The 144,179-nt window shown below is 47.3% G+C and overlaps 1 protein-coding gene across 4 annotated transcripts; it reads right to left on the bottom strand.

Annotated features, from left to right (window-relative positions):
- Nucleotides 1-44,350: 44,350 nt before the first annotated feature.
- JCAD (junctional cadherin 5 associated) lies at nucleotides 44,351-112,650 on the bottom strand. 4 transcript variants are annotated; one of them, XM_054191861.1, is made up of 4 exons: nucleotides 112,518-112,650; nucleotides 64,196-64,554; nucleotides 53,956-57,608; nucleotides 44,351-49,829 (listed from the first exon to the last, which is right to left on the bottom strand). In XM_054191861.1, the coding sequence occupies exons 2-4, from the start codon at nucleotides 64,492-64,494 to the stop codon at nucleotides 49,795-49,797; spliced, it is 3,987 nt and encodes a 1,328-aa protein (XP_054047836.1). In that variant the 5' UTR covers nucleotides 64,495-64,554; nucleotides 112,518-112,650; the 3' UTR covers nucleotides 44,351-49,794. The 4 variants fall into 4 exon arrangements, with proteins under 4 accessions (XP_054047836.1, XP_054047837.1, XP_054047834.1 ...); XM_054191862.1 differs by lacking the exon at nucleotides 112,518-112,650 and having other exon boundaries at nucleotides 64,227-64,367; XM_054191859.1 differs by lacking the exons at nucleotides 44,351-49,829; nucleotides 112,518-112,650 and adding an exon at nucleotides 77,262-77,354 and having other exon boundaries at nucleotides 49,857-57,608.
- Nucleotides 112,651-144,179: the final 31,529 nt, after the last annotated feature.

The following is a 144,179-nucleotide window of genomic DNA, read 5'->3' as shown; positions in this document are numbered from 1 at the left end:
GAGACAGGGCTTTGTCCTTCCACTTCACAGCTCACCCTGAACTGAGTAAATGGGATATTTGCCTCCTTATTTGCATGAGAGGGGGGTATATTTTAATGACTCGGAGCCAGCACAAAGTCTCTGCAATGCTTAAAGCCATGGAGTTTGAGTGGATCCCTTCCCCCAGAGAAGGGGGAATACAGCCCTGCTGCGGCTGCAGGCAGCTTGAGTCCTCCCACCCGTGTCACCCAAGCGACAAACAGGGCTGAAGATGTTGATCTGGCAAGGTGGCAATGGCTGGCCAGACTCTTTCCAAGGTGGGGGCAAGTCTCCCCATCTTCTCTCCCGGCAGCAAGCGGAGCTGGCAGGAGGGCAGGGAGGGCAGGGAGGGGAGGGAGGTGATGGAAACTTGCCGGGGGAGGGTTATTACAGAGGCTGAACAGGCTCTGGTACATCCAAGCACAAGTAAACGTAGCGATGTCAGGCCCGAGTGCCCTGTTTTGTCTCATGACAGCACCTTCGCAAACATCTCAAACATTTGTTTTCCTTTGTGCAGCCTCACATGCCGCCACCCAGCACCAACAAATACAAGCTCCTTACTTTTTAAGCACAGCCTTATGAGGAAATATTGTTACAATGAGCCGCAGCTCAGGCCTGGCATGAAGATAAAAATGAACACAGGAATAGCAGGCAAGTGAGAGCGTGCGCAAAATAGAAGTTGCAAGGAAAAGCAAGGCCAGGAACAATTTCAATGGCTCCCAGGAGCCCTGCAGGGAGAAAGAGCCCTCAGATACTGAGAAATTCAGAAGATCTCTTAGGAAGAACTTGCTGTTGAGTTACTACAAGCTGTTTTATGACTCTTTGGACTGAGACGGACATCAAAAATGAGCAGGTTAATTTTTTTCCTGAAGTGCAGTGCACTGTGTTGCTTCACCTTCACCAAAAGGAGCTGTTGTGCCACAACAGGGTCTGTCTGGTGGGGCAGGAGCCTCACAGAGCACACATGAAACGTGGGGCCAGTAACTTCGAGCCCTTGGATATGCATCTGCTGTGCTTGACATCTGAACAGGCCTGACTACAGGGAACAGGTGCTTAGCATGCTCTGAAGTTCACATCTTTTGAAAGACATCCCCGCTAGTCATCCCAAACCACCAATGGTTTTGCACATCCAGTCCTCAGGTCTCAGTCTTCTCAGCAGACCCTAGTGTCAAGGACAGCGCGGCTGGCTGAGAGTGGCAGCTGATGGGGACATCAAGGAACCCCAAAGCTATGGATTTAATTGAATTTAAGGGATCACCAAACAGCCTGGACGTTAGCCACTTAGCCAGTAAAGTTTTGACGAGTTATTTGTCACCCAAGCCCATAGCCATGAGTTAGATAAAGCACGCGAATCCTCAGAGAACCAAGCTACCAACTGCCACCAGCAAAGAGCAAGATTCACCCCACTAACAGTGACACCCTGCTCCCCAGCCAAAACCTCCTGGCAGGGAAGCCAGGCAATGCCAGCCTGATGTGGGGAAAAGGCTTCAATGTAGTCCCAAATGAGACCCCAGGTATGTGGACAGGGAAGACATCAAAGCAAGGGAATTCTCTGCCCATTTCACATCCTGTCTCCTCAAGACTTAGGAGGTTTTTCCTACCCAGGTGTCATGCTGTGGCTCCCTCCCAACATCCCTCTCGAAGTGCAGACACGGAAATTGCATTGCACCAGCCCTACCAGGGTGTGTTGGAGAGGGGAGAACTCCTTCCCTATTTCTCTTTGATGGACCTCCAGGAGACCCAGGTAGGTCCAAGATTTCCTTAAGCCCCTATTTTACTCCAGCCTGATGTTGAGCTCCTGCTAAGGCCCTGGGAGCTGCTGCTGGAGTAATGACCTCAGCCCTTCTCTGAGCCGCGGCTCGCCAAGCCCGTGCATGCCACCCTGGGGTTGTCGTCAGTATTCATCTCCATTTCCATTTGCAAAGAGCGCGTGGTTTGAAGGAAGGGGAAGTTGAACTGCCCACCCCATCAGTGGGACTGTCCATCAGCTGTGGGGGTCACGGTCCCATACCTGCACAGGAGCAGGGGGGTCGTCCTGCGCCCGGCCACCTACGGGCACTCTCCCGGAGACCTCCCTGTTCCCCAGGCCTCTCGCGGTTGCAGACTTGGCAGCTGGTGCTAGCTGGCCCCACCACACACATCTTTCCCTAAATATTATGTTTTTCAGGGTGTTGGTTTTAGCTGTTGTGTTTGGCAGGTTTCCTTCATTGCCTTTAGCAGCAACGACGTACTGATAGAAAGGAAAATTTGAGGACATTAGCAGCTTATTCCAGCTCCCCTACTTTGTCTCCTACACATACACGTGCCACCCTCTTACTACCGTGCCCAGAAATGGGGCCAGGTGGTGAGAACTGGTGCTCAGGGCAGCACATATCTGTATCTTTTTCCTTGCAGAACACTTCCAGGATCAGACTTTCTCTCTGTATTTTGTTTTTTTGATAATATTCGCCAGCTTCTTGGTAGGATGAGACATGGGGTAGATCAAGAGGTTCACAGATTTCCCTACTGGGAGACATGTACAGAGTTTTTGTCCTTCTTAACACTGCAGGCTGGCATTTGAAAACTCCCTCTTAAATGCAAAAAGTAGCTACCGTCTCATCAGAGTTCAGATCCTGTGTGCTGCCAGTCTGTAAGGACCTCAGCGGATATAATAGTTGCTCCCTGCCAAATTTCTGAAAACTTGATCTTATTTCCACAGCTACATTTGAATGTTTCAGCCACACAAATAGATGGTGAGAAGAAAGAGGAAACAAGAGCTGAAGGGAGGTGGGAAGAAAAGAAGAGAGAAGATTCATCTCTTCTTCCTAACACAGTTCTTTGATCTGTGAATATGGGTTGTTGCCCCAGCATTAGGATTTGGGCTGAACATTTATAGCAAAGACGTGCAAAACCCTTGCCCTGTTCTGAGAAAAACACGCATAAGTGGAAATAAATACATAAATATTCAATTGAGACATCAGACACTTGCCAAGGCCACCCAGTGAGTTGGCTTTTATTCTAGACCATCTTTCTGTTTTGTATTTGCGCATGTCTTTCACTGGGGGTCCTTGGCTCCAAGGGGGACCACAACCTACCACTGCTATGCCAACGGCGGAGTGAGGCCTCCCTTGCTTCATGTGCTGAGCTTTGCTGCATTCACCTCACCAAGTATCCTCCGGAAACAGACAGGAAGCTCCTCAGGGTGGAATACGTAGGGGAAGAAAGCTCTTGGGCAGGGCTGATTTCTGAACACAGTGTATGGTCTTCACCTTACTCAACACCAGCTGCTGCAAGGTAACTGTTTAGCCACCGGTCCTTCCTATTTCCATTCCCACTAGAGCAAGTGAAGAAAAATGAAAGAAGAAGAACCATTTACCTTGGATCTTCATGACTTAGGGCCTCCTCGGGGGTGAGATGAATTCCACCCTGAGGAGCTTTGCAGGTTTTGGTGCAGTTTGCTGAGGGCAGGAGGGCAGAGCCAGCCCTTGTCTCTCAGTTTATTCTACAGTTCTTGGCTTGCCTTTTGGGACCTTCCAATGTAGCCAAGACCAACATCATCTCCTGGGCTTTACTCTGAAAATGGGGGGCTGTACCCAAGGGTTAGTTGGTCCTGATTTCTAGTGGTTCTAGACCAGCAGGTGTGGCTTTACAGGAGCCGGGGACTGAGTCCCCTCCCAGGACTGCTGCCCGTTGGGCACTGTGCATGCTCTCAGTTCAGCCGTGGAGACATCCAACTCCCCCGTTTATGCTGCAGCTGCCTCCCAAACACTGTTTGAGGATCCAGGCAAGACAAGAGCACTTCTTGTACTGTGTGCAATATATACAAGTTACAGGATAACTTCTGTCTTCAGGAACTCACAGTCTAAATTAAGACAAGACTGCAGTGAGAGATGTCACGAGAACTGGCAACAGGGAGAAAGGAGGATGGGAAACAGGAACCTTGCTACAATCTCATCCTTCTTTTAGCACACTGCCTTTTTGTTTAAAGCAAACTTTTCTGTTTTCTGCAATGATCTCCCAGCCCATCCCACTTCTCTCCCGTTTATCTCTGTCAGTATCTGGTGCTTATATTGTATCTCTAGATACGTAATGCATCAACTTCACATATGGTATTAATAAGCTGCGGGTATCTGCCCAGAGTGGTCGCAAAGAGCATCTGACTGATTGCATTTCAGAAGGATGCCTGGAACTGGGGTTGTTTTCCCAGATGAATATAGGCAGGACATATCCGAGACCATTTTTTTAATCCATTCCTTCTCATCACATACATATTTTGAGGACTCAAAGTCTGGACAAGCAGAACATCACGATGTCAACCAAGGGAAGACGTAAATCTCCCTAAGTAATTTTTAATGAAAAAAAATATTGAGTTACTCTGAGTGCCATAGTTTCTGGGTGGCTGGCTTTAACTTTAGCAATCCGTACTTAAAGGGAAATTTTACAGTCTTAATATATTCCAGATGCTCTCCTAGTCCCAGATGAAAGCTCTGTCGTCGTTTACTGTTAATATTTTTGTCAGCAGTAGAATTTTATTGTAATACCCCATCTTATTTGTATTCACTATTAGTCATGAGAGAAACTTCCTCTACAACTAATCTCTGGGTCACTCCTTGAGTGTCCTGTCTCACTCTATTTAATTAAAAACCATTAACTGCTTGTTGTGTCCAAGACTTGTCTATGCAATGCACACATACAATGACTTTTTACCTGATGAAAACCATTTGTTTCTAGCAGTTAGACACAAAAAATAAAGTTACGCTATACAGTAACAACAGTTGGCTTTGTAACAGCTCTCCGGTGGAATGAAAACAAGAGATTTGCTTTGAAAATAAACCTCCATGAACTTGGATCGACAACAAGGGACATGAAGGTTTACTGCAAAAACAAGAAATGTATTTCATGCTGTTAAACTTTGATCAGATGTTAGTTTCTCACAAGAAGAATAGTATTTATACGTGGCAATTTTGATCCTTTGTAGTAACCGATGGGCTGATTACAGAGGGGAGGGGATTTGGGGGAACATAATAGAGCAGATTATCAAAGCACAAGTCCTCTGGATGGACCACTGAGGACCCTTCTTACTCAATGAAGAGCAGCTAGAGTGAAAAAAAGGTCTCTACATGATGGTATCCATATGATATTCAGTTAGTATGCAAGTTGGAAGCTGCTATGTTATTTTTTTCTCACTACTGCCTCTGATGATTAACCTGGATTTTGAAAAATCAAGTCTCGTTGCTCCTGCTCTTGACTCACCACCTTCCTCACAGGGCTCTGGAGCTGCCAACAGCAGCTGAGAGAAGCCACGGGGACACACATGCTCCCAAAGCCATGGCCAACTCCTGAGCCAGCTCCTCAGCACCAGCAGCAGGGTTCTGCTCTTTGGAAAAAGTATTCTCTGGCTACAGCAGTGGTAGCGATTGAGTTTGCTGCATCCTGAGGTGCTGCGTGGGGACTTGACAAGAATGAAGCATGTCTTTTAGCCCTGGGCTGTACTGTCACCATGAACATTGACACACCAATATGAGACACACCAATATGAGACACACCAATAGTGATCTCTCTGACACATGAGACATTCCCATGTTGGATCCCACAAGGGAGATGTTTTACAACGTGATGGGAGCCTGTGCAACTATACTGAAGCAACAGAAGGTGGATGCTGATTTTGTGCAAAGTCTCTGCTGGGCAGCACAACCCCAGGCTGTGGCATTGCCACCACAGCCCTTTCTGTTTCATGACCCAGCCTTGCAGATGCAGCCGGTCAGTGGTGGGGCACGTGAACCAGCTGTGTCGGACAGGTGGAATCCGGGCATGGCTGTAGGATGGTGTGCTGTGGGATCCTGCTGTGCAAGTCTCGCACGCACACTCTGCTTTGGCTGGGAAAACTATTACTGAGATGCCCAAGGCTGGGGAGGCCGTATTCTGTGTTAATTCTGACAAACTCTAGTGATGTTGAACTTCACCGAGATGCAGGAAGGGCCTTCTAAAAGGACTTATCTGTACACCCTGCTGTGGCCTCCAGTAGATGAGGGTCTCCTAAGAAGGAGGTGGCTACTGGAGTCCTGAACTCCAATTTGCTAACCACTGTTTATTCCATAATTAGTGCCTTTAAGTCTTGACTAGAATCTGGTTTTGCTCAGTGATGGACGAATTTTATTCTAGAAGTGTTATACTCCAAACCCCTAAAACCAGAAGAATATCTGGAGAACCTATTAAGTGCTGGGGAGTATGGCCTCTGTGTTGAATGCCCATACCGAGAAATCCCACCACAAACAGGAGCCCTAACTTGCTAATTTAAAGCTGCCTCTGGAATATACTATATGAACTGCAGACAGGACATAGACCTGTAAGAAAACTGGGATTTGGACCTCTTATTTAAAGCCATGGATGAATTTAGCCATGAAAGGTGCAAGACAGTGGTGGTGGGGGGAAAGGAAATGCTGTCTACTCAAGCATGACTTGATTGAAGGGGTCGAATTGGGCTGTAACTCCCCTATTTGCTCTGCTCTCTGCGTCTCATGCTTCTAGTTTTGGTGCTGGGACACCCATGCTACTGCGAAGTCCCAGGGATGTGGCTAGAAACATAACAGGGTTTATTACAAAGTCCTTGTTTATATCATCTGGATGAATTTGAGCAGGTGCAGATTCCTAAAGGGATGTGAAGGCATGAAATAAATGCCTTAGGCCTCTGGTGTTTGGGTGCCTCATCTTCCAGTGCAATCTATTGGCACCTCAGGGTGTAATCAAAGCTGTGCTCTGTTCAGCTGAGCTCCTCACTGTGTGAAGCTATTCACAAGAACATAATGGAGTCCCAGCCAAAGAAAGGAAGAGGGGGATATTCTGCAGCTCTAGCGTGTGTAATGAGCCTTCATATCATACAGGCTTAAAGAGGTCACAGCTCATCTGAAAGTCATTGAGACACTAATGTACTGTTTCTGAATTTTCTTTTGTACAGCAGTACTCTGCGCTGCTAGTAATATTGGTGAACCACATCTAATTATGGGTAGTACAACTATATCTGCTGATGTTAGGCTACCGGCTGAATTTCAGAAAGACACTAATTGGAAAGGAATAGACCCCAGTAAGCGGACTGTGCTTCATATATATACCCTCCTTTCACTTTGGCACCATTACTGTCATCCAGGTGTTGTTACCGTATGTGAGAACGAAACGTGAGCTCCTGCAATGCCCGCGCTGAGAGACGAATGATGACCGAAAACACAGAATAGGCACAGCAGCATATTCTGAAGCACCCTCTGCTCTTTCCTTGTGGTAAAGATGGTCATCAGAAAACCTCATCTTTGGCTGCATGGAAATTTCACATCAGTGTTTACTACTGATTTAAAATCCACCAGATTACTGAGCCGTTCTCTGACACTGGACAGATGACACCACCACTGGGTATTATATATTGCACTGTCTTTGAACCCTTTATGGCTTGAGTCGCTCTGATGTTTTTGAAGAGAGGAACCTTCTAGCTAGTTGAAACCTGTTATGATAATCTCCCTTTTCTTTGTTACTTTCTACAAGTTGGTAAGCCACAGGCTGATAACCACTGGTGCTTACTTCGCACTGCATTTGGCATACATTGCGATTTGCAATGTGTTAGGGGTGAGCCAGGAGAAATATCAGTCTTTACTGGATGCAGGTCAAATAATTGGCTGAATTACACACGGTTAGCATCATCTCATGGTACATGCATGGACCATTACTCAGCAATCACATATACCAGCTTTCTTATGCCCTTCCACTTTCTTTTAATTCTGAGTTGTTTTTCTTTCCCTTTAGTTGCTTATGGGATCTCTTTTCCTGAGCTGTAGTCTTAATTTCCTCTTACCCTTTTATGCTTCTCTTTTCCTGAATTTTATTTTTTCTACCAATACTATTTGCTACTTAGCAAGAAGTTTTCTCCCATGCATGCCATTTTCCTACCTGGCTTCCTTCTCTAAAGATCTGCGATATTATCATGTTTTAACTGTCAAAGCCTCAAGCCCCAGTGATTCCCATTTCAGGTGTGAAAAATATGATGAAAAATGGAGACCCTTGTGTTGTTTTCACTTTGCTCCGCAATTAAAATCTGTTAAAATGCTGGGATTTTCTCTAACACAGAAAATCCAACTTAAAACAGCAGTTGAGCAGCCTGGTGTCACCCTGTGAAGTGCAGTCAGCTCCCCCTTCTCCTCTCATGACCCATGATTGAAATAGATGTCCTCTGGTGTAAGTATCAGGTCCACCTGCATGGATAATCATGAGCTGATCTGCCAGAAGGTGATCTAAATGGAGGGGATGACTGCTGAGCACTCACCGGGGGCCTTTCCCCCGGAGCAGCCGCTGACCACCCCGCTCTCTGTCCTTTGAGCAGCCCCCAGGTCTTACAGGACAGGGAGGAAGAGGCTTTCTGGGACCTTCCTCCCGCTCCAACCTGGCTGAACTGGCACACAAGCTGGAAAGGCACTGGCTGGAGGGGAGGAAGGGAGTCTGACAGGCAGAGTGCATCCACAGGAGTCTTGTTTCCCTTGGAAGGTAGGCCCAGCAAAAAGCACACGGACCTTTTTTTTTTTTTTTTCTAGAGGGATTTTGTTCTGCAGCTGCTGGAAGCATAAAGAAAAACTTTAGCCCTCTTGGACTCATCTGACTTCACAGTTTGGGCACTTATGTGCATATTCAAGTCTTCTTCTACATAGGCATAAGCGATGGGTTGAACCAGGACTTAGGGCTCAAGCGTGGTCGGATGCTGCTCTGCCGGGAGAGCAGCTGTGAAGGTGTTTGCCTCTGTTGGAGCAATGGGCTCCCTCTCCATGGGTGCAGCAGTCCCTCAGTACCCTGGGGTGCCCCCGGCCCAGCCTTCCATCCTGCTCATGGAGACTGTGAGAAAGGCTGCTGCTTCTTCAGAAAACCAAAGGCTGTTGCCACAAACGCCCGGGTAAGGCATACTGCTTGCAAAAGCCCCTGCCAGAGGAGCCAGGAAGAAGGGACCATGCTGTACTTTCACTTCAAAATTCTTTTTATTTGCACGTGTGCAAGAAAGAGACAGAAATTTGCTGTTATTTTTAACCCCGCTCAACTTTTAGTTGTAAAGGGCGGGTATAAAGGAGGCAGCACAAAGACCCAGGCCATACAACACGTACATAACCGAGGCTGTGGGACCCAGCTGGAGATGCGGAGAGGCAGTGACATGGCTGAAGTGTGAGTGGGGACCCTTGGTGGGCTCAGAGCCAACGCTGCCGACGTGGCTGCAGGGGTGCCACATCCAGGCGGCGTGAGCAGGGCTGGGGTGGGCACCTCATCCATCCAGCTCCATCAACATGCAGCCTTTCGGGAGCGATCGCTCTAGGTGGACTCTGTGGAGCTCCTCTCCTGTTTTGCTTGCCCCGGAACACACATTTCATTTGTGTGCTGACCACAAACAAGAAGTGGAGTTTCAACACAGGCTCTTGGGTGAAATGAAGCCAATGGCCCCGAGTTCACTGCCTGTAGCACGCTCTCCCTCCCAAAGTGGAATGCGGCTTTGGAAGGGCAGCACCTTATCACAAAACAAGCTGTTGTTGTCTGTGTTTGAGTGCAAGCGGATTAATGATGAATCAGCTTTTTTATGAATGTGTCTTTTCATCCCTTCCTTGTCCCTCACTTGTGTCTTGCTTTTGAGACGGATGGTGTAACTTCCTTTGTGACTTCGGTTCCCATTGCTCGCTTCTCGTCTTGCCGCTGGGGAGCACTCCCAGGTAGGGCAGCTCATAAATAAATCTTTCTTTACAATTGCTCAGTGACACGTGCAGCCTATAAACAATCCAGCGATGTTGAATAAGGAGCTAATTCAAGCTGGTGACCCTTAAGCATGAACTGAATACACTGAATAAAGACAGCTGGGTTATACATTTTGCTACTTTTGTAAAACATGCTTTAAATTAAAATAAATGCATTAAATGTGAACTCTAGATATGATCCAAAACAAAACCCATGTAGAGTAGAAGTAAGAATTCCCAGATACACAAGGCTAGCAGTCAGCTGCTTAAACAGGGTGAGTAAATCAATGTAATTGTCATTTCAGGATTAAAATGTGTAATACACTGAAATTAGATGCATTACAGAAGACCCTGATTCAGTCTTTGTTCCAAATTCATTGTTCTGAAATAGTATTTCAAAGTTTCTTCTTCTGAAAGAGTGTAACTTGCAATACACTTCCAGAAATGGCTTATGCAGCTCCTCAGGACTTGCATCATTAGAATTGTGTTAAAAAAGCCTGTGATACTGCAAAGGATTTTCTTACAGTATGGAGCCCTATTAAAAGACAAATATTTCGTTCCCCCCTGAAGGTCATGGGAACTGTTTCCCATAGAGCTCTGCCCAGGAGTTTCTGGTTAAATGGCAGCCATTTCATTAAAATGTCTGTTTTCTGTCAAGGAAACTTAGCACATCTTTAACTGTCAGAAATGGCTATACAAACATGTGCTATAGCAGAATGCAGAGTCTATATACGTTTGCTAATAACATGCTCTGGCTTCACTGATAAAGGCAAGCTTTTCAAGTCCTAGAGTTACCGCTGTCACCATTAAGGCCCTTGCACTCAGCCGCAGAGAAGAACTGCAGGAACACTATTATCTCTACCCTCACCTTAGGGTTAGGCTGCGGTACATGCTGTTGCATTTGTTATTACTGTCTTATTTTGAGTAGTGCCTGTCATAGCAGGAAGATATGGGGTATCTTTCCTCAATTGCAAAAACCAATCAAGGCAAGAGCCTGGAGTCAGACCTTGTGGGGTCCCTTCCCACATCCGACGAAGTCACTGCTTTCTCCTGGCAAGTCACTCAGCTGCTCTGTCCTCCCTACGCTGGAACTTACACACCCCATCACCACATCTGAGCACGTCTTCGTCCTGAGGTTCCCCGCTGGGATTAGCTCCTCACGTGCTTGCTTTCTTTTACTCTCTCTTCCAGTGTATACAACGATTTGAATTTTCTAACAACACGCATGTGTTATTATACATTTAAGAGAAGGTAACATCAAAGAAGCAGAGTTTATAGTGAGGGCAGAAGGTGATGAGGTATTTCCTGGGGAAGTTCACGCTACAGTCTTTGAGCTGCTAAATATTGTTTTTCTGAGGAGTTAAGTCTTTGGTAACCTTAGGAGCTTATGTAAGTTTATGTTATGTGTGGTGTTCTTTAACCAATGTTTAGTATGCAGTATGAGTTATTTGGCCGGGATTTGTATGGCAACCCAGTGACAGGAGAGCAGAATACAGACTGTAAATTTACGGTACACAAAAGTTTCTAAAGTTCCCACTTGAAAAGGCAGTGTTCTGCGGTACGGCACAGGCGCCCTTTGATACGTGCTGCCCTGAGGCTCTCTGCTCAACCCACCTTCTGCAGCTTCTGCTGTCAGGCCAAAGATCGTTTCCCTTTGAGTTTGTACAGCAATTCAAAACAGCCCAAATACCAGTTAAGATGCTAACACAGTATAAATATTTACTGCTGTTACTGGGTTGGAGAGACAATTACTAAGTTTGCAGCTATGGATAGCTTGAACTGGAAAAAGATCTCCCGTGACTGCTGAGAGGTCCAAGAAGTGTCAGAAGAGAAGGCAGGAAAGATGGGAGAGATCCTGGACTTCAACAGACGTCTGGAGAGAAGGTCCAGCCAGGGAGTCACTTGGTTTGTACAGACTATGGCAAGAGACAGGACCAGACCAAGAGGCACGGGAGAGAGGAGTGGGCAGAGAAAGGGAGGTCAGGCTCAAAGCACGGACAAAATCATGGAGAAAAGAGAGAGAGAAACAGGAGTAGGTAGAAACAAAACTGATGTGATACTGAAGCAGAGAGCACTCAAGCATCATCCTATAGATGGCCAGGTTCCAGGTACGGCCTTTAATATAGGATGAAGCCATTTGCAAGGAGGGGCATGCAGGGATATATAGCCTGAGGTAGAGTGAGAGCATGTTAGCACCACAGCAGGGGGGCGGTTTTGTAATCCTGCAAGAAATTCCATATAAAAGATCAATATACTCCTTTTCTTATTATTGCAAACAATAAGAGAGCTATCCAATAATAGTATGCTCCTACATCACGCTCTTTGAGGGACACACAAGGAAATCATGAAACAGAATAAGCACTAGAAGGAGCCAGATGGAGCTGCCTTGTTAGAGAGAAAAACAAAGGAGCCCTAAGAATAACATGGGGAAAACGCAAAAGGAAGCAGAAAGCCAGGAGGAGTTGGAGAACGCTTCCAAAACGTGATGCGGAGAGCTTGGGGAGCAGGCCAGGCAGGGCACTGGAAGCTGTCATGTAGCGTAACGAGTGGGACTCATCACCAGTATGTCTGGGATATTTCCAGGAAGCTTATTTCCTCTAGTAGGGACTAAGGAACCACTCCTCCGGATCACACTCGCAGCCCAGCATCTCGTGTGGAAGAAGAGCCAGAAGCCATGGCCACGGAGAAACGAAGCCTGAAGCTGACATTAGGGAAAAGATGTTGCAAGGAAAGGTTTCGCCAGGAGTGAGGTGAGAGGTTCTGCCCTGTGGCCTCAAAGTTTCGATCCTTCCCATTCCTTTTTCAGTTTTATTTGACTTAACACTAGAATGTAAGTGGTTATTATTGGTTTTCAAAGCAACATTTAATCCTCATACTTGAAAATCTCTTTAGAATAATACTGCACTCACACTAATTACTGCACCAAATAAAATCTGTTCTGACGTACAGAAACTATCAAGTATATGTATTTTTTTCCCTTTGGTATCAGGAATTCCCACTTTTCCCCTGGTTTCCCGTCTCAAAGTTGCATTGTTCTGACTGAAGAAGAAGTTATTTCAGGATTCGTTGTAAGGAACATCTGAGATGATCACTGATTGAGACATAGCCCAGCCCTGTTTCTACATAAGTTCCTGCCGACCTCACATGTCATGCTCTCTTTTTATTATTTAACATATTTTCTTTGTCTAGTAAGAGACATACTCACCTTTTATACTGACATTATATTTTCAGGGAGATACTTTCCTAGTGCTCTGCGTGGAGATTTTTTATTCCTGTCATTATCTATGAAGATTTTCATGTGAATTTATTATTTTTGTTTCGTTTGGCATCTGCATTTGGGAAAGAGCCAAGGGAGGAAGTGACAAATCCATTGGCTTAAGACGGGAAACCCTGTGATTTCGGAGCTGCTCATATCTCGTTAGAAGTTGCTTTTCCCTTTGGCAGTTTCATGCTAACATCCTTTCATGGGATAGTTTCTCCATTGACATCATTAAAATATACCATCAGAATATTTAATTGTCAAAAAACTGACTGGAATAAGTCTAATTTTGCCCATTGTATACACTACCATGTTTTCACAGCACCCAAGAGAGCAGACCTTAATGGACACAGGGGCATGACTGTATATTAAACATAACATAGTAACAACAGCTTTACGAAAAGAATGGGTCATTTGCCTAATTGCTGTCCTGCTTATAAACTATTTTGCCTGGAAGCCAGCAAGTCAATCACGAGTATCACTGTAGCATCTTTCCTCTTTTGCAGAGGCACAGTGGAAACAAGCAGCAGTCACTCACTCTGGCTTCTTCCCCATGAAAAACACCGTGCCTTTCCGCATCAAGTAAAGAGAGGTTTTCAGTTTGCTTCTCTCAGTAGCAACTCTCAGGGTCTCAAAATGCTTATTACAGTAGAAAAGGAACCGAGAATAACTGTACTGATTAAGTTGTGCCTAGCACAAGCCTTGGATAGTGATTCAGAATAATAATAAAAACATTGCAAAACAATATAAATACCAGTGTGATTAAAAAGCCCCCTTCTAAAGCAAACAAGTCGGAGCACACAGAAGGAGTGTTACATCTAATAGCTGCCCTGAGCTGCACAATATCTAACATCTCCTATCGGAAGCTCTCACCATCCCTCAGAACGGCCTCCAGCAAGCAGAGGGCATTTTAGTCCCCAGTCACCAGTCCCAAGGGGGCTCGGTGTCTCCGGGTACATCCTCTAACTCCTCCTTTGGCATTGCAACACTAACAGGGGAACCGCGAGGACGTGGACAAACAGCGGCTGACTGAAAGAAAAGGGAGATTAGGAAGAGGGCTGCCTTGAGCCAGAGCCAACCAGTCAAACCATGGTACTTACACAGTAAATAACCGTGATGACAACTTCGCTCACCTTTCAGCACTTGCCCCTTTTAAACAATTCTGTAGTATCTTGTGCCCTTACTCCTAACAACGTATCACCGTGGGTGTTGACATTCAACCTGTTTGTCAACAGATCAATTTACATCTCATTTCTCTGGCACCCCATGCAAGAGGCAGTAAGTGAAGAGCATTTTAGCGCAAGTGATGAAAGATGTCGTTGCCGGTGCCCTTTAGCACTGCCTGCACCGCCATGAAGTATAGCTACCATTACTAACAGGGATTTGAGTGTACTGTCTGCTTTCACCCAGCAAGGTCAAAAATTTATGGTTCTGACCTTTTCTCTCTCATTTGATGTTGGACTGGGCTCGGGTCATGTTGGAAAGGAATAACGTAAAATCAGATAGAGCTGATGCAGGTTCAGCGTGAAGTGGTGCAGAGAAAGGGTTCCACCTCTCCCTAATGAAAAAAAGACTTCAACAACTTGAATAACAAGGGCCATAAAGTTCCACAAACTTTACAGAAAAGGTTGTAAGGGTGTTAAATGTTTCAAAGGGGCACACAAGAGAATGCAAATATTCCAAGAAGACCTACCTTTATTCTTCTTATTATATAGTTTCTCAGATTTATTTCTCAAGGTCTCAAACATATGTTTCAGGAGCAAGTCTTGTTAAGGCATAAAGGTCTGTGTTAGTTAAACCAGCACAACTTTTAAATGCTGTGCTCTTAACAGGCTGTAAACTGATTTCACTCAGTTTGGGTTGGTCACTTTGCACATGCAAGCTAGAGAGACACACAAGCCCTTGTGCTGCATTCCCTCGATTTAACCAGGTTGTCTCCGTGGGACCACTGTCTAGGTTGACAAGCCTGGGGGTTTTAATGGTAACTCTTATACTTTCCCCCGATTATGATTTTTAAGGCCAACCAGAGTTGAACTCTTTGGCTGAGTCACGCTTAACCACTGGAGTCCTCCCACACGCACAGCTGCCGTAGGGTCTCCAGCTCTCTCCTCTTGCCCTGTCACCCGTAGCTCGGCACGCGAGGGGCAGGAGTGCTGCTCTCCATCCACACCAGTGACGGAGGACAACTGCCCAGCGACGTGGGGGAAGGGGTATTTTAGGGACTGTTGGCTCCTCTCTCGCTAAGCGTGACAGACTGGAGTCACAAAGTTCAGCCAAGATCAATCCTGCTGGTGTTTAGGGCTGGGGATTAGCTCAACCCATTGCAGACGTGGTGGCTCAGTGAGATACCATTTTCCAAATAACAACTTGCTCTGTGGTCTCATTATCTGAAATGGTTTTTCTTTTTTCTTCTTTTTTTTTTTTCCCAGAGAAGGTCAATACCATGTCCAACCACTTAAACGCATGCACAGTAATTATGCAGAGATTCAAACATATATCCCGTGATGCTGTAGTACAGCTGGCAAAATGCATTTAATTTTAGTATAGTTTGGTTTACATTTACTTTATTTTCCTACTGTTTTCAACAGAAGTGAGACATCACTTTGACAAGGAAAGATTTGGAGCAATTCTGGACACCCATAAAACATGCTGATATGAGAGATCTGCAGATATCCTGCACATTGTTTTCTGCTGGTGCTTTTTTGCTTTGCATTTGTAGATGGTCCCCCTGGCTGCAGTACCACAAGTCTAAGCAAATGTAGCCTTCCTTGCAGATAACTTTCCCAAAGTTTCTGCCAGGATGCATAACTTCATCAGTTCCCCAAGTTTTGGATCTGAGTTTGGGACTTCTGCCAGACAATGCAATGTCTATTTGCATTCAAGCTGTCCATTTTAGCGTGCATACAAGCTGTCCTCTGCTGTCAGGGTCTGCAGCAAGAATTGTTGCTTAACAGTGTCTTTGGAAATATCAAGTCATACATAAGCTATGAAATAGATTGTTATTGTTATCTGGATATTTTTAACACATTTGAGCATTGAGGAATTAATACAAATGCACTTTGATTCCTATTAGCTAAATCCCTTTGTACCTAGTGTGCTTCCTCTCTGGCTTTTGCAGTCTAGCAGGAGATAGAATTTGTACCAGCCCACCCAGGGCAAGGCAGCAAGAAATAAGCTTTATGTTGCATGACTCTTTGTGCTGCCTCTCACCACTACAGTGGCCTCTCTCCCCGATGCGAAAATTCATGTCCAAATTTCCTCCCCGATACCACAGGATGCTGCAAGTACCAACTAAAAGAAATGCAGGGGAAAAAACAAAGAGAAAGAGAGCAGTTAAACGGCAATTAGCAAGGATAAGAAGAGAAAAAGGAATAGCTGTTACAACACTGGTCCTAACCCCAGCAAGACCACTACGAGAGAATATTATACGCAGCAACGTTCCTTGTCAAACTTAATGGATTATAAGTACCTCAGCTGCTCCTTATATAGATACTTTAAATTCACTTTGTAAAACCCTGAGACAGATATACTAAACACCTACCTCTGGCCATCTGCTCGTCAGTGTTGTAGCTCGTGACTCGCTTTGCATACCGCTGTGGCCCACCATGTTCACGCTCAGCCCTCCCTTTCTGGTCCAGAACCTGGAGGCACGGAAACTCTCCCAACAACGGGGGATCTTCAGATATGCGGGTACTTCCCCTGGGCCACCGCAGCAACGTGTTGTTTTTATTACTACAGGTGGCCAATACTTTTCCAGGCAGCCTGATTCCTCTGGGGAATATTGTATATTTAATGTCGCTCAGTTTTCACGGTGTTGGCTTTATATGGAACGAGTCGACTCCTAGAAACTACAAGAAACTGGAATCTTCTAAGTTCTGCCATTCCTAAAGTGCTGTTAGATTGAGCCCTGTGATTCTTTTCCCTTGGGTCCCCCCGCGCCCCTCAGGCTTTGGAGGCAGTGATGCCTGGAGCACCGTGCCAGGCTTAGCCCAGCACGGGAGCTCCAGCCTGCAGTGGAACAAGCACGAGATACGTGAGCCACAGCACCTCTAAGTTGCTACACTAGGATATACTTACTCAAATGCCTGGTTTTCAGCAAAAGTATGGATAATTTTGGTTAGCTTTTTCTGTTTGGGTTTTTTGTTTTTGTTTTTTTCCTGTAAAAAAATCAGTTTTACAATATTATTTATTTCTCTACCTGCTTGCTGGATATCAGCATTTCAAACCTCACCACCCCAGTAGCTGCAGAGTGTTACCGCTAGTACAAGAACATGACACCACGCTTAGAAATACAATCTTTAAAGCAAGGGTTACCCCACTGAATATTTTATGCTTTTTTGTTTTGCTTTTTGCTTAGCAATTAGAAAGTGCCCTTTGTTTGTGTTTCAGCAGAATTATTGTAGTAGGACACTCTACCAAAAAAGGCAAGAAAAGAGCTTTCATGCCAGTCGAGAGTTCTCTTTTTATTTTTCTAGCAATGACAGAGTCACAAAATAGGAGTATTTCAGTTATGGGCAATTTGGAATTTGGTTAAACAGGAATGAAACAAAATCTACAAGTGAAAACTTGCTTTTGTAACAAAGATTACCTCAAACCCAGGAAACATTACACAGTAAACCTCTCCCTGTTTACATTTCAAAATAGTTGCTAAAATACCGCTTCTCAGTACTTGAAAATACCCAGTGCGTGTATTCCTCTCGTGCCCTCCCCAGCAGGGCTCCAGAAACGGATCTGCCCCATGGACTTTGCAGCCCTGATCTGCCATGGATGTTTGTCAGCGGCTTCTCCTCCTCTCGGTGTCGGTCTGGAAGGAGAAGGTGGAGCAGTTGGGTGAAGGCAGCTCCGTTCCACTCCCCCAGACACCGCCAGCCAAGCCCCCAGCACAGACTATTTTCTCATCCCCGCATGACTAATATAACCACAGGCACTTAAAGTGCATGAGAATTTTTCCAGCCACTCTACAAAGGGCAGCAGCAACCTTTCTGCCGAGGAGGGTCTTACGACATACTTCCTATTTTTTTTTCCTTTCAGTAAAGGCTTTGCTGGCACCATCAGTGCGGCGAGACAGACCCCCAAACCTGGCACTGCTGGAAAATGGCTTTTCTTGAATGCTTCATATACCTTGAACTTCATGCCAGCCCAGGCCAGGCTGGTGACAGTGACAGTCTGTGCATTTTTTCAGGCATGTTCCCGAGTTAAGCTCTGCCAAAACTGGCTGAACTGATCATTTCATGGTTACTGCACAAGAGCTCGCAAGACAGACAGGGGAGCCTTGCTAGGCTGTGGGATAAGTTCCACAGCAGCGTGTGGTAGCAGCTCACAAGGTTGGTAAGAGCCATTTTAACTCTTGCATGTGCTGACACTGCCTTTTCAGGTTCTTCTCCAGTTCCCAGAGCCTGCAAGCCCCTGAGCAGGGTTAACCAGCTCCCTGCTGGGGCTCTCATTAGGAGCAGCTGAAGCATTGCTGTTTCTCCTGTTCCTCTTTTGACATCTGTTTCTACGTTTCTGAGAAGCCCTGCCAAGAACACCCCAATTTATTTCGCTCTCACATCTGATTTGATTTGAAGCTTCTCAGCCCCCTCACCCCTGGGTCTGGCCAGATCACTGGAGCAGAAGTCACAAGATTTCTTGAAAAGAAAACAACAATAAAAAAGCTGATTAGACAACACTGTTGAAAATCTCCGCGCATTAATTTACAGACTAGATGTGATAGCTTCACAGGATGGCATCTTTCCAACTGCAGTGTCCCTATCACCCCAGTCAATGATGGGACAGATTAGGCACTGAATTCCTGCCAGCTGATACACTAGAGCATTTTTATTTATGAGAAATGTTGCAATTTGGTAGGCTTTGACCACTACTTTGAACTTTGGATGTTCACACTGCCTGATTTTGGCAACTTTGCACCTTGGTGAATAGCTGTGTCCTGTTCAATATCTACGTGACCACAGCAACGATACCTTTTATTTATAAATGTCACCGACACACACTTTGGCTACACAAGGCTGGTAAACAGAGAATGCAATTATGCTTCAGCTTGAGAAGGGACACAGAGCTGGACGAGACCAGGGGGTTTGAAGATATTTTGCATGTTTCAGTTTCAATGCTGTCTGACTGAAAGCTGGCTAAAAATCCTATCTCAACCACAAAAAACTGAACAGCCAGTTAGTTACCAACATTGTCTCAAATGACTTTGAAATAAAGGAGACTGTGGCTGCCTTCAAGGCTGACACTTCAGGTATGAAACTCAGTTTCACACCGGAGATCCTCCACTCCACTCTGCAATGAAGCTTCTGTGGGATGAGCCCGGCTGCTGGCACTCCACCTTGCCAGCCCCGTGGGAATTCAGTTATAGAATCATAGAATCACAGAATGGTTCGGGTTGGAAGGGACCTTAAAGATCACCCAGTTCCAACCCCCCTGCCATGGGCAGGGACACCTTCCACTAGACCAGGCTGCTCAAAGCCCCATCCAGCCTGGCCTTGAACACCTCCAGGGATGGGGCATCCACCACCTCCCTAGGCAACCTGTGCCAGTGTCTCACCACCCTCACAGTAAAGAATTTCTTCCTAATATCCAATCTAAATCTCCCCTCTTTTAGTTTAAAACCGTTACCCCTTATCCTATGGCTCCACTCCCTGATCAAGAGTCCCTCCCCGTCCTTCCTGTAGGCCCCCTTTAGGTACTGGAAGGCTGCTATAAGGTCTCCCCGGAGCCTTCTCTTCTCCAGGCTGAACAACCTCTCTCAGCCTGCCCTCACAGGAGAGGTGCTCCAGCCTCTGATCATCTTTGTGGCCCTGCGCTGGACCCGTTCCAACAGGTCCATGTCCTTCTTGTGTTGAGGACTCCAGAGCTGGACACAGTATTCCAGGTGGGGTCTCACTAGAGCGGAGTAGAGGGGCAGAATCACCTGCAAAAACCTCTGAATGATGCTACCAGCATCAGCCCATGGCTGATGTCTACAAGCCGGGAGCATCACCAGCTAGTCTGTAAGAGAAATACGTCAGAAGCCTTACAGAAGCACAGAAAAGTCTTCATGGAAGAGAGCTGAAATGAACTTTTAGCTCTGAATTCTCTACTGCAGTGACAGTGTGTGGCTAAAACCCCAACTATCGGCACCTAAAAGGCATGGGCCAAAATCAGATCTTTCTACTTTTGAAATATGGGGGAATTCATATTTAAGCCTTCAGGCCTACGTCCTGTAGATTGAATTTTCTAACTATCTCCACAATGCCCAGCCTACAATAAAGAAAAAAGTCTTCATCAAGCAAGGAGAAAATTTCTTGTGAGTTGCTCTCCAATTTTTGCAGAACAACTCATGAAAATTACAGTCCTTTCCCTTGGTTCAGTTTATAGCTGGATCCCTGGGATAAAAATATAGATTTGGGACCAAACTCTGCTTCTTGCAATAGAAGAGATTGTTTTGTTTGACTTGTTTCCTACAGAGGTCGAAGGAGGGCAGTTATTTTTTTCACAAATCTAAATGGGTATCAAGTGATGGTTAAAATAGGAAAATACCCCAGGAGCTATGGCTTCTCTGCCTAGGTGCAAATCTGTAATTCAGCTGAATTCATTCCAGAGCTATATTAACCTGAGCGCAGGTCAGCAGCTGGCAGGCAGGACACAAGGGCAAAGTGGGGCAGGAGAAGAGACTTGTTAAACCCCGAACCTGCAACCGGATCTCTGCCAGCGGCTGTTCAAAGCCTCCGGAGGCTGCAGGCAAGCCGGGGGCCGGCACAAGCGGACGCTGAATCAGGGCCTTGTGCATTGATTTATTTTAGAAAGTCCAGGACGCAGTTACTGGACAGCCTAAATATAGCTCTATCAAAATGGAAAAACAATTTGGAATCAGCCGCGCACAATCAACAAACCTCCTCACACCTCAGGCACCAGGACATGCCGTACAACCTGCGAAAGTCAGGTCTTTGTGGGGGCAGAGGGGGAAGGGAAGTGCCAGCGGAGAGAGGATGGAGCCTGAGCAGGATCAGGGTTTCCCTGACAAACGCAGCAGCAGCTCCATCCAAGGGGACTTCAGTCTGTAGAGCAAGCTGGCTTCTACCAGAGCAAGAAACAGCAATGCCCCGGTGGCTAAAAAGAAAAAAAGAAATCTGTAGAGAAAGCAAATGGTAATTACATGTTGATAGAGCTCTGGTTCTCCAAAAACTTACTCTGAAGCAAGATGTGGAGGAAATCTGGTTTTTACTTGTGCAAGCAGCCTTGGCCAAATGTCTTCTCTTCCCTCCCCCTTCACGACTTCGCTAGAAATCCCCTTCATTACTCACACACAAACAAGGCTGTTGCCATAGAAGTCTTCTCGACTTGGTTAAAAAGTGATTCAAGAGGATCACCCGGTGGCTGAACCGGCTTATGCCGTGAGTAAGAGAGCAGAAAGCAGGCCCTCTCCGGTGGCGGGGGCTGCGGGGAGAGCCCCGACACTCCAGTCAGAGCTTGCCAATCTTCGTCTCTGGTTTTGCTCAGAAAGTGAAGCTGAACAGGAAATTATTGTGCTGCGTGACACAGAGCAGTGTATTATGCAGTATTAGGAGGATCATGTTTATGAAATGTTATTTTTCCACTTTAACGCTTAAACCTTTGGACTTGTTTTCTTAACATAATTTTCATTTTCTGCAGTTATTTAGGTTTCAGTGCTCTCCTCCTCCAAAGGACAGGATCCCCTCCTCTTGCACTAATGCATAAACTCTGTGTCTCCACGGCAGCCCTGGGGCCGAGGGAAGGGAAGGTGAGTCCTGACACATGCCAAGCATCTGGTGGAAATCATCCCCGTGTGCCGCTTCGCTACCGACCGATGCCAGAGCTGTGAGCTCTGCTGGGCACACGCGTGGCTTCAGGGACACAGAGCGAGGTGTGTGGGGGAGGCAAAAGGAAGGGGCTAAGTGGGCCCTTCCTCCAGTGGGGCAGTGATGTGGTCTCACCTCCTTTATCTTTCAGAAATGGTCTGTAGCAAAGTGCTGGCATTGCAAGGGGCCCTGTGACCCAGAGAGTGCAGTATAAAATAATTCATCCGTTTCCAGGAGTAAGGCTAAAATAAAATATACACTGCTCAGCTCACTGTAAACATGAACAATCTTCCTCGTAGCCTTTCTGATGAGCCTCCTCTAACTACTGCTATGTGCTGGAGCAGCAGTTTGGCATTGCCACTGCAGATATACACCCTTCCTGGAACATTCCCCAAGTTGAGGGTCCCTCTTGCCTCAGAGACCTTGCACTTCTCACAAGCTTGTTAGAGATAGAAGCTCCAGAGGTGCCACAGCAGTGAGCCTGCCCTGCTGCCCCAGACCTGTGCCACCACCGTGGCCACGCTGCTGCCCCAGACACTGAGCAGCAGCAGGCTGCCCCGTGGTCCCTCTGTGCCTGGGCACACACTCCCTCCTGGGCTCCCAAATGCCCTTTGTCGACAGAGTGGCAAGGGGTGGGATGCAGCATCCCGCCTTTAATGCGAAGTGAAGGACGGAGAGAGATGGGTAGGGTCTGCCTTCAGGAAGGAAGGAAGGATGGCACAGAGGAAGGAGCCAGGTCTGTTGGGGTGGATGGGGATGTCTGGAGAAGGTGGGAGGGCAGCCACATCCTCACCAGCTCCCCCAGGTGATGGCAACCTGCTGCTGAGCTCCAGTTGCAGGGTCTGTGGGCTGACCAGCCTAGGCTTGGCAGGCTGCAGTGCCCAAGTCACTGGGTTATCCTCTGAGGAACAGGGTGAAGCCAACCTCTTGATGAGCTCTTGGTTAATTAACGGTAGCCTGGGTGAGACAGAGGTCCTACAGGAGATGTAGCATCTGGCTGTGCAACCAAAGGCTCTGCCACCGTGCAGGAGGTGAAACAAGGAGGCACAGGAGGGTAGTGCTCTTTCTTAACTGGGGGGCTTCGTTTGGTAGCTTCAATATTTAGTAGACATATTTTTGTGTTATTTTATATCTTAAAACACATCCTGAAGTTCAACACAAACCACTGTCACAGGCCTGAAGTTGAAAAGCAAGACAGGGATTATGGTGTATCGTGCGTGCATGTGGATCTAATTATCGGGGGAGCATTAACAAAATAATCTCTCTCTGCTGAGGCTTACTAGGGCTCCCAAGACATCATCTGAGAGAAGCATTTGACATCTTTAGAGTGTTAAAGCTAAGGATTTTTCACATTTTTTTTAGAGCTAAACATGTGGGACGCATACAATATATTTTTCCATTCTAATTAGCATTTTCATTGGCTAAATTGTGCCTGGCCCTGATAGTTTTAAGCGACACACGGATTCCACACACCACAGTGACCGCCGAGGAAAACAGATACGCAAAGACAGTGTAATTATGCAGGATTTTAAGCAGCTTCCACTTAAAGCAGTGAGTGGTGTAATACCAGTCTAAAAGCTTCAACCAGCCTTTGATGTAAAATTTAACTATGGAAAGAGAGAGATGGAGGAAGAGGGAGAAAGAGAAAAGAAAAAAATCCCTGAACAGACTTTGCAGTCTGGAGCTGCATAAACACCACTGATCAAACACTGATCAGCTGCGTGCCATGATTTGAACAGAAGAAGAGGAGAGGAGAGCTGAAACCTCGGCTTGAGAGTTGTTTCCTTCCCAGATGCGAACTCAAAAGATCACCCATCCGCTTGGTATTTAATTTGCAATATTGATGTGCTAAGCTGCTCACGCACACAGTAAATCAAGGAGCGAGGAGCAGAAGACAACTGCAAGCCCACATGGACAGTGACTCGCTTCATTTATTACCCAGGGAAGTGTGTCCATTTTGCAAAGAGAAGTGGCATTTTCCTCGCTCGGTGGCACTAAGTGTCTTATTACAGCAGGATTGCCAGGGCAAGAGACTTACACACAGCTTGGGTTAAAAGTGCCAAGTGCTCCGTGACCCTAACTCAGTGAAAGCCAGCCTGATGCAGACGTGGCCACTCATATCTCTTTAAAGGACACAAATATGATGCAGTGATGCCAGAAGTTCTCAGGAGTTTTTTACCTGGGAAACAATGTGTCTGGAAGGGAAAATAAAAGCATTTTGACAAGCCGTCCACACCAAACGTGAAGTGCTTTGCTCTCTCCTGGAAGCAAGTGGGGTAAGCCTGAGGAGATACACCTTCCCAGGCCTGCTGGGACACAGCCGAGCTGTCAAACACAGCCTTTGCCTCTGCTAAAACAGGCCAGAAGCTCAAGAGCTCAAGAGACAAAAAGCAAGAGATACTTGTTCCATCACCCGCGACAGCACTTCCCCACTAGCAGCTTTCAAGCAGCTAATAAAAAAGCAAGCACAGACTGGTGTAACGCTTGAAACGTGCCGTTGCCTTTGCATGTTCCTGTCATCCATCCTCGCGTGCTCCCAAGCCAGTGGTCTGGTTTTGAGGTGAGGCACTGAAAAGCTATTGCCTGTGAGGCTGAGGGGAGCATCGCGCAGTGATGCAGCCCTGTAGGATGGTGCTGCCTCTCGCAGGAGCAGGCCAGCAGCTTTGCACTGAGTTTGTAAGGCCTCAGAACTGAGGTTTTCAGGCTGTGCTTGGTCTGAACTTTTCTTGACCTGCTTCCAGCTTTGTTTTACTTTGTTTTGCTTCATTTAGCTGTGGCAGCAAGTTCTCTAAGTGACCGTGTGTGCAAAGCTGATTTGTTTTACTTTCGTGGATCTTTGCATGATACAGGCATATTTTATAGAGATAGCAGTTATTCTCTGCAGAATGAGACTTGTATGACTAATATAATAATGTAGAGGAGGACAGGTCTGATACAACAGCCGTTGAGAAGTGGAGACATGGGATGAGGTGCAGAGGAGCACAGGCATGGCATGGTGGCACATCATGGGACACAATGGGGCACAGGTGATCCCACAACTATAAACAGCTCTCCCATAGTGAGTTCAATAAAAGTGGAGCTGGACAAAACTGGTTTTAGGGTAAAAAAGAGAACAAAGAAATAGTACCCAACATATGCCTCTGTACTCGGCACTGGTGAGGCCTCACCTTGAGTGCTGTGTTCAGTTCTGGGCCCCTCTGTACAAGAGGGACATTGAGGTGCTGCAGTGTGTCCAGAGGAGAGCTACCAAGCTGGTGAGGGGTCTGGAGACCAAGTCATATGAGGAGATGCCAAGGGAGCTGGGCATGTTTAGTTTGGAGAAGAGGAGGCTGAGGGGAGACCTCATTGCCCTCTACAGCTACCTGAAAGGAGGTTGTAGAGAGGTGGGTGTTGGCCTCTTCTCCCAGGTGAGTAATGACAGGACCAGAGGAAATGGTCTGAAGCTGCGGCAGGGGAGGTTTAGATTAGATATTAGGAAGAGTTACTTTACTGAAAGAGTGGTCAGGTACTGAAACAGCCTGCCCAGGGAGGTGGTTGAGTCACCATCCCTAGAGGTATTTAAGAAACATATAGATTTGGCACTTCAGGGCATGCTCTAGTGGCAGAGATTGTAGGGGGTTTTTTGTGTGTGTATGGTTGGACTCGATGATCTCAAAGGTCCTTTCCAACCATGAAGATTCTATGGTTCTGTGATTCTACAATATGTAAAAGGCACCACATATAGTAAGTTCCAATGAAACATGGAGCTGCAGACCAGTGGAGAAAGACGAAGGTGTAAAAAAACACTTTAGCAAACTTATGAAAATGACTCCAAGTGGATCCTAGATGGAGGAAGGAGACACCATCAACCTGACCATCACACTCCTCCCTGCAAAGCACTCCAGACGCCCCAACTCACTGCAACACTCCCAGCCCCACCAGACGGAGACCACCCACCTCAGGGCACAGAGGAGCGGGGAACGTGCGAGCCTGGCATCAGGAAAAGGGGTAAAAATTAAGTGCGTGTGAAACCATTTTAAATGCACTGTTATTCTTTCTTTTTCTGTAACAAATTAGATCTAGACTAGCAGTGACTCTTGAATTACTGTTAAGGTTTCAGTTAGTAGAAAGTGAGCTTCCTCTTCACCTGTAAACAAGAGATTTAATATAAATATTGCTGGAATTAATGGAACGTGATGACACCAAAATTACGGAGAGGTCATGGATAGGAAAGGAGTCTACTGGTCTTCTGCGGGTTTGCTCTGGCTGTCACAATCCCCATGCCTGGGCCATGGTACGGGATGACTTCTGGAGGTCAGAGGAGGCACGGCTGGGAGCTGCACAGCACAGCCTGTTCCTGGGCGAGGGACAGCTATTTCGGCAGAAAGTGGCCGCGGTGGCAAGCTTTCACCCACCATGAGGAAATCGCTGCCTTTCCCAGGAAAGGGAACACGAACGGATCCCACCAAGGAAACAAGAATCCTGGGACAGATGAGCTGCAACACACATTATTTATGTTAAAATACTAAAGATCAGGCCAGAAAATGCTATAGCCAAATTGATTTGGAAGGGCCAAGCTGGATTCATGAGGAGGAGGCTGGCGGAGGACGGTATGTGTATAATCTGTAACTTAACCCAGGCTGCAGTGATATGGAGACACCAGCTGTCATACCCTTCCACAGACACACAGAAAACATTTAACATGATTTAACAGGACTATCTGGACCACGTGATGTCGAAGTTTGTTTTCACAAGACCTTTGCTGATAGGGTTTCCTTTATGGACTTTCCCTTGCCAAATTGTCACAAAAACTCAGCAGAATGCAAATTCTTCTCCATTTTCCCTGGGAAAAGAAAAGCACTGCAGTTCAGTGGGACTAATCATACGAGCAGGTATTAAGTCTTCAACAGTCTTTAATCAAGTCCTTTTCTTTTTCTTTTTTTTTTTTTCCTTCACAAATGGGGAAAGGAGTATTTCCAGCTGCTAGGTTAAAGCACTTGGGAAACACCAACCGCAAAAAAATAGAGACTTGGGAGGCCTGGGAGGGCCAGTGTCCAATGCATTGTCGTGCAAACTGCACCATGTAGAGCACCGACTACCAGTTCTGTAATCACAGCTTTAATGAACTCCAGGAGCTGCAATGTGCTTTGAAAACCTAGTTTTTGGATGGACATATCTGGATGCCGGATCCAAGTCAGCCTAACCAGCTCAGTGGAACGAAACTTATGGATATCATCAAGCTTTGGATCAATAGAAGCATAAGACTCTGGCAGCTCTTCAGATGGGCCAACATTTTCAAAGGTCATTGCCAATTTTGCAATACCAGATTTGTAGTCTAATGCTCAGACCTATGCCACCTGCTTTACAGATACACAGAAAAGCTGGTCTTTGCTCCAAAGACCTTACTTTCTAAACACATGGATCCCATACAGGCAAGGCTGCCGCTAGAATTAATAGTCTACTAATCATGTTAGCTTTTACTTTTCAGCATATGCTGATGCCATATTTCTGCAGCCAAGTTATCTATAACATGTTGGATAGTTTTGTCTGCTTCTAATTTTCAAATAATAGTGGGAAAATTTTAGATTTAATCAGAAGAACCTGACGTTATTCTATGGTTTTTTTCTTGGCATTGCTTTCACGATTCAAAAACACTCCCAGTGCCCGGCTTTCAAACTCTTAATAGAGATGGGGGTGGAAATACCCAAAATTTCCCATCTCCATCATTATGAGTGGGACACACTCAAGAGGTGAGCTGGTTTCCCATTACTTGCTGCAGAGCCTGGACCTCCTGTGTTGCCAGCCCAGCAGCCACCCCATACCTTGCCCAGGGGCCACAGGGCAGGAGAGAGGATGCTGCTGGGGAATATCCCTCCTCGAGCCTTTCTGGAAAGCAGACTAACTGCAGGCCCTGCTGCAGTGCCCCACTGCCTTCCAAAGCAGCTGGTGGTGGGGAGGGCGGGCAGGGCTCTCCTGTACAAGTGGATGGAGGGGTCCAGAGGGTGTAGTACCTTGCGGCACTGCCACGGTCCTTGCCTGAGTTTGTCCGTGTGCTGTCAAAGGAAAGCCCTGGGGAATGTTTTGCTGTGGTATGTTCCTTTTCCCATCCTGGCAAGATAAGTCGTAGAGCAGGGTGCGTTCATTTTGTTCCATGTTTGTTGATCTAAGCGAGACAGAATGAACTAAGACTGATTTTATTTGGCTGGAAAAGGCTGAACAGCAGCTGATATTAAACACCTCTCATGTGAAGCAGGGACACTGGTACTGAAAGAATTATAATGACTTAATGTGAACATTAATAAAGTGTTCATGAATAATACATTTAAAATTATTACCTAGATATTGGCTGGCTGGAGCTCCAACCTCAGCCCATATTTCTCTGGCGCTATTTAACCTTGTCACTAATTTAGGGAATTAGAGGCACTAGAAATCCTAGCTGTGGGGGAATATGGATAGATTTAATAGTATAATCCTTGTCCCATTCACACACTGTTTCCCTTTTGCTCCTGTAAAAGAGGGTAACAGATGAAATGAAGTCTATGGAGTCTACGTTGAGTCTATGGCCTCTCCACACAACGAGATGGGGCTTCCACCAACCCAGGCCATGAGGTGTCCATAGGAGCTCATCAGAAGCATGGGAGCCATTTTCCTATGGGGCTGCAAGTGTCTCCATCAGGTCCCTGATAGTGCCACACGCTGTTGATGTGGCCAACTACTGTGTTGTGTCTGATGGAGCAGACAGCAAATTCACCCATCTCCTTTTGATTGCGAGAGTCATGATAGGATTCATTTGGAAAACTTTCCACTAGCCAGAATTTTCCAAGCAATGGATGGAGGAGGCTTGTAAAGTAACACTTACACTGGACTTCTCTCCTCTTTCCCTGTTGGCTGCTCAAGGAGCTGTACCCATTTCCAATAGCCAGCACACCCCCGTGTACCTCCTGCACGGCTGCTTCTTGCAGCCACAAAACTGCACTTCTAGCAAGTGTATTCGTAACACAGGGTACAGGTACGCAAACAGGTTACCCTGAATGAAGTGGAGGTAAGAATTTACAGAGTCAGTGTAGCTGCCAGTGGGACCTTCTCAGAGGCAGCCTCTTGCCTTGGAGCAAATTTCCCTTTATGGTTAGGCAACTTTTCACTTACCACAGGCTGTGAATGGGACCTTGCTGTGGGAAACTTGATGTGATGTAAATGCACATCCCCACAGTCACTTGTTTGTATAGCTGTACCTTTAGAAATAAGAGTTGCAACCAGAGTAGAGCTTGAAAAGAGCCCTGCTGTTGTCCAAACAATGCTTTCAAAGGAGTTTCAAACACTGCTCATGTGGGATTTGTAAATTGTTTTGCTGTACGAATCACTGCGGCACCCGAGCCCATTTCAGCCTGGGTCTGAAGCATGGTTTATAGTTAAAAACACCGTGCAGCTGTAATACAATAACAAAGCAGTTCCTCTGACTAAAGCTGGCTGCAGTCCTAGGGGCTTTTCTCTTGCTTTCTCAGTCACACCCTTCCCTTAAATCCCCTCCTGGGTCATGCAGCTGAGCCCAAGTATGGGGCCTTTAATGGTTAGTCTAAACCAGCAAAATGATTTTCCAGACCAGAACATTTAGGGTTTGATATATAGCTAAAGTTTGAGCTTTAGTACTGTCTCATTTGTGACTCATGAGCAATGCCTGACCTTACTGATGTGCCCCCATCTGGTTTTCAGAAACTGAGCTACCAGGGGAAATATTCATCCTCGAATTCCCAAGCACCACAGGTGTCGTGTGGAAGCCACCAGAAGGCCATGCTGAATGCACACCCACATGCCTCTCCTCTGCCAAACCCCAAGCCCCTGTGGCCCTTCAGGAGCTTAAGCATCTGCAGCCTTCCCACCGCTCTTGGGCAGGCACATAAGTGACAGCTGACAGCTTTCCTCCACCAGTGTTAGCACCCGGAGAAGGTGGCCAGCACAGACCTGCATGCACTGCCAGGCACGGCCACCCCCCCCCAGCCAAGCGATGCTGTGCAGGACCGTGCTTTAATTCGGGATTGGGGTAGGGCTAAGCAGAAGGGACATTTTCTGCAGAATGTACCTGTTTTCATAGAATCTTTTGGAAGATTGAATTAAAGTAAGGGAATGCACAGAAATATGTCTTTGCAGTAACCCAATTTGAAATTTTGCATTTTTGAATGTGATCCTTAAAAAAAAAAACTTTTTTTTTTGTAAAGAAAACCTCAAAACCTGCAGAGAAATATTCCCCTGATTTCTCCAAATTTTTTTCCAAACTGAAACTCCTGTCCAAGCCAGGCACTTTCACAGAAACAAAAGCAGTAACAACGCTGGATCATTAACATTGTGTAGAAGCCCAGTTTCAGCTGATTGTGTTGGAAACATTTACATTTTCAATATCTTTTTCTTCTTTACCAGTTCTAATAAACCACACAACTTAGGGGAAAGGGGATACTACAACACACCAAAAACTTAGTAGTTCTCCTCAGTGCTCAGTGATGTCTTTAGCAAGCCAGGTGCCTGGTTTTGTCATCAATCCAGACATCACCCCAGCTTGCAGCCCACCTTGCAACACATGAGAGTGCCTATGTGCTGCATGAGCTCTGCTTAGACCAGCATCCACTTTCAGTGATGAAAGTCCACAGGACCAGGTGTCTCTAGGCCAAGCGTTCCAGTAAGTGAAATTTATTGTTTTAATACTCCTTTCTCCCATTTCTCCATCAAGGGATCTTCCATTGCTAAATCAACATGACTCAGCCTGCTGCAGGAAGACAGAAAACAGGACAAGCGTGCAGGCCATCTAAAAATAAAATGGAGCCAAAGTGGTCCTCTGCAATACTGAGTTTTACTACAGCACCAAGGTGACTCAAGAGAGCTAGTCTGTGAGGCCAATGGAAGAAGCAAGTAGCAAGAGAAGCTTGTAGTTGGTGTCAATATGACAAGGATGGGTGAAAATCATCTTGGTCTCCACATTAAAGATGGAACTCTGAGATCCTGCACAAAGCAGGAGCAGGGATTGGGTCGCTCCAGCCCAGTGCCTTTATCATCACACTGGTCACAGCGGAGAGCAGGAAGGTTTGAGGGTGAGCATTTGCTTTGTGCTTTACCCCTTTCTCTGTGCCCAAGGCCAGAAGGATAAAAGCATGTCCTCTCTCAGTGTCCACTGGCAATTTCTCACTGCCAGAGAAGGGAAAATTGGGCTCCACAACACCCTGTCTCATGGATGGCCCAAATGTACCACCCAAGGGAGAGCAGAAATAGCATCTTCAGCCTTCCCACAGCAGCTGTCCATGTGGGAGCCACTAGATCTGCCCCTCCCCATAAGCAGCCCATCCAGCTCCTACAGGATACCTGGAAGTGCTCTATTTCTAATAATGCTGAAGGAGAGTAGTCTCTGATGGTATGTAGAGCACAAAACCAGGGTAAAAATATGATCCAGAAGGTTTACAATCTAATTAAAGAGCTTAATTCTTTATACACACTGTAAAGCTGAAAATCCAGGGTAGGTCCATTTGAACACAAAGCAAACCAAATAAATGTGAGCTGTTTCACACTGGGCTATGGGTATATTTATGTGGAAGACTGAACAAATAAATTAGTGGGTTTTTTTCTGATAATGTAAATACTCCCAAGAACACTGGAGATCCCGGCGAAGTCATCCGGACGGGGATATAATGCAATGCAGATGTGAAAGTGCTTGAAGGGAAAGAGGGAGTGTCCAAGCCTTTCCCGAGACTCTCCTAACACCCTTATGACAGTGATCTGCCTCAGTGTTGTTGTTGGCATGGCTCGCTCAGCAGCCGTCACAGCCCAGCTTCATAATTGAAGCTACAGGCCCAATTCATTAAAAGAAGATTTACTGGTGTTAAGAGGGTTTCGTTATAGATCTTGTTTTCATAAATGGGGCTCTATCGTGCATTATGAGTGTGATTTACAGAGGAAAGAAAAAACTTTGAATTACAGGGAGAAGTGCATGTGAGCAAGGTTCCTGGAGTGAGAGTAGTTTAGTATGGAAATGAGAGACGGATCTGGCGGAGAAGGAATTCAATCTTCTCCTATCTGCTGGTGCCCCAGGAGATGTCACAGCAAGACGCGACTGCACTGGGGTTGTCGCGGTGCTCCGTACACCACTCTGCTCCTGTTCCTGTTTTGTGCACTCCAGAAGCTCCAGGGGAGGTGGCAAAGGCATGCTAGACATCTGGGTACGGCATAATAAATAACGTTAAGCAAATAAAGACCTAGTCAACATGAGTAGTGAAGTCTTGGGCATGTCATGGCTCATCCTAAAATGGATGCCTAAAAAACATGCTCCCCAATTGCCCCCCTCTTTCCATCCACTACAAAGGGAGCCAGGGTGACTGGCCCCAGTCAACATGAAATCCCTCCACAGGTCCCGATTTAAGCCTAATTGCCACTTTCAAATCCCAGTTGCCCACGTGGCAGAATACAAACAGCATGGCTATGTACAGTGCTACTTACAAGGCACAAGCGACACAATGGCTGGATCCAGATGGGGAAATCCTGAGGACAAAGCAAAACTCTTCTAGTCCCCTTTCCCCTCCCTTAAAACAGTTTATGCCTTTTAGCCTTTATGTCTAGAGTGCAAAACAATTGAGTAAAATATCCCATTCCTTTACTGAACCCTTTAGATTTGTTACTAAAAGAGCAGCTAAATTATTTTATCAAAAACCTGTGGAAGCTTCTAATTTTTATGGGTTTTGTCTCTCAAAATCCATAAAAGGAAATTAATGTAATTAAAAAACCTAATGAGTAACGCATAGCTTAGTATCACCCCTATCGGAGCTGCTCAAAATCCACGACACCGAGGAGTTAACAGACTTATAGTAGTCAACAAGGGAAATTGCTGTATGTTTTGATTTATGACATTATGTTATAGTTATTTTGCTCTTGCAATACCAGATATGCTGTAGTGACCTACAAGTGACACACAGCTCTTCCAGAGGCTGTCCTGTTCACAACAAAGCAATTTCCCTGGCCAGATCTTGTGCACACAAACCTTTCTCTGGAAACATTCATTCACATCTTTACAAGTGATTCACTCACTACAGGGATATCATCAAGGCCAAAAAAGTTTGTAGGCATTTTAATAAAAGGGAAGTGTGAGGTGAAGCATTTACTGCCTTTAATTTAAGTTGTTCATGTTTCCCCAGCAATCAGGAGCTAGTTTCCAGAGGCCCTGCAGGTGTTTGAGTACACATTGGATTTGACAGGGTCTATTGTTTGTGCCAAGCAGTAGATTTTTACGCAACATTTGGAAATGTTCACAGAAAAGGGCAATTTTGGACTTGGACAATGGGAGTGATCGTGCAAAAAACCCGAAGCTAAGTTTCACTTGCCCCATGGGAGAACAAGGAGCAAAACCATCCTTATGAATCATGAATTCAGTCAACCCAGTGAGTGTCCAAATACTGCAAACTTCCAAAGAACTGTCTAGTGGAGAGGAAGATCCTGCATTTCAAATGCAAGCTGGCTGACAACAAGTGCTTAACTTGGACAATCCCCCAAGGGAACCACAGATGATGGCTTAAACCCATGGTTTTAGATCAATCATATCTGTCAACCCAATTTCAGGGCTGGGCTTTTTCCATGTTGGAACTTTAAAGTTAGATTAAGAAGCCTGCCTAATAATTGACATTCCAGCCTGTCAGAGTCATATTATCACACATAAAACTTCTATTAGCTGAAGAACCCAAAGGTTGCCAAGAGAAGTATTCAAAAGCCAGGCAATACCAGGAATAAGGTTGTTACACCCTGGTTGAGCACTTTAAATGGCACAGCCATGTTATCCTTGTGTGGCAGTCATCACTGTAGTGTCTGTCCTCCACAGAAAACAATTATTATTTTCAAGACAGTATGCAAGATTAGCATTTCTGTGAATGAAGACCCCATCCTGTACTCTCCCATATAAATCATGACAGCCAAAACCTGCCAGAAAATTGACTGTTCTGTTTGAAGCGTGTCTCACCTGATTTTTCAGGATTTTTAAGCATGGCACCTCATCTGCCCAAAGCACAGCTCCCACTGGCTTTCAGTGTCACTACCTACCTCTTCAAAGACTATTTGAACGATGTGTCCTGTGTTACCCGGGGACAGAGGGACAGGGAGGATCCAGCTTTCTGGAGTGGTACTGTCCTTCCTATCCCTGCGCTTCCTTGCTGCAATGCACGCTCCTCTTCTGTCTGTGCTCAAGAGAGGATGGATGATGGGGCGTACTAAAATGGCAGTCTGTAAATGAACCTTGAAGACTGCTCTGGTGTTTCAAAGGCTGTTCTTTTGGTCTGTGCTCTGTACTATTGCCACTTCTTCAGCCTTTTCCAGAGAGTGAAAGAACCGTCACCCATCTCACCCTCACTCCCCACCCAGAAAAGGGCACTCAAAAATTTCAGGCCATGTCAAAAAAAGTGTTTTTCATCCTTAACTTGTATCTTGTAAGTAGCTCAAGCTGCATATTTGGCATTAAAAATCTCCTTGCCCAAACATTTTTAAATTTGGCAAAATCACAAGCAAGGAAGACTGGAGTCTTATAGCAGGGAAAACTGTTCAATCCAAATAATAAGTGGAGGTTCTAGACCTCTCTGTAATAGCACTTAATATAAGAGTTTCTCCACATACGGTTCAAAGCTATTAAGCCGAGGACTGGTGTTTTATAAAGACCTAGAAGGACTGCAGAAACTTCTCTACATTTTCCTGTAGACGTTCCCTGAGATTAGACTGACACCAAGAGTTGTACTGAACTAAATCTGCAGCCAAAAAGTGATAGTGTCTCTTGATTAATGCGAGTAGCCAATCTGCTCAGACTGAAGCACTACATTTCTAACCTACACTAACAATCTGTAGGACTAACTCATGGACTAGAATTGATCCCTTATTAAATCAAGGTGACAACAAATATTCACACAAATCAGCTGCTTTTCTCCTACAAATCACTTCTTTAAACACATGATGGTTCATTTGCAGAAAGCCCTGTTTGAAAGAGAAAGGAAAAGCATTTGTTTGACACCAGCTCTCTCTGTGTGAGCATTGCCTCTCTTTACCTGCTTTTCTCTTTCTAAGGGCTAAAATGTGGGAACCTAAACAGTGATTCAAAAAAGGTTCTGATTTAGATACATAACATGAGATAGATATGCTTGAACATTTATCATCCCAGATGCTGTTTTGAGTTTTCTGCTTTATGCTCATCTCTATTATTTTGGATTTTGTTTTCACTGTTACATGTTTTCCCAAAGGCCTCTTGCACTGCAGGAGAGAAGAGCTCCCTGAAGCGGGTTTGTGTAGATCTTTAAAATAATACTGGCTTACACATTAAAAGACAGACACAGCTGCAGTGAAGGGCACTAGACTTTTGGTCTTAAAAAAAGAAGAACCTGGGTTTAAAGAACATTCATTTTACGCAAATAAATCTGTGCAGAAAAACAGTGTAACAGAAATGTGTGCCCTTTAGAGATAGGCGAAAGCAGCTGGTCTGACTCGGGCAGGAAGAAGCCTGCAGGTGCTGGGAACCGGCCAGAGGGTGAGATTCTCAGCTGCTGGGCTCAAACCTGGCCTTCGCCACAGCGGGAGCAGGAGGACGTGCTTGAAGAATCAGGGCTCTTGTGATAGCTGTCCCTGGAGAGATGTTCACCCCCTCCTGGCTCCAAGTGCCTGAAGGGAGTTGCTGGGCTCTTTGTATCTATTGACTGCAGATACAGAACCAGAGATGGTTCAGGTTAGAAGGGGCGTTAAAGATCATCTAGTTCTAACCCCCCTGCCATGGGCAGGGACACCTCCCGCTAGACCAGGTTGCTCAAAGCCCCATCCAGCCTGGCCTTGAACACTTCCACGGATGGGGCATCCACAACTATCTATCTGTATCTATCAGGCTGGATGCTGTGTTTGCATTTTCTTGTGAAATAAAACTTAATTTGAGAACTGTTGGTGTAGAGGTGGTGGCTGGCAGGCATTTCCCTGTAGGGTAGCCTGAAAAAAGTCAGATAATGCTTCTGGAGAGCTGCAGAGGAGAGTCTGATCTATTACTTATTTGAAACAAGAGGAGTTTCAATTTGCAGGACTTGAAGACTTTTCTGTTTATTTCTCGTTATTTTGTCCTGCTGTCATGACTACGGATTTTCTCCCTCTTCAGTGTCTTTTACATGAGTAGCCTGCCTTATCATAGGCAGTATCAGAAGGTGAGGGGACAAGGGGAGACAAAAGGAGTAGAACTGCCATGTGTTTCTCCCTACCCAGGGAGATCTGAAGTACTTGGCTTTCATCTCCCTTCTATAGTCTGTAACACCAAAGGGATCATTATAGGTAAAAAATGTTATGCTGTGTTCTGTAACTTGGAAAGGGCTGGCAATTCCAAGGACTGTGTAATGAGCTGAGGCTGACACAGCACAGGTAATGTGACGGCACTGCCTGCCTTTTGTGTCACCACAGAAGATGAGATGGATCAAGGCATCTGCCCATCTCCTAGCCAAGACTGGGAAGAGAAGATGTGTAGAGTGATGGGAAAACAAACATTTTAAGCAGAACAGGGGAGAAAGAATGGAAAAAACACTCATAAAGACATAGTGCTAGTACAACCTTTTCCTACCTGCAGATCCCAAAATGCTTCAACATTTTATAAGATGTAAAAGGAAAAAGGGCATTGCCAAGTTCATGGAACCCGTTTACATCAGAATAAAGGGTGAAAAATTAACTTAATGCTACTGCACTCTTGAAATGTTCCTCTTTCTTTGTCCCAGCTAATCCTATGACATGGTTCAACACAAATGTCCCCTTCCCCACAACAGAAGTTCACTGAGGTCAAAAGTTGGGAGAAAATCTAAGGTAAACTTGGGACTGAGACGAATTTCAGGAAAAATGGGGTTGATTTGGAAACATCTCTTTCAAACTTTGCGAAAAATGTATAAGGTTACAGAGCAGCTGGACAATTAATTGTTCAGATCAGTGGGTGTTCCCAGTCATCCTGGGACCCCAGCTCCCCATAAAAGAAATGCCAAGACACAGCTTTCCTCCTCCAGCATCAAGCTAACATGCCTAACCCCTTCCCATCTCAACACAATCAACAATGAAAAACAAAACCATAGACTTTCATTTTACTCACTGCCTTCAAGCTATTTTCCATACAAGTGTGAAATGTCAAATTTGCCTACGCTGGGTCTGAAACCACAGGACCAGGATTGGACAATTCAGTTGTGGTATCGAAGTCAGATGCTATTATGTGTTACATATTTGGGACTGGAATATAGGATGGCTGGCATGAAAAGAGCTATGGAGTTCTGGCTGCTAGGATTTGGCAAGTGGGAAGAAACTGTGGTTAATCCAATTTTGAAAGCAGCCTCTTATTTCTTTACCTCCATGAAAACCATCACTGGAAGAAACCCCGGGTCTTTTGAAATATTCATTAAAAATAAAAGATCACCCTTTGCCAGAAGAGTCCAGCAGCATGGAGTATGCAAACCCAACCTCACAATCTGGGTATGTACCAGGTGGAGCGGAGAGTCTGGCTGCCATACGTTGGGTTTTATTCTTTTTTGAGATTCTGGGTTACATGTCAGTCTCTCCTAAAACTATCCTGTTTTGTATAAATAACTGGATATTCAGTAAGTGTAGGAGAAATTGTATCTGTATATATAGGCCGTTAGTTGGAGTAAACTGATTACTAATTACTGGCATCCCAGTCTAGAAAGAGGAATTAAAAACAGAGGGTTTTGGACAGAGTGCAAGGCGTACACGGGAACAAGCCAGACATGACACCAAGGGCAGGGAGGAAGGATGGCTATGGGAGGAAAGCAGGATGCTCTGGAGGGGTTTACTGAAGAGTCAAATGCTGATGATGCTGTTTGGCCAAAGTGGAACTAGAGGTACTGTGTTCAGAACCAAGAGCAGATGTCAGTAAGCACACAGATGTTTTAAAAGGTTGGTGGTAACCAGTGAGTGTTGTGACACTACTGACTAATTTCACATATGTTTTGTTGATCGCTTCCTAGTCCTGGGAAATCCTCTCATAGTGTAGTTGCAAGTCCCCACATCTGGGCAAGTTGCTAAAGCAGAACCCACTTGTCCCAGGGATGCTAGAAGGCCAAACTGGTTAACAGTAGCAGATGGACTGGCTACCTATGAAGAGCAGTGCTGAGCCATGGGGTGCAACAGGTGCCTTTACAGACCTGAAGGGAGCCCTGAGGTCAGGTACCTGCTCCCAGGTAGGCCTATCCTTCGTAAAGTCACAGTGAAAATGGCTTCAGGACAAATGTATATTGATACATGCCTCATAGGTAAATCCAAGGAAGTGTGAGCTCCAGTGGAAGGTTTTCTGAATTTTTTGTCTCTTTCCGCGTCTGCCAAACCTGGAAACTGCCCCTCACAGTGTGTCACAGCCCCAGCGAGAGCAGCAAGCCACCACACCTCATCTACCTGGCCTCCCCACCTTCATCCACCACTGTCTCTTTCTGACCCTTGTCCAGGCTCCGGTTCAACAGGACTCAGAGCCCACCAGCTCCCACCTATTCCACCTGTCTCCCACCCAAATCCAACCTGTCCCCAAACGTTGCTGCTAAATCCTATTGCCCTACCACAGCCTGTTGGCGTTTCAGTTGTCTCTCAAGCCCCTTTACTCTTTGCTAAATGTGCCTGGTCAGCACACAACCCTCTCCCCACCACATTCTTCCCTGTCCCCCATGCTGCTCAGTCACCCCAGGGCCGGGATGAAGATGAGCACGGTCAGGGTGGTGAATGGCCTCCCTGCCAGCTCGGCCTGTCGGGGCTGAGCACACTTGGGCAGGCTGGTCATGGCGGGCCTGGCAGCAGCTTTTCAAGGCCCACCCTGCTCCACCACAGGGCCAAGGTCCCTCCTCTGCCTCGTGCCAGGTCAGCTCCCCAGGGACTCTCAGGACTTCCTGCGCCCTCTGGTCACCGGTGTGCCTGGGGGGTGGAAATTGATCCCCAGCACCACGGTCCCTGAGAGCCCCTAGACCCCCGCGTGGGGCCTGCTGTCACCCCAGGGGCCTGGCCCCTCTCCTTGGGCCTCCCGCCGCGGCCCCACAGCCGCTGAGCCGCCCCCGGTCCCGGCCCGGCCCGGCAGGTGGCGCTGTTGCAATGGCTGCCGCCGGCGGCCCGGCCCGGAGCGGAGCGGCGGTACGGTCGGTGGCCGCGGCGGGGGACGGCTCCAGGGAGCCGGCGGGAGGAGGGCAGCGAGCTCCGCCGGCCCGCCGCCGGCCTGGGGGAAGCGCGGCCGGTGGCAGCGGGGACGACGGGGTTCAGCGGCTCTGCCCGCCGGGGCTGTGGCGCGGTGTTTTGCAGGGCTGCGAGGAAGGGTTAAATTCACCTGTGTAAATTCCCCCTCTCTGATAAAGCCCCGTGATCTGAGGGACGCTGGGGCACCTCTGAGGAGGCTGTGCAGGGTGGGGTGGCACAGGCTGGGCAGTAGCCTCAAAGACTGTACAAACTTTTCGTCATGGTTTGCCTTACATAAAGAACACCAATAAAACAAACAAACAAACAAACAAAAAACCAAAAAAACAGAGTAATTTTTCACTGACGGACTTTCTTCTGTGGAAAACAACCAACCAGCCATGGCAGCAGCCCGAGGGCGGCCATCTCCACAAATGAGAGACCTGCAGCCTGCTGGTCTGTCAGCGTTGGCACAAAATGGCACCTGCCCCAGCAGCGGCCCCGGGTGTGGGAAACCCTGGTGTTTCCTCACAGATTTTGGCTGAGGTTCAGGGCCCATCTCAGGAGGGACAGGGACAGTGTGGCAGTGATGGCAGCCAGCTCTGCAGGTTGCGGTGGCATGGCCGCCATGGCCCAATAGCCGTGCCTCTGAGGGGGTTTGTGAGGAAGGGGCTGCAGTGCCTCCTTGTTGCCACATGGCTCCTCTGTGTGAGGGAGAAATGGAGAAGCAAGATTTGAGTGCTGCAGAGGGGTGCTGTGAGCTGGCTAGACAGGAGGGAAAAGGGCCAACTCGCTGACGGGCCACCAAGGCCCGTGAACAGTTGTCATGCTCTACTGTGTAGAAACAGGGTGGACACTGAAAGGGGGAACAAGTGCTTGACAAAGATGACCCAGAGTGAAGGGAGGCACGTGTCACAACCATGTTTGTTGTCTCTGCTAACGTCTTTACTCTCTTCACACTCAAGCATGAAGAATTCTTTAGGAGGACATTGGGGAAGGAGGTCCACCACCACCTTCCCAGGAGTTTCCACTGAAGAGCACAGTCACACCCTTGTCAGACCAAGAGCTGTGGTTACTAACCACCTGTAAAGGGGAGCGCAAGCCAACAACCACCCTCCAGTGAGGTTCCTGGGCTGACAGGAGATCAGAGGTCAGCTGCAGCAGTTTTAAACTAGTGGCTCTCCTGAAAGGAGCTTGGCTTTTTTACTGCCCTGCCTGCATGTAATTGAGTTTTTTGTTTCCCTTCTCAGCTTGATCGCTTCGCTTTGCTTCGCTGCTCCACAGCTGTTATGAACCCCTTCAACTATTTATATGGTTCAAATGTACCGACACTGCCTAAAAAAATCCTTAAGGCAGAGTTTTAGGAAATTGGTCAGAAGTCTTAGAAACTGAGTCATTGGGGATGGGTTGAACTTTGCTTTTTTCTTCCAGCTGCCTGCTGTGTGTTTGTCAGATAGGGATTGAACTGAGAAAGGGTCCTGGAGTTCAAACGCCTTCCCTGCTGTAGCGAGGTGGAGAATGGCACAGGATGCAGCTTATCACAGATAACAGCTGTGTGTATCAGGGGTCTCCGCTTCCCTCTCCCATGCTGCTTGCTCGGCTCCCTGCCTCTCCCGCGCACGCTGCATGGAGGGAGGCTGGGGTGGGATATGGTTTTCAGACCCATTCACAGCTCTTCAGCCAGATGAAGTCGGTGTCACAGGGCATATCCTGCAGATTCAGCAGTAGAGGGCAGTTCCTATCTCAGGGGGAAGGAGAATATAAGACATAAATAAATCTCTTTTGCCTTACGAGGCATGAGTTACACCTGTCAACCCTGGCTAGCGAAATGTGGACCTATATTACAAAATTCACTCACATAGTTAAAGCGGTATAATTTCTCAGCAGTCAACAAAACTGTACAGATGTACATGTAGACACCAACATCTAGCAAACAGTGAATTATAACGTCAGCTGGAATAGATATTCTGCTCCATAGAGCTGTGTGCACAGCAGGCTTTTGTGGTTGTGGTATGAAAAGTTGGGGGTGGAGGGAATCTGGACATGTAAGCAGATAAAAAAAATTTAAAAATACTTTTGTGGAGGGAAAAAAAGGGGTTTTCAAAGAGCATTTTAGGAAGTTTGAAATGAATCCACAATTGTTTCATTATTCCCACTTCCCCCAAGTCCTCTTTCTAAATCTGTTATCAAAAACATTACCCAGGGGTTATTAAAACACCAACACCATAGCCAATAATCGTTTTATAATGAAAATGCAAAGTACACAGCAATAAAATGCACAATGTTCTCCATGAACATCCCCTTATTACGAGTTGACAACATCCATGAATTTTGTTTTTCACTTCTCCAGGGGAATAAAGGATGATTTTTACATAAGGAATGTTTCTGCTTAAGATCTGGCCCAGGAGCTTGGTGGCCTCTGTTTGACTGTCCTGACCCACCTCCCCGCAGCGACTGTGATTCCTGGGGGCAGGGGAAAGGGCCCTGTATTTTTGGCATGGTGCTGATATCCTTCAGGGGACCTTTGGCTGGACTGACCGATTTGTACGAGAGCTGCTTACGGTAAGGAGGGTGTTGCAGGAAGATGGAGGTGCGCCTGCACTGGGAGAGAGAAGGAGTTGAAAAGTAATGCAGAAGGAAAAAAAAGTTTTGTGGATTCTTTTCAGCCTCGGGCACTCAAGAGGAGACTGAGAAGGGAAGGAAATAAGAAAAGCAGCATATCACAAAGTGAGTAGAGCGATGACATTTTACAGCAGTTGAAGATCTCCACAGTGTTTGTACTGCTTTCATGTGGTGTTATCAGAGTTCTTTGCGAGGGTTTATTATCGTGTTCTCCCAGACAGAAAGCAGACAGCCATCCTGTGACCCACATCCTGAGTTTTACAGCCCTTCTTGTCCTGTGCCATCTGGGGTATTAATAGTGTGACCCACCACTGGGAGAGCAGAGGACTTCCTTTATACTCTAAACGTTAATAATAATGAGAAACTGGGACAAATGACAAGCCTTCCTGCCCACAGAATGTCATAACCCTGCCACTTCAAATGACGTGAGCTGGCTAGGTCACTGTGCTGTTTGCTCAGTGGGTTTTAGGTTGCTGCTGTTGTTGCTACTACAGGGAGACTGAGGCTAAAGGCCGTACCTGGGGCAGCACACAGAAAGTAAGTCTAAATATTTTGCAGGCTAAATGGAGTAGAGAAGGGGTAAGAGGAGAAGCTGAAACTCACTGGTTAGGGCAGCATTTTTCCACCCAGCACTTCCCAGGAACTGGCTGTTAAATCAGTGGCAAAGCGAAATACAGCAAACCCTTGAAGTACACCGCTGCAGAGCAGTAGTATATCCCCTCAAGGAGATTTAACGACTTTTTTCCTATTTTTTTTTGGCAAACATTTGCCTTGATCTCAGTTATCATTACAAGATTTTTTCTTATTTTAAGGGGTAAAAGGAGGGAGTTGGCTTCCTTCCTTTCTGCATCACCCACTGAGGTGTGACACTTCTGCAGGCTAGCATTAGCACCTCCCTGCATAAATGGTGCAAAGAGACTCCCAGGGGGCTGTTTTTCTTTCCCCCAAGGAAGGGAAGATTCAAAGCAGAACAGAGAGAGAGATAATATAGCTTTAATTGAACCTGGACATGCATACCGTTGTTACCCAGGAAGGGTCAAACGTGCTCTAGGGGTGTAAGAGGTCAGTGGGAGAGATAAAGAAGATGAGGTGTGCGTAGAGTAAGATAAGAGCTAAAGGTTTTATACAATTAGCCAAGGGTCAGGCGTGTGTGGGCTAGTGTGGCAAAGGGTGAGTGAGCTTGTGGCTCTGCAACTGGTGCTGGAGAGGGGGTGAAGGGGAGCCCTGCAGCTGGGAGCGTTTCTGGTTGGCTTAGCAAGTAACCTTCTGAGTGAGGGCTGAGCTGCATCCATTCATCCTTAGCTGCCCCCATGTTTCCCACTGACTTGCTTTGCAGTCCAGGGTGGGCCTGAGCACCTACAGATTTGGCTGGAGAGAGCATAGACTGTGTTGGCCAGCCCCGTCCCTGTCTGATGGCAGACAGCAGAACATCTGACCACCTGAAGCATGTCATGGGAGTGCTGGCCAGGTAACATCCAAGAGCAAAAGCAAGAGATGGCTCCCTGCTGGTGTCAGCCAGCATTAGTCTTGCTACAGCCACCCACCTCTTTGCAGAGAGGGTGGGTGCAGCTGGGTGGGAGCAACTGCAGAAAGGTCTCTGCCCTCATGCCTTCACCTTTCCTACTGGGCTGCGTGTGTAGGCTCCCCAAGACATGTTCAGCCCCTCACTGTGAAGCATTAGGTCTTGGGGTAACAGGACAATTTGATCCCTAGGCGCTCTGGGGACTTCTTCCTGGTGTAGCTTATAGCAAACATGTCAATTCCATAGCCACACATATGGCCGCTTCTGAAAAAAAAGTAATGAAGAGTATGCGTGTATTGACTTAGGGACCAAAACTAAGGCGAAGAGTAGGAACAAAACCCCCCCACCCATTACCAATTGGAAAGAACTGAATGCCTGCCTTCTCCTTCCGAATAGGAAAATTGGTTTCTACATTCAAATTGGCTGGAAGATAGGATTATGCTGGGCTGAGGTTGTTGTACTTCAAGAAGGTGGGGAAGTGAGATCAGATTGGCTGGATGGTGGAAAGAAAAAGAGAGCAAAACTGCCACTGTGATTTCCATTTCCCTGGGTCTGTCTGGTCTCTTGTTCCACAGGTCTGTTGGTGACAGGTAAGGAGTACCAGAATGAATCCATTGCTTTTCCACAGCATGACAGTAAGGTCTAACCTGCTTGTGAGCCAGTGACAAAAGACAGAGCTACACATTTTAGCCATGAGCAGCCCATGTTTTTGCCTGAAAAAAAAGGGGGTTTTTTATATTAACTTGATAACTTAGCTCTCTTGAAGTCCTATCAGCACAGATACAGAGCATGCCATTCTTTACTGCAATGTAGCCAAAGTAAACTATCCCAGTGCCATATCAACGTGTGCAAAGGGAGTGGAAAATACTCACATGGAGTGGAAAATGCTCTGACACCGTAGGTTCACCCAGTGCAGATGGCTGGTTGCCAGGCAGTAAAGGAGGAATCAACTCTCGCGCAGAGGCAGAATGTACCCTAAAGGTAGCGAACAAACAGAACACAACTTGGAAATGAGTGACCTACAGTCTGTGTGGGTCTGAGAAAGTGTGGATGTGGAAAGTAATTCTTTCAAGTAAACACAATTGCTCTACCTGATGGTGTAAGAGGCCAGTCACAACGTCAGGTTTTGAAATCGCAGGAGAACACTGCAGCCTTTTGACACTTGACCAGTACGTTTATCTTTCTCAAAGGCGATGCAAACATCAAAGCACATGCTCCATTTTGACCCATGATAACAACATCAACACCATCCCAGAGGAGCATATCCATGCAAAATCTTTATTTGGAGAACGTCTTCTCTTTAATAACATCACCCCTCCAGTTTACACATAAGCCCAAAACCACAGTATTTGCATTGTGCAGAAAAAAATACAAAGAAAATGCTTAAAACAGATTAATCTTCTGATATCATATAAATAGTATTTTAATTGCTTACTTCTATTTCCTCTCTTTTTATCCCTCTAAATCTGTCTTTGGGCTAGTTAGAGCAGAAAAACACGACAATGACATAGTATTAGTTTTGGAGATAGGCCACAGTATCTTGAAAGTCAGTGTGGAGAATTATCTGCATTGTGTAAGGACAAAGACACAAGGATACTGATATACTGTCTGGCACATATATCTCCTTGTTTTCCTTCCAGGTTAGGAATGGCTTTTGGAATGGTTCTGATTATTTTCTCTGCTGGTCCAGAGCTCAAAAGAAGGCTGAGATTGCTGCTGTTGAGGGTGGAAAGTTCCCCCTTCATTTCATAATCTGTATGTTATTGCGGTTTCTCTTGGCTGGGAAATGTAATTTTTATTTCTAATCTCAGCCATGTGTCGGTCAATTCTGACTTAAGTTCCCTTCACCCTCTCCCTGCTGTGCAGCTCTGAAAGCCATATTGCAAACATATTTTTCAGCATGGGTGGGAGGTAGCATTATGGGCTTTGCTATTGATATCAGGATTTCCCTTTTTATTTGTTTGAAGCATTTTTTTCTTTAAAAATAGAGTTGATGGTAAACAGCTTTCATTTAATCCCCAGGGGGAGGTGCAATGAACATTTTCATATGAGTTTGAATAAGAATTAAATCACCATTTCCCAACTTTTTGAATGAATTCAATGATATAGTCATCATCTCATGAAATCTTCAGCTTGCTCTTTTATTGTGATTATGCAGAAGAATAGAAGTTTAAACTTTGGAGACTCCACATGTAATTAAATCTCACTAAATTAGGGTTGCAGCATCATGTCTTATTGCCAGTGAAGGGAAATTAGGGGATCGTTTGATCCTCAACCAAGAAAATACCGATGTCCTCCAAAAGGACAGTGTTACAGAAAACGTTCAAAAGTCTGACAAGCTGTCAAGCCTTTCCATTCCTTTTAACACTGTTTTGTCTCTCTTCTTTCAGGTGATGGCTCCTGCCAAGTAAAAGTTCACTTCTCACATATACTTGCCTCTATCAGATCTTGAACCAGGACAAAAGTGCCCACTTTGAAATTGCAAGAACTTCTGCCATTTAAAATGCAAGAACATTTCACTTCTCTTCCAATCACTCCACTGTTTTTTCCTTTGAAAAGAGCCAATGAAGAAAATATCAACATTTTAACACAAAGAGAAGGTCGAGTACTGTAAAACTAACATTCAGCTGGCTGTCCATGTGGCAAAGGCAACAGAATGTTGGTCCTAGATATTAATATTGATTTATGATATTAAACAAACAGAAATATTTTGCTAATTTCTAATTACTTAGGTAAATAAGCTTGATGGGACTGGTTATTTTTGAAGGGTGAGTTATTAATTCTGTTACTTGACCATTTTAAGCATATGCTGTCCTTACTTTTTTTCGATAGTTATTGGATGTTTCAGTATATGGACTATTTGCTCCCAAGATCAGGAGCTGAGTCAAGGAAACTTGATGGGTTTGGTAAAGGATAGTTGGCAGTAATGACTAACCTGCCATAAAACCTGTAGCATGAAATGCAACCAAGGGGAGGTTTCTTGAGTTAGTAGGTGACAAGTGATGCTCGGTCAGGAATATCACTGGGCATTTCAGTCACCGGCGATCCTGAGTCATTCAGAGGGATTTCCCTCCCGCATCCCACCCCCGTTTTAGCTGTGATGGCAGTGGGATTTGAAACACATACTTAACAGTTCTTCTCGGACCACACTTCTGTCTAGTTCAAAATGCCAGGAGGCCGGAGTGGGATCCGCAAACAGCGGTTGGCCGTGGCAGCAGCCTTCCCGCTGGTGCTGCGGGGAGCCGCAGGAGGGAGCGCTTTCCCCTCGGAACACCGCATCCCCCCGAGCGCCCCTCCCGCAGCCGCCGCTCGGCGCCCCGGGGACTCGCCTGTCTCCGGCCGCATGGGCGAGTAAAGCGGGACTTCAGTAGCCCCGCAGCTCACGGGTGAGTCTGCTGTCTCAGGCAGAAGAGAAGAGCCTGAAACGTTGGGTTCGTTGTGTATCTTCCTGGCAACTTAGCACTGCCACCAAGGTGCTGTTACCATCGCTTGCCCCTTAGGCTGACTAACCATTCTGGATTTCAACGGGGTAAATGGAAGGAGATGGCAGGTCCTATTTAGCTATCCATCTCCTGGGGAATCTCCCCATTAAACATTTTTTAAATGTATAAACCAGGCACGGGGTTTTTTTGCATGATTTTCTGGGAATGCTCGTGAAACTGGTATCTTCCCAACCGAGCACTTTGATAACCTGTCATCCAACCCCAGCTTCCCTGGTTACACCAGTACAGCCACAGCACAAGCTGGATACTCAACAGCTTGTAACAACGTGATTTCTGAGGTTCTAGCTCTGCTCCTCGTCCTGAGAATAAACGCAGTTCTTCACTGCCGCTCTGCAGTCACACGCCTGCGTTCCAGGAGGCACTGGAACCAGACGGCCACATCCTCCTCCTCTGAGCTCCTGCCGTTGCCATTACCAGTGACAGCTGTTGCCATGACAGTTTTATGCACCCATTGAGACAGGCACTGAAAGTCACCATTTACTGGTTTTTAACTACATCTGGTGTAAAAGGAGCTTGCTGTTTACTGCTGTTCTCAACTGGCAAAAGGCTTCTGGAAAGGTGCTCAGCTACGGTACCATCCAGCCCATTCCGAGAGCTGACATTTTAATTATGGCACAGGTACTGGAGAAACACTGAGCCACAACCATTCATAAAAATGTACTCCATGTATTTCCTAGCTGTGTGCATGACATGAAGCAGCCAGTGTGTTAGAGGAATACACTATTTTTAAAGCAGTACTAACTCTAGCCTGTCATCCACTGGTAAGTCACCTACTACTGCAAAACAAAGTTCACTAACTTTCTAGGTTTTAATTTCTGATTCTTAGACAATGAAACCCTCCCCGCAATACTGTTGCTTCCTATTTCTTTCTTTTTTCTTTTTTTTTTTCATTTTTAAAATCTTGGCTGCTTATGTGCATTGGAAAAGTAATTACTTGTCATGACTGATGAAACAGACATCTTGCAGAACTAACCCCCTCCCCATCAGAAAATAAAATGCTCAGAAAACTCCTGTTCCACAGAGACGTGAACTGAAGGTAGCAGGACTGATTATATGGAACAATTTTCAGTTCTCCAGAAATCAAGGATAAATTAAAACTTTCAAGTTATTGCTAGGCATCTCAGCTTTACTAGTAAGTGGGATGATGAGAGCTGAAACAGTTCTGTTTAAGAATTGTTTTTTTATGGGCAGAATTGGGACGGGTGGGGGGAGGCGGGTAAAACATGTTTTGTAGCTATTTACTAGTCCCTAGATGTCTTAGATGGTGATGAAGAAAGGTGGATACAGTAAGAGTGGTGGGAACAGTTTGTCAACAAGTATTGCTACACAGCATGCACAAGAGTTAATAAAATAAATTATACACCACATTTTCTTTTCAAACGAGCTTTAAATAGTCCATATTTAACAGAATCATGTGTTACAGACAAGAAACTCTTGCTGCCAAAAAACAGGATGAGTGTTTTTCCCCATCGTTCTTTCCAAATTACAGGCTTAGGAAAAAATATTTAAAGAAATTAGAAGATTTTTAAAAATAAAATTATGCTAAAACCCAGAAAAGGCCAGTAGATTAGACCAGTGAAGTACATGAACAAGTCATCAGAAGAATGTTAGTACACAGGTACTTAGAAAAAAACACACAGGAGTGGACAAAAAGGCTTTAAAAACACAGATACTATGCAGGCTAATTCAGTATCAAAGAGCAGAATGCATAGGCTTTATTATAAACTCTGTAATTCATGCATTTGTGTGTGCAGATAAAATATACTTAAAGCCATGTATTTAAATGCCATCAAGAAGACACCTGAACTCCTCCCCAGCAACATCAGTTGACTTCAGGGAAGAATTAAACCCAGTTTTGTTTATTTTTATACACTGGCCTAATCCAAACCCATAATCTGTAAAAGGGAACAAAGTAAAAGAAAGAAACCAGGTATTTTATCTGAGCCGCTCAGAGACACCGGGACAAAGATCCAAACCCACTTTTTGGTAATCACCGTCACTGGAATGCAATGGCAGGAACACAACACCAGCCCGGACAGTTCTTAGCTGTGTTTCAGAAAGTGGCTCCAAGAAGAACGATCCAAGGGTTGAGTGGGGAAAAACAGAAATTAACCCTGTAGTACATACATACATACATACATACATACATAGATGGCTCTTTTCAGAACAAAATAAGGTAGCACTACTGAGTATGTGGCAATATGGAGTGTGCATTAAGATACACAAGTGAAATCTGCTTGGGGCACCTTCACTCAGAGGGGTAAGTCTTCTTAAAATATAATAATTATAATAATAATAATACTTCTTTATACTTGCCACTTGTTAGCAATTGTTTACATCGTAGAAAAATAGATAGTATTCTGTAACAAGAAATATAGTTACTTTGTTAAAATGGGCTATTTTAAACCAGCTACTATTCTTTCATATAAAGAATTTCTAAACAGGAAAACAAAAATAGGTAATACTGAGTGCAAAACAGCCAGTGGTATACTTTGCATTGGTTTGAAACACTAGTTGCCAGCTACTATAATTACAGGTTCTGTACACTGTACTACAAAAGTCTTCCATCTTTTAGAAGCTTTGGGGTTTTTGCTTTTCTTCTCTCTAGGTGGCAAGTAAGTATTTAATCCGAGTAAATTCATACTCTGGAAGTCAAAAATAATTTCACCATCAGTCTTTGCTACCATTCTCTCGCATTCCTTCCCCCACGTAGTGCAGCAGCACTTTCTGCTTATGGCCAAAAATCCCTTAAGTTAAACAAAGTTTAGACTGTAGATACTTAGAAGTTTAGCTTATAAATTCACATTCTTTTAAAAATCATTTCACTAATCTCCCACATTTACATTTACACTAAAGAGAAAGCTCAAAAGCCTCACTTCATGCATTTCATCATCCCCGCTGAAGACTGAAATAGAGTTCAGATAAAAACTCTTTGCCAACAGTAGGTAGTAAGTCTTAACGCTACATAGCCAGATGGTTCCAATGTAGAAGTCAGATTTTTCTGTAGTCTCCGCAACAGTTTCAGATACGAATAGCTAATTCCTAGTGGCAGTGGTAAAGGCATTATCAGTACACCATGAACACCACAAATGGAGGCAATTTCCAAGCATCAAAGAACAAAAGACAAACAAAAAGCACCCAGAAAAAAAAAATCAGTGAAACATTCTTAGTAGAGCGGAATTCTCTGTTCTCCTCTCTGTTCATCTTACACCTTTTCAACTTTGGTGGGGTCATATGTATCTGAAAAAAAGACAAGAAGACACTATTAATAATGTATTGTGAAATCTATTCAATGTTGCTAGCTGCGGAAATAAGACATCTTTTCCCTAGGTTTTATTAAAAAGAAGCAAATACTGGACTTTAAGCCTTAAAGATACATACTACATTCCTGACCCAAATTCTGTATTTACACTGATGTAATGCAGGAGCAACTTGGATCAAATGCATGGAGATATAATTTGGGAAATCTTGAGCAGGTAGGAACAAGCACGCTGACTGTTAAGTGATTATTTCTAGTTTTCAGATTCAGATAAGATTTGCTCCCCTTTGTACTGAACAAGTAGATGTTTTAAGTATCCTAGTAGGGCGTTTAAGGCTGGCTGAAGCAGCAATGATGCCATCCAGTCATCAGGGTCTCTTCATTCGATCGCAAATCCTTGGGTTCAGATTAATTCAACAGAATACAGGAAAGCACAGCTGCGTTGTATCACTATGGTTAGACTGTCTCACTTCAGTCTGCAAAACTGCAGCTCACATTTTGAACATTATTAACTCAAGCACTGAACTGGCTTACTAACATTGGTCTTCATTTTTAGCCTACCTCTTGTCAGTTCACAGGACAGACTACTCTCTGTTTTTCTTTTCCTGAACCCCAAGGACACTCTTCTATCATATTTTTTTTATTGGATTTATACCAACATTATCCATGAAGTGAGCAAATATGAGCCTTTTCCTTCACCCTTGTGACTCTGGGATAGGATTGTAATGAAACGGCTTTGCCTTGCGAGATCTGCCTGCCCTGTGCCATCATGCACATCCCTGACTTACCCTAGGCTCCTTGGGATGCACGGTCATGGCATGGAGGAACCAGGGCTACCTGTGGAGGTCATGCACATGCCTGACTTACCCTAGGCTCCTTGGGATGCACAGTCATGGCGTAGAGGAACCAGGGGTACCTATGGAGGTCATGCACATGCCTGACTTACCCTAGGCTCCTTGGGATGCACAGTCATGGTGTGGAGGAACCAGAGCTACCTATGGAGGTGTCTGTAGGCACAGAGGGGCCTGGACAAGCTGGCACTGCAGCTCGTGCTACCATGTGCTACTTGCTGCTCTTATGCAACCTGGATATCCGTGCTAACCTTAAGCATCCTTCCTGTAGGCTGCACTCCCACAGCACTCGCATTTAAACAGTTGAAAATAGTGAAAATAGTTGCATACACAAGTATCACACTTCGGAGTAAAACATTCACCCTCAGGACTTTTATGTTGATGTGAGTGAATGTCTTCATTAAAACAAGCATAAAAATCCACAGAGGGAAATTTTTACTCATGTGTGCCCGCGTCCATCTGCAGCATCCAGACTCATATCAAGGGGGGACTGACTAGGAAAGAACTTCTGGATTTGGCCCCAGTGGGTGGATTCCTGCTGCAGGATCCTTTATCACTTCTCTTGCCCACTCCCCTCGAATTGCTAGGCCAGCCAAGAAGGGAGTCTGTGCCAGCAACACCTATGTTTTCAGAACTGCTTATCAGTATTCAGACTCTTCTGGTATTTCCAAACTTCAAGCACAGACACCACATGAATGCAAAAAAATCAAGAGAAAAAAAGTCTTTGAGGACTAGTGCACTCCAGGGTAACGATGCATCTTTCTAGGCTTAATGCACTGATGGTGTGGGAAGATGCCTCTAAAGCAGTAACATTTTTTCAATTGTAAATTTGCCGCCTAAACTGCTAAAACATACAAAAATTCTAAACTGCTCTGTGTGAGGTTTACCTAAGAATAAAAATGGCTTCACATTTCAGAAGCCTGATTTTCCTGAAGCCAGGCACATTCACACCAATAGAGCTCCCCACAAAATTGCAGGTGCTCACTGTTGCAAGGAGTGGCGGAGGGTAAAAATCAGGCCACAAGACGTGGAGCTTCTGCGTGGCACAGTTTATTCCTGGAAAGCTTACCCATACCCTGAGCACCTAAACCAAGGACAAAAAAGGGCCAGACCGGCAGGCTACGTCCCACTGCTGGGGGGACAAACATTGGAGTTCTAGCACTGATACAGAAATGTCTATTCAACATTTGGTTAAGCTCATTTGAAATGCTCTCTACAGAAGCAAAGCCAGACCAGCAGCCTCATGGAAGCAGTCTTCAAACAGCAAAGGAGAAAAGACATCCAGTGCATTTGGGAACATTTGGAGATACTCTTCTAATGGCAGTATTTGCATAGTAAGATCAGCTTCTTGCACTGAGTTTCGGCAGAGTTCTTACTCTGAGAGACGACTGTTCATCTGCCAAGCTGCATTATACATGTGAAAACCTGTTTCTGCAAAGGCCTCTAGCCTCTGCGACGGGCCCAGTCTGCAATTATAAGACTAACATCCCCCAACCTCGTTCCAAATAGAATGGCCTTTAGCAATATTTACTCTTTAAAAGCAACAAATACAATGGTTTTCCAGGATTCTCATTTTGGATTTCAATGGTACCAGCGAGCTAGTCTGGAAGTTGAGAGTGAGATTTACAGAGGAAGACACAACATCACGCCTTTCTACAAACAGGAGTCTTCAGTCCTGCCCCGTTAGGGTAAGGTGACGATCTTGTGGCCATCAGCAAATCAAGGTCTTTTTGGATGGGAAGAAGCCAGCCTTCCCGCCCCATGTGGTACTGGATGTGCGCGGCAGGAAGGGACACCCATGTTATCCAGACGTGGGGAGGGCTGTTACGTCTGCGAGGGAACTGCTGCAGTGGGAACACACTGTGGAATACAAGCCTGGCATTGTCAGCAAGAGGGATAATTTTAGACCTAATTTACTGCAGAATAACTCTCCAATAAAACACACACAATCTGTTTTGATACATCCCTGAAGTCATGTCACCACAACAGTTATTTTCTTCACTCCAACAGAAACCCCAAGGGAGGAAAGCATATGAAATGCATGTGGGGCATACTAGACCTGATGGATACAAGGGAGCTAAATTAGCCTGTTTGGAAAATCTGGTCTAGAGAAACACAGCTCAGAGCAGAAAGAGACACAGAGCTGTGGGATACAGAAAAAGACATGAAGGGAAAGGCTGCAGGACTGCAGGAGTCAATACTTAGAACTCATACAAATATTTCTCTTCAGATGGAAATACATAAATCCACTTTAAACTATGCTCCATTTAATTTCAGTCCCTCTGTACTGGAAAACTGTGAACAGATTTATATCGATGAGGTTTAATGAATAACCTGTGCAGATTTCAAGGTAGAACATCAGCTGTTACAGAGAGGATGGTAAAAGGAAGGAGGAGATTAATAGTAATTTAACAACTTTCACACCACACATTTGCTCACTCCAATTAATTTAATGGAGTAGACAGGTGGCCTGGGACATTTATCCCTTTACACAGATCTATGGCAACAACTGATTTTCAGTTGTTCAACACAATGCTGTATGAAAAGTGTTTTGGAGAGAGAACAGCTCATGTTACTCTTTGGGGATGCATATGGACTACACAAGTTTATACGCCTTTGAGAGATGAGGAACACCAAGAAAAAAAAAAAGGTGTTCACTGAAAAAGTCAACTTTCCATTTGACCTGGGGATAACAGTTATTCTCAACATCTGATCTGGAAAATATTCATGAGAGAGGGAGAGAGAATTTTCCAGGCCCCTTAACGCAGCCATTTCTCAGAGGCGTCACAGAAGAACATCAGATTTTTATTTTTAGTTTCTTCTGAACTCTGATATAGTATGTGTCTACTTAAGTATTAGAGAGGGAAAAAATGGGTATTCAAGGAGAGGTTATGATTAAATCACCACGTGTTCCCAAACACTGGCACTAGAGTGGCTATCTCTGAACTCTGCTGTTTGAAGCTGGCTGTTCCCTGAAACAATTAGACAGAGATGAGACCTCAGGGAGCGCTCCTGTCTCTGTGAATAAGTTTCGGTATCACAAGTGAGTTTTACAGTAACTTCTCCTAAAATGGGATCAGAGAACACTCATGTTATCTCTTCCACAAGGAGAGCAAAGCGGGTGGCAACCAGGCAGGGGCAGTACCACCTACAGCCTGTTACTATTTGAGCAGCGTTATGTGGGCATAAGCAAACCGATCATGCCCATTACCTAAGGAAACAGTACCCATTTGGATCTCCCACCACAGGGTCTTACCTAAAGAAAAATCTCTGTCGATCCTCTTCTTGTCCATTCCACCTAAATATCCGTTTTCACTGAGAGAGATAATACGCTTGGAAACAGCCCCTGAGCTTGCCAGTTTGTTTCCTCTCTCCTCTTGTACCCTCGACAGCTTCTCCTCGTCCACCTCCTCTCCCGAGTCTGCACTCTTAATGCTCAGACGTCTCATCCGGGACACAGAGTCAACTTCTTTCATTCGCACTAAGCGATCCATGGCAGTCCGGCTAGGTGGAGAAGTGAGCTTGCCTTGGAGTGTCTCTATCACTTTTGAGGTGCTTCTCACTCTCTTTTCTGAATGCTGATACACAGCTGACTTGCAAACCAAGTTTTGGTCCTCACCTTGGCTGGGACTCGCAGGTTGTTCAAGAACTTGCTCAGTTACCGGTGTTTTAGCGCTGGCTTCCTGGTGAGTGGTCTGGCCTTCATCAGGGTATAAAGATCGGCCTCCCGCTCTGACAAAGAGAGCACTCTCTGTCCAGCCACACTTTCGTCTGCCTTCATAAGAACTCTCTTTTTTTCCTTCTTTTTCACTTACTGTGCTCCCCAGTGATGACTCAAAGTCCTGGGCACCATTTGCAGGGCTAGTGCCTGCATGGGACCCAACATGGTCATCTGGAAGGAGAGACTCCACTGCTATATCTATACCTAAAATTCTTGCAGCTCTGGCCTGCAATGACTCATTCACAGGGATTTCCACTGCATTTGCATTTGAAGAGTGATCGGAATTGTTAGCACCAGGTCCTGGGGCTACATCAAGTCCCACTGACCTCAAATCCGGCTCAGAGCGCCCTTGGTTCCTCTTCGTTAGTGACAAGCGTACTACTGAGCCTCTCTCTAATGCCGTATCATTCGTGGGAGTTACACCTTTGCTTAGTTTAACAAAGTCTAGGTAATTTTGGTCTTCGCTCATCTCCTGCAAGACAGGGTTATTGAAAGGATTACTGTGACATGAACTGCTTGGGCTACTGGACAAAACTCTCTTGAGAGGGCCCACACGAACTTGCTGCTTGCTTGTTCTGCTCTTGGCTTCCCCTGTCCTCATTTCTGTTATCAGACTTCCATCTGCTGGCCTGACTCCTTCACTGCTCCCTCCTGGCTGCGAGGCGCCTTGAGAGCCAACGCAGCCCGGCTCACCGCCATGCTCTGTCCCCACACTCCAACTTTCAGACTTACTTTTAACTCTTCCTGGCTTAAATACAGGCACCTCTGAGACCACCATTTCTGATTTCCTACCGTATTTTGGCTCCTGGTTCAACTTCTCATTTCTGGATGCCCTCCTCTGTGTAAGGGCACCTGCCTGTGGAGAAGCTGCAGCACTTTCCAAATCTTCTTCACTGCTTGTGCTCTCCTCCTGCTCTTGCAGCTCCTTGTTAAAACTTTCTAGCTCACTTATTGCATCCCAGGGACGGCGACTGACAGGTTTCAACAGAAACTGCCCAAACAGCTCTTTACTGTTGCAGGGAGCGCCTGCTTCTCCCTTAACTATATCTCCCCGGGGAAAAAGGCCGATTTCCCTCTCCTGGGCAGGCATGGGCTGGCTCTGGTGGGCTTTTGGAGATGGGGCCTGAAGGACCGAGGTGGCGGTCCTGGAAAATGCACTGTTGCTAGACTGACTGAGGTGCATCTGACCCTTCATGCCGTAGGCGGTCTGTCTGCAGCTTCTCTCGTCAGAAGGCAACCCCGCCTGTTTTGACCCTGTGGTGGATGCTGTACATCCTGGGAGCTTTGGAGACAGCGTTTTGTTACTACTGGGCTGCCCAGGCTTTTTACCATGGAAAAATTGTGGGCTATTAGGTTCTTCAGTAAAACTGGTCTGTGTCTGCTGGTCTTTGTACTGATCACCTGGCCAGGAGCCAGAGTATTTGAGCTCTCTGTGTTTTGTAGGCTGAATAAATCTGAGGTCATTCATTTGTTTGAACTCTTCTGGTCTCCACAACTCTTGTTTTTGTAACTCATTTTTATTGGTCATGCTTCCTGTAAGCGCTTGTAACTCCAAGTCCGTTGAAGACATACTTAAGAGACTTTGTTCTTGCAAAGCCCCATTGTTATCAAACCCATTCTTATCAGGGCTCTGGGTTATGTTGTTGTTCCTATCTGTATCTGGCAGATTGGATTCTGATTTAACTGGGATAGAGACCAAACAAAATATAGTTTCATTCATTTTTTTCTTTGAACTCTTTTTGCTCTGCATCCCAGTTCCAGGTTCAAACTTTTTCACTTTTGTAACAGTCTCACAGGTGCTGTCCATATGTGAATTTCTTACAGAGAGTTTGCCTTTTGCGTACTCTATGCTGGCTTCATTACGGGGGCTGTGATTAGTTGTGCTACAACTATCTCTTTGGTCCGGCAAGGCACAATTTTCCTGATCTCGGATGGATGGTGCCAACCATCTGTTGCTATGGGTGGAGCTGTTGGAAGTTCTTTCTCCCTTTGCAGAATTGGTCAAGTTTGATGCATCCGAGAAGGCACTGTTGTACTGTACTTCAAGATCTCTCTCTTGCAAAGCACCAGAACGGGGACTACATGCATTTTCAGTGTATTTAGCGTTGTCCTGCAGACCTTCCGGTGGTGCAATTTTAATATGTCGTATTCGAGGATCGTCAAATGGAATATACTGAACAGAACGCAAGTAGTCAGCAGGGCGCCTCGCATGGCTTTGCTTCCCATGAGGAAGGTGGTTGTCTTTGCAAGGGTCGCCTCCCACTTCAAAAGTATTGGCAGCTGGTCGTTGGCAGGGGACAACCCGCTCCACAGGACCCTGCTGATCACTGCTGGCATACGTGTCATTGTTAGGCACTTCATTGAGGGGATGTGGGGTCACATTTTGGTGAGTTGGGGATTTGTAAGATGGAGGAGGTACATAGACCGGGGGCTCCAAAGCAGAGTCTTGAATGCAAGCATCTTGCCTTGGCTCATTAACTTTGGCTAAGTAGGGGATGGGTTCATCTTTCTGGTAGTGGTCCTGGAAACCCACAGTTTCTGCAGGTGACCTTGTCTGCCGCTGCAGTTCGTAAGACGGAGGCTTCAGAGGTCTCCCGTACTTGGGTTTCACTAGGGGAAGGAAATGGCCTCCCGTTTCGTGGTGCTTGGCTGGTTCCACACTCAGTCTGTTTGGGGGATAGGAGGGGGTTTTAGTTACGCTGAGTGAGCTGTTGCTGTTGTTTAGGGAGGGCATTTCCACGCACCTCATACTCTCTGGTGAAAGGACCCTCGGCAAGGACTGTGATTTCCCCTTGTTGTGGGTGCTCAGTACGTTATCTCCCAGGGTGAGCGAATACAGCTCCTGAAGCAGCTTCTCCCTGTCACCCTCGGACATTTGCCTCCCTGCCTTTTTTGTCTGGTTCCAGCTTTCCATTCCCAGACTCTGCCATTTGCAGTCGCCGGGCACTTCGCAGCTTTCCTGCAAGCCGCTTCTTCTGGCATACCCTGCGCCCGTCCCCACCTTCAGCTGACTCTCCCTGGGGTGCCGGGGTGCCCCCGGGGCTGCAGACAGGCCTTTCATTTCCACGCCGCCTTTCTGGGAATAGCTCAGTAGCACACTGAAGTCCTGTCCTCGTCTTCTCCAGTAGGCGAGATCTTTATCAGTCCTGGGCTGGGAAGACCATGCTAATTGAGTCTTGTCATAAACCCTGAAAAAGAAACACAGTGTCACCAGGCAGTTTGCACAGATGTCCTCTTTCCCTTATGGGTAAGGCCATTAGGAGGTCAAATGTTGAGTTATGCCAATGGGGTTTGTGGAATTTATTTGCAACCAGATGACTTTATGATTTTAATGAGAGGATTTAAAAGTCAGTCATTAATATGAGTAAAGGAAGGGACTGATGCTCTGCTGGCATGTTGTTAGCTACGCAAAGCTGTTAGAAAGAGAAACAAATGCGCACAGTTACGTGCTGTGCAAACATGCACAGCCCTCCTTGATGGACACCAGAAAACCAGAAATGATTGTGTTGAACTTATTTCTGCACTCTGCTACATCCAAATCTATAGACGTCAAGGGGACTACTGTGGTACGCAAGTTTAATAGGAATCGAAAGCTAAAAAGTAGAGCTGAGGAGAACAGGTAGGGGGCTATTTCATAAGATATATTCTGTAAGAAGCATGATTTGCATCCTAGTACAAGAGCTTTGGATGAAATGATACATGCCACAACAATGGTGATGTATCAGCGCAGTTCTGAATAAGACAGAACCAATATCTGAAATCTAAAATACCTCAAAAGAAGTATAACACTGTTAAATAAAAGAGGGATTAACTCCAGCATATGAAATATGAAAGACATTAGACATTTTATTGCAGATTAGAAATTCAGAACACAGATTTAAATGAACAGAATAGGTTCTTTGTGTGTTCTGAACAGACTGTAAACTATTTAATATATTACTGCTGAAGAAAATTGGTATCTTTCTATATAAATAATTAATCTTCTACTTGAACCGTGTTCTGCTATTCTTGTACCTAAGGTGTCCAACAATATAACTGCCTTTACACTATGTAGCTGCCACCAGCACAAGACTGGAAAGAAAAATCAAAATTGACAGAAATAGGACAAGTATGTAGATAGAACCCAAGAATTTCTTTCTTTTCTCTCCACCCCAAGGTATATAAACAGTGTCATCTGGGTCTTTTTTACTAAAACCAATGATCTATTCAAATAGCAGTTTGAGAAAACATAATACAATTCAAAATTTGGAATGAAAACTAAGCAATCCAGATCCACAGCAATTTTGTCGTATGTATGTTAACTTTGTCCTATGACTATAAAAGTTTAAAAACCAAACTGGGATAAGGAGCATTTTGTTCATATTTATTCAAGTGGATTAAGACTTAACATCTGAATAAAATGTTCTGCCTCTGAAGCACAAAGTACAGTTCGATCGATGAACCCCAGGAAGTAACAGACATCTTCATTAATCAGTGAGATATACCAGGACACCTCCTATACTGGCAAGTTGATTGTTGTAACAATGAACATTTCCATGTGGAAACATGCAGCTGAACAAATGCTGCCTTCTTCTGAGATTATCAAATCTACCTTTTCATCTCACCCCCATGCTGCTACGGCACCATTTGTATCTGCATTTACAAAACAAGGTGAGAAACGGGGTCTAGCAACAATGAGGAGGGAATGGACGATTGCTCTTTCTGTTTGGTTTTAACCATCATCGTAAAAGGGTCTACAGAAATCACAGGAAGTACAGAGTCATAGGTTCCAAGATCAGTAGAGACTGTTATGATTATTTAGTTTGACATCTTGCTCATCGCAGGCCATCAGACTTCCCCGAAATGATTCCTGCTTCAGTGGCCGCATGTCTTTTAGAAAAACATCTAAAAATCTTGATCTTTAAATTTCCAGAGATGTTGTTGCATGGCTTAATTCACTATTAAAAAAAACCCCAAAGTGAACCCAAATTCTTATCAATCCAAATATAAAAACATTGGGGGAAGGACAACATCATTGGTAGACACTAATACTGAGATTTGCAACAATTGCAACTAACAGCACAAGAATGGCATGTGCTGGATGTTTAAAGGACGTAACAGGAAATCAGGAATAGGCAAGGAAGCACTACTCGACTCTTTCCTAGGAAACCCTAAACCAGAAGAGTTTTGCTTAGTTTACTTTTTTAAAAGCAAACAAAACCCAAGCTCAGACGTTCATTAAAGTAAATTAGCCTAAGTTAGGACAGCTTCAATTAGAAAGGATGTTCCTCCATTTATTAAAAGCTGTTTAAAAGATTAAATTTATTTTTAAATATTAAAAGATTAATAACTAGGTTCCAGCAATAAATTTCTGAACATGATACAAACCTCTGTGACCTGTACTATGTCATCACTGCAACGTGAATGTAGAAAAGACATTTAAAAGGAGGTATTTACAGCATTTTAAACCTCATCTTTTCTGTGATCTATTCACAAGGTGGACAATACCAGTCTTTCCAGCTCCTGGCTCAGGCGCTAAAGATGGCTACACAGACAACCTGTTTCCTGGGCCCTGAAAGCCTCTGGAGGGGATGGCACTCCACTGTGCAGTGGGAAGAGGATGCTCCACAGTCTCCCCATGGACCTTCCAGCTTAGCTCCAGCCTGAAGACTCTTTTGCTCCAAAAGATGGAGAGTGGCTCCTGCGCACCTGCAGGCAGCAGGCATGGCAGCAGGGCAGCAGAGCACAACCATGCTGCTTGTGGCTGCAGCTGCAGCAGAGTGGCTCCTTCCAGGCTATATGACACTTTTGGGTCTTACAGTCAAAAGAAGCTGTGAGAAAGGGAAGCATCCAAGAGCCACCCCAAGTTCAAAATGCTTCACTACAGCCTCAGCAATGCTACCTCTCTGGATGGCGAATGCCAGTCATGCTGCAGTCTTTGCGTCCATGATTCATTATCAATGAAGAGACCACATGATCCCTCTTAGCAGCAGCTAGTCTCTGACCATGCCACTACGCAATTATATTTCACTCCATGATGCAACGGCACTGACACATGAAGACATGCACACTCAGATACAGCAAGTGCTTCACAGCTGGAAGGGGTGCCAAGGAAGGAACAGTCCCATGGGACCAACCGGGAAGATTTACGTGCCAGGGACAGAGTGGTCCCATGGGACCAAGGAGTTAGATTTTAATATTACGAACTCTTTTCTAACAGACATCACATTTGCTGTCATAAAGTGCTTTGAATTGATTCTATATAAAATTAATCCAATGAAAACCATTTTAAAAAAATAAATTTATATTGCTAGCTTTCTATGAATTTTAGGACTTTGCAAGAAAGGAGGCCATCAGTCCACCCTGCACCAGCTGCACAACTGCATTCCACTGAGCTGCCCCTCTCAGAGCAATGGGCTGAAGCTGCCCGGTTCCCCCAGGGCAGTGCTGGACCAACAGGACCTTGCATGACCCACAGAACAGGGCCAAAAGTGAAGGAGCATGGCACAGGCTATGAAGCCAAACCCCTGCAGAATGAGGCCACTGCAGGGCTATCTAGCAATACCGGGTGACCTCCTGTCCCTATTTCTGGCTGCCAGCATGCAAGCCGTAGGCATTAGGCACCCAGCAGCTCAGGGTGGGTGGGCCACAGGCACCAGGACAGACTTTGTGCCCAACGAGGAGGCACCATTAAGAGATTTCCAGGATTTGGCAGCAAGGGGGAAAAAAATTCAGAGGGCTGCTTTTGCGCACTGGCAGCTTCTGTTCTATTGTGGGGTCCTGTCCTCACATACGCTCTTCCAAGCCTCAACAGAGGGAAACACCAGTACACTTTCCTATTTTTTCCAGCAGGTAATCTCATTAATGATGCTATCTATTTATCTCTAAATTTGCTAGCTACCAACATAGTTCCTCCCACACAAACAGCTAAGCAAAGTGCCTCTTCTCTCCACTCACAAGGGAAGCAGGAGGGAGTTCTCCTGTGAACCTTTCTCATCTCTACCCATAGGGTCAGCTTTCCCATTTTCTTTGCCTCATCTCCTCTTCCAAACCTATACTGTGCAGCCTCCTAATGCTCAGTTAAGCAAGGACAGCCAGGACAGCCCTCCCACCATCTGCTCCTACGCGTTGCCTGAAGAACAACGGGATGGAGCAGAACATCAATTCCCCGCTCCGTTGGGGCGTCACTCTCCCCTTGCAAGCAGCAGCGGCGGGCGGTGTGATGTGCCCACCTGCAGTTGCTATGAAGCATCTCACCTCCTCCTCCTCCTCAGCAAGGTCTGATCAGCAGAACAATCCCAATGAGTGGAGACAACAGCATCATCCCCCGCCGTCATGAAACACCCTTAGCCCTGCAAACCTGTTTGAGAAGGCAGAGATGAGGCGGGCAACATCACTCACTTCTGTGGCGTTTGGAGGGTGACCAGCTCTTCTACATCAGTGGTCTGAGCCTGAGTGTGGTGTAGATAATTCCCTGGCAGAGGAGCCTGAGTCACGCTCCGAATTGCCGTGGAGCTGGTCAAGGTCTGTGAAGGTAGTTGGGACACACATGGCCTCTTCTGGCCCGCTCCTCCCGCTGTGCTGCACTGGGAAGGCAGCATCAGGAGGTGACTACAGGCAGCCTGCGATGCCCAAAGAGCAGTGTCTTCCTGCTGGACCTTGCTGGGTGGTTGTCCCCTCTTCGGGCCCAAATGGTCCCCAAGTCTCAGCAGTGTGCCTTTCTGGCCCAGCTTGAGAACCGGGAATCTATGTCCTGTGACAGTCCAGAAACCAGACAGCAAGACCAAAGTTCACTATGGCCCGCCCTCAACAGGCCCAAACACCCCAAAGTGGGCCCGTACAAAGCCTGTTTTAAAGCAGCTCATGTTTTGTGGCTAGCCCCGCGCCTCAGATGCTCCCCCAGGGGGACTGTCACCCTGGAGCTCAGCAACTGAAACGCGGGTGCTCCAGCGACGACGCTGCAGAGACCTTCCCTGGATCTGGCCCAGGCAGCTCCCTGCTCCCTCCCCGTCCCAGCAGGACAGCGGCGGTGTCACGCTCTGCACCAGAGGTCCTCTGCCCACCCAGGGGATGGCTGATACAAAGGTTTTCCCTTGTTCCTAGCTGGTACTGCCTTGTAAGAGGCTCACTAGGAATCAGAGTTTGCTGTAACAATAATAGTAAGAAAAGAGTTCTATTTTTGTGAAAGTGTGACAAAACCATTTCCAGGGCTGTGCTCCCTATTTTATGGGGAAAAGCCACTTTTTAAAACCAGGATGGAATATTTAACTACGCTGCAGACTGACGGGTTCCACCCCTTGCATTTTGAGATGTCAGAAAGAGGCATTTAAAAAGTCAGAGAGCATTATTTTGTATTTAGCTGACACCAGCAGCTACAGATACCGCTGCCATGTCCGAGACGTGGGGCAGACACACGGTCCCCCGCAGAAGCCCCCAGCGAGGTCGGAGGCAGGGATGCAGCAGCACTCCTACACTCCCGGGCACCCGTGCAGGCTGTGCCGAGGTCTCTTCCAGCCTTGCACAGCCGTATCTGCTACATACCAGTTTTTCTCCACGTTGTAAAGTCATCTCCAAGGCCAAGCGCTGCCTTCCTTGACACCCCTCACACTCTCTTCCCCTGCTTTGAAGCCTTTTCAGTATCTTTCCTCACTTTATTGCTGTCCAGGTTACTTCGCCCAAAACGCACCACGAAGGATCCTCCTTATTACCTTTAAATCTGTGTCCTTCGTTCTCCAGAAGGGATGGTTCCACCTGGGGACCTTCACCACAGCTGGGACTTGCTGCCCCAGAACTGCTTCACAGGGCTGACATCTCTTCCTGCCCGTTATCCTAGCTGGCAGCCAGGAGCCATTCCTGCTCCAGGCAAACAGGCTTGCAAGGGGAAGAGACACGAAGGGAAAGAGCAGACGAGCCCAGCAGTCAGGGGACACGTGCCTTTGCCACATGTTACTGAAGGTCTTCGTAGGAGGACAAGCTCCCAAGGCGGCAGCGTTTTGCCCTGCTTTCAGTTTCAAGACCGTTCGTCAGGAGGAAGGGGCTTTTCCTCCTAAACTATCGTCACGCTTGGGCTGGCTTCCAGTCCTGCTCTAGCCCCTTTCCTTTGTTCGTCTGCAGCACTCAAATAGCCACAGAACAATGGCCGAGCGGCGGTGTGTACACACAGCTCTTCCTGCCCAGCCTGCCCCAGCCCCGGCACGCACGTACTCCACGCCCAGCAAGCCACCGTTGTACAGGCACATTTTATGGAGTGACGACAAGAGCTTCCACTGGCTTTGAGCTGTTTTAAGAAGAAAGAAACAGGCACCTTCTCATGTTTATTCCACGAGAGCGGCCTTAAAAAAACACGAGAGTGCCCGGTGCACGTTGGAACACCCACCGAGAGCTGCACATGGCTGAATCTACAGCAAAACCCAGGGGGTGTATGTGGCAGTATGGTTCATTTTTTTAAAACTGAAGAAAAGGAAGAGCTTCTGCCCCTTTTTTTTTTACTGTACTTGGACTGAGCTTCTCTAAGCCCATCAAAAAGGCCTTTCTGACACAGACCATATTAGTAAATGACATTTTCCCACACGTGACCACTTCCCATCACCCCAATATTCTCAAAGGCCTCGCTCTAGCAGAAGGTGAATAGATGTGCCACTGCTTTGTGTGGACTTGCGGTGCATGGCGATGGTCACTAGTATGGGAGCAGGAAAGGATCACAGGAAGGTGGTGTCAAGGGTTAGGGTCATGCTTAGTTATCTGTCAGGACCAAAAGGAAGAGAAAGCAAAGCCATGGCATGATGCTGAAACTTACCCCCCTTCTGAAGTATGAAAAGTGGACAAACCCTGAAGGTCATGGTGGTAACCAGGACCCGCTTGCCTCCCTTGGCTCCCATGGCTGCTTTCAGTGCTGCTCGAGTTGGTTTTCACCAGAGGTTTCTTGCTGTATGCCCCGGCTCTTGATTCTGCCTCAAACCCATTCAGCGTTCTCTGAGCAGATCTGTTCCCTGTGACTTCATGCCGGTATCCATCATATCTGTTCTCATATGAAACAGGGGGATTTTTTGACAATTTGTATCCATGAGAAATCAGGAGGTCCTCAACACTGAACATATTGTGCTGGTTTCACTCACAGCTGTGCCATCAGAAAGCTCTTTCCAGCAGGACCCATCACTGGAAAACAAAACCGAAAACAAACAGAAGGCTGTTTGAAACAAGGAAAGATACCTTTGATCGGCTGGTAGGCTGCCGAAACTAAGAGTCTCATCCCCTGGCCTCAGCCTTCCACCCTTATAATGAAATAGATGAAGCAAAGTGCATGCAGATGCTGATGAATCATGTGCTGACCTTCCCCAGACAATACACCTCCATGCACTCAGCCAAGCAGCAGATGCCGCGCTGCTGCTGACTCAGTCCGTTTCACTGAAGAATTCACTGGTGATTGCAGCTTTCAGATTTCACTAAGTGATCTCAAAAAAAATCTTTGCACTGGAGGTAGGCCCGCAATCTGAGTCAGGCGTTTCCTTAAAAAACAAATTTTTTCCAGTCACGGAGAGGTGTGCTCTGTGTTACGTTTTAAGTGGCTGCAGGAGGAGGGCGCGGATTGCAGGGCAATATGCCTCTCCCTACAGCTCTGCATATTCCAATTAAGAAAAAATGTTCACATGAACAAGGACAAAATATGCATGAGAACAAAAATAAATTATGCAACCACATGAGAAACCCAGGTAATATCATGCAATACCCCAGCTAAACAGTCCTTTTTACAGATTACTTTCTTTTTGGCCTGCGTCAGCCTGCTGGAAATCAGTGATCCTCAAGTAGAATAATACAAAACCTAAGATTTCAAGTACGCAGCACACTTCCACTGCATAAAATGACTGGAAACAACCTGAGATGCCCACGTCTATCGTGTCTCAATGATCTCCAAGACATGGGACAGTTTTTTCTTCCCAGTGACAACCCTCAATTCTGCGCTGTCTAGAGCAAAGATCCAGCCAACTAAATTAGTTGTCTGGAAACAATCTCTATTGTCTATACCCCTGTCGCAGCTTATTATGGCAATTACAGAATACCTATTCTTCCAGAGTTTTAAAACAAGTGGAAGGTAATGATCTGTTCTGTAGGTTGTGCACAATGGACCCATTCTGATACATTCCTCCTTGCTTGAACTGTGTTACCAGAAGAAAGAAAGGAAAAAAAAGGTGGATAAAGAAGAAATTAAACACACAGAAATAGATTTTTTGTGTAAAACATAAAACACTCAAGATGATTTTTGCTGCATGAAGAGTTCATTTAACACGCCTGGTGAGTAGTGTGTGTCCTTAGTAGCAGTAGCAGAGCTACCTGAGGGACAGGAGCCCAGCATTGGCAGCTGCTCAAAAGGAGATTGTCTCTGCAAAGATCATGAAAGGCAAGTGCATTTTCTACATCAGGCTCTAATGTTCTCTTAGGCAAGAAGAAAGGGAGAACTTTATTCACTGCTGTTTACAATAATTTACTTTAGATGGAGTAACTACGGAGATGGCTGCTGCACATTCATTAGTACTAAATCTCTCAGGCTACGTATACGCAGGATTTGATGAGTTGGCTTAGAATATAAACCAGTTTCTGTGGTGCAGCACTCTATATATTATGGCCACTTTGTGCCTATCCAGCGCCCCATCCATTTTCTGTTCCCACCCTGTCTCCTGGATACTCCTGCAGACTGCGGAGCCGGTCGGGCCGGCTGCTCTGGGCCAGCCCGGCGTGCGGCTCCTGGGCACGCACGGACCCTCTGGCCGCCTCTGCCCTGCACTGCCCACAGCTCGCCCGAGGACAGCCCGTGGTGTGGAAAAACAGGCACAATTTTTATGCAGAGCCGCAATTTAACTGGTGAACTGGAAGACTGCAGAAGTGGCTTTTCAAAAGCCTGAGAGCCTGCTGAGCACTTAAACCGGTTTGTCTCTAGAGCTTAATGAATCTCTTCCCTTTTCACACATGTAACACTACACGCCCCTTAAAAACGGAGAAATAAAGCTCTGTGCCGAAGATATTTTAGGAGTATCCCTTCCTAGAACAGGCCTCCAAATTCCAAGTAAGTGCTCTGAGTAAGCGAGCCAGCAGTAAGTACAAGCAGGCAGAAAGCAGGGAGGAGCGGGACCCTTCCCTCTTGGAAGGACGGGAAGGCTTCATGTGTTATTTTTGAATGCTGACCTAAAAGGCTAATTTTCCATCCACCCGCCACCCCGGACTGAGCAAAGGAGCCAGGTACGAGCAAAGCAAGGAGAACAGCTGGCTGCTAGAGCTGTTCAGCTTCTAACAAGAGAAAGATCCGATGTGACTACCATAAACAGCAGAAAGCCCATCGGAGTGCTTGCAGGTGCAAGGAAGAAATGTGCTTTTCCTGCTATTATTGTCAGCCTGGCTTGGAGCGCGGCTTAACCCTCTCTCTGCCACCCGCTGCAGCCATGGGGCCATCAGAGAGGCAAAGGCAAGTGGGCAAGAAACCTCCGGCCCGTGGGGTTTACTCTGCTCCTCCTTTTGGCACCAGTGGTGAGGAGCAACGGGGTGGAAATGCACGGTGAGGAACTGGTGCGACCATCTCCTCCTGTTCTGCAAACTTAGCACGTGTGGAAGGGAAAACCCCGCAGTGCTACGGGCGGTGGGAAGGCCTGGCGGGGAGCGGGATGCTGTCACTGTGCCCATCACAGCTCCGCAATGGGAACGAATAAGACGGAGAAGCCTGCACCCCTCTGCCTGTGTGGTGCCCTCGGCACCAAACCCCCCAACAAGCTGTCCTCAGACCTACCACATGGCAAAAGGCTTTGTGCCCATTGCAGTGGTGGCAAGTGGCTGCTAGCCAGGACACTGTCGGAACACGTGCCTCAAAGGGCTGAGCAGAAGTCACGGGGAGGTACCATCCCCCCACATCGGACCTGGCAGGGGACAGGGGAGCCGGAGGCCCTGCCTGAGCAAAGCCTGCAGGACATCAACCATGTCAGCACCCAACGTCCGCAAGGATACTGGCCAGCTTTCCAAACCTGGCTGCAGTACTGGGACGCTCTTCCCATCCTCCCTTAGATAAATAAATCTAAAACATAAAATCAAAGGAATTGGATTGGCAGGAGTAAAAAAACCGTTGCGGCAGCACTGTCTCGCAAATAATCTGTCAGACTGGGCCAAAGAGTAAAGGCTGTGCAGAGCTTCTAATTTGAGGGAAGATCAACAACGCTGGAAAACAGTTTGTTTTTCCAGCGCTCATTTGTTTTGTTTGCCAATGACATCAGTAGTTTCTGATAGGGTTTGCTTCCTGAGGATGCCTGCTATCTTGCCAGCGTTTCCGACTTGTCCCCGTCAGCCGGTACAACTCCACATTACACTGGAAACAGGGGCCAAGCTTTTCTCTGGAAACTTCTCAGCAGCACTCTCAGATGCAAAGAAACAAGCGCAGGCTGAACGGCGGAAACCGGCATCAGCCCCCCTGTACGCGGACACAATGGGGACCCGCAGCCTCGGCGAGCGGGACACAATGGGACCACCAGACGGAAACGTCATCAGAGCACCTCGGCTCGGGGTGCTCTGCCCCAGAGCAGGGACCTCACTGCTGGCCCTGAGAAAAGCCCAAAGCGCTCCTGAAAGATACCCTGAAGAAATCTGGTGCTAGAGTTTCCTCTGCGCTGCTTCTGGACTCCATCATCAGTGGGGGAAACGCATTGGTTTCTGTTGATGGTCTGCATTTATCTGCAGTTTTTTTCAGCGGCAGAGGTTCCCAAGCCTTTTTGGAGGGGTACCACCACCACCTGTAGGATGATCAGTACCAGCAATGATGAATGACAACACTTGCAGCAGTGGCAGAAGCAGCTCCACGCTCTGAAATGTCTGGCACGCCGCTGAATCCTCCCTGCATGGTGTTTCGAGCAGCCCATTGCCGTGCTCCTTCCTTTAGCCCTGGCTCCAGAGAGCGTCCTGGCGCAGCACCCACGTATGGGTGGGAGACCAGAAGTGGCAGAGAATTTATCTTTGGCTGCCCTCTGTCACATCTCTCCTGCCCTTGAAAAACTTGCTACTTGAAATAAAGTGGAGGGTGGCAACCCTTATGCTGTTTGAATACGACCCCCGAAGTCCTTGCGCATGATTCACCCTGCCCACCTCTGCCAGAACTGTTTGTAACATTTTTGTAAGTGATTCTGCACAACTTTACAGAAAAGAAAACACTGAAGGAACACGACCCATATTGCAAAATGAAGCATACAAACATCATGAATTGCCAAAATTAAGGCACCTTGAATGGCCGCACAAGTTCCTGCAGTCTGTAATTACATGACTTCAGGCTACTGAATTCTGCAGGACTGCACCCTGGGTTGCTGTGCAGCCTAGGTGATGGTAGTCTGCCCAGGCTTTATCTACAGCAGCTATCCAAACACTGTTCTGAAGACGGAGTTACTAACAGGCATCTGAATTACAAAGCGTATTATCTAGATGGGTCGCACATTAAGCTAGCTTATCTTCACTCATGTCTGGGTGACATTATTCCCATTTCATATCAGACATGTACCAGACAGAAGTATTTATACAGACAGACTAAAGTGAAAACAATCCTCTCCATTTTAGGCGCCTAGTCTGAAGTGCCTACAACATGATTTTTTAAAGCATATAGCCTTAAAAGTGAACTAGGTACGTTCAAAGCAACTGCTGCAAGAACCTAGTGCCTCTGCACATCAACTCGAGTGTGGAAAGTCAGCTGTCCACACAATGAAGGCATGGGATGAGCCAAAAAATTGGTTGCAGAAATTTGTCTACCACGCTCTCCTCCATCCGTCTGCCCATCTAATCCAGCACCATCACTTTTGTCCAGGCAGTGTCATATCCCTCCCACCTCTGTTAACTCCTCACCACTGTGCGCCCCACTGCCTTCATGTCCCACTTCATGTCCCACACACCCACCTGTCCTTCTTGCCACCCCCCACCATCCCTTCCCTGCCTTCCCGTCTCCTGATGCCACCAGTCTGGCCACTCTTCCTGCACTGCCCACCACCCTGCCATCCTGCACCCCTTACAGCTTCTCCTGAGCAGTCCTCAGTTCGCGTCCATCACCCCCATTTTCTCCTTCCCCTCCTGATGACTACCTTCTGTCACATCTATATTTCCAGCAGAAGCACCTCTGTGCCTGCTCTCTTTTCCCAGGTCTGAGACCCTGTCTCACCTGGAAAAAGCAGGAGCTGTCATTATGGGGACAATCCAGCTCCACCGCCGCAGTCCTGGGCATGTTCTGCTTGCCCATCGGTTGGAACGGTCAGAGAATGAGCACCACCCCTGCACAGGGCTGGGCTGCTGGGCACCAGAGGGATGAGAGGGAAAAATGATGGACGGGAGAAATCTTTGGAAAATGGAGCGTCTAGAACCAGAGACGAGTCTGCCAAGAGCATGAGCAGATGTCTCCGAGCCTTGTCACCACAGATCCTGTTCCCGATCATGATGGCACCGCAGCTCTCAATCAAACAGCTGGAGGATTTCTTTTCTTTGCCCTTTTTAATGTGGGCAAAACAACATTCCTTCTCCCCTCCCTCCTCCCCCCTAGTTTTTCTTGGAAATGGTTGAATTGGTTTAGCTGACGATATTAAAATAAATTTAGCCTGAGAGAGAGACACAACCTGAAAGGCTCAGATCAAGTGATAAAAGCCTGACAGACTACAGCAATGGAAAACAGGTTCTTGTAGTAGAAGTTTTAATACTAGATGGTACCACTCGCTCAGTCTAAATATAACCCTGAGCAACATCCCAGGAGAATATCTAAGTCTTTGGCCATTGTAATTGCTCCTGTTTTCTCACTCTGGTTTTGCATAGGTGCATAGGAGACAGCATATCAAAAATAAAGACATTCAATAAGGTTTTGCCTTCATCATTTCATCTTTTCGGGGACGATAAAAGTCAGATGGGACTGTAAATGGTAGGCTACTGTGCGTGCAGCCGCCCCGGCGCGCCGTGCCCCTGCCCCTGCCTTCCGCTGCGGAAACAACCACCACCACATTCGCTGGCTGGCAGGCACGCGCTCCATCGGGAAAGATCAAATCCACGTGCTTGAAGAGCCTTCAACAACAATGTTCACTATGATCAAGTATTAGATATTTAATGCAAAGATAGTCTAGAACACAGGAAAAAGAGATTAGAGAATATTAACGTAAGTTGGATGTATTAAAGTTGGCAGCGCTTAATTAAGCGTAGGCTAGGAGTAAGGAAGGAGTAGGGAACGAGCCAGGGCAGCCCCCGAGCCATGAGTAAATACCTCCTAGAAATTCTCAAAGGATAGGCGAAGGGCAAACATATTATCTAACTTCAAACAAAGGGGGGAAGGAGACAGATCTGAGGTTCCACAGAACAAACAACCCGGCTTTGATATCAACTCAGACAAATTATTATTCAACCCACTTGTAAATACTTATAACAGGTGTCAATTTATCGCGGAGCGGGAGGGAGCGAGTATGCGATCCAGGAGGAGCAGCGGCGTTTCCAGCTCCCTGCTTCCCGCCCTGCACTGCAGCTGCATCCACTCCCACAAGATAAAGTCATGAGAAAACAGAAAACACAGACTTGTCAAGAACAAATTAAGTCTAATCAATTTAATTTTCTTCTTTGACGGAGCTGGGAGCATAGTGACTAGGGAGGAAAAGACAGTAGAAGTCGCACACTGGAACGAGGAAAGCTTTTGATGGATGCATGTGATATATGCAAATCAGGTGAATACAATTTAGGTATAATTTACTCTAGGTGGGTATACAAATGTTTCAAATCTGTACTCAAGGAATAGTTAGTAAATTCAATGTCAACCTGAAAAGGTCTGAGCCTGGGGTCTTGCTCTATTCGGTATTTCCATTAATGACTTGTAAATTAGAATAAAGATTACAATTCCAAATCTGTAGGGAGTGCTGCGAGCATTTTCAGGGATTACAATTAGAATAAAATCTTAATAAATTAGAGACGCAGTCTGAAATGAGTGACTGACACTCAATATGGGCAGGTGTAAAGCACCGTGCTGAAGAAGAAGGGAGCAATGCAGAAGTGCAAAAAGGAGTCTCGGGGGCTGGAGCCGTGAAGAGAGAAGACATCAAGAGTAGCGTGGGGCTTGGTTCACACAGGTGAATGTGCTCGGAGATATACTGAGAGCAGCACCACATGTCAGGCTCTTTACTCCTCTCAGCCTCAGACCCAGTTTTGGGCCCTACCTCAAGCGAGACACTGCTCCCTGCCACTTGCTCACAAGCAGTTTAGGAAGTGTGAGCCCTTGAGAAGAGGGTACAAGAAGTGGGCTTGTTTAGCTGAAAGAAAAGGGAGGAGGAATGAGGGTGAGAGAATGAGAGATGATAACAAGTTTCAAATATGTCAGGCTGCTAAAAGGCAGTGATAATCTTGTCCGGCTCCCTGCGGATGTGGAAAACTGAAGGGACTGGCTTAGCATGCAGCAAGGGAGATTTCGGTTAGATATTAAGGGGAACCGTCTTGCCATGATGATAGTTAACCACTGGTTAGGCAGGGAGGCTGCCAATCTCCATCAGCAGAGGTTTTCAAGAGCAGGCTAAACGAAGCTCTATCAGGAATGGTGCAGATGAAGCAGATCCTGCCTCAGAACCAAGGGATTTGGGATGGACACTAAACACATTGACATTTCTCCGCTGCCTCCCCCCCAAAAAGGTATCGTTTTGTTGTTGTGCCCCACACATTTCTGAGAAAATCAAAATGCTTCTGTACAAGATTCCTAGTCCTATAAATAGCCACCTTACCTGAATTACAATGTGCCTTTCCCCCACGGCTACGACTGTCCGAAGTAGAACAGCCACTTTATCACAAAATGCCACCAATGACCTACTTTGCAACCCCCTTTCCTGACAGGCTCTGCCCTTTGGGGAGGAGTGAGGGGGTGCCAAGGGCAGGCAGGCCTGGCAGGGTGGCAAACACCACGCAGTAGGAACAGAAACTTTGCCTTTCCTCCAGGGATGGGAGGGATAGGGAGTCTGAGACACAAGAGACACACCACACGTTGCAGGATCTTGAGCAGAAAAGAGGCAGTAGATGTGCTGAGTGGAAGTACAAGAACAGGGTCCTGACCAAAGGACTCATATCGGATCACGGACACACACCAGGCAAAACTTCAAGAAAATTCCCATTACAGCCAACACCACACTGAGGGCTTCAAAGCCACTAGTGCTAAATGCACAATCATCTCTGCTGACGACATGGGAAGATGTGCCAAAGTCATTGCTGGAAGATAAGCCAACTCTACGTTGGCTCTGCATGTCTTCCCAGGCCAGTCTCTCCCATTCATCTCACAGAAATTAAAAACAAATCTGTGAATTTTTGTGTTTAACCCTCATTACCTGTGAGCAGGAGGGTTCACATTTTTTCACTAACACAGGGATTCACAGACAGAGGAAATTACAGCTCACATTCTCTTTGCATTCCCTGAGCAAAAAGTCCTCACTGAAATCACCGAGGAACTGTGCCAGAGAATGAATTAATGATACGGTGTGTCTCCAATAAAATTAGGAAGTGGGGAGGAGAAGAGGAGCGAGTCTTGAAGAGTTTGTTTAACTCTCAGACGGTAATTATTCCTGTCTTCTATCTCACCGGTGCAGATGCATCAGCAAACCCACTGTGGCATCAGAGAGAACGCAGAGCATCTCCTGGGGGAGACCTTAACGAGTGACGGCTGCTCTCCAGGGGTTGACAGCCCCGTTCGTTAGGAGGTTCCAGGTCGTATTTCAAAGTTTGCCTTCTCAGATTTGCCAAGAAAAAATGGAAGAGAGAGATTCTCTTTTTTTTTTTTTTTAAGTAATATGGGTGTTTGAGTACTGGTTTTGCAAAATGATGAAATAAGTGTCTGATGGCGCATGGATGGGAGTTTGTATCCGTAATAAGGTTGATTTTTAAATTTGCCATGGACCAATCCAGCCCCGACTGAACACTGATTCGCTGAGGCTCGTAAGCATCCAAATAGAAGTAAACACATAAAGGGAGAGAGGAAACGTCCACGCATGCACAGATACCGCTGCTCGCATTAGCTGGTTTTCAAAATGTCAACAGCTCGCTTCCCCGATGACAGAGCGGCATACTACTCCACTGAAATCGGTCCAGATTTTTTTCAGAGAAGGAGCAATTGTTAAAGAGCACTCAGTGCTACTCTGCGCTCCAGATACAACCAGTCCTTCGACCAATTGGCAGCATATGGTGTATTTCCTCAAATGACAGCTTTTGTTTGTCACAACAGGAGAACAAAATAGTACATTTATTAAACAAAGCATAATTAGCCAACTCTTTCCCTCCCAAAAAGGAACTGCAGAAGAGGGTATTTTTTAGGACTCGGACGAATGTTTCCATGCTGTTTATGACACTTTTGGACAGAGCAATCCATTGTGGTGGAACAAAGCACATGGAATCACATTTGTTGTTCACATCTTAAAATCAAGATGTTAAGGGCTAATCATCCCACCTAAAATACCTATGGCAAAGTGCTAATAAGCTACTCCCACACTAGGACTATATGGACCATTATTATTGTTTGCATGTTTTTTAACAGAAAAGCTCTCCATCTGCACAAACCAAAAAAAAGCCCCAAATCTCAGTAATGACCATATTAAATGTTTCGAAGTACAAATTTTTAATAAGGGATCCATCACATAGTTGAACTTCTTTGAGGTGACAGTGACGTGACTTATAGAGCCTGGGCTCTGTGATCAAAAGGATTACACACATTAGCATCCTACTAATCACAGCAGGACGGGCCAGCCCATCAGGCCAGGACTCACGGAGGAGAGATCCGTAAACAAACACTTTCTCCCGCTCACAAACGTGGCTGGGAGAGGAGGCGCTCCAAAGCTGGTGTGGTCTTCTCCTCTTTCAAAGAGATAAGGATTGTGTCTGCTGGAGTAAATAAATTCTCAGCATAGTCTTATGCATCTGTTTGTTTACTCATTTTCAGGCATTGCCATCCTCTCCTGTGTTGTTATCCCTTTTATATTACCCTTGTACGTATAATCAAATGCCCTCTCTTCTGGGGTGACCCTCTGCTTCTTCCTGTATTATAGACGCCTTTGATCTTTCTTTCTTGCATCTGTGTGTCCTGCCTCGTAGTCTCAGCAGGATTTCCCCCCGACCCCTTGCACTGCCAGAAAATAAATGCCAAAGCAGCATTTGTATGCTTTAGCGCAGAAAAAAAAATGAGAGAGACGCTGGAAGAGCCTACAGGCAGGCTCCGCTGGGTGTGCTGGGCAGGGCTGCCCACCGGTGGGGGAGGTGAGCCCAGGCTGGTGAAAGGTGGCCCAGCTCCTGAGCCCCCCTGGACCAACAAGGTGAGCAGCTATCACCGTGACGGGGGAAGAGGGACCATCCTAAAATTTCAGAAATGGCTTTTTTTTTTCAGAAATGGCCCCCCTTTGTCACACACTTGGTGACTTGCACTTTCAAGAAGGAAAACTCAGCCTTTAACTTTTTTTTTCTTTTTTTCGACTAGCTCAGATTTCAAAACCCCGTCCCTTGCCCCACCATTTGAGATGGTCCGAGTTAGGGCTGACAAATTCTATTAATATCCTAGCTGTAATACACTTGGGCGACGAAGAGGCTGCTGTTGATTTTTGTTCTCTGCAGGCACTGCCAGTACCAGCAGAACTGAGGGTTCTCTCTAGGTAGATGTGAAAAGATGCCATCAGTTCACACAGAGACCTTAAGGATCGCATCAAGACTGCTGAAAGGCTGACCAACCCCTTCCTTCATAGCTGGAACTGGTGAGTAAGCTTCCCCAGCAAGCCCGAGTCCACTGGCTCTTCAAACAAAGCACAATAACAAGGTTGCAGAAAGTGAGATAACCCTTTCCACTCAAGAAGTGGAAAACAACATCTGTTAAAAACCAAATAAACCGGTGTAACGGCTTCAGCAAGAGACCCAGAGGATTTTAGGGATGCAGCTCGTGGCTTGGTCAACACATTGTGAACAGCAAATTACAAGAGAACAATTGTTTCATACCAAGCTCTCCCACCCCTGAACTCCCTCAAGGTTAATTAGGATGGCCTCTGGCCAAATTAATTAGAAGAGACGATTTGGGCAGGACTTTGCTATACACTCGGAACTAGTTCCAAGGTGACCGAGAAGTTCAGAAATGCCTCACCTTCCAAATAAAGCCTGCTTGGCAAAAAAATGAGCTCACGTGTGCCATGTCATTTCTCTGACAATCAGGAGAAACACTTAAAAGTAATCTTTCCCTAACAAACGGCAAAGGCAGAAGAATTTTCTGTATCCTTCCCACCGAACAATATGCCCTTGTTTATTTTCTGTGTGCTTTTTGGGTCGTAAGAGGCCAGTGAAATTATGCATCTAAAGAACAATATACTACTGTAATATGCCACTTGATACACACGACCCGGCAGACTCTCAAAGATCCGTCTTTTCCAAGAGCTGGCGAGTACATGTTGCAGCATGGAGAAATCCTGCACATCACCATAGGAAGGGAGGATGCAGAAGCGGGCCCAGCTTTTGAAACAACAGGCTAAATTGGTATTTTAGTGGGTAGTATAACATGCCCCAGTGGCACAGCTTAGGAGAGCATCCTGCCTTGAGGGTGACAGCCCTGCCCAGCTTCTCTACCCGGCGGCAGCAACCTGCCTTGACCTCCTCCGGACTCCTGATGCCCTCAGCATCTTTGGCAAAGGGAATAGCTGGCAGGACCACACTTTTTTCCTCCAAGTGGTACCACAGTGAGTGGTAGAACCGCAAGAGCGTAGCAGGGTAGGGCAGATCTAGCTTCTGTGATTACAAGCTAAGTGCTGGCACAAATTGAGGCTCTCGCAGTGGCTGCATCTCTGAACTGCAAAGCCCTTCTCTGTCATTAATCTGATATTCTTTAGTTTGAAGCCGGAAGGTTGCTATTTTCCATGTGTCTGTTACCCACAAACAGCAACAGCGTTTCTGGGCAGAATCAGAACTTTTAAAGTGACAAAGAGAAAAAGCTTCAGCTCATGCAAAGAAGTGGAGCTGAATACTTTTCGGCAGGACACAATTCTCATTGTCACTAGCCAAGATTTAATGCCTTGACTGTGCGGATCAGACCGACTACTCAGAACAGTTACATGGTATTTTCACTTAAAGACAGGGGCTGGAGTAACTTAATGTGTAGGGTCTATGCCACAAAAAAGGCATTATTCTCAACTCTTGACACACAAAAAAAGGAAAAAAAAAAAACCAACCAAACCTAAACCCTTAATAGATGCAAGAGTCCTTTGGCGCCGATCCAGCAGCAGACTAAGGCCATAATTTGTAATTCTGAGGCAATTATGAAATGACATAACAGCACAGACCTCCTTCTGACATAACAGCTTTTTTTTTTTTTTCATCTCCTTTGCAACAGTACATGGTTTAAAACAACCCCCAGAAAGGAAATAACCCCAAGGATCTATTTGACTGCTGGGTAAATATCGGGAATAAGCACCGAGAGGGGCGGCGGGTGATGTTTCAGACATCCTCCTCGGTGTCAACGGGACCCAGCACCGAACGGCAGCCGGCGCCCGGGTGGCGACGGGGTGGGGGGACGGCAGCGACCGGCGCTGAATGAAGGTGAGCGGCACCGACTAACTTCCCTGGGACTCCTGCTCCAGGGGGAGCTGGGCCCTAAAAGGGGGGGGGGGGTGATGGGGAGGGGGGGGGGACACGGGTAAAGAGAAGAACGAACAGGTGCAAAGCGGCCGGAGGAGGGATGGGGATACCGAGGGGATGTCTCTCCCCGCGCCTCCCGGGTACCGCGCATCGCCGCCCGCCTTGGGACCAGTCCGACCTTTTCCCCCCACCACCACCCCCCCCCGACACCCCCCGCCCTTCCCAACTCCTCACTAACCCTTTTCCACGACCTACCGGGAACTCACCTCTCCGGGCGATCACCGCAGGACCCTCCGGTGGCGGCTGGGGCCGCCGCGCTCAGCGGCCGCGGCAGCCGGGAGGCGCCGAGCGCGGGGCGGGGGGGGGGGGGCGGGATGGGGCGGGGCGGGGGGCGGGCGGGGACCCGCCCGCCCCCCGCCCCGCCCCATCCCGTCCCCCTCCCCGCCCCGCCGGAGGCTCTTGGGGCATCACGGTGTCGTTTAACCTGGAGAAAAGGAGGTTGAAGGGAGACCTTATCGCTCCCTACAGACTATCTGGAAGGAGGTTGTAGCGAGGTGTGTGTGTGTGGGGGGGAGGGTGTCGGTCTTTTCTCCCGAGGAACAAGTGATGGGATGAGAGGAAACGGCCCCAAGTTCATCGAATCGTAGAATCGCCTGGGTTGGAAGGGACCTTTCAGATCATCGAGTCTAACCATCAACCTAGCTCTGACAAAAACCACCGCTAAACCATATCTCTAAGCGCTACGTCTGCCCGTCTTTTAAATACCTCCGGGGGTGGCGACTCAGACACTTCCCTGGGCAGCCCGTTCCAATGCTTAATAACCCTTTCCGCGTAAAAATTTTTCCCAACATCCAATCTAAACCTCCCCCGGTGCAACTTGAAGCCATTTCCTCTTGTCTTATTGCCCGTCACTTGGGAGAAGAGGCCGACCCCCACCTTGCTACACCCTCCTTTCAGGTAACTGCAGAGAGCAATAAGGTCTCCCCTCAGCCTCCTTTTCTCCAGGCTGAACAACCCCAGTTCCCTCAGCCTCTCCTTATAACACTTGTTCTCCAGACCCCTCACCAGCTTTATTGCCCTTCTCTGGACACACTGCAGCACCTCAATGTCTTTCTTGTAGTGAGGGGCCCAAAACTGGACACTGTACTTGAGTTGGGGCCTCACCAGTGCCGAGTACACGGAGACGATCACTTCCCTAGTCCTACTCACCACAAGCTGTGCGAGGGGAGGTTTGGATTCGATATTCGGAAAAATTTCTTCACCAAAAGGGTTGTCAAACATCAGACCAGGCTGCCCAGGGAAGGGGTGGAATCGCCATCCCTGGAGGTATTTAAAGGACAGGCAGACGTGGTGCTGAGGGACGTGGTTTAGTGGTGTTTTTGGCAGTGTTATTACGTTGATGGTTGGATTCAATGATCTTAAGGGTCCCTTCCAACCTAGACTATTCTATGATTCTACGATTCTATTGCTGTAACAACCAAGGTCAGCTAACTTCATTATTTTGCCCCGTTGGAGAGTCGGAAGCAAAAAAGCATAGAAGGTCACACCTGTGGGGAGGAGCAGACAGGACAGGTGACCCAAAACCAGCAAGATATTCTATCCCATCTGCATGCTCAGTATGAAAGCTGAGGGATCAAAGGGTCAGGCCTCTTCCTTCAATGCCCAGCATCCGAGGAGGATTCTCTCTGTTCACCTGCCTTTGACCCGGATCTGTGTGTTCCTCAGTCCAGATATGGAATCCAGTTCCCATCCCTCGCTGAGTCCAGTCTGGGACTTTCCCAGTGCCTGACAGTGACGTGATCGTTATCCTGGGAGCTTGATGTGGTTTTGCATATATTGTAAATATGTCATTATTTTCTTTTTACTTTATTATTAATATTTCATTAAATTAGTTCAGTTCCTTCTAAACTCATAAATTTCTTTCTCTCTCTCCCTCCTCTCCTTGGAGAGACAGGTCGGGGAGAGCATCTGTTGTGCATTTCAGTGGCCAGTCCAGCCCAAACCACTTTTCTCCACTGAAGAGATGTTGTGGGATTTTTTTTGTTCTTGCTTTCTCTCTCAGCCCACAGCTTCACTGAGAAGACATCGACTTTGTCAGCACAAGGAAAATCTGCAGATGGGGTCCATCAAGGATGGAGAGGGACCAGAAGAGACCCTTTCAAAGTGCGCTGTGCCTGCCAGCACCCAAAGGGCTTGTTCTCACCATGGATTTCACAGTGACATTGTCATGGTTTAACCCCAGACAACAACCAGGACAATACAGCCACTTGCTCACTCCCTCCAGCTGAGATGGGGGAGAGAATCAGAAAAGTGAGAAAAAATTCGTGGGTTGAGATAAGGACAGTTTAATAAGTAGAGCAAAAGCCACAAGCAAAGCAAAACAAGGAATTCCTTTACTACTTCCCATCGTTGGGCCATCTCAGGCCATCTCCAGGAAAGCAGGGCTCCATCACACATAATGGTGACTTGGGAAGAAAAATGCCATAACTCCAAATGTCCTCCCCTTCCTCCTTCTTCCCCAGCTTTATATACTGAGCATGACACCACGTGGTGTGGAATATCCATTTGGTCAGTTGGGGTCAGCTGTCCCATCTGTGTCTCCTCCCAACTTTTTGTGCACTCCCAGTCTACCCTCTGGCAGGGCAGTGTGAGGAGCAGAAAAGGTCTCGAGAGCTCAGCAACAACCAAAACCGCCAGTGTGCTCCCAACACCATTTCTCATCCCAAATCCAAAACATAGCACTACACCAGCTGCTAGAAAGACAGTTAACTCCATCCCAGCTGAAACCATGACAGACATCCGCAAGTATTTTTAAAGCACTGCTTATTGCCTGCTTCCCCACCTCTCCCTTCCCCGTCATTTATTCAGCCTCTAGAAACAGGTGAATAGTTTGCAAATCTGTTTTGGTTTAAAGCCACTCTTGAAACAGTATGTTTGTGAATCATTTACTTCAGCAATTGCTTGGGCCCATCAACTGCTTGCCGTGTCTTAATTGACTTTTACCCCAGGCTATCAAAGTGCTTTACACTTGTTCATAAATTGAGTCCTGTTCAATACCTGCTCTAGTTAACAGCGAGAAAACAAGGGCAGTGAAGTTACATGATGAGTCCAAGGTCACGGGAGAAGTCTGCAGAAGAGCCCAGAACTGAGTACAGGTTTCCCAGTGCCCTGGTTTCGTAGGGAGCTGGAAGGAATCGTCATTGACCTGCTTTTCTACGGACATCTCCTTTTGTCTTCCAGCAGTGAGGCTCTGAGCCTGCAGCTGCTGACACATGAAGTATCCACCAAGGGCAATGCCACCGGCAGCAGGAGAACCTCCAGCAGGACCCCGCGCAGGCACCTTACGCCCCATCCCTGCAGGGTACCTGGGGAGTTCTCTGTGGCTTTGCTGGTTGGCAAACCCACGTATTTTCCCACGGTAAAGCTTTGTAGCTGACACAGTCAATCACTAGAAAGTTTAGGTTTTGTCACAGAGCAGCTTCTTGTGGGTGTGACGGCAGCACAGGTTTCCATCAAGGAAGCCATGCTGGCACAAGTTACCATTTATTATTTAAATATCTCGACTCTGACAGGCAAATTGGGACTTGTGGGTTTTTTAAATACCTGTCTCTACTGTCTTGTATGAAAAAAAAATTCCAGGATGATTTTCTCATCTGCATGGCTGCAGCTCTGAGCTCTTCGCTCTCCTTGGTTGTAGGAGACAGTCCTGTTTATATCCCTTCTTCCCAAACAAAAAAGCTTTTGCTCCCTGTGGGTAGTTACGGTGCACCACACAGAGCAGGTCCTCACTGCTGGAGCTCTCTGCTCTCCGTTGGGAAAGCTGCTGTGGCACTGGCTTTAGGGGATGGGAAGGGGGGGGGCCACAGGCTGAAGCTTCCACTCCATGGAAGGAAATCTGGATCATTTGCTGAACAATGTCAAGGTGAAGGGAAGGGACATCTTTATGTCGTCAGGAGGTCACAGCCTGTGGAGAGTACGACAAAAGTGCAGAGGACAGAGACACCTCAGAGCTGCCTCTCTGCACCTGGGGGCATTTTTTGTTACACCTCTTCTGAGAATACTTCGTGGGCTGTAAAGGGAGGCACAGCCCGTGGAAGGAGGCAGTTCAGCAGATTTGTTTGGAGTCCTGCAGTCACTGAAGATTTCCCCCGAGTGAAGTCAAAGGGCCTCGAGTGGAGAAACAGAGCTTTCCTCCTAAAAAAGGAAAACAGCCACCCGTGCTTCTAGCTCTCCTGTTGCAGTGAAAAGCCTGGAAACCTGAGCTGAACATAACTCGATGGTCAGACACCAGAAAGCAAATTGCATGATTTTTGAGAGAATCTGAGGGATCTGTTGGGCTGGATTCACAATTAATGACTGATGACGGCTGGCAGCCCCAAGTCGTGTCCAAGTGGGATTGCCCAGAGGGCTGGTGTAACGCACAAAGCCATTCGTCTGCGGTTTAGGAAGTCTGAGTGCTGCACTCCTCAGCAGCATCGCGGCTTTCAGGGACTCCCTTTGCTCCTGCTGCATCTTGCCCTCCGCCTCTCAGAGATCAAACTCTTTGGCCAGATGTCGCTTCTGGTTTTGCCTTAGCTCATTGCCCAGATCAATGGGGTTGCGGTCTCAGGTGGCTACTGCAATGCAGATCGTGACTGCCAGAAGCAGGGCAAAGATGAAGAAAAGCAGAGCAGACAGGAAAGCAATTCTGCTTTTTGATGGCCAGAGTAAATGTATACAACTGATGGAGCATTGCTCCCCCACAAAGCCCATGGTCCTGCAGCCACCTGGGGAGATCTCCCTCTCCTGGCTCTTTCCAGGGAAGGGGACCATAGTTGGACATTCTTCAGTTTAGAGCTCCAGCCTCGAAAAGGCTGGAAGAACTAAATGTGGCTGTGAGAGAAGCATACAAATGGGGTTTTCAGAAGGGAAAAGAGCGCTAAAGCCTCTGCCCTGCCACAGAGGACTCCTGAGATGGGTGAAAATCAGTGTGGAGGGGCAGGGTGACACAATGGGGCAACAGAGCAGAGAGCTGTTACTGCCCCTCTGCTTTGCATGGCTTGCAGGGGGCAAGAAGAAGGGCAAAGACACCATGAACCCGATGCCAGCGGTGGCTGTGCGCAGCAAAGGCGGGTATCTGGGCAGCAGCATGGAGGGGCTGCACGAACCCAGCAAGCAATAAGCCGTCCCCTTTGTCACAGTGGCCAGGTTCAGATCAGCGTCCCGTGGGACACGGTAGAGTGGGTCCATGTGCCGGGGCAGGCAGGGAACACCAGGGCTCGGTTCCTCGGGAGACCAAGAGCAGCGCCTGCAAGTCTGAGTGAGTGGCCGTTACGGACAGAAATGGTGGAAAACAGAAACACACAAACACGAGAGAGACAGGCCAGATGGGGGAAATACAGATGAATTAATGCACAGGGAAAGGAAAAGGAAAAACACACAGGCATGCTGCACGCCAGCCAGCTCTTCAGCAAGAGCACTGCTGCGTGCCATTGCTCTGATGAGTGAATGGGAAGTGCTGCTCTGCTTGGTGCAAGTTATTGCTGCTTTATGCCTTTATAATTCTCTTTGGCCTCAAAACCTCCCTGATCGGGAGTCCTCTGCTTATGTTTTATGTCCGATCATCAGCGTTGCTGCTCGGGGCCAGAGCTTTCCTGCCATTCCTACCCAGCTTGTTGCAGGCTTGGAGCCTCATTTCTGGAGGTGATCCTGCATTAGTGGTTTTTACATCGAAATCAAGCAGATTTCTTCATAATTTGGTGTGGTTTGAAGTGACTAGATCCATTAATTATTCCCTGAAAGACTGTAACAGTTTTTGTCTTAGATCCAGTTGCTGGGAATGTATTTAGGAGCATACGCTGAAATCACCACATACCTGAAGTTTACCATAACTAACTAGCCACAGATGTGCTATTAAACCCGTGCTTATTTTTTCCTCTTGTCTGTCCTATATGGCATGTTACAGCCATGATATATTAAACTTTCTTATAACAGATGCTAGTCATAAACAAAGCAGCTATTACCCTTTTGCAAGAAAACACATCACATTACCCATCCCGCCAGTAATCACCTGTTTATAGAACTGGCACCTCTTTTTAGTTTGGAACAGAGGAGCTTCAGATATTTTATTGCTACATCAAGGGAAACACTAAGCACCGCCGCGGAGAGGGGATGTTTTCATTTGACAGTTCTTTGGTGCTTCTTAAGCTGTATTTTGACCTGGTATTTGGGGATTCGTTCCTTGAACTACTTTATTGCTTCCTAAGCATCCCAAAGAAGTAGGTGGGATGGGTGTGTATTGAATAGAGGGAAATATTTCACGATGCCGGGTGGTGACTATTCTGCAAGGACGATTTACCACCCAGCCATCAGTGTCTGTGCAAGGTGTTGGGCCACAGGCTGCTGGGGAGGAGCGACAGTGCACTGATGGAGAATATTTTCCTTTAGATGTAAGGACTGAGCTATCGTGTCTGTTAGATATACCTCATAGTCTTAAAGTATGACACACAAACGTGTGCTGGAGGGAGGAAAAAATGGGGAAAAAAAAGCTAAAAAATAAAAGGCCAGTTAACACAGAGGAAATGTACAGCCATGTATACCGTGTGTGCTGCTGAACATTGTGAAGACTGCTGAAAAGGCTCAGAGGTGTGGCGCACAGGAATTACCCTTCAGAATTTAGCTGGTTTACATTTGCGAAAATTAGGTAGTGCTTCCAAAACTTTTGAAGTGCTAAATATTGTTAAAATAATCCTTACAGCTCTTTCATTCAAGGACTTGGCTCAGGGTACTCAGCAAATATTAATGAGTTTCTCATCATAACACCCAGGAGAGACGGGAAGTTACCACAGTAATTAGCCCCGTCGCCCAGCTGAGGAACAGAACAGTTAGGCCTCCTTTTTCAGGAGAGTTTCCTGACCAAAATATTTGTACAGTCGTTCATCTGGAAAGCTCTCGAGAAGGGTTAGGAGCTCCAGCTGGCCCCCCAGCAAGGTTTCGAGATTGGGGAAGCAGAGGGTCATCCCCAAAGGTAGGGGAAGATGAAAGAGGAATAGTTATGCAGTAGCAAAGCATGTTGGATCTATCCTATTTTTCTGGCTTAAAATTTGAATGCTTACTGCTCTAGAGAAGGCTAACCCCTGCGTTTGCTTAATAAAGTAATGTAAATTTGATGCATTACGTACAAGGGTACACGAATGGTACAATACAGATGTTATCACAGCTCCATTAGTCTCCATGAGGGCAGATATGGAGGCTGAGCTGTGACGGCCACATCGTCATTCCTGCTAGTGATGTGAGCACCACTTGTTAAGGAGCGAAGCCTCACAGGCACTGGGAAGTAGAGGACATGGCTGAGAGGTGTGCAGCCAGGAACTGGTCTTTTTCCAAGCACAGGCAAGTTTCTAGCTTCATTTCTCAAATCAAAAAGAAGGGGTTAGCAAGAGCTGTGGATCCCATTAACATCACTGGCCTAGTGTGGACTAGTGCTGGTGGAAAACATACTTCAAGTAAGGTAAAAGAAGAGCAGGCCCTGGTCCAACATCATATATAATCACAAGATGTTGATGGTCTCCAGGGAAATGCCCACTTTGCTGTTACTTGTGAGTGCTCAGCAGCTCCCAGACAACACTCAGCAGCCCATCGGGTCATGTCTGATATCCAATGTACATCTAGTCAAGCAGTAGGAGCCACCCTGTCCTCCCACCAAACTTCTAGCTACACCTCAGCACTGTCCAACTGTGACTCCAGATTTACTGTGGCAAGTTCAGATACTGACCTGTTGGAGTTACAGTGAGGGATGAGAGCAAACTCAGGTTGCCCGCAGGCATTAGCTAAAAACTCTTCGCCTTTTTCATGAAACAAATTGCAAATTCACTTTAAAACCAAACAACAGAAAACAACTTCATCTTCAAAACAGCTGCAAACATATTCTTAGCAATATAGATAGCTTAACGCGCAAACACATAGTGTGTGCTGAGCAGCTCTTTATCTGGGAGAAGAGAGTCTGAAATAGCAGGGCACCTGGGGGAGGAGGTGCACAAGGGGCAGGGTGATAAAGGTATGTGAAGTAATGCAGAAACAGAAGAGGTGGTTTGAGAATGTCTCCTCCCATTCCTGAACATATATTTATAAGCAATTAGCTGGAAGATGGCAAATACGGTACTGATAAAAGGATTCTTATTTATTTCCACTGATACAGCTAGGCCGTGTAAATCACTGCTGTGAGATACAACTGAAGCCCTGAGGTTTACAAGGAACAAAGAAAAATATAGACCGAAGGCAAAAGAACCTATAGTTACAGCAGTAAATATCAAGAAACAGAGTCTGCAGGGGTTACACACTTCAGAGCTTTGGGCAGACTGTAATTATTGGTAAAAAAAGGAAACTTGCCCCCCGCCCCCGTCCCCCCGCCCCCGTCCCCAGCCCCGGCCACTGCCACTTAGAGAGACATGGAGGTGCTGAGGGACCCGTGCACAGCCAGGCAGGGGCAGGCAGCGGGATGGGGAGTCGGACCGGCAGCTCTAGGCTGTGGGCCAGCTGTTGGCATGATAGTCCTCCTGCTCGCCTTTAGAAGGCAGGAGATAAACACAGCTTCAGAACTGGGAGACCACCCTTCCCACAGCGCTTGCTGTGCTTTGAGCAGCGGGGCTTTGGGTACCAGCTTTGGGTACCGCTCGCACTGAGCCGCTGCAGCAAGCGCTTCCCTGGGGAGCTCCCATTCACACGGCATCGCTGAGGGGAGCATCGCTGAAATGGTTTGCTTTAATGCAAAACCACAGCACACAGCGAAAAGGCTCTTTTTATAAATGCTCTGTGACATAGTTCCTATTAGTTCCATAAGGACTTAAGTAATAGCTATTTAAGTTTAACTCACCAGTTTCAGCTTTTGACTATAGTAACATTAATTTTTTAAATCTTACGTTTCAAAAGGCAGCACTGTCCTTTCTGAAATACTGCCTCCCTCCTGTAGATCTATGCGAGCTGGTTTTTATGAGATCAAGGGCCGAAAGCTATCTATAGTAGGTTGTTCAGGTTTTTTTCATAAGAGAAGTTGAGCACAGTAGCAAGGGCAGAGCGTGAAGAAAGGCTTGTCTGTAACAGGATACTTAAAAAGTTCAACAAGAGTTTGCAAGACCCCTTCATGCCAGTGTGTTCCCACAAAAAGCCTCACCCAAAAAGCTGAAATTACAGTCCTTCTCTGTTAAAGAGAGAAAATGTGAGAATGGCTTGTAATTTTTGAACCAGAAAAGCTATGTTTATCTTCCAAAGAACAGCCCCTTGAAGATGTGACTGTCATCCAGGGCTAAAGAGCAGGCAGAAAGCCCCCAGAGGGACAGGCCCTCGGCGGCTCAACACCCGGCACCAGGCATCTGTCTCCTGGGGCGGGGGGATGCTCCTGTTATCTTGCTGATATATACCAGAGTGTTGCAGCTTTCCGTATCCAAACACATCTTGACACTGGAGATTACACAGATCCCGGAGCCCTGGAGTGAGGCCAGGGAGGTGTACCCGCCCCGGAGCAGCTCCCGGCCACGGGAGCGGGCAGAGGCAGCGTGGAGAAGCTCTATCAGAGAGCAATGACATGTCACGGCCGTCTTGAGCGGGCCAGCGGGTCAAAGGATTATGGCTCAAATCCATTCTTCCTAGAAAAAAATCTTTTCCAAATCCCTGACTTAATGCTATGGAATCACACAGGGAGAGTGCTGTTATCTGTGGGGGTGGTGCGGACCCACCTCTGCTTCAAGTGGGAAATCCAAAACAAGAAAAAGTATAGGTGTGCAGAGCATCCCCCTTGCACAGAGTCACGCTCGCCAAGCTGCTTTCCTCCCCCCTCACACCCGCTGCTGGACGGGTTTTGAGGAGCGAGGGGGGATGTGTCTTTAGACCCACAGTAATAAACTTGCCTTGTGCACGTATATTTTAGGCTTGAATTTAACTCTTATTTGCTCTCATATTATTTTGCAACAGGGCATGCACTTCTACAGGTACTGTTGGCATCCCCAACAGGTTTCCTACCTGCTCTCCACTGGAATTGATTTTGGAGGGACTGGAGAGGAGACACTTCTTTGGAAAATACTTTTGCCAAGAACTTATCTGAGCAGCATTACGGAAGCGTGGTTTAGCTCGATAACCTTTCAAGTTTTAGCAACTGTGCAAAGGACTGCAGCACCAACACCAGAATGTCAGCCTGCACCATAAAGGTTTGCAGGTCTGTAGGGATCGTATTTGGGTTTGAAAGTCATTGAAATCTATTAATTATCTTGTAGAAGTTGATACTGACATTACAAAGAAATCTTGCTTGGAAGGCAGAGAAATCCAAGCTCTCATACCACAATGCTTTTCTTGTCAAGCCGAAATCTTCCATTTCCCTCTTTCTATCCAGGACCAGAGGGAAAATGGAACCAAGCACTGAAATAATAGAAGATTTTTATTAGGCAAAACCTCAATCAGTTTAATCAGAAGGCATCCATGTGCGTTTTACTAGGTTATTTTGGTCTGAGGCCACCTTCTGTAAATTTATGCAGCCCCTGATTCACTAGAGGGCTTTCAGACTCATCAGTGGAAATTACACCTCCGCCTCACCACATTTTCTGTGCTTCGGATCAGAAACAGCCACCACGGAAGCCCTAATTTATCACAACTTTTCTTTCACTGGCTCAAGCTTCACCCCTGGTGTTTGGGCATATTGCAGCGTTGTGATACAGAAGTGTCACACAGACTGTTTAAAGACGCAGCCTGCCCGAACCCAGTCATCCCCACGGGCAAGTCCCTACCCTGGAGGGTCTCACATCCACCTCCCAAGGTTGGGGGCGACCTCCCAAGACCTCCTTTCACCTCAGAAAGACCTGAACCTCGAAGGAGATCCTTCGTCCAAGCTGTTTTGGAACACCTTGTCTGTCCTCAGGAAGGTTCTGGGAGAAGAGCAGCCAGCCAGCCTTTTTCAGCCAGTTTGAAAGCAGATTAAACCCTCCCCGCACATGCAGCTTAGTCGGGCAGGCAACATCAGAGAAGCTGAGCTGCATCCACTCCAAGGAGAAAGTTAAAATAGAAATGGGTTTTCTTACTTCAGCTCTGCCTTTTGTTGTGCCCTGCAGGCAGCGTGCACCTGCGACCGTGTATCCTCCAAAGTCAGAGTGCACTTGCCCAGAGTGAAAAATGGCACATGCAGCCTTACGTTTAATTCCCATCATTTCTAGACAAGCCTCTGTTCTTCTTCTATTGAACATGAACTTAGTGGTCATAAGCAGCACCACAAACCATGTAGGTACTTGACACGTCTCAGAAGGGAAGCTGAAGAGCGAGTTGCAAAACTCAGAGTATAGCTCAGATCCTTACAAGTGGCTGCTCCATATGTAAGGAAAGGAGCAAATAATCACTACAGAAATAATGATACTGTTGTAAGATGCTGCCCTCCTCTACCTGCCAGGAGCCATCTTCCTCTCTAACAAGGTCAGAGGCATGCATAGTGGGAGCTGCAAATCTTCTACACCATCAGTGGTACTAGCCTGGATAGTTTTCTGGAGAGCACTAGGCTGATGGTTTTGCAGTAAAGTCAGTGAGGAAAGCTCTGCTGAGGGCTGTTTCCTTGTAGAAATGATGAAGGAAACAGCTTGGGGCAATGACACCATAACCCAGTACAGCTGTTTCTGCAGCGATCATTTGTTCACATCCGAGGATGCATTAAAAGAGCAGCTTGGAGCATTTCTGTTGCTGCTTATCCTCTGTCTGGGCTGTTGTTAATGCAACACTCACTCAATGAAGTGTTTGGGATGAGGTCCAAAAAAGCACTTAGGTGCCTAAATCCGAGGCAGCAATTCACAGCTGCCTAAGGACTTAGGTTCCCCCTTTTGTACACCCCTTCCCAGAACCTCTTTAAAAACTTGGACTTCTGCAATGGGGGTGACTCTAGGTGCTGCCATCTTAGCTGGGCTTGGCCACTGGAGCCTGCCTCCTGCCATTCTTCCATCCAGCCCTGTAGACCAGGTGACCATGTTTGAGGTCACTCAGATGCTCTGCAGCTGTGCTGTGGGCTTTGAATTCAGCAGCTGGAGCTGCTCTTGCTCAAACCATGGCTGGTGCTGCTCTTCCCCATCAGTATAGATGCCATGGGAGAGTGGTGCTGGCTGGCTCTTTGCAGCCAGAGACTCATGGTGAGCATGGTGACAAGGGTGACAAGGGAAGAGGCTGCCACTAACCTGTCTTGGGTATATTTTCTCCCATATAGCACTCCCCTTCTCCCACTCCCTAAGAGGGATCCAGGATAGAAGTGATGAATGTACCCATCACAGAAAACAGTTATTCCCTCTTCCATCGCCCTTGCTACTGATGGCCTGATAGGGAAGGGTGGAGCCAGGTGGACTCTGCAGTCTGGCGGCTGCTGCGTGTGTGGAAGCTGGATGGCTCATGGGACACCAGGCTCAAAGCCACTCATACTGCCACCCATCAATAGAGCTGTACAAGTCTGCTTAAAGCCATTCCTAACGCAGTATAAATTTCGTCCATTAACCAATTCTTCTACTACATTACAGAGCCTGTCTGTCCATGTGCCTCTTTCCTCAAGATAGAGCTCAAAATAGGTACAGAGATCTGGTTATCAAACTCCTGTGACTTAGAGGGAGCCAGAGAAAGCATAGTTGCTCTTCTACTACAGCTTGTTCACTTTGCTCCTGAAGAAGCCAATTACTTCCAAGGAAGCTCTCCAGGTAGACGACGAGCTGAGGCGCATATGCTGGGGGTGCCTTAGTTGGGATGGCAGCACCCCTCCCCGCAGCCTCAGTATCTGCTTGGGTGATCTGACAGACATCTCTCAACCACGTTCATGTGTCTTGCCACGAGAGCTTAAGCTTTGCCAGGTTTCTCCTCTCGCCTGATGAAGGAGTTAGGGGTCCGTGTAACAGACACTTGCACTTTTCAAGTATATGTCTCAGGTAGGGCTCTACACGCGCAGGCTGTTTTTCTCATTAAGCCCTTCAGTTACTGCAGTTTACCTAAATCCACACTGGACTGTAAAAGGCTTAATCGATGTAACACTCACTCCTGATGATGTCAAGGAGCCACTATACCAATCCAACAGATGAGCTGATCTGATAGCCAGTAAATGAGGGATGACAAGCAGGGTTTATCATGTTAAACCAGATGCCATCAGCACCCTTCAGTCCTGCAAAAATGCTTTAATTCTTCATAAAGCTATTACAGAGACATGTAAGCAAAACATGAGATCTGAGCTCCTTCCTGCTCCAGCCTTCTGCCACTGGAACCTCTTCCTACAATCAGGAAAAGACCCTGATGTGGAGGCATGTTTCTGAAATTATTTCAAAGATCAGATTTGGTGTCTTCTCTGCCTACATGTGTCCTCAGCAGGAAAACTGCAGAGCAGCAGAAGAGGGAACATGAGGGCTACTGTGGGATGGAAAATGAATCGTCTGTAGATCTGTCCATGCATGTGTATCTGGCTGGGCCCCACACTCCAGCCATGCTGCAATCCGTATTTCAAAGGGACCATCATTCCTTCTCCAATTACTGGTGCTGGCAGAGCAGCAGAGCTGGCAAGAGAGCTTTCAGGAATGTCTTTATCCTTCACAATCCATATGAAATAGGTCCAAGTAGTAATATTCTCGGAGAGCCAGATACACAGATTTTGCAAAGGTTGGGAGCAGCAAAGCACACTATTAATAAAACAGTCACAGTGCTCTTGGTTTTGTTCTGCTTGTTATAATTGTAAGCAGAAGTTTTCTTTTGTCTAGGTCAAAGTCTCTGTTGCTTCAAATTTAGAGATGTCAGAGGCAGCTGAGCAAGAGGGCTTCATTCAATGGGCAGCAGTACTCGATCCAGCAATCAGTATCCAGGCCTTCAGTCTACTTTGGTGAGTTCAGTGGAAGAGTGGAGAGGAGAGCTTGTCTGAGGACCCTCTCTCCCCTCCACTGTTAACACTATTGCAGCTCAGAGTAACTTGACACAGGTGTCCTGGCTTAGAGAAAAAAAAGGATTTTTCTGGATCTGTACAAGCATATCCATGACCATATAAAATGGTAAAAGTTAGTATGACATTAATTTTCGTATTTATTATTTTATTAATGCTGGCTTATTTTAACAGGGTACCTTCAACAGGGAGAAATAAAGGACATACATACTCTCCAAATACTGGGAACCAGATACAAAAAAGAAGCTCCTCGTAAGTGCTCTTTTTTAGCCTCAACCAAATGTTATGAAACAAAGTTGGTGCCTTCTGGCAGTATGAGCCTGCTTAGGAGGGGAGGTTTTGTTCGGGTAGTCCACAAACTTTCCCTACACGTTTTCAAAAGGTAAGCCTCAATAGCTACCATTAATACTCCAAGTCTTCATTCTCAAGAGGCCAAAGCACCCACCATTTCACCTCATTTGCAATTTAACAAGTTTATCATCTACACGATGGCATCTCTTTTAAAGGAAATCCCGGTGGAATTAACCAATATTAGATTTCAGGTGCAGCAGGAAAATGTGCAGCGAAGCATATTTATGCTAGAGACAGACTTTTGTGCCTAGGTATGCTGCAGTGGATATTGCTGAAAGGGGCAGCTTTTCTGTAAAGTTCTGTTAGATCCTCTCAGCAGGAAACAATTACCTGTAATACCAATTTCCCGCAGAATTTCGCAAATCCTTCCCTACAGGGATTTCACCTTTCATTGTTTCCCCTGCACAGGACTGAAAATCTAACTGCTGTGGTACAAAATCAGATCTGAGTCATATTTTTTTCAGCCTGTGGCAGCTAAAGGGAATAATCTCATCTTTGACGAGAAGGAGATGGGCAAACAGGGTAAGGGCTGGTGACCTGAGTCCCAAGATGACCTCTAGAGATCCCTTCCCACTACACCCATTTCGTGGTCTGATGCCCAGAAGGAGAGTGGCGGAGGGTGCAGTGGTGGGGGTTCATGCTTCAGGGGCTCTCATGCTTTGGCAGCAGCAGGAGGTACAAATCTGAGCGCTCCAGGGCCCCGAGACATCTGTGGGAATGAGCACTGCCACAAGCGGTGTCTGCCAGGAGGAGCCTCCTGCAGCACTCGCCATCCTCCCCATGGGTCCTCTGAAGACCACAGCGTGCCCATGGCAGAGACTCTGGCTGCCTTGAACCACCTTCCCTTTGTCTTTCAGCGGCCGTGATGCGGGTTTACGAGGAGGAATATAGCCATGGCAACCAGGAGTCACATTTTCAGTGCCTGTTCTGTATTTTTTGCATTTGTCCCTGTCCCCTCTCCCAAAGCGAGGTGTCTCACTGTGCGGTATCCTGACAGCGTGGGCACAGCCCTGCCTGCGCAGGCAGCCCCAGAAATAACCCACAGCATGTGTGGGGGTCTGCCTTCTTCCCCAACATTGGAAAGAAACTCTGGGCCCAGTGTGGGGGTGCTCAGACCCCATACCAGGCAGCATGTCCCCAGGGAAAGAGGATTTGTGGGACACTCCAAGGAGATGGGCATAGAGCCAGAGCAGGGACTTCTCTCTTGGAACAGTTCAGCATGTTCAGAACTACCATATGCCAAGGTTTCCTTGCAGAATCCACCCGTTTCCACCTCTAGAGACATTTCTGGGGGAAGAGGGAAACAAGGACTTTGTCTATGTGCTTAGGGATGCAGGTTGGATGACCCCAGGAATGCAAGACAGTCCATTTTGGTGTCCCCAGTACCTGGCAGCCCAGCAGCAGCAGGACCTGGTCTGCGGCGTGACAGGTACAAATGACTGGTTAGATGTTTCAGCTTCATTTCCCACCGAGTTGCGCTGTATGTCCATCTGCCCCTGGCAGTGTGTGGCTCTGCCAGCCACTTTCACCCAGTCCTGATGGGGGAGGCATTTCAAGGCCATGAAGTCCCAACAGGTCTGGGACATGCAACGAGTTGGGGCCATCCTCAGCACTGGTGACCCTTTGCCCAGGCAAGCCCTGGACACCAGGGAGGGCAGGGATCGGATTCGGCAGGAAACCAACCTCACAGGCTCCTATGAGCAACTCCATGGCTGTTTGCCCCCGTCCGTCCCGAGCAGTTTAATTAACTCCGGCCCAGATGACCTGACATTTCAGGTAAGCCGGATCTGATTTTCCGGCTGAGGGAGCCCTCAGATCTTTACCGTTTCCAACCAGATTTGCTCATGAAAAGCACATTACCCTCTGAGGCCTGATCTTCAGTGCCAACAGCAGAAAGCACCAAGTGTCTCCAGCTGACGGCAAAAAGGAACTCAGACCTTCTTTGCTAAGCCCTGGCTGAGAAATGGGAGCTGTGCCAGCGCTGGGGGTCCAACTTGGTGTCCCCATCAGTGCAGTGCAGCGCAGCTTGTGTCCTGCACTCAGGAGATGCTCACCACTCTCCAAAACGCAGGCTGTGCTGGGGGGACAATGGTGGTGAGGCCCTGGTGCCACTCAGGACCTCACCATTTGGCAAGGCATGCGGGAAAGGCAGGAGGCACCCAGGGATCTGCGGAGGGTTTTGGGGGTAAAAGAGATGGACAAACAAGGGGGGAAAACCCTCTGGTATTTTTCAAGTTGATGGGTCTGGTACTAGAGGTGGAAAAATGAAATCCAAATTTCTCAAGGTATTTTGTTTTCAAAAAGTGGAAACTTAAACTACAGGTGTCATTTTTTAAATCCACTGGAAAAAAGCTTGTCCAAAAGTGACGTTTTCCTGCATCAAATGACTTAAAAATCATCAACAAAATCCCGTATTTTTGGAGGAATGGTTTTAAGTTACTGAAGTCCAAGTAGCGTCCCCACTGCAGATGCTTTAACACATGCCCACAGCACGTATATGGAGCTGTAATTTGCTCTCCTTTGGAGCGTCTTCATTGTTGGCCTTGAAGCTGCAGGAGAGCTGCCTTGTTACCCCTCAGCAGAAGGGGATACAAAGTACGATGCCACTGTCCAAGAAGTGCAAGCACAACTGTGAAGGCACGCAGACCTGCAACACTGAAAGCTATGGAGCAATTCTGCAGTGCTGTTAATATCATTTGACGTTCATCTCTAATCATCCATTTGTATTCATGGTCTTTTTACTTGCTAGAATCCTCTGGCAATCTTTAATCAAAAAATAAAATTCATTTCCCACTTGAGATCTCGGAGAAACAAGGTAAAAATGTAATTTGCGTGATAATCATGGTCTCCTTCAAGGAAAGCGTAGGATCTGGATAAATTAGCCACAACCTGGCAAGGGTAAGAATATCCATCAAATGTTTGCCTGCTTAATTCCAGAGCCCAGGTGATTACAAAATAGTTGTTCTGTAGAAGCCAGGAGAGCAACAGCCGAAGGGAGAAGCTTTGTTCTGGTGAGTTCTGCACACCGGGAAGCCCTGATGAAGTGGTCACAGGGGAAAAAATGAGAATAATCACGGTCTGCCCTCCCTGCTACTTCAGTGTGGCAATGAGGCAGTCGAGGGGGGCAGTGGGGCAGGCTGTGGGGGACTGCGAACAGGTTTGACAAGCCCCGGGGGGACCACGTGGAGCCTGCCTGGGAGAGGGGGAGAAGCCAGTGACCCTCCCCAGGCTGCAGCTCTCCAAGAGGAGATACCCTTGCCCTCACCCCAGTGAAGTCTGGGAAGGAGGTTCGTGGCACCAGGTCTCAGCACCTTTATAGGCAATTTCTATTTTTCAGTCTCAGTGTCTAGTTCTTATTTTAAGTTGGACCTTTTTTATTCAGTTGCAGGGTAGCCGTGATGTCCCATGACATGCCACAACGCTTACAAAAACCCTCAACAGTCCAAGGGCAAACAGTGACTTCGTTGACTAGGAACACTCCTGGTTATTTCCGAGTGCAATGGGAGATCCTGGCCTTCCTCCATGATATGTCCTTGAGGAGGATGTAATTACTGAATTGGGTTTTGTAGTCTTTTTGCTGGGCGCGCTCTGACTGACAGCCCGGGCCAACCCGCGCTTCTCTCCTTCATAATAGTGGAAGCTTATCTGCCTGCAGTGCCAATAAAAATAAATCATCTGGTTGCCTTATGCTCCGTGCAGATGAAAACAGAGTCATCAGTGGTCTGTGTACTTCTGTGCTAACTTTACGCCCACAGCATTCTTTTTTTTTTAAGTCAAATTGCAGGATTTTGAAGAGGCTACTATGTACTGGAGAAGAACGGAGGGCTGAGGCTCAGTGTGTGAGAACGATGAGGTTACAATACATTCATTGTTCAGTTTAAATAATGGTTTTTCAAATTAGGCTTGCATGTATGAATGTAATGGTCTCATTGACTAGAGCAACGCACAATAGGCCACCCACAATTTGGGAGAGCGCTATGAGTTTGTCCCTCTGTGGGCAGGCATCACTTAGTTTTCCATCCCCATTCTGTCAATATATCTTCAGCCCAGCCTTAATCTTTCCTTCTAGATGAGCTGGAAGCATATCTGGATCACATAATTTTCCATGGTGGCCTCATGTGCAGTTAAAAGATGTTTTCAAGTTGAGAGTCCTCAAAGCCTGGAGAGTTGAGACCTGAACCACTCATCCAAAATCCAGCTTCAGCATTTTCCACTCATTCAGTGTGGGAGTAAATCAGGATTAATTCTTCTGAAGTCAGGGATTTATATCATTTTAAAGCAGGAATAAGCGAACATGCCTCAACTGTCAAGGGGGAACCACGTAGCAGGTAAATTTTTTTACCATGTACTGCGAGTCTCAGCTTCTTTGCAGTAGTTTCGTCATCGTCCCTATTACCAGTTCCCCTACTTTCATAGAAAAGTAAGTGTGCAAGCAGCCAAACACGATGCAGCTTGTGGAGGAATCATTCCCACTCAGGTCGCATTGAGATAAAATTGTATAACTCAAAGCCACCAAGGGCACAACCCCCAGCTGTATTTCCATCTGGAACATATGTCCTTCCCCCAGCACTTTTAGGGGAGATGCCTGGACAGGTTGTTATTTATGTCGGTGCAAACTGGTGGTACCAGGCATGTCTCCGCGGTAGTGAAGTATTAGTGTCGGCATCGTTGCGCAGCATATATATGTGATGAGATAATAGACATCTGGCGCTGAGTGGCTACTGGAGCTCTGTAAATCCCTTGTTTTGTAGTTTTGTGCAGAAAAGCTACCTCCAGCACAGTATATGATTGTATAGTCTGGAGTAATAAATTAAAGATTGTTGTGGTCCTTACAAAGCTCTGAGCTGTGTAATGCTGCTTTTGGGACCCCAGCTTAACACTTGTGTCCGGATACCCCTAGGACGTTGGTGCCTAGAGAAGGACCCAGGGAGTCCTTAGGTGTCTGTGGGATTGCTTGTAAATCCCTAAGGTTTGTTTGCTTCCTCACATTCTAGCATTTTGGCTGGCCCAAGCAGCTCAGTGTCTTGCCCTTGGGCTGGATGTCTCCCACCTGAGACACCTGGCTGAGTCTTCACAGAATCATTGAATGGTTCGGATTGGAAGGGACCTTAAAGATCACCCAGTTCCAACCCCCCTGCCATGGACAGGGACACCTCCCACTAGACCAGGCTGCTCAAAGCCCCATCCAGCCTGGCCTTGAACACTTCCAGGGATGGGGCATCCACCACCTCCCTGGGCAACCTGTGCCAGTGCCTCACCACCCTCACAGTAAAGAATTTCTTCCTGATATCTAATCTAAATCTCCCCTCTTTCAGTTTGAAACCGTTACCCCTTGTCCTATCACTCCACTCCCTCATCAAGAGTCCCTCCCCGTCCTTCCTGTAGGCCCCCTTTAGGTACTGGAAGGCTGCTATAAGGTCTCCCCCGAGCCTTCTCTTCTCCAGGCTGAACGACCCCAACTATCTCAGCCTGTCCTCACAGGAGAGGTGCTCCAGCCTCTGATCATCTTTGTGGCCCTGCACTGGACCCGTTCCAACAGGTCCATGTCCTTCTTGTGCTGAGGACTCAAGATCTGCACACGGTACTCCAGGTGGGGTCTCACCAGAGCGGAGCAGAGGGGCACAAGTGCCTGCAGTCACAGTCCAGGCACCCCGTGTCGCTTCCCTGTCCCACATCACTGCTGGCAACTCACTGTCCAGGATGAGGGAAGTGCTCACTGTTTTCTGGGCCCAAACAGACGCGAATGCCACATGTCCCGCTTCTGGGACAGGAGAGATGAGCGTTCAAGTCCCTCCTCCAGGCACAGGCTGTGCATTGCATCCAACTGCTGTTTAGGATACACATCCTAAAAACTTATGTTATTAACTCAAGGTTAACAAATAATTAACCTTATTCCAAATTAAGGAGATTAGAAATGCCATTAACATTTACCATTGTTGAGAAGCACGAGAGTAAACACCTCATTAGAGAGCGCTGTGACTATGGCGAACCCGCTGCAGGCCATACAGCACGTTCAATTCTGTGACGGGGCATTGCCAGCTCAAAATCCCTCGGGATGGGTACGGGACCAAATTCAACTCTCTCTTGCACTGCCCTACAGCTAAACTGACTTCAGTTTGCATCCCTCTGGCTTTATGTGGTAAACTGGTGGGATATTTGATCTTCAGTACCAAGAATAGGAATAAAGTGTCTGATTCCAGTGCATGATATTCTGCAAATATCTATTTGAGTAGCCGCGTCCGAGTAAAAAAAGAAATCAAATAGAGGGATGTGGAAAAATATCTTTATGCCTATAAAAGGATCACTTCAAAACCGCAGGATTTTGTATAGGAACCTTTTTCCTTAAATAGTAGAAACAGTCGCCGGGTGCATTCCATCAGTGTAAAAAATGGGGGTTAGAGGGGAGCTGCCGTGTCCGGCGGCAGTTTCCTCTCCTTCCGTCTCTCCCTTTCCTCCCCCCACCACACGTGTACCTTCTCTTAGCCCCAGAAATGACTTGTAGGAAGCATGAAAACAGTATAATTACAATATATATATTTATATGCATAGATATAATCAAACCCATATACATATATGCCACGCAGTTAGAGAGGAACTGCACGGTGGGATTTTTGTGCGTTGCTCAGGAAACACCTTTCTGTCCCATTTTCCCACCAAGATAAACAAAACCTGGCAGTGGATTTTGCTGGGCGGCTGAAACCCCGGCTCAGGCTGCTGCTGCGGGCTCACATCTGCAGCCTCCTGCCAGCCGCTGGCCACCAGGCAGGGGAATGAAACCCCAACGCTCTTCGGCAGTGCCCCTTCCAGGGCAGTGGGCCAAATCCTGCCACAAAAAACCCTGCTGACATCACGGGGATTAGACAGGCTGCTAATCAGGACAGCGGGATTTGTGTCAATCTTTTACTTAGGATGCGATACCGAGCGCCCCAGCGGCCAGCGTGGGGTGGCTGGTGCTGCGAAGGGACCGGGTCTCCCTGGGGGTGAGCAGCCGTGGGAGGTGGCGCTGGGATTTGGGGTGCCCTGCATGTGCTGCCGTGGGAGGAGCAGGAATGTGGGACCGGCTCTCCCAGGGCATGGGACCCCAGTGGCTCTCAGGGCAAGGGTCCTGCCGCTGCCCTTTCCATCTCGGGGCTCCCAGGCCAGCAGAGAAGAGGAGGGAGGAGAAGATTTCTGTGGCTTTGGGGCTCACTGGCCCTTTTGCAGCCCATTTGTCTGAGGGTGGGATGGGGAAAGGAGTCAAAAGGTTTCCATCTTCGAACTGGAGATGGGCTCAGTTGAGACCAAAACCTTTCCTGGAGGCTGTTCAGAAACCAGGGTGATGTTTTTAGTACTTTATAAGAGGAAGCCCAAATGTTCACATTAATATGATGAAAATGTCATGCAGAAGGGTCCCTGGGGTCTCAAGCTGGCTCCAGTCCCTCCCTCCACCCCGTGCCTAGGTCAGTCCTTACGGATGTCTGGATAACCTGTTCTTAAAAATCTCTAAGAACAGAACCGCCACAGTCTCCAGAGACAAAGTATTTCAGCGTTTTACTACTCTTACTGTTAGAAACATTTCTTAAATCTGTCTTAAATCTTTCTTAACTCCTTCCCGACCAGACCCTGTACACACCCTCATTGAAATTTTAGCACATGGCTGCTATCTACAGCAGGAACGGAGAGCAGTTTATTTACTTTCTTTTCGCTCAGCCTCTTATGTGCCTGAAAGCCATTATTTCTCCCTTCAGACATCTGTTCTTTAATCAAACCCAGTTTCTTTAGCCTACCTTCCTGCACATACATCTTTCTTGAGGAATAGCATCCCCATCCACAAAAAAGTCTCTAGGTGAAGTCTCACACCAACAGGGGCAGCTGAGCAGAGGGAAGGGGGATGTCCTACAGGCTGTATTTCTATTTATATACTCTGCAGTGGAGTTTGGGGGTCTTTTTTGCAACGGTATGACATTACAGGTATTCAGTCAGCTCTTGACCCATCATGACCTGCAGGTCCTTGGAGCCGATCGGCAGCCCGGGCAGTCAGCCCCGGTCTAGCTCAGGGACACCAGGGAGAGGTGCGCATTCATCCCTCCCAAACCGCATCTTAGGGCTTTTTAGTCCCTATCTCCAGTTTGTCGTTCCTGCAACCTACAGCCAGCCCAACACCCGCCGCAGCTGCAACAAGCACATTGCTCTACTGTTCCATTTCCCAAGCTCTCAAGGACAATGTCGGTTAGCTCTGGGACAAAGGGAGACCCTCAGGGTCCCATTCAAGGCACCCCCCTAGTCAACAGGGATGTATTGACACCTTCCACACACAACTTTGCAATGGCTTCACCCTTCCCATAATGGTTTCACTTCAACCCCATTTTTGCTGCTTGCTCATGGAAAGGGATGGTACTGTCAGGGTTTGTAGAAACCTGGAGGAATATGTGCTGGGGTGAAAGTGCACCCACTTACCCGGCAGGCGAAGGCTCGGGTGGCAGAGCCGGTAGCACCCATAGGATGGGGACTGTGGGAGCCACAGGCTGCACCGCACCCCACCGAGCAGAGAGAGGGGGGAGAAGCCGCTCAGAGCATGGGCCCTGCTGTGGGAAAGCGTCGTAGACCCCAGTCTTGGGGTGTCACGAGGACAGGCAGGGGCTGGCAGAGTCAGGGCTTCAAACGGGGCAGGGGCTCTGCTGCGGAAGGACAAAACACGTGAGGGGCTGGAGAGCTTGGATGAGGAGCAAGGTGCCTGCCTTTCGGTGTATACAGCTCAGTTCTGCCACTGTTCATGTTAGCAGCCTCACAGCGGTAAGAGCTGTGCATACAGCTGGTCACCTCCAGAATGGCTGTTTCTGCTTCATGGACCCTTGCACCTTTTGCCAGGTCCTACCCTCTGCAGAGGGCACAGGCCTTGTGCTGCACATGCACAAGTTTCTAGTAAAGTTGTTAGTGCAATTACAAAAGAATAAAAAGTACCTGTGCTGCAATTGTTCAACTCCCTTTTCAAAGAGCAGCACATACAGCCGGAGACACGCTGCTGGAGAAAGCATGCTCCACGTACTGGTCTAGCAAACACCTCCTGAACATTTTTTAATGTGACCTGGCAGCAGTCCAGGGTAAATGGCATGTTCTTTTTCCAGTGCTTTGGCCCAAAGGGTGTATTTCAGAGGCTTAAAAGAACAGTCAGTCAATTAAATGTGATAAACGAGGCCATTTGTCACCAGCATTTTAGCTTTTCTTTTAAAGTATAAAACGAGATAATGAGCAGGGCTTGAAGAAATCCTTTGCGGTGTTGGGAGCCAAGGGCACATGATATACAGAACGGATTTTCTGCCTCTCCCATCATGAGAATGCGATCTGACAATACTCCCCCTCATGACACAGAAATCAGAGACAATGTTAAGAAGGAAAAAAATCACTAATAGATGAAAAACCAGTGACATGTTGCAATGAAGATAAGAAAAGAAATGCACTTAGTTAAGGGCAAATCTACCCCCATTGCAAACTTCCCATTGTAGACGCTGGTGAGTAGGAGCACTAATACAGAGACAGCTGCACAGTATCTTTAGCTTACAAAAAACCACCTCAAGTAGCATAGTTGCCGACACATCAGCTAGTCAGAAAGAAGCCAGGAGGGTATGAATCCAGGGACAGGCGGTGGCTGATGGAAAACGTGGCTCACGCCTCCCCTTCCCCCAGCACGGGAGAGGGGACATGACTGTGATGGGCTGTGTGAGCTGGGGCGTCCTGCACAACGTGGGGGTCCCAGGGCTCTGGGGCTCCGGGTGGTGGGAGGATATTCCCCCTGTAATGTCCACAGTTACACACAGCACACCCGGACACGCCGTTCACTAACAGCCACGTAGGCAATGCAGTACGGGTGTGTAGTCCACAAGAGTGGTAGCCCTTAGGTGGTGTCCAAATTAGGGTAGGTTTGTATCCACGGCTGGGGGATAGAGCTGGATCCAGAGCCAGAATGTTTCCGGCTCTCTTTTTAAAAGTTGCACCTTTCTTTCTGGCACATTCCCTGAATGTGTTTCTCTCTACTCACTGTCCTTCTCTGTCATGTGTGTCTAGGAATTAGAAAACATTTACTCCAATGTGTGAAACCTCTCCGCAGCTGCGGGACATGAACAGACTGACTGTATTGACTGCATTTCACATTGGCGTCAGCACCACCAGGACGGTGCTGCTCCTGCACCCTTTTCCCATCTCCCCTCTGCATCTACCCACTGGTACTACCACAGTAAGAAATTACTCTTTTCTTCTAACTTGTTTCCTCAATCAATCATCAGTTTATACTGAATACATTGAGGCAAGAGCGACAGTAAGCAAGGTTGTGCACAAACATGAACAGATATTTGAGATGAGAACCACTGACAGTTTGTCTCTACAACCTATGTTTTATTTATGTCTGCACTGTGCTGTCTTGGCAGGATTTTATTTAGTCCTGGGATGAAAACCCTGCCTTCCTGCAAACATGGACAGCCTCACACATGCCTCTGACGTTAAATAAGTAATATACACAGTGCACAGGCGCATATATTTTAAGAAAACTACCCAGATGCGCCAGCAGCAGGAGGCATCAAGGTAACTCAAAAGACAAAGAATTAAAATCTTGTTAAAGGAATTGCATGAAAGGAAGTCCCAGTGAGGTACCAAACGAGTAAACGCCAAACACACATTTGGGCCAATGACTCAGCATCGGGTTAGCTGCAAGTCAATGAGTTTTCAGCTGATAACGAACTTTGCGCGTGGCCTTCGATGGGGCTCTGGGTGGAGAACAGCCTCCCCAGCACCCCAGCGACCCCGCAGCCGCAGCGTGCAGCCAGCTGTGCCCACCCCGACGTTGCCACTCATGGTGGCTACCACATTAGCGACGTCTGCACCCGAGGGGATTTTTCAGATGAGGCTTCAAACAACAGGACCAGACCCTGTGCTGTGTAAAACTGCTGGTAAGAGTGGTCTGTCTGTCTCCGCCTCCCCTGGAAGCAGGCTCAGCCCCAGCCCATGGGTTGCTCCGGCTAAGGCTTGCTGAAAGGGTGGGATAATCCTGCCGAAGCCCTTGGTGGGCTGCCCAGTTCCTCTCCTTCCGACTCGCTTGCTTCCAAAACAAATTCTTGTTGCAAAGGCTCAGGCCCTTTTAACTCCACATTCCTGCTTGTAACAGGATCCCTTTTGAAAAGGAGGTGAGCTGGTACAACTCAGTGAGCTCGAAAGGAAAAAGATCCCAAATAATTGTTGGAAATGATTGGAAAGAAATATCTCATAGAACAACATCCTAAACCAAACAAAGGGCCGAATGGTTCAGAAGCATTTAGCTGTGAAATGGCGTGTTTTCAAAAACACAGGGACTTACCACGGGCAGGCAATGAGGTGTGGGAGTCAACGCCAACGCCTTTCCCTTCCTCGTGCGGAAAGCCTGTGGGGCTGCTGCCTGCCCCTCCGGGTGGCTGCATAAAGGTACGACCATCACCCACCTTCACCAACAGTGGGAGAGACCCACCGCTGCGGTCTCTCGCCATGGCCCAAGGAACGAATGGTCCGTCCCTTCTGCAGCAGAGGTTTGCTGGCATCCACCTCATCTGTCTGGGTTAAGCGAGGAGGAGGTGGAGAGGGAGGGGGAGGTTCTGACTCCCAATTTACAGCCTTACAGCTTCAGGAAGATAGTTTCTTTGCAAACGGTTTCCCTGGTTTTCTTTCTCCTGTTAGCTCTACAGAACGTTGAGCATCTTTAAAACTGCATTAGCTTCCCTAAGGGAGGCTTGTTTTCAGATCCTGTCTCAACTCGATTTGGAGCAGGGACATCAAAGGCAAGGCAAGTCTGGTCCCCTGTTAACCTGGATCCATTTGGAGCTGGTCTGGGCAGTTGGAGCTTGCTGTGGTGATCACAGTCTTTCGAAATATTTACTTATCTGACTGACAAGAGAGTTATTTAATAAGTTATGAGGTCTGCAGTTTTGTGTATACAATTTACAGTGCTATGATTGATGCTGGTTGCTGTTTGGAGAGAAGCGAGACTGATTGTATATACTGGGCTTCGTTTTGGGGATTTCAGCCCCAGCACTGGGCAGTGTTGTACCTAATATATAACAACAGTTAATCATTTGGACTCACATTGTTTCGGTGTTCATAAAGCCACACAAACATGGCCAAATTAAACCAATGCGTCTTTGAGCAGACCTTGGCCATGCAAACATCAGGGGTCTCTGCCCGGTACAGCGGTCACAGTGCCCATCTCTGCTCTTGCCCTGTGCCTATGCTGCCCACAGCCCTCCAGCTCTTACCGGGCAGAAGGAAATATCTGGTTTTCTGGGTGAATACCTTCTATTACAAGTGTGCAGGATCACGAGAAAAGCCTATTCCTTGGTGGAAGAGGTCTTCCCACCTCCAGTGAAGCAATACAGGAGTGATTGCTGTGGCTCATGGGTGCGTGCAGCCCAGCTGGTGGGCCAGAGCTACTGTAGATGAGCACAAGCCCCCAGGAGACACTAGAGCAGAAAAGAGAGGGCATGGACTAATGTTAAACTGAGAGGGAGTCAGAGGCTTTGGTTCAGTTCATACTGGAAACAAGTTGTTTCAGTTCTGAACCATCAAAATGTTTTGTTTCTGGAATTACGTGACCTGTACATATCTGAAACAACGTTTTCAGGACCATGCAGCTCCCTCAATTTTTCTGCAATTTGACTTACTGACCTGATTGTGCACAAAGACAAGGGTATGACTCTCAGGAAACACGGGGGCCAGTGCAGTCATGTGCAATGCAGGAGCTATGCAAGAGCTACTACTGGAAGGCAAAGCTTGGAAGGAGAGGAAGAGAGAGCCCTTTCATGCTACCAAGCAGCTGTCCAGATTGACTAGTACAGGCAATAAATTAAAAAAAAAAAAAAAAGATTTAAGAACTTTATTCTGGAAATATTCTTTCAGACACATTCACCGTCAAAGGTCTACACCAGATGCTGTGAATAAAGAACGTGAGGAAATTAAAAGGAGGGAATTGACCCTGACCCTGAGACGAGGTGGCTGGGTGAATGTCAGCTGGATGAAGGCTCCACATACCCACGCAGCGAAAAATGTGCTTCCTCTGAACAGAGCAAAGTAATGAAGTATTGCTTTGAAATTATTGAACCGTGATACTACATCCACGTTGCTGACGATGGCCTTGTCTGATGGAGAGAAAAGTACAAGGAGGTCTTCCCAGTTCAGACTGGAAAAAGGAAAAGGATGTCTGAGGCAGACTTTCCACATATTGCATTCACCATGGAAGGAAAGTAAAACTCAATGCCCTCCTGATGTTCAAAACTGTTTCTGCAATCATCCTCAGCCACCAGAAAAGGCTAATTGATCCCCCAGCTTCACCAACAGCATTTGCTCTCGAAAGGATATATCTTTTCATTTAGTCTGTTCGAATTTACACTTAGAACAAGAAGGATCTTAAGCAAAACGCAGCCTGCCGCTTCCTCCCAAGAGACCCTCCGGAGATGCACTGCACTTAGAAAAGTAAGTGAAGGTTTCAAGGGGACCAGAGGGATAGCAGGCTGATGGCACCACTCTCAGTCTCCATGGAAATGTGCCTTGATGTAATTAATGATAAAAAAACGGGACAAGAATAAAAATGATTCAGAGAAGCTCTGGTACTTCTCCCCTGTTTAGGTCCCGTGATTAAACCCACATAGAGCCTAGAATGGGGAGATGAGGTTCAATTTTAGCTAAGCATAACAAATTATCTCCTTTGCACTTCTTTTGCTGATGAGTAATCCAATTCCTACCCAAAGTAATGTTGACTATGGAGATTTTGCCAATATCTGATTCATAAAGTTGCTGGAAGAGTGTGGGATTAGAAATGCAGAAGAAGGACAGTAGCTCTGCACCACTTATTCTTAAACACTGATAATTTCGGGCAAACTTTTTAACAGGTAACAAGAACACAACCAAATACTTCAGTGAAAGTCCACCTTTAGCTAAAATAAAATACAAATGGCCTGCTAAGTGAAGGGTTTGAATCTTCTCTTTTATGTACAATATAAATATCTTTTTACTTTGCATGATGAGGATTTGAGGACTTCAACCGAAGAGTTCAGAGCATGTTTTATGTGTCTTGAAGGTTGTTTGCTCAGAAAATACCCAGAACTGCAGGTTCTGAAGTTATAATTTGAACACTATTGAAAGGTATCGGCAGCCTCAGCCTCACGCCCCCGGCCGTTGAGAGTCACAGAGGGTTGGCATCCCCGTGTTTCCAGCCCCAGCCGTTGTGTGTGGGTACCATTAGGAAGAGACGTCTCTCTGCAGCTTTCCTGTGTCTGAAAGGAACCTATTCCTGGAAGTTATGGGGTTGTTGAGTTCCTGGGACAGAAACAATATGACTGCTGAAACTCTGCCTTGCAACTCTGGGAGATGCTGGCACGATTTGAGGGCTGGGTGTGCGAGCCAGGCACCGGCTTTCTGGGCGACGGGAGCTGCAACGCCGGCAGAAGGAGATGGTGGCCCACAGCGCGGCGGTGAGGTGGGAAAGCAGTTCAAATACATTTAAATAAAAAAAAAAGGCTGGGGTCTTTTATGAAAGGCAGTCTTGTACAGCAATTTATAAAGAGCTCAAGGGATGTTATTGTTTAAATAAATATTTAAGGGAGATTCCTCTCAATTTAAACAGAGCGAGCTGTAGCATGTGGAAAGCAGCAGCGTTTGATTACATACATGCAAGAGGCCAAAGCAAACCGTTATGAACAAAGGTGGCGGAGGAGGAGGAAGAAAATTCATTTGATTCTGTTTCTCCGAGACAGTCTATTGACACCACCTTTTCTGCTTAGTGCCAGAGTGCAGCAGGGGTCCAAGCCCTGGCAGTCCCAGCAGCGGATGTGCCAGGCAAGAAAGCCATTCGGCAAGCCCCGGTGGTGTTTTGTCGGATGAGATGGCTGGGGATAGAATCTAGCGCAGGTAAAACCCTGCCCGGACTAGTGGCCTGACATGCAGCAGCAGGACTGCGTGCCCGAGGAGAAGGGGACAAAGGTGGGTATGGCTGACCATGTGTGGCCCATCTTGTGTGTTGGCCCGTCTTTGACAGGCGCACAATCACAGCCTTGATACCAGAGGGCTGCGCGTTGCAGCACGGGTTCACCTTAAAACCCGGCTTGGTTTGGTTGTTACAGAGCTGGAGTGGCCTCGTGGGGTGAGCTCGGCACAGCCAAAGCTCAACGCCGTGCGCTGTCAGAGGCTTGATACAAGGAGGTGCTTTCTGCCCTGCAGGTAGAATATGCCAAAGGCATAAACATCCAACCGGCGGTAGCAGAAAAGACGAGAAAACAAGAGAAATTCACAGCTGAGGGACAAGACATCTAAATAAAAGTGAAAACATGCTAAAAGGCCATAAGCAGTTAAAAAACCCTCAGTGAGTTTGAGGTTATTAGGAACTTACGTATGTCATGTCTCATACATAGATTTGGACTATGGGATTCATAAAGGTGCTATAAATGAATTGACAGAAAAGGACTTAGGGGAACCCATGACACTTGCCTCAGGGTGGGAAATCTGAATTTATGTCTGGGTAGGGGTTTCCCAAATGGTCTTCACTCTAGTGCAAAAGGCTGAAATGCTCATCTTCCTCACCTTCTTTTGAAAAAGGTAAGGCCTTTGCCTTATCGGAAATAAGCTTTTCTTCTCTGATATAACTGTGTGTTCACTCTCCTTCTGAATTTAAGTCACAAGCCAATAGAGCACCAAATAAATCACTTTTCCAAAGCCACCTTTCCTGAAACTGGAGGATTCTGTAAAGGTCATGCAGCCCAGATGACACATATTTCATGGATGCATCTGAAGACATGGCAGATCCACTGTACAAAGTAGGACATGATTTACTGTTTGGATTATCAAGATGGTTGATACAAGAATAGTCAGCCAGGGCTGTATCTTGGTAGGAGACAAAATCTGTGCACCCATTCATGAACAAACTTCTTTGATATTTCACCCTATCCCATGTCACCGGACAGCAGAATAATACGAAGAGAAATCTTTATCTGTGGTGCAACTGCAGGAAGGTAGCAAGCTTCTCTCGGGGCTGGGATCAACCTCGTTCTCTCCAGCCACGGGATCTGGGGACCTCAATGTTACTGTACAACCATCTTCAGATACCCAAGGCCGTGGCACGGCTCAGGACAGAAGACCTGGCCCACACCATCTGTGGAGACACGGGAGTCTGCAGAGCAGGTCAGGGCAAATCATTTGGAAAAGAAAGCATTAATTTCCGAGACAAAATAGTTCCTGATTCATGACTGTTTGGAAACAAATGAGAAATAAGAATTACAAAAAAAGCCCCATTCTGTTCTTTGAGGAACCACAGAATTAACTGCTTGTACATTAGTTTCCAGCAAGTACTAAGTCCCAAGGCACAGTGTTGTGATTGTTGAACTAGTCATGTCACACATACTGGTTTAATTTAGACGAAAACAGTAGGAAGAGTATGATGGGATATAGCCAGTAGCTAGCTGGGAATAAACGTGGGATAGCAGCAGGGTCTTAGTCTCAAGTATGTCAAGCAATTCATCAAGCAGTGATGGTTTTGCGTTAGCACCCATGAGGTGACCTCACTTTTTCCCTGGGCTGTGTGCAGTGAAAGGAACCGTCTGGACCAGCCAGGATTGCAGATTAGGGGACAGCAGCTCTTCCAGAGCTGTACAAGAAACCTTAAACACAGACCTGACTGCTTCATTCATGATGTTGCTCCCCACTTGTAATCATCACATCAAAGTGGTAACAGCAATGGCTTCCTGGATTTATTTCTTTTGTGACAACTTCCACAAGGACATCCCCAATAAATATCTCCAGTCCTTGGACTGTCAGTCTCCACTCCGCCCATCCACTCTCATCCAGCATCAAAGTTTAGGGCACTGTTTGCCACAACGTCCAGGCAAGCACTTTCTTGTTTTCTTCCATGATACTTGGGGCAGCTGCCCATAAGCATCCACCACTCCTTTTCCTTTTCTGTTTCAGTTCTCCAGTGAATCCCTGCTTAAAACTCCTCCTTGTGATGTCCTTGACAAAGGTGAGACTGTTGGTTTGCAGTGAGCAGTGCCTGTCATGCTGGCCAACGCTATCTCACAGCTTCTTAGCACTCCTTCATCTCTTGGTAGCTGTCTGTAGGTGGCTCTGGTCTTCTCACATTGTCAGCTCCTGTGGAGCAGTGGCTATTCTTCTGGTCTTTATTTCTACACTGTCTCACACAGCTGAGTGTGCATGGGGCTTCCAGGAGCTAATGAGGATTATGAAGTTTCACTGCCTGGCTTTGTGGAAGAAGAGCCATATGGGATGCTCCATAGCCTGTAGCCATAAAAGAAGTGAAGGAAACCACCTGTCCCTGCCGCTCCATCAGGAGCAGAAACAAGCCGACCGCAGCTCCCTACCTTTCAATGTGGAAATCACGTCAAGTGGCAAAATGGAAACCCTGACATTTCACCATCTGTCTGCGAATGCTGCATATGTGTTGCATACAAAAATAGGCTATAAGAATACTGTTAAAACTGAAAAACCCATGAGGCAAGAGATGCCAGAATTAGGCCTTGTGCTACGTGTTATGATACACTTGTTAATTAGATGATCGCACAGTATTTTGCCAGAGGTCTCAGCTTTATCCCATGGTACAGGATGGACTGTCTTCACTGGAGAAGATGTTATACAGAATTTTGTTTTTTCCTTAGTGTTTTTTCCTTTTTCCTTTCCTCTCCTAAGACCAAGCCTAGCCTGTGGTCCTAGGCTTTATTTACTACCCAAGTTCTTCTCTGAATAAAAATGACTGACTTTCCCACACTGGGCAAATTGCAGTGGCCCACCTGCCTGTAGTATCCGGGTACTTCACAAGTGTCTCTGAGCTCTATTACCTCTGTCAGAGGTGTGGTGGTGCTTTAGACGCTTGAACAAAATGGAAACAGAGGGAAGACAAGTAATACAAGCAACCAGCTTGATCACATCAGGCACCAATTTATCAGTGGTCTGGCTTGGTCACCCATCCCAGCTGTCACCCACCACTGTCACCTTCCCTACAGGAAGACCCATGCCCACATCCATCCTTGCAGGCTTCACAGGTCCCGCAGCCCAGTGCTTCAAGGTCATGAGCTGAGACCAAGGGGTGGCCAACAGCCATAGCTGGGGACGGGGCTATTCAAGGGTGTTCAGTGTCAGGTGGCACTGGACATGCTAGGGGCAGACCTCCCATCAACTCCTACCCCAGGAGTGGTCATTCAGTGGTGGGGTCTCATGGCATGTGCAGACAGGGGAGCACACCCCACAGCTGCTGACTGCGGACTGGGGAAAGCCTCAGTGCAACCCAGCACAAAAGACCCTGCAGGGAGAGCAGGGCTGAAGCCAGTTCTGCCAGACAGTGCTCTTCTTCCCAAGAAGGGACCATGGATGGAGCAGCTCTGGTTTCACATCAGGCTCTGGCATGTTGAGACTCTCCCTATGGCTCACACCTTGACACACATCTCTCTGCCACACACCCAAGCCCTCCAAGCCCCTGGCTCCTCACTTGCACCATGTAGTCCCCATCTCAGTCTCATGCCATCCTTCAGTTTATCACCCCTTTAGTACCAGACCTTCCATTAGTCCAGCATCGCCAGGGTCCCTGGCCCCTGGCTGTGCAGGAAAGGTGTCAGGAGTGCCGTTCCCTGCCTGCCTTTCCATTGCCAAACCACTCTGCCCTAAGCAGCATTGCAGGGAGAGCCCAGGCTCATCCTGCTCCTAGGACTGGGGATGGCTTTTGGGCTGCAGAGGGGGGACACAGGTATCCTGGTCCCTGCAGAGCTGTGGGGAGGCAGCAGGAGCAGCAGGAACTTGGTAGCACCAACTGGGTGCACAGGAGCACTGGGGTCGGCACTGGGAGCTGCCAGGATGCTGGGCTGAGCTCGCTCACGTGGGAAGAAATCTCAGCAGTTTTTCACTACTCAGCCCCAGCACATCCCTAATAAGTTGCTATTTTTTCCCTTCAAAGCCTATCACTAAGCCAAATTGGAGCATATTTACAAAGTAAAAAAAAATAGAAAAATCACAGTCCTGACCCAAAGCTGCCAAATTTCAGATCTCTACTCCAAAGCACAGAGGGATAAGAACTATCCAAGGAAAGGATCACCAGGTTCCCCCCTCCTGTTTCTTCCTTTCTTTTTTTTCCAGTTGGACAACAATGCGTTTTTCCCTATGCTCATTCTTGGAAATGGCTGGACAGTTTTGGCTGAAATTTTCCAGAAAAGAACTTAGCCCGAGGCAGATAATCAAGTTGGAAGAACTCAGTCTGAACGGTTCAAGTCTGGTAAAGTTATAAGCAACTGTGAATGCGGTCTTATAGCAGGACACATACGAGTAACCTTAATCATAGAAGCTGCATGCAATCCCACCTTTGATGCATTCAAAGTTATAATAGCTAATGATGCTGTTCCATTCAGACGCATCTTATCACGATTCAGATATGTCACCAGGAAGAAAGCTTTACTCAGTCATCCCACTGAGCCTTCCCACACCCCTTCCTACTCGAGCAGCTCTTCCCATCTAACAACTGGTGGTACAAAAAAACCCACAGTTCCCTCGCCTCCAATATTTGCATTTGAGCTTCTGCGTCTTGGATAGAGGCAGCTGATGCTAAAATGGGATTGCTCTCTGAACTAATGTATTCAAAATTAATAAAAGAAATAAAGCAACACACTCCTCTGGCAGGTTCCCATGCATATTTTCCATAAAAGTTCATTTTTCCACATGAACAAATTGTGAGTATGTGGGGGATTTGCACTGAATCTTGATACGGAGCTTAGAATTCTTGGCACTGCTTGGGACATTAAAATGACATCAGCTCTGCTTTCTATATTGAAGTTTTATAGTTGCTGCCTGACCCCATTGCTTTGTTCTGCGCATATTCTCTCTCCTGCGAGCTGCCTCTCTGCCACGGTGTGAGAGCATCATGACACGCTGTGTGTTTGCAGTACTTCTAGCCCTGCCCGCCTCTCCCTGTGCCGGGCACCCGAGTGATAAAGCTGCATTTCTTCCCCCAGGACAAAGCAACATTGTGGGTTCAAGGGACGAGGGCACCTTTGCCAGCCGAGAGGCTCCCCGACAGCGTGGCAGCTCTGTGCTGAGGGACCTGGCGTGCCGAGCAGGGTCCCCCTCTTTTCTCTGGAGGAGCAGGGGAGTGGAGTGCGCGCTGCTGGGGTGACGGGGTGACAGGGACCAGGGGAGGTCAGTTCTTGCAGGCAGGACACTGTGAAACCACCCTGCCTTGCTCAGGGAAGGGAAGGTGGGAGTGCAAAGAAGGGGAAGAGAAAAGGGATCATCCCTAGGTGGGAGACAGGACTTTCTCCAGCACTGGCAAGGTAGCACCTGGAGCAGCGTTTGTTCAGCGCCGCCTTGGCGGATGGAAAGCACAGGTGCCCCCCCAACACACACTCTCCCGCATGCCAAGGGAAGCGGCAGGCAGTGGCAGCACTTTTTAAAATTAAAACACAAGATCTAAGTAACAGTGTTTCTGTGTCATCCAGCCGCATGAGCCACTGTGTTTGAACACCATGGTGCAGGAGGATTTGGTACCCCGGCTCCCCCGTGAATCGCGACGCGGGGAGAAGCGGGAGTGTCGGGGCAGGGAGAGTTAACAGAGTCCCGGCACTGGGAGTACAGCTCCACAGGCATTAGCACGGACATCACACTTGTTTCCTGGATTTCAAATAAAAGAAGGTTTCAAGGAAAAGATGATGCTTTCCTACATCCCCTGTGACTTGGAAAGCAGTAAGAGCAAATAAAGACAGTTAATTATCTGGCACGCCACATCCAAACATTTCTGAGAGCACCGCTCTGCCGTTACTGTAAGAGTCACGCTGGAAGAGCATTAGCATATACTCTGTAAACAGACCCAGTGCCATCCTCCACCAGAGCCCCAGCCTCCCGCAGCGGGATTACAGCAGCTGGACAAACCCAGCAGGGACTATACCTGACAGTCAACAAAATGCCAGCTTTGCTTTACTCTTCCTTGATCGCAATAGTACCTGGGTTTGTTATTGCCTACATTGCCTACGTGCTCAGCCTCTCTAGCGAGTGACGGAGAATCGTTGCTGCGTGCTTCTCTGTGCCAGATTATCATTTTATCATTTCATCATTTCACTGCTGTATGGAAACAGCCACAAAACCAGATTAACAGTTAAAGATTGTGAAGCCATTTGCCAAATGCTTCTTGTTCTATAAGCAACAACATTTTTACAATTGCATTTGCAACAGCAGTTTTGCAATCCCATTTATACTCCCCTTTACAAGCACATGCAGCTGTATACGGAACGCAGAAAATCCTTACCTTGCGTGCCCAGAGGAGAGAGCCTGGTTTCCTCTCATGGATCAGAAGCAGGATGAAAAACAAACCCGAGAAAGCCCCTCGAACAGGCTCATCTGCTGAGAGTTGTCTAAATCCCAAGCCTGCTCCCGCTAGCAGCTCTAAGTTTGTGCTCTGAATAGAGGCTGTGTTATTTTAACCACAGGATTTCTAGTCATGGGGGAGGAGAGATGGATTAAGTACGTTTGCAATCTAATGCTTCACATTTACCTCAGCTGAAATGAACTACTTTAAGCCTGATGTAAATAAGTACTGCTAAGATATAAATTTCAAGAGCCCACTAACCAATTATGCTTAAACTAACAGGCTAAATAACTGTGGAAAATTCCAGAGGAATAAGATAACATACTTTTGTGTTCTTTCCTAAATAAAAGGCATGTGTGGAATTTCACGCTAGATACTACGACAAGTGAGGGGCAGCAGACGAACTGTTCAAACCAACCTATGTAAGGTGCTGTACCTCGTAAAACAAAATTCCCAACACCTGTTAGCGTGGATTTCAGCAGGCATCCCAGCAATGTGGGGGTTTGTGGCTTGTAAAAAGTACAGATATGAGGGATTTGAATCTAATATTTCAAAAGAGCAAATAAAGCTCTTTAAGGTAAGAAGGCAAGATTTTAAAAGGCCACGAGGTCTGTAGTTCTGCGGGAGCACAGACGTTATCCCGCTGCACAAGTGCCGCCTCCAACAGGGATATAAGCTTGATACCCTCCCTGCAGCTCGGGGATTGCTACGGAGGTTGTTAAACGCAGACAAAATATTGTGCCCAGGACACTGGTTTGGGTTTTTTGTTGTTTAATCCAGCTCAAACTCTGCCTTCATTTCCTGGATTGTAACACTTTGGTGCCGCAGCTGCTGCGGTTGCAAAGCATGGCTCCAGTCCAGGCTTCCAGGGCCACCTCACAGCTGATGGAAAAGAGATCTATTCACTTTGTGTGAGGTACAATTTGTAAATAAAATCCATTCTTAAACTTTGGGCTGAACGGAGGAAAACAATTTGGAGGCAAAACACTAGAGGAAAGGGGATAAATCCAAATTTGTCTTTGACAGCAGAGGCTTCAGGAACACAAGTTTAATTCCGTTTTGAATAAAACCTGGGTCTATAAATAACATTATCGTACACTTACATAACCTTCTTCATCCCAAAGCGTTCCCGGGTGCTTTGCAGATGCAATCATCTTGTCTGAAAACCGCCGGCGGACCTCCCGCCCCAGAGAGGAGGGTGGTGCCGTCCGGCAGTGCTGGGCAGGAGGGAGGCAGCCGAGCATCCCGCCGCAGCTCGGCTGGCTCCCCTCCTTCCGCAGGGACTGGCAGCCGGCCCCGGACTCACAGACAGGGCCCTGCTCGTGGGATGCTGGCCAGGAGCATGGGGCATCAGCTTCTTGGGTCACCCGGGTACTGGAGCCGGCTCCGATGTACGGGTCTGGTGTCTTTAACCACCAGCAGTAGTTACGAGCGGTTCCCAGAACAGACTGGGGCATCTCCGGAGATGTCAGCCTACTTCCCAGAGCTCAGGCTGAGCTGGCTGAGCTCCCCCCGATGCCTGGGTCAGCCTGGCTCAGCTGGGCTCAACTGAGCTTGGGTTTTTGCAGGGAAGGCAACTTGGATCGCAAGCGTCTGTGCCACCAGCCAGGCAAGGATGTGCACCCGAGCTAGAAGGAAAATGTCCCCAAACCTCCCACCAACATGCCTCTGGTCCGTCAACCACTTTCTCCTTCCACCAACAAAGCGGCTTGCTCCACCCCAGCTGGCTCTCTTTGGCATTGCTGTAATCACCATAAGATCAACCCCACTGATGTTTCGGGGATCTTATCAACACTTACAAATACCTAAAGGGTGGGTGTCAGGAGGATGGGGCCAGGCTCTTTTCAGTGGTGCCCGGGGACAGGACAAGAGGTAATGGGCACAAACTTGAGCATAGGAAGTTCCACCTAAACATGAGGAGGAACTTCTTTACTTTGAGGGTGGCAGAGCACTGGAACAGGCTGCCCAGAGAGGTGGTGGAGTCTCCAACTCTGGAGATTCAAAACCCGCCTGGACGCGTTCCTGTGCAACCTGCTCTGGGTGACCCTGCTTTGGCAGGGGGGTTGGACTAGATGATCTCCAGACGTCCCTTCCAACCGCTATCATTCTGTGATTCTGTGATTCCCAGCTACAGGTTCTACCTCATCCTTGCATGGGACCCCACCAGGAAAGCAGGGATGAGAAATGCTCCCAGGGAAGGGGCAGGTGTTGCTACAGCCCTCCTGGGGGAAGCTCCAGCTGGAAGAGCCCAGGTCCCCCAGTTTGCAGACAAACTGGTATGACAGGCACCAGACCTATGCACCAACATTGCAAGGAGAGGACTTTAGGAAGAAAACAACACTTCTCCTTTTCTTGTGTTCCCTGCTCCACCTGGATGGAGAATCTCTGCATGCACAAAGGAGGTGTCTGTGCTGCAGAGGGGTATATTTTTCATTTTTGCTTTGCTGGCTCGATAGGAAACAGCAGGAGGAAGAGAGGCCAGTAGAAGTTGCTCTGCAGTTTGACCTGAAAAGAGACCATTTTTTCCAGAGAAACTAAAAAAAAAAAAAAAGTGGGGGGGATAAAGCAAAAATAATTTTTAATTAAGTGAAAGCATTTGATCCTGATGCATGATTTCATTTTTCAAGTTTATCAATCTCTTAGGTCAGACTGTACCCAATTTACAAAGAAACAGCACTTCAAAAACAAACATAAAGGAAATAAAGAGTTTCATTTCTAAAATGTCAAGGCAAGACATTTCAGCATTCCAAATTACTGCTGTTTCTTTGAGATGTGGAGAAGAGCAGTAACAAAGGGACAGGTTTATTGTTCATTTCTAGAATCCTCCTCGTTTGTTCTCCTCCTAGACAAGTCAACAAATTGGACCCAAATTCACAAACCAGTTCCTTCAAGTTTGTATTTTTTATCCCAAAAAAAGCCCCAAACCCCAATCATTCTGTCTGAAACCTTTTCCAGCTTTAGGCTCTGACACAGCAGCCAGCATTTGGAAGTCAAACACCTGCCTATTGATGAAGTTTTTTACCTTTCTCTCGTGCCTTGAGGCGGCTCAGAGCTGCTCCCTGCCTGGCGTGTCCTCCTGCTGCAGCCCAGACCACAAACGTGCCCGCTGCCTCCAAAACAAAGTCAGCTCCGCATAGTTTCCTACAGCTCTTTCCCTCGTCATCCAACCCTAACATTACGGATCTTAGCTGGAATGGTTCTTTCCCAAGTGTAAACAGCAACAAATTATTCCCGGTCTGTGAGAGGAACGTTCCCTTTCAGCACCCTCTGTGTGATACTGGATATTTCTGCATCCTAATCACACCGGGCTGAGGTCTTTAAGCTGCGGTGCTCACCTGCCTTCCATTAAAGCCTGCAGAATAAAACATGGCCCATGCTAGAACTATTTAGGGATTCAATTTTGCATTTCAGTCAGCACTGAGATGAATCAAGCAACAAATGAAAGGAAATGTGAAGCACAATGAACTGTACAATGAAGTACAATTTTGCAGCAGCAAGAACTCCCACACTGGCCTCCCCTTCTGAGATAATGGGATGAAGAATTCATAATAGAAATTGTTGACGGGAAATTGCATGTTAAAGGAACCTGAGTAGTTGCCCATCTATTTTGCATGTTTTCTCCCCTTTTTTTTGTAAAGTGAACTGAGAATTAGAGGTAAAAAGTTTCTTTTGAATTAGGAAACTGCTTCTAGAAGTGATATTGCCAGTCCACACTGTTAAAAGATCTTCCATTAGAATCTGCACAAAATGCCATGATTGATCTAGAAAACACAAGCTTCTGTGCAAAAAGCCCTTTGGGAATGGTAGCAGACCACATTTTCACACTTCTGTTCTGCAGTTTTGACATCCGGTACTTAATTCTGTTGTAGAGGAAAGCAAATGTTTTCTTTAATCAAAGTACTCCAGGAACTGAGGCCCTGAACCAGCCCCTTCCAGTATCAACTACCGTAAGACAAAAAATTGTGATAGTTGTCAAAAATGAAAAAAATTACAAGTCAAAAAGTGAATTCAAGCTGACATGTCTTGAATTATTTCCTTTCTGGATTGCAGTGCTTGTTTCTGTTCTATTTATTTCTAAAATTATGTCAATCACAACTGTTGGTACTTAAAACATCAAATGCCATGATGAGATAAAACCGAACAAGCTTACAGTTAATTGCAATTTAATCCAGGGAATTCCACCAAAGAGTTTCCCCTTAAATGAAGTGTGTGCATCACTCAGTCACAAGCCCAAGATAAAACATGTGGGTCCCCAGTTTGGGGGATCGAGGCCCTGTTGGCTGGCACAGGAGGAGCATTGGCAGCCATTGACTCTACGTGGGCATTGCTTCCCCTCTCCAAATACAGCAGGTCTTCATAGAATCATAGAATGGTTTAGGTTGGAAGCGACCTTAAAGATCATCTAGTTCCAAACTCCTGCCATGGGCAGGGACACCTCCCACTAGACCAGGTTGTTCAAAGCCCCATCCAGCCTGGCCCTACCATGAGGAAGTTGCACCCAAACTGCAAGAAGCATCTCCCAGTTAATGGCATTAGGAGGACTGTGACTCCCGTTCAGGGTTATGTGGGATACCGCTCGATGCAGGCAGCCCCAGGCACCCACAGGGAGGTGGACACGGAACGGGGGTACCCCCAAGCATGGCCCCAGGAAGTCCAGGTCTGCTCAGCAAGAGCAGGGAGATGCTGGGGTGGGCTGAGCACTGGAGCCAGGCCCTGCAGACTTTGCCATGGCTCTGGTATGATGAACGAATTCAAATCAATCTGCTTCTGGAATGAGTATTTGTGGAGGAAAGATTAAGTTTCACAACTTACCACTGCCCCAACAATCAACTTTGTTTCACGTGGTGGAAACCTCTGAAGTCATGTTGAATGTTAGTACATGAATACTGGGCAAAACCTGAAATATAATATAAACTAACTGTAGTGGTGCAGGCTCTTCTCACCCTGCAGTGGTGGATCTCATGGAACTGCAGGACTCTGCAAAGGAGCAAAGGATTAAATGACTGAATCACCAGGGACCATGTGTGAGCCAAGGACCTACTGGGACTTCAGTGGAGATGAACTGCTGTGCTCAGCATGCGATAAGGAAAGCTGTGGTCACCTTCAAGCCTGGGGTACCTCACAGTTGTCCCAGAAAGGGTTCAGTGGCAATGCCCAGGGCTGCCTCAGGACAAGGCTCACTTTTAATTATTTGAATTGCCAGGAACAGAAGTGTAAGCCTGGCCTGTATTTGCAATCACTCACAGTAGGGTGGGAATTTGTGTTGCTTAGCAAGTTCTTTTGGTTAAATTAACAAATTTAACTTCTCCACAGATGCTTAAGAGTGTATTGTAACTGTAGTTAAGGCCTCTCAGTTGGGTGTACCTCTAACTCTCCTCCCATTCGTACTAGAATGCCTGCATTTGATGACGCTTCAAATCTGGCCTGACTGTCCGAGTGCAGGTATGGACTTGAGTTCAGAGGTTGCTTTTGCAAAGGAACGCTCTGCTTGCAAAGACAACAAAGTTGAAATCATTCAGCTGCTGGTAGAACTCCCATATCTCCCTGCATGTCTAGAAGGCACTGGGAAGTTTGCTCTTCCCAGTGTGCCTAGAAGGATGTTTTTTTAAATTACTTACTAGGCAAATACCATAGAACAGCTCATCTTCTGGCAAGGTGATGGGTTTTTGGGGAGCCACACAGGTGAGGGCAGAACTACAACAGCACATCAAGGTCAGTGCAGTTTCTGGGGTGACTGCTGACACCGAAGCCAGACTGGCCAGGGAGCACTGCCCTTGATGCGAATCACTGGCATTATCTCTGTTATGAAGACATAACCAAACTGTCAATTGTATTGATCAGATTTTTTTCCTTGTGGTGATTTGCTTGAGAAAGGGCTTCCTTTTGGTGGGAGGATTTCAGTCAATAGATCTGATTGGAAAATACCTGCCTAGTTAGAAGTATTTTATTGTAATGTTAGAAGGAGATATTATGATCTGAGTACATCTTATTTAAGCTTTCTTACCCCGTCTATCTATATGCCCCTCTTCTACATCCCATCTCCTGGCCTTTTCTGACTTGCTGTGAGTATGAGGCAGAATGAGAAAATCCATGTGAATCTCAGAAGGAAGAACATGCATCTCCTGAAGGGAGCTTTTGGATGAGACAGCTGAAAACCAGGCTGTATAGACAGCTAAATTTCATTGTGGACAACACTGAAAATAGTCCTAGAGAAGAGCCTGTTATTCTCAGTGTGCTGCTTTTGGCTGGAATAGAATTAATTTTCTTCACAGTAGCTAGAATGGGGCTATGGTTTGGATTTGTGCTGGAAACAGTGTTGATATTACAGGGACCTTTTAGTTAATTGCTGAGCAGTGCGTACGCACAGTCAAGGCCTTTTCTGCTCCTCACCCCACCCCACCAGTGAGCAGGCTGGGGGAAGCCCAAGAAGTTGGGAGGAGACACAAGCCGGGACAGCTGACCCCAACTGACCAAAGAAATATTCCATGCCATATGACATCATCCTCAGCATAGAAAGCTGGGGGAAGAAGAAAGAAGGGGTGACATTTGGAGTTATGGCGGTTTTTCTTCCCAAATCACCATTATGCATGATGGAGCCCTGCTTTCCTGGAGATGGCTGAACACCTACCTGCCGACGGGAAGCAGTGAATGAATTCCTTGTTTTGCTTTGATTGTGTGGCTTTTGCTTTTGCTTTACTTATTAAACTGTCTTTTTCTCAACCCACGAGTTTTCTCACTTTTACTCTTCTGATTCTCTCCCCCATCCCACCGGGGGAGTGTGAGAGAGGATCTGCATGGTCCTAGCTGCTGGCTGGCGTTAAACCACAACACTCAGCAATAGAAAAGTGCCAGTAGCAGTGTCCAGTGAGCCCTTCCACTCTAGAAGATGTTATCTTCTCCCCCAGTCCCAGCAGATGGGCTACTACTGAATATGGCTTTGTTATGAGGTGCCTTCTGAGGTCCTCAAGCATATTAAATCCCAACCGGCAGGCTCATCCACCAGCAGGGAGCCCTTGCACTAGATATCTGACTGCTATAAACTGGAATTTCTTCCTTGGAGAACTTGCGTTATTAGAAAGCTCAGCTGTTGCAGGAGGAGCGTTTTGCACCTCGTGCAATGTTTATATATTCATCTTTATTGTGGAAAGGAAGATTACTTATTTTGACACTTGTGATCAAAAATGAAGGCAATTGAGCTCTCATTTATGAGATTAAGGGTTTTCTCTGCATTAACAAAGGGTTCATGTTCTTGCAGTCAGGTATGTGTATCTTCAACACTGTATTAAACAGTGATAACAAAGCAGTTGGTAGCAAACCAAAGCAGTTTTTGTGTGCAGCAGGTAGTTTTAGGAGCGTCAGTTCCTGCTTTCTTTTGTGAGCAATGTCTCTTTGAACTCCTCTGTCTTATCCTGTACCCACTGCAGCGTGAGCTGCTCTGCACATGCAGCAGAAGCCACCATGGCAGCACCCACCCAGGACCGGGAAGGACCAAGCCAAACTGGGACAGCTGGAGGCGCCTCCAACTCTCGTGCTCCTTTCTGAACTCCTTCACAATATGCGCTGTACTGGGTTTGCACGGCAAGGTTTCGGTAGCAGGGGGGGCTACAGGGGTGGCTTCTGAGAAACTGCTAGAAGCTTCCTCTGTGTCTGCTGGGGCCAATGCCAGCCGGCTCGAAGATGGACCTGCCGCTAGCCAAGGCCGAGCGGTGTTAGCGCCTCTGGGATAATATTTTTAAGAAGGGGGAAAAAATTTGCTGTGGAACAGCAACTGCAGTGAGAGAGAGGAGTGAGAGTATGTGAGAGCAACAACCCTGCAGACACCAAGGTCAGTGAAGAAGGAAGAGGAGGAGGTGGTCCAGGTGCTGGAGCAGAGATTCCCCTGCAGCCAGTGGTGAAGCCCATGGTGAGGCAGGCTGTCCTCCTGCAGCCCAGAGAGGTTAATGCTGGAGCAGGTATCCACCTGCAGCCCGAGGAGGACCCCACACCAGAGCAAGTGGATGCCTGAAGGAGGCTTTGACCCCGTGAGAAGCCTGTGCTGGAGCATGCTCCTGGCAGGACCTGTGGACCTGTGGAGAGAGGAGCCCACGCTGGAGCAGGTTTGCTGGCAGGACCTGTGGCCCCGTGGGGTCAGTCTGGAGCAGTCTGTTCCTGAAGGACTGCGCCCTGTGGAAGGGACCCACACTGGAGCAGATCATGGCGAACTGTAGCCCATGGGAAGGACTCACGTTGGAGAAGTTCACGGAGGACTGTCTCCTGTGGGAGAGACCCCATGCTCGAGCAAGGGAAGAGTGTGAGGAGTCCTCACCCTGAGGAAGCAGGAGCAGCAGAGACAACAATGAACTGACCACAACCCCCATCACACCATCGATGTCTCGTGGTGGTTACGACTTGTCACTCTATGCTGTGAAAGCAAAATGCAGAGCCAGCCATCGCAAAGGGAGTGGGTCTGGCTGCTCCTCTGGGAAAAGGAGTAATTGCTGCTAATGGAAGTAAGGGTGGGTCTGAGGGTCTCACACAAATCGTAGTCCTGTCCTGTGGCCTCTGTGGCTGCTTGGCTCTTTTCGTGTGACAGTTCTTGACGATTTCAGCAAGGCAGGAGGCATCCAGGCAGCTGGGAGGGGGATACGTTTTTAGCGTATCCAGAACTGCAGCGTGCATCTCTAAGAAAGCCTCTGTTCCCATGCCTTGCCTTCAGTTACTTTCCTGTAATTATTTCTGTTACAATTAGCCAAGTGGGTGCCCAGGCTGCAGTGTGAAAGCCTGTCTGAAGGAAATGCTAAAGCCCCTACAGAATGAAGAGGTAGGTCAGGAATAAAATGCATAAAGCATGGCACCACACCAGTGCTGACCTCTCCCACTGCTGGCAGTGCAGTGTTTAAGTTTTTCCTTTGTTTTTTTTTTTTTGCAACAAAATTTATCCTGCATATGACATCATAAGACTCAGGGAAATATGTTTCACTGACCTGCTCGCAGGCATTCTCCAAGCCTTCATCAGGCCTAGCGTCCCTGGAGGAATTTGTTCAAAAATTATGAAGTGTGCATGGAAGATCTAAAATCCTACTGCGCCCCGAAGCCCTTTGCACCGCTCTGGGTGGGCAGGACGAGGTGGGTCTGTCTCTACCTCATCACAGTCATACCAGCCCTGAGGATATTTCCTTGTAGAGAGGTCAGGTCCTTCTCTAGAGCTCCCTGGAGAAATGTGCAAAAGGTTCCAAAGGAATTGCATGATCTGCTTTGAGCTCTCTTTTTTTCGTCTAAAGCAAGACCGCTAAGCCAAGGCCAAATCTTGTGCTTTCTAGACAAGTAAGAGGCCTGAATAACATACTTTGTCTCAGAGATCAGGATTTGATCCCCAGATGTATCGCAGACTCCCTGTATCACTTTGGCAAGTCACTTTGTGATGGATTTTCATACACTTGGCACTAAAGCCAAGTTCTTACAATAACTATATAAGGCAAGATCCCCAGAAGAACTCATTTCCCCTTGTCCAGAATTCTTTGGAAGAATTAGCCCATTATTTTACTTACTAAACAGGACCTCAGCTCTTCTGAAAACCTGCCCGTGCTTGGCAGCCCCGAGTTCTTAAGAAACTCTATCCCCACACCTCTCTGCCTCCATTCCCATCTGCATGTTGAAAGAAACCATCTTTCCTTGGAGCCCTTCACCTGGCTTTTCTATTCCATCTGTGAGTTCCCAGTGGTGAGACCTCTCTCATGTGAGGTGTCCCAGCCTCTCTGGCATGGCAGGACATGAACCTCTGACAAACTCCCACCTGCCCCTGCTGGAGAAATACACACCATTGGCAACAGGAATCGAACTTAACAAACTGCACAGAAGGAGGACACCAAAAAGAAAAATAAAACATCATGTTAAATTCCTCTCTGATGCACTTTAACCTGTTTTCTCTTGTAAGATCCTCAGTGTTTGGGACCTATTTCTGCTTTGTACACTTGGAAGATTAGAAGGCGCATTTTCAGGGAAAGGCAGTGTAAATCCTCTTTGGGTTTTTAATGACAAAGATGAATAGGGATGAGCATTCTCTGTCTACTGTGAACGTCAGAAGGAGCAAAACATCAGGATTTCCCAGGTAGTATGAAGAAAATGACTTAAGGTCAGAGCAAACTGAACTTTCCCCAATTTTATGGCCACAGTAATTCTGCTTGATTTTTTTTTCTGAAACTGGTGGTTAGTATAGGATTTTTCAGATGCTGGAACTGCTCCTTTGAGCTATGGAAACTCACTCACAAGGAAAGCTGCAAAGATAGTTGCACTCAAATTATACATTGCCCCTGGCAGATCAAAACTCATTCCCACCTGTTCGTATTCCAGAAAACGAAGCCTCGCATTGTCGATGTGGGTCACTCACTGATTGGCTGTCCGCAAATCTTTAGAGGCAATGGAGAAAAACAAGGATATTTTTGGCAAAGTTCTGCTAATCGGAATCGGATTTGCGCTAAGACCGAAGAGCTCACAGCAATCTTTCCCACCAAAAATGACAAGAAAACACGGTAAAATTAAGGAGAATAACAAAGAGGCTGGCAGATGAGCTCCCAGCCCCATCCTTCACAAACACAACTTGCAGGGCTGACAGGGCGGTATTTTTGAAATCTTGAGTGCCTTTTAGAAAGCTCTGAGTACCAGCGGCTCCTTCTAAAGCCAGGGCATTTGGTGCTTTATGGGCCAAGTCCTGCTCTGAGGGCAGCTCTGCCTGCCCTGCAGACCGTGCTGTGGATGTACCTGCACCGGCTGCCGAGGAGCTTGCAGCCAAGGAGCTGCTGAGGGAGTCAGGGTCATCCCTGTCCCATGGTCCGCCCTTTCCACCCGCCCACAGCAAGGCAGAAACCTCACAGGAGGCCACAAGTCTTATTCTGGGCACTGTTCAGTTCAGTACGGAGAAAGCAACCCCAGAAGATTAGCAGCTGCACCTACACTGCATGTCTTCATACGGCACAGCGCCGCACTCCTGTGCTCAGCCCCTCGCTGCCGTTGCAATGCAAGGTTTGAGTGCCTGATTGCCATTCGAGATGCGGTCCGGGAGGGCTCCTGGACAGTGACAGCAATCCAGTGAAATTTCCCACCGAATAAAAGGGTTTATGAAGACAGGGGTGGGAACATTCACCTGAGCAAAACCAAGGTGCAAACATCTTAGTTGCATGCGTTATGCATCATATGGATGCTCCTGAGTTTGAAGCTCGTTTTCTTATACTTGAAGTAACAAACGGGTGGCTCTCTTTCCTTACCACCCCCTTTGCCATGTCTTTCAGAACCCTACAAAAAAGCTGTGTCAGACAGCACTGGGCTGTACGCAGGGTGTGTCCTGGACACGGAGTCTTTTGCTTTTAGCTAATGTCTTCAAATCTATTTAAGACAGGAGCAGTTTGAAGCTCTTACCCTCTGAGAACTACTTGGCAGCTCAAATTAAATGAATTAGGCCAGGCTCCAGAAGATGTGACGTTGTCACAGCGGGGTCGGCAGCAGCCCCCGCCAGCATCCCGATCCCTGTTTGCAGATGGGGCAAAAAGAAACCCTATGCCCTGTTCCACAGCCACGCGAGGAGATGAGTGAGATACCACAGGCGTTTTCTTCTCAGAGCACGACTGGGTCCCTGGGCACAAAGCCAGGCTGTGGTGCTTCACCGCTGTTTGGTGGCTCCCCTGCCCAGATGTGAGCAGCTGGAGCCCAAGGGCGGCAGGGGAGAGGAAGGCACAGTGGTGTGCTGCCGAAATTCAGGCCCATGCAGCATTTTCCATTATTGGTCAGGTTTGTCTCCTTGATCTCATTGTGATTTTTCTTTTCCTTTTTGTTTACGTCATTGTTCGAAGGAGATATGGTTGCACTTGTTATCAGCAGCAAAACAGTTAACCGGTGATTATTCCAATGCCGCTCTGTGCGTTGGTAATTCCAGAATGACAGAAAGTCTATAAACAGGCTTTTTTTAAGGATTCTTATTCGAGGAAAGGCAGAAAAACAATCTTCCACTCTGGGAAAACTCATGAGATTTGAAAAAGCTTAGGAAAGCTCTGCTGCAAGGAAGCAGAGGTACCTGCCTGGTTTGCCCCAGGAAGGCTGCTCAGAGGACAACGGGGAGGGGGCCCTTAGGCAAAACCAGCTCCTGTTCCCAGCCCCACGACTGCTGTGGAGATCTGGGGTGTGGAGGGGCTTTGTAGCGAGAGCCCCCATGGCAAAACTAACAGGCTTTAACTCCCCTGGCTGCTCCAATTTGTCAAAATTGACACGTTCCTGCAGAACATTCCCATTTTGATGAAATGACATTTTCCAATGAAAAAAAACCAAAACATTCAGCTGGAAAATATCTAACCGGATCTAGTCCTCACGATGTGCTGTACTGACACGTTATTTATGCGCTGGAGGTTGGCGTAGCTTTCGCAAGGAAATGAATCCAAGAGGAGACTCAACAATGAACCACAGCCAGCGTTGGTATATTAAGACAACAAAAATCTGTGCGTTAGCAAACCCAGGCAGTGACATGAATATGACTGTAGCAAGTCCACGTCAGCTGTGGTGGTAATGATGTTAACTGATCAATAACTTGATTTCCCATGGAAATGGAAATAAAGTCCCATGGAAACCAAGCTGCCTGAAAAGGAACCCGCTCCTTCTCCTCCAATTTAGACTCAACTGCTAAGCAAATCAGCAGAGAAAAAATTACATGAATTAGACACACAATGTCCCAATCTACTTTTTACTGCCCCTTTGTGCCTCCTAAAGGAAGGCAACATAGTGTTGCCTGCATCAGTCTGAAGATAAAAACGATTTCTAAATTTAGGAAACCAAAGACCAGAGTGTTTTGTCTATCTTCATTTCCTATGCATCTGTGGATATGAGATTAATCATAACACTGCTTTTCAATTTGCCACACGAACACGAATTTCAGGCTTTTTGAGTGAAATACTCCGTTTGCTCCGTTTTACAGACAAAGAAACAGAAACATGGGAGGTTGAATTGCTGTCTTCAAGACATGCTGTGGGTCACCGTCACATGGATGACTCAGAGAGCAACTCTTGAGCAGTGCCCGATTCAGCTGACTGCTACCCCAGAGGTTCACAGCAGAATAATTCAGGGCTGGTGTTGGTGGTCTTACCAATGCCTGCTCAAAACCGCTGGCAAAAACCAAGTTCACAGAATTTAGCATCAAATTAAAAAGAATCCCTGCCGCAGCCAGGATCTGAGCGCTGTCCTTCCAGTGACCCTGCTCTTTTCACAGCTTCCCTTCTCCATCAGCTGCAGTCTCGTGCTGTCGTGGTGTGTTGTCCTTCTCCTGCACTGCTCTCCCATCACCGGTCCCTTGAGGCCCTGAGAAAATTTGGGAGGGGCTGCTAAATTTTCAAGAAGATAACTGGATCAAAATGCAGATCTTAAAAATGAAGGATAACCCTCCGCCTGCAAAAATGTGCCTCCTATCTATCCAAGTGACAGCACTGTGGTGCTCGGGGGATTCTGTGTTCACACCTCGTGTAACAGGCTCTGGCTTTTCTTTGAGGCTCTGGTTCCTGGAATAATGTGATTGTGTGAAAAAGCCTGAGTTTATTTAAGGAAAATATTAGTAGCTCTCCTGTTTGAGGGGAAAAGCTCCAACATATGAAACTGAGGGGATCAAAATCCAGGTGGCAAATTAAGAAGCTGCAGGGTGATTTCTTTTAGCTCACCCCCGAGCTTGCCCTCGCTCATGAGGTGCTCTCTCCCTCGTGAGCCCTTCATCTGCCTGTTGGGAAGCTCTCTGAGCCGCAGGCCACGTGCACTTCTTAAGTGAACTACAATTAACACAATGTATTTATCATAAGTGAGCACCAGGCTAGACCGGCACCCCGCTGCTGGACCGGCTGCGCTGGAAGGGGCGCGCACGGGCTGAGCCCAGGGGAGGTGCCCGCACCAGGAGCGAAGAACGAGGAGGAAGGCATGCAGCAGGAGCATCGCTGTGAACCCTGCAGGAGTCCACCTGGAGGGCAGTGGGCACGGCACGGGAGTGTGCCAAAGCACAAGCTGCCCAGGACAGCGAGGTTGCACTCACCCCAGTGCCCTGCGGAGATGTCTCCTAAATACCAGTCCCGCCTTAGGCACGGCCAAAGTCGCATCCTCTCACCTGTGAGAGCAGTCTCTGATACGGGAGCATGTATGCTGGATCCTCTTTCTCCAATTTCAGCCAGACAAAAACAAAAAACAAATTGCTCTTTAATTTTCCCCTGGAGCATTTGCTTCTGCATGCTCAGCCAGTGGTCACTGTAGAGAAGAGCCAGCAGCAGATGAGCCAGCAGCAGATGTGGTGTAAACAGATGTTGCCATTAATGTGGTGTTCTTCTTCGGAGCAGCGTGGTGTTTGCGGTGCACTGGTGGCATGTTGTGTTTCTCATCAGGCTCCCTGCTGGCCATCTTTGTTGAAGGGCTCCTGCTGGGCTCCCAACCGCATGGTGTGAAGGCAAGTCTGCCTTGTGAGCTGGTGGCCACGCTGGGGACACTGAGCTGCAGGCAGGGAGGGGCTCAGCCAGGGTGCACAGAGGTTTCACACCACCAGCTCCCGCTTGGGCTGTGCCGTCGAGGGGACTTCGCTGCGTCATTCTCAGCTTCTGCAGCTTCAGCATCCCCAGTGAGGCTGGTCTCATCAGCCAGCAAGAAGTACCTCACTGCAGAGAAGATGAAAACCCTTAATCATTTCCTTGCACAGAGGCTTTTTTGCATGGGGTTTCCTTGTCTGAAGCTCAGCCCTCTGCTCTGGTCCCGCAGGGGCAGGATTAGGTGACCCACAGGGCACTCTGCAAGGCACGTTTGCTTCCAGGGCTTTTCCTGGGGCAGTAGGGAGGGACATAATGGAGGCAATCTGCAGTGTGTCCAGCTAGAGGAACGCAGCACTAATAAGCAACACTAATTAGTTGCTGTGGGAGCGCTTGAAACCATGGATGGAGACAGCTGCTCCCATGCGCTGGGGTGCTGAGCCTTCACTGTGCCTCTCCCTCACCAAGCAGCTTAAATCCAGCTGCAGCATCACAGCCCCTGAGCATCTACTGCTGCTCACGCTCACAGAGGTTCCCGGAGACCTCTCGGGGTTAAAAAGGCTGGAGCGAGTGCCCCAAAAGCCAGAACTGGGAAGTGCCATGTCCCCTTTCCGCCTCTCTTCATTAGTGGTGTTCATTACCCCAACCTCTGAGCACTTCCTGAACGCTGGTGAACATCCTCACCATCTTGCAGGTGAGGAGCCCATGAGAGGAGAGCAAATGGTGGGTTCAAGGTGATACCAGGGGACTGTATGCCTCAGCCTGTATCCCCGGCTGAGCTGGTCTCCCGAGCCTTCGCCCGGTGCATTAGCTGTAGAGCTGTCCTTATTCTCTCCTGTGTACTTGGAGCATTATTTTTTTAAATCCCTTAACTCCCCTGTCTTCTACAGCAGCCAATTAGCAGTGATAATTAAAAAAAAAAAGCAATTCCCAGAAACTGGACCCAAGAGGTTTTGCCAGTTTAGAAGCAGACATGGCAAGGCTGATCGGCCAGAGGAGGGGTTCCGAAAAAACAAGTTGTCCCACTGGTTACATTCGTAGCTGATGAACAAAAGGGTGTTGGGCATCCAAGGAGCATCCCCTCCTGTGGGTCCCCAGCCCTTTGGGGAGTGGGTCCTGGCTGACTTCTGCTGCTTCAGCCATACTGTGGGGTGTCTGTTTCTGGTTGGATGGGAATTGTCCCCCGTTGACAAACTAATGTGTTTCCTTAAATATTTTATTGATTGATCTTTAATAGAGAGTAATAGTTTTGGAAAATATAATTCCTCTTACCAATATCAAGTTTTTAAACTACCAATGTATTTCAACATATGATTGGAAAATATTAATATAATGAAAATATTGTGTTTGAAAGCTTATGACCACCACCATAACTTTGCTGAAAGAGGAGCAGGTAGATATTTTTGACCTGGCAGTTAGATTCACGGGACTGCCTTCCAAGCCTGTATCTCGGATTTGCAGTGTGACAGTACCTTATAGGCAGGGTACTCCTGCCAGAATGGAGAAGGGATTTACCACCCCCAAACACAGTTTTTACTTGCTCGTATCGGAGCGCTGAGAGCAAAGCAAGAACGATTTTCTTTTCCTTTTCTTTCTCCTCCTAATTTAAACAGGAGGAAGCCGTCTTAAAATGACTTCGCTTCAATGTGAGGTTGGAAATTGTTTAAATGATTGCAGTGAGGAAAAAGAAGAAAAATAAGAGAGAAAGGACACCAGGGGAAAATGGTGCAGAAAGCCAGCAACGTTTTCTTTTTGCTGTTGGTGTAATGGCCAAATTACACATGTATGCTGCTGATAGGGCTTTTGAAGTTAGAAAAGCTCCATCCAGCCAGGCTGGTAATCTCACCCCCTGGAGAGGCAGTTTTGGAAGGAGGACTGGTGCCACGAAAGAGGGATAAACCCCCAGAAGCAGGGTCGCCTACTCCTCTGCAGCATGTGGAAGGGACTGCAGCAAGCCCAGAAATGCAGGAGACACTGGGGAGCGGTTGTCTCATGGGCTTTATAGGACTCCTCTCCACCACAAGGAGGCTGTACATCTGCCTGTCAGCAGATACGCCTACGAAAATAATGTGCTTTAATTTGTCATTACTCATTAGCTGACGGAGAGCAGCGGACTGCACATGCCCTTAGCATTCCTCCATCCAGAGATGCCACTGGTCTGCTCGGGTCTGTCTGTGGCAGCTGAGTGTGGTAGCCTGGTTGCTTGCAGCCCAGGCACAAGGAGGTTGGTATGGCTGGTTGTCACCGTGGTCAGCCTCTGCCGAAGAGAGGCAGGAGGTGCTTGATCTTGGCAGCAGAAAGCCAGTCCTACAGAATGAAGAGCCATCTCCTCCTGGTGCATGTCCTCCCTTGCATGGACACCAGCCTATGCTGCAGCCTGGTTGGGTTGAAGGCAGCCCAGCAGCCAGACATTTGGTCAGCTGAAACATGCCACCAACCTCATGGCAGGGGAACACCCACCTGCCTCTGCTCCTTTCCTCACAAACACTATATTCAAATGAGGCCAACGCTTGTGTCCTTGCAGTAGGTGAACCTGGGCTCTAGCAGAAAGGTTTGGGGGCTGACCTCAGATTCCTCATGTTGACCTCTGAAGAGGGGGGGTTCCTCTGGCACGTGCTGGGGACTCTTCAAACTCTGAGAGGGACCCGGCATGCAAGGGGTCCTTATATATTTCAGAAGGTGATTGAAGGTTCATTTGTGAAACATTCAGTAGACATCAGAAAGTAGAAACAACTTTATTCATCACATACTTTCAATATGTCTTTCTGAACCTATCCATTAGGAGCTGCTCTTGCTGAAAGTTTGGTTCTTGTCACACTGGTAGAGGTACTGGGTGCTATAACAGAGCAGGAAGAAGAGCTATTTTGGTAATTGTCTTCAGTTTGAAATAGCTTGTTTTTTCTTTTTCTTAAACTTTCTCTGGAGCACAAGAGCAAGACAGGTCTCGTGTCGGGATGGAGCTCAGGGTGCCCCTGGCTGGGCTGGGCAGATTGGCCACAGTGTGCTAACCCTGGCAGCCTCGCGGGGGCTTCCCTGCCTGCCCCTACGCAGGGACCGCAGAGACCAGTGCAACAGCTCACTCACAGCATGGGAGTCGTGATTTCAACCAGGAATTGGGAGTTTTACCGGGATAAGGACTGAAGGGACAAGGGCCTGTTTCGCCAGGGGTGGTATTTAAGGGCTGTCAAGTGTAGTGACATGGAGGAGAAAAAGCTACTTATGTAAAACCATTACAAAAATTGAAAACAATTTAGCACTAATGCCTAGATTTCACTTCACTCTCTGCAGGGAAGTTGGAGAAAAATACTCTGTGTGCTCTCAGTTTTCTGTTTAAATGGGCAGGTTTCCTTAAGAGAAGCTTTTGACCTGCTAATAGCTAACACAGAAGTGCTCCACTTTCTCCCAGTTTGCTAAAGCTGTTCTTCATCTTTCCTTTCTAGTTAGATATACAAGGGGAACTGAGGAATATCCAGCTGCAAAATGGTTGCTTAAACCTGTTATATTTCAGGACACTACACCCTTGCCTGAAAGAGCAAAAAAATTAGGTTCTGACAATCAGATAGTGGGAGCTCACTCGTTGATAGAGAGGATGCAACTATTATTTCACTGGAGAGTGAATTTTAAGCCTTTTTTTCCACTATAAAATAAGAATCCAGCTAATCAAGTCTGAGAAATACAGGAAGTTTCAGTTGTAAAAAACACAAATATACCTTTACAGTCAATCATCCTTGAATCCTTCCAGGGTAACAGGCATCCTAAAGGTCTTGCCATCATTACACAACCTCAACAAAACCCATAATACCCACATCAGGGAGGGTGATACTGAGTGCTACAGAAATGGTGTACAAGGTGTCGGACAACCATTCACCAAGTGTCTCTTCTTACGCTGCACGAGTGGATGGAGCTCAGGATGAATATAAACACTAACTGGAGCGGTGTTGCAAGACACTTACCTGAGGATACACAACAAATTCATACAAAAGGGCCAGGGAAAAAGAAAAGAGGCTGCAGAAAGGAAGTGGATCTTGAGATAAAATGTGGGGCACGGGGGGGAATCAATGTTACCACAGCACAAGGGTCCATGAAAGAAAAAATATATGTGGTGGTTTGTGTTTGGGGAGAGGTACAGGGCACACACAGGGAAAGTTGAGGAGAGAGAAAGGAATTCATTTCAAAATAGGAAACGTGTCCCTCAGGAGGCCCTTGAACCATCCGGAGACCTGGGTTCACTCTGTGTGCTGCCATGAGAGACAGTCCATCACCTTCCCTGCAGAAAATCCTTATCTAGTAGCTGATTTTCAGTGTGGCCTTGAACTCAAGTGTGCGAATCCTGGCCCAGAAGTGGTTTCCTCCAGTTTCTGGAAGTGCTGCAATAGGAAAAGCATTGAAGCAGTCATGGACACTCGGGAAACCCCATCAGGGGACCTGGCAGCTCCAGCTTGGAAAACTGAAGTTTTATTCCAGGATCTGCCAGTAAACTGATATGCGATGTTGGGGAAGGCAATCCACACATCTCTGCTTCGCTTTCACCATGTGTAAAATGGGAATGATCACCCCTTCTGTATTGTATTTTCAGTTCTACCAATGAAAAGAATAGATGAATTTAGTATTAATTATTATTGTCGTTATTAAGCAGGCAATAATTAGAGAGCAGCCCAGATCTTAAGAGCCTTAAATCAAAGACACTGACTTTCTTTCCCTAAGCCGCCTGGCATCAGTGCTGCATGTATGCGATGCTGCAGAAATCCTGTTCTCCCTGCCAGCATAGCCACAGGGCTCATGGACCCGCTGCCTGTGAGTTGGGAACCACCACCCCGACCTGGTCACGTCGGGCAGGGGGTTTCCTGGGGAATGCGCCACTGTTGTTGGTCACTCTGGACAGAGGAAGAAAAAGACTGGTATGCGGGGAACAGCCGCAAGCCCTACTGAATGGCCAGTGTCTAACGAGCTCTACCTACCCCACTGATTGTAGGGACAGAGTAATGATGTGCTCTCGCACTCTCCCTGCTGATGGGATTTCTAGGTAATCCATTTAGCAGACCATGACAATCCTTTTTCACAAATCAGTGTGCATTGTCATAGAATCATAGAATTGTTAGGGTTGGAAGGGGCCTTAAAGATCATCTAGTTCCAGCCCCCGTGCCACGGGCATGGACACCTCCCACTAGACCAGGTTGGTCAGAGACCCGTCCAACCTGGCCTTAAAAACTTCCAGGGATGGGGCTTCCACCACGTCTTTGGGAAACCTGTTCCAGTGTCTCACCACCCTCATGGTGAAGAACTCCTTCCTAACGTCCAATCTGAATCGTCCCATCTCTAGTTTTAATCCATTGCCTCTGGTCCTACCATTACCCGACATCCTAAAAAATCCCTCACCAGCTTTTTTGTAGGCCCCCTTAAGATACTGGTACTACTTGTCACCTACAAGCTACCTCTGGATACAGTCGTCCTAGTTAATGAAGGACTTAGGAGGACAATCACACACTGAAGTAATATAGCTGATCTGACTGAGCTTTGGTTTGGATTTAGCCTAAGGCTGCTGCGTTATATTAGCTTCGGTTATCTGCAAAAAAAAATGCCATTGACAATTGGCCCTTCAATATATGCAGTTCAATGGAAAAAGGAAAGAGCGTTTCCTTCACCTCTGTGGACTCTGCCTTAGAGACAGGCAGAGACATTTCTTGCAAAGGAACATTACCCATAGTGGTATTTGAGGTTTGTTGTTAATTCACCCACCACCCTTTTCTGTCTGTGCCACTCGTTACAGCCCTCACCAAAAGCATCTGCCCTGTCTTGGAGTCTTGGTGCCTGCAATGAGTATGTTCATGCTCTGCTCCATGTATCAGAGCAAAGATGGATTTTTTTAATGGGTTTTCTTGCAGTAACATCTTCACTATCAATACTCTCCCCAGTTATTCAAGGAGGTATGATGTCTTTATACAAACATACATCAAGCCTTAAGGTTTATCTTTGAGAAAGATGTGCATAATAGACTTGTACATAACAATGCAATTTACTTAGCAGATATTATCCTTCTTAAGGACTGCTTTATATTTCAGAATCAATGCTGATTACACACACAAGAAAATGATTGGAAAACTAAAGGCTCAAATCTACCAGATCGTATTATGAGACGATGACTGGGGAAATGCATTTCCCCAGACTTGTGTTCGACAGCACTGGTGGAGCTTTCCTTAGCAAGGGAAGGAGCATCACCAGCTGGGAACCGTTTATTGCCTTCAAGAGTCCAGTAGATTGTTTGATTTCCTTTTAGCTTTACCTCAATAGAAATGTTTTTAAAACAAATCATCCCACCTTCCCACGGATCAGTGGTGAAGAATATACAGAAAAATATAGCAACAAATAATTGCAGACAATGAAGGTTTTGTTTTCCTCTTAAGGGAATTCTCTGCTATTGGTGAACTGTGTAAAAGCAAAAGCTAAGACACAGCTGAGGGAAAGTCAGTATGGGATGAAAAGGTAGTAAAACTAATGGGGAAAAAGTTCAACAGAAGCAAACCAGGCCAGGAAGAAAAAAATAATCAGCAGTTCTGTGACAGTAACATTCTCTTATATTAATATTCATATAATCCAGTACTACTTTTGAAGTAATGCAAATTTGCGACCAGATGGAAGTTTCCCCCCCTGCCCACATGGACATGGGTGGAAACACACCAGAGATATGCATGCCATGTCCCCACGACAATGCTCTGGGTCTGGAGGCTGGTGGACCAGCACGGATGAGGTCCCTGGTACAGCAGGTGCCCGCAGCCTGTCTTCTGCTGGGCTGCAGAGCATGACCTGGGTGTGGGTCAGGCTCAGCCAAGCCCTTTTTGCCCAGGGGTGGATGCTGAATGCCAGCAGTTAATAGGGCAGAAGCTGGCAATGCCAACCCATCGTCACCCCATCGTGAAGGGGACACTTTGGTTACCGACTGTTTGTCCCCCATCTCTCACCAGAGCTCACTTTACCTGCAGCTCAGGTAGGTAAAATGTGCCCAGCTGAAAGCCTGTGGCTGTACATCACATTTTAGGTATTTAAATGGGAAAACCTAATAGACATCAGAGATGGGTTTTCTAAATATCAAGGGTAATGGCTGTGGTGGAGGTGAGGGCTGGAGAGGAGAGGGCTGGAGGGGACAGGGCTGACGTTACAGGTCTGGAAGTTCCAGGGCTGGAGGGGACAGGACTGGAAGGGACAGTGCTGGCTTTCGAGGCTCGGAAGGCAGCTAACCCTCAGCTGGATCTGCACTGTTTGCTCTGATGAGCCTGAAGCTGCCCAGAGCGCTGGAGTGTCAGCAATCTCTCCAGGTGATCTTTCCAAATATGCAAACCATCCACTTACAGAGCATTTATTGTCTTTTTTTGTGCTCCCTCCTGTTCTGCACGTTGCTCAGCTGCTTGGCAGTGGTGGCAATTCCAGTCCCTCATTTAGGGACTGTACATTTGCATGCGGGCTGGGCTAAGGTGTAGGCAGGTACTCCTGCTTGGGAGAGAAGATGAAAACTTCTCTTCCTCCCCTTGGCTGCCAGGGGAACGCCAGGCGCTCTGGGGACCAAGAGGAGACCCAGACACAGTCCCACAGCAAGCAAGGGTTGAATTTGCAGAAGCAGCAAAGTGTCCCAAGAGCTGATGAGGGGAAGGAAAATGAGACCACCTTATTTCAGCCTTGATCAGTCTGAGGTGTTCAAGGCCAGGCTGGATGGGGCTTTGAGCAGCCTGGTCTAGTGGGAGGTGTCCCTGCCCATGGCAGGGGGGTTGGAACTAGATGATCTTTAAGGTCCCTTCCAACCCAAATCATTCTATGATTCTGTGATTCTATGATTGCTTCTTGTCCGCAGTGTCCTGGAGAAAGGTTTGGGAGGGAACAGGCATTTTCGCATAAGCTGAATGGTGCAGATGGTGCAGATGAAGGGTGTCCAGGAAAAACCCTTTCCAAAAAGAAGATCTGGAACAGAGTGGAGAGGGGAATGGCAGTCCGGGGGGAGGCAGGGATGCACCACCACTGCCCAGCAGCTCCAGTGCCTGTCCCTGGGGGCAGGAGCAGCGTGGCCAGAGTCGGTGCTGGTGTGGCTGCAGCTGCAGAGCCGCCTGCCTCTGCCCCGCGACACGGAGGAAGCCAGATGTGTGCCTGCTCTGCCGGCAGGAAGACAGCGTTTTCCTGCAGAAACCGTATTTCACACCCGTTAATCTCTGCTCAGGGCTCACCCCGCCAAACTGAGGAGCTTTTCCTTTAGCGACTATTCTCTCTGAGAGCCGAGGAAACTCCGTTCTGGCCTCGAGTCAACAACGTCTCCCTTTCTATGTCATGTCTGGGGCGCGTCATGATGCTTTGGACAAGGCGGTTGGGGTAGCAGAGCGGAGCTGTCTCGCAAGGGAAGAGGAGACGTGCTGTGCCCTGGGAGCAGGTCGTGCTTATTTAGGTGGTGGCATCATTGCAAACATGGAGCTGCTAAATGGACCCCGGAGCTCTCCATGGACACAGGCAAGGCAGTAAAAATAAACCCCGAAAGAATTATGACAATGCCGCACCCTTGTCATGGGTAGGGAGTTTAGTCCCTAGCTCAGGCTGTGGTGCTCGTGGGATGTGGTGGCACCTCGTGAATCATAGTAGCAACCGCTGCAGGAAGGGTTTGGGAAACTGTAAAGGCTTGAGGAAGGATGGTGGGCGTAACTGGAAGGGGTGATAACTCCACTCTGTAAAACAGTGTTTGAGGCTCTCAGTGTGGTTTTGGAGTTTGTCAGAGATGAGTTCAGAGGGCTGGGATCACCGCTTGCTTGGGTGGGTCTCATCTGACTAAGCACAGATATATTTAAGCTTATTCTTTAGACTGCCTTTGAAGTCAATATAGAGAAATAAGCACTTTAGGGGTGCAATTCTCCTTCTGCTGAAGGAGAGGTCTAAAACAGGTAACAAAGACTGTATCCTCAAACTACCTGTTTCCCTCAACTGAGTACAAAGAGACTGTGGTGACTTGCTCTGCTGGAGACATCCCCACTGCAGCTATCCAAAGGAAGGCAAGGCAAACCTCACTGTAAGTGATGCTAAAGAAAACAAAAACGTGTTCAGGGAGCTCATCAATCCGGAACACAAAGTGCAGCAAAATCTGGAGCTGCATGGCAGAGCACGGGGGTTTTAGATGAAAAGGGAGGTGTTTTAGGAATGACGATACCCAAATCTGGGAATTTTTTAGCATAGGCTAAAACCCAGAAATTTTCCTATAATACATTTTTAAACAGAAATACCCTGGTTCAAAGGCAAACTAATTCAGGGAAGCTCTGGCCTGAGCTGCCTGGGAAGTCAGGGTAAATGTTTAGAACAGTCTCTTCTGATCCTGTATTTGGCAAATCTAAATGGCAAACCAAGGACAGGTTTCACCAGCTTTTGTACATATTTTTTTTTAAAGGTTTGCAAGTTGCCGCACTACAGTGATGAGAACTAGATCTGATAGGTATTAGTAATGCTGAGCTCACCACGGCTCCATTTGCGGTATCTGCCACTCCTTCACTGGGGCTGCTATAAAGAAAAATATTTCTTTGCTTGGATTGTCCAAGGCTGTGTCAGGAAAGCAATTATTTTGAAAGGGAAATGAATGAAATCATTCAGGGGCTTGCTCCACAGAACAAAACGGGACACAATTGAAACTGGGATGTTGTGCAAAGGCTGGGGAATGCTTATTTTCTTGACTGAGCCACCACCACCTTTTTCCCATGTCGGCAGTTACTGCTCGTTCAGACACAAGAATGGCACAGAGCCGGACTGGGAAAAAGGCTGAAAGCAACTTCACAGAAGGTCAGACAAGCATATTTTTTTTCCAGGCCAAACACTATAGGTGCATTGTTTAGGAAAGATTGAAGTGACAAAGGTGCTCGAGCCAGGGCAGCAGCGAAGGGCAGCCTCCCCACAGCTCTGGCCGTGTTTGGCTGGGCTCTGCCAAGGCAGGGCTCTGCGTCGTCCCTCGTGCTGCTGCCACATCGGATTAGTTAAGCCCTCCTAGAGAGGGTTAAAGAAAAAACTTGCCGGCTCTAACGTGAGCTGTCTTTATCTCATGGTTTTCTTTCTTAAAAGAATAAAAAGAGAAGGGTTTGTGGTAGCAGGGGCATCCCTCTGTTATAAACTTTGATTTTAACAAACTGTGCATGAGAGATTTTTATTGTGATTTTTACTTTCTTCTGCCTTTTGAAATACTTTTTTGGTCTGCTTGAGAAACACATTTCACAAATTCTCTTTTTTAACTTGCATGGGCATATGTGTATAAATATACATACCTATGGCATTAAGGTTTCTGTTTGAATACGCTACCTGGGGCAGGAGCGGTGGTTTTGATCCACCGTCTAGCAGGAGGGACTCCTCAGAGTCCTTTGGGAAGACTCCTGGGCTTCATCGTATACAGAGAGTTACTGCAGCAACGTAATAGCTTGTTCACTCGATGGCCAACAGGGAAAATATCAGGTCACCGCACCTGAATGCCACACACCCTTCCTCATGTCTACGGTCAGTTTTTTCCTGCCCCTCTCCCTTTGGCTGTCAGTGTTTCTCCAGCCTCGTGTCACCTCTTCCCAGGTATCTCTAGGTCTCCCCCAGTGACACCCTCGATACGGCACAGCTTCCCCAGACCTGTGGTCTGTCCCCAATGTCTAATCACTGTGCCAAATTCCCCCACATGCAAATTCTTCAGTCGCTGCTGCTTGCATTGTTATTTTGAGTCACTGAAGCTGGATATTAAAAAGATCTGTTTAATCTTTAAGTCTCATCCCTTTTTCATATGTAAAGATCAAATCCCTTTTGAGAGGACACACTAAATATTTAATGTTATATTACACTTCATCTCTGCCAAAAGCCTCTGAAAAGGTATTTATGAAATCCGAGGCTTAATTAATAGTCGCCCTTTTTTTTTTTCTTTTTTTCCCCTTAAGAAACAGCAAATTGGTGTTTAAGAGGAAACAAATAAAGGGAATCACCATGGTGTATGAAGAATGGAAAATATCCTGCAGGGTATCTTCAACGTACCTGAGGCGTTGCTGTTCACCAGTGTCTGATGGCCTCTGTGACGTGGTGGCTGCTACAACAGTGGCACCACGGTGGGTGGGTGGGTGAAGGTCCCCAGCAGAGCCCAAGCCTGTGGGTGGCCATGGGACATGAAAGCGGACAGCGAGGAAACTGAAAAATCAACTAACAAGAAGCAACAGGGTTCAGCCCCAGCCTGGCAAGAAGAGCGCAGGTGTAGATGTGCTGTCCCAGAGATGGGACACAACCTCCACTGCCTGCTGGCCGCTGGGAGAGGGAGTTTCATGGTAACCTCAGCCCTGTTTCTTATCTCGCTGACGCCAGGGCGTTCACTCCCTTGCCGAGAGATAACAGCATCCCCGCGCTGCTCCTCCTTCTCCCTGTGTAAGCCTGGAAGGACTGCGGTGGCTTGTTCGGGACAGCAGGGAGAAGGGCTCTGCAGCTGGAGGAACCGCTGCTCGCTCCCTCTGCAGCTGCACAGCCTCACCCCAGCTGGTACCAAGGAGCCTGGAAAGCGTCACCACGATGGATAGCGAGGGTGGGGTGACGGAAAAACACCCTGCAGCCCCTGTGCTATCACACGCATTAGTAAGGGCTCCACTGCCAACCCGTGAGAGGCAGCTCCACTGCCCAAAAGTGCAAGGAGAGATGAAATAGTAGTTCAGGGTTATACGCTTAGAGAACCAGCCTGACTAAAGAAATCCTGAGTTTGAGCAGCTTACATAAAAAACAAGACGTCAACACAGGAAGAATTTTCTGTGTGAATACCGTAGGTCTGATTCCGGTTTTCTTGGCTACACCTTTCTTAGGGAAAAAGGGTGAGTCTGCAGCGGGATCTGGTTTCTCCACGGACTGCAGCCCTGACCTGCGCACGAGGATAACCTCCCGGAAGGTTTTGCTCTATGTTCTGTGCTGAGTGAACAAGAGCATAAAAATACGTTCTAACCGCTAATGAGAAACCCAGCAATCCCCATAGTCAACGAACCACGGAGGTAATAGATGAGAAAGATTAGTAAAATTAGGTCAGTTGGAGCATCCCTGTGCCAGGGCCAGAAAATCTTGAAGCTTCAAGGGCCGGCTTTAGAGCAGAGCAGGCACACACAGAGGTTGTAAGGGGTCTAAGCCTTCCCTGAGCACCCCAGTCTTAACACGTGCAGTCCCGCTGAGGTCTTGCCGTGTCTTTAGTGGCAATCAGGAGCTCAGGAGACCCCCATTTTGCTGCAAACATTCACTTGACCTTGGCCAGTCACTTACCCTTATGATTTTTCCATTCTTGTCTGTAGAAGGGAGCTCATGTGAGAACCAATTTCAGCATTGCGAGATACTCCAGTCTTACAGTCAATCTCACTACCTGAGTAGTTAAGATACCTACTCTACTGACCTAGGTAGTAGATGCAGATCAGCACAAAACCAGAGCTTTGTGTGAGGCAGGCCTGGGATACGACTTCTCAAATTCTTCCGTCTTTGGTTTTTAACTCATGGTAACTGTTGGTTGCGCTGGAAAAGCTCATCTTTGCAAAAAAAGCCTTCAGGAATCCTATTCTCCATAACCCAGGGGAAGACAAGGACAGAAGGTTGTGGGCATAGGGGATACAAAGGGAATGATTCCTTCACTGTCTCTCCTGCTGTTTCAAGTGTCAGAGGAAGCAGGATTGGGAGTAAAAAAAAAAAATCTATTTCCAGATCACCAGCTACTTCACCTCAAACCCCAGGGTTTTCAAGCCTATTAAACTCAGAAGAAAGTAGACTCCTTAATGATCTTGCTGTTGTGACAGCCCAGTAGCCCTCCTGAAAGGCAGCAGAGAGAAGTTCAGCAAGGATAAGCTGAACCTATGTGGCACCAAAATTCAGGAGAGCACTTCTGGGGCCCCACAGTAGCCTATTCCAACAGTGACCATCCCAACAGGCTTTAGAGAAATAAATTCAAGAGTGGGATAGACCCCAGGTGAAGCATAACCCCAAGCAGCTGGGAGGAGGCACTTTCAGCCCTGCTGATCTCCTGATTTTGATGAGTTTCAGGTGATTTTTTGATTGTGTTTTGGTTTTTTTAGGAAATAAGGTCCCAGGTGCTTTGAGAAATGACAAGGGAAGGAAAGGTCTGGGTGTATTACCCTTGTGCTGCTGCACCAGGCTCAGAGCCAACAGCTTCCTTGCAGCTGTCTGATGGAGGGAGAGTTGATGTTTCTGGAGATAAAAGAGGGAATTTGGATGTGCCACCTGCCTTTTCATATGTACAGAGTGGCCCTGTGTTCCTTATGGGGTAAAGACACGGTGATTAGGAGAGGAAATTTGTCCCCTTGCATCTGCACTGAAAAGAAGCCAGTAAGATAAGACTCTGCACCCTCCCTCAGACCTAAACCAGTTCTTGATGGCCCCGTCCTGTGAGATGCTGAAGGGGAGGCCAAGGCCAACCTGTGTCTCATGGCATCCCTCCAGATGACACTGGCTTGGATCTTCCTCCTTTTCTTTCCTTCTCTTCCCACCTTCTGCCATGTCTCCATGTGCTAGAAAAGCCTGAGACTGGTGGTGCTTGGGATGACGTTACCCAGGCACAGAGCTGGCAGATGCTTCTGCTGGTGGCAGTCCAGTCTTCCTCCTCTCCCAGTGCTCTCAGGGGACCCTTTTGCCACCTGCTCCCTCTGAGGTACAGGTTTCCACAAATACCACTAGTGCTAATAAGAAACATCAGGGTTGCTCCAGCAGAAACGATAATTATCCCCTGCAGCTGGGTGATGATTTTAGTACCTTCCCAGCAGGAAACGTGTCACTGGTTACTGAAGAGCAAACCTAACAAGCAGCAGAAATAACATCAGCCAAGCCAATGTCAATGGGGAAGAAATGCCAGATTTCTTCCTGTATAAAGGAGGAGCTGTATAAAGCCCATGTACTGTCCCTAGTTTTTTCAGGGACAGCTTCAGAAAAGCTGTCCACCTGAGTGGCCATAAGAAAAGTGGTGCTCATGGTCTGTGCCTTCCCCTGCCCGGCCATGGTGGGGCTGTGGGCTCAGCACCCACCGTGGAGCACATACAGCCGCACTCCAAAGGACTCCGTGCTGCTGCATCCCACACACACGCAGTGAAAGGCAGAAACACTGGCATGGACGGTGCCCTTGGGCAGCTCCAGTGGGGACCAGCGGCCAGAGGTGACGTTCCTCTAAGCCAATTGCTAGATTTCTTTGAATGGGGGCAAGGCTGGTGTGCAAGGAGCATCCCGGAGGATTAGTCTCTCCAGCACAGCACAAAAGACGAAAAACATGTCTCCAAAAGGAAGGAATCGCTAGACTCAAGGTAGACTTTTATGGGGGCAAAAATGTTAGTTGCATACCAGTCTGGTGCTGAGGGGGGAAAAAATCCATTTGTATTTTGGGTGACAACATCAAAAAGCCCGAAGCAAAACAAACAGATGAAAAGGAACACGATAGACTGTAAGGAAACATGCTGGGCTGTTTCTTGCAGATGTTTAACACTTGCCCATCACAGATATTTAGATACCTGCACCGTGTATACTTTGGGTACTGTCAGTGCTCATGCGCTAGCAGTTCGTTGGCAGGGGAGCCAAGCCGGCTCCCCTGGTGCCTGGCCAGGTGTGTCCCGTGGTTTCCCAGGGCCATGTGGTGCCCAGATGCACCGTGCAGCGTCTCGTTGCCCTGCACACCGGCAGCGTGCCAGGACGGCTCCCGACAGCCCGGCTCTCCATCGCACAGCGGTGACAGCCGGCACCCAGCATCCCTGTCACCAAAAGCGCTCTGCTCACAGAGACTCGTGGCTTTGTGCTGTCTAGTTGGTTGTGCCTCGTGTCTACTAAACATACAGTCTTGGCTAGTTTTAGAAAAACACCGCCGCCCGTGCTGGGGCTAGCGGATGCTGGCTGCAATGTGGAGGTGTCCTCCGGGCAGGAGAGGCCATGAGGAAGGTCACTGCAGGGGGACACGCGCTCCCCAGCAGGCAAACAGCAGGAACAAGGCTGTGGCTATCGGTTCCTCTCTGGTTGAAATTTAGCTTTACTGCCAGCCAAGAGCCCCAGCCACAAGGGTGACCACATGGAGCTGCAGGCTGAAAATGCAAGGGCAGGTCAGCCCAGCTGGTTTCTCCCACCTGCATCACTTGGCCAGATGGCTTGGTGGAGTCCATCGATGGTGCAGGCACCTGCAAAGCACGGGGCTGCCATCACCAAGCATGGTCTTTGTCATGTTAAAAGTGGGATTACTTCAGGATGCTTCGGTTAAAAAAGGAAAACTAGCAGGAGGAGGCTTTTCCCAGCTGGGAGGGAGCGTGGGAGGAAGCGTGGTGGGTGAGTCACACAATGCCAGCCCAACAATCGCAGGAACTTGCTGGAGGAAATGACTAAAATAGCCACGCGGGGCAGCCGGCTTCATATAAATAACCAGGACATAAAAGCTGCACAAGGTGAGAGAGCGCAAGCAGGGAAGGGGAGAGGGAAGGTCCCAGAAGAGGACAGTGGAGGGAACAGCTGCCATCCTCCATGGTGAAGGAACATCCCTGGTGTCTGCTGGAAGGTTGGCAGCAGCACTGAGGGCTGCAAGAGGACCATGGCCTTCCCCGGGCTCCCTAGGACAGGCATGGCAGGTCACCTTCAGCTCCTGGTGAGCTGGGACTAGGCAACTGGTCATTGGCAGAGCCAAAACCCAGCCAAGCAAAGGTTTTCTTCTCCTGCTTCTCCTTGTGGAAAAACACGGACAGAGGCAGTTCCATCAGCCTGACTGCACCAGGAGGAAGGTATTTTCCATGTTGCTGCCTGAGAAGAAGGGTGCAGCCCCCGTCCCTTCCCTGGCCAGGGCGGGAGAGCTGCTGCCGCGGGTGCCCAGCTCTGTCTGCGGCCACACGCCTTGGACCGGCCTCGGGAGCACAAGTGCCTTCGTGCAAAGTACGCCGGCCTTCGTGGAGTTTATATTAAAATGGTGGTTCTAATAAACAACCTCCCTGCAAAACAAGCAAACGGAGGAACATCACTGCACCAGCCTTTGTTTTCGAATGAGGTTCTCCCTGTTGGCTATCGCTGAGATGAATTTGTTTCTTCATCACAGATATTCCCTATACAAAATATATAGTTTATTAGCTTTGATCTCCCCACATGCAGTACTTGAAGCTGGCTCCAAGTTTTATACAGTTAAATACTACCACATGCTTCCAGAGCTCAGTACAGCCTTTTCTATAAACTAGCGTAAATCAGAGTAAGAATTTGAACTGCTTCTTGCCAAAATAGAGGGTGTGCCTCTTGCCCAAGCTAAACTCTTTTCTTCATCTCTGCTCTGCTCACAGTGAACCTGCAGTGTAGCAGACTGGCTTTATACCACACCTATTATATCCCATACAGGAACACTGCAGCCTTCCAGTGACTCTGGGAAATGCAGAAGAAATATCACAGCCAAAATCACCAACAGTCATGAAAGTGTTTCTGATCCTCGTTAATCCCTCAGCATCCTGGTTACATTTGTTTGTCAAAACACATGAAACCTTGGGAAAAAATATGAAGGGGGGGAAAAAAAGTCATCTGTAGGATATAGAAGACAGACAGCCTCTGGAAACTCATCCGGTACTTTCAGACTCAGCATCCATGAGGCTATTTGAAGCACAGGAATATCATTGTCCAGTTCAAGAAAGACAGGGAACTACGGGAGAGAGTCCAGCGTAGGGCAACAAAGATGATGGAGGGATTGGAGCATCTCCCTTATGAGGAAAGGCTGAGAGAGCTGGCACTCTTTAGCCTGGAGAAGAGAAGGCTGAGGGGAGACCTTATTAATGTTTACAAGTGTCTAAAGGGTGGGTTTAAGGAGGATGGAGACAGACTCTTTTCAGTGGTTCCCAGTAACAGGACAAGGGGTAACAGGCACAAGCTGGAACATAGGAAGTTCTGAACAAATATGAGAAAAAGCTTCTTTACAGTGAGGGTGACAGAGCACTGGAACAGGCTGCCCAGGGAGGTTGTGGAGTCCCCTTCTCTGGAGACTTTCAACACCCACCTGGATGCAGTCCCGAGTAATGTGCTCTAGGCAATCCTGTTTTGGCAGGGGAGTTGGACTAGATGATCTCTAGAGGTCCCTTCCGACTCTGAAATTCCATGATTCCGT

This window comes from Rissa tridactyla, chromosome 2, assembly GCF_028500815.1.
Source record: "Rissa tridactyla isolate bRisTri1 chromosome 2, bRisTri1.patW.cur.20221130, whole genome shotgun sequence".
NCBI classification, from domain to species: Eukaryota; Metazoa; Chordata; class Aves; order Charadriiformes; family Laridae; genus Rissa; species Rissa tridactyla.
Note: the sequence above shows the minus strand (reverse complement) of the source record. Positions and strands in the feature narration are given on the sequence as shown.

Bases quoted from the DNA above. Each gene is read 5' to 3' on its own strand.
- JCAD (XM_054191859.1), bottom strand. From the start codon at position 64,494: ATGTTCAGTGTTGAGGACCTCCTGATTTCTCATGGATACAAATTGTCA. The intron at 57,609-64,195 runs GTAAGTTTCAGC...TTTCTTTTTCAG, and splicing joins TTTCATACTTCAGAAGGGGG to GGTTTATGACAAGACTCAAT.